The following is a 113,656-nucleotide window of genomic DNA, read 5'->3' on the forward strand; positions in this document are numbered from 1 at the left end:
GATTGTCATCGTCATGCCACGGTGATGGCTCACAAGTTCTCCGGATACGATGGACAGTTTCTTTTGAGATTCTATACGGAACATGGTACCGAGCGTCTTAAAGTCACTTTGAAAGGAGCCAAAATCATTTTCATACAAGTGGGACAAGTGCAGTTTAAAGATTCGATGAGTTACTTGGCCATGCCTTTGAGTCGAATGCCTAAAACGTTTGGAATGACAGAAATGACTAAAGGGTATTTTCCTCACTTTTTCAATATCGAAGCCAATCAACATGCCGTTCTACCCCATTTACCTGAGGCTCACTATTACGACCCCGACAACATGCGTACCGAACAACGAGAAGCTTTCTACGCTTGGTACCAGACCCATGCCTCGGACCCTTTTGACTTTCAGAAAGAAATGTTAAAGTATTGTTGTTCCGACGTGGACATTTTACGGCGTTGCTGTGGTAAATTTCGAGAACTGTTCATGGAACACGGAGGGGTCGATCCTTTGAAAGAAGCTTGCACCATTGCCAAAGCGTGTTCCTTAGTGTACCGGCAACGATTCATGCCTGAAAACTCTGTGGCTGTCATCAGTCCTCAAACGACCCACTATGTCAAACCTCAATACTCGGTCAAAGCCCTACGCTGGTTACATTACTTGTGCGACAAGGAAGAGAAATGGATTCAGCATGCCCACAACGGAATGGGCGAAAAGATCATCGGAACGCATTAGGTCGATGGCTGAAACTTAGAAAACCCCAAGATCGTGTACGAGTTTAACGGTTGCTTATTTCGCGGATGCCCCGTCTGTTACCCTGATCGTGGCACTAAAAATCAGTTTTTACAACGAACCATGGAAGACTTGTACCAGGCCACTTGTCAGCGACACCGAAAGTTAGAACAGGAAGGATACCAAGTGGTGGAAATGTGGGAACACGAGTACGATCACCGTTTGAAAACCGATCCCGAGTTTAAACGCATCGTGTAAAGTTACCAGTTTATGGACCCCTTGAACCCGAGGGATAGTTTGTACGGAGGAAGGACCAATGCCACCTGTTTGCTGTACCAAGCCGACGAAGAGAAAGGAGAAGAAATCAAATACTTGGACGTGTGTTTTCGTTGTATCCCTACGCGTGGAAATATTGTCACTTTCCTGCAGGACACACGCAATTGTTAACGGAACACATCGACCTGGCCACCATTCGACAATACGAAGGCTTGATCAAGTGCAATGTTTTGCCTCCCACCGACTTCTACTATCCCGTGCTACCTCACCATTGTCAAGGCAAACTGATGTTTCCTTTGTGTCGTCCTTGTGCCGAAACGTGCAACCAAGATCAACCTTGTCAGCACACCCAGGAAGAACGGGCCTTGACGGGGACGTGGGTCAGCGCAGAATTGTTCAAAGCTCTGGACATGGGATACCAACTGTTAGAAGTGTACGAAATTTGCCACTTTCCCAAGACACAACAATACCACAAGGGTGACCCCACGCAGAAAGGCATTTTCGCAGACTACGTGGATGCCTTTTTGAAACTGATGCAAGAAGCCAGTGGCTATCCGTCCTGGTGTCACACTCCCGAAGACCAAAAGACATTCAAAGAGAAATACTGGGCACAAGAAGGCATTACTTCAGATCACATCGAGAAAAACGAAGGCAGGCGATCGTTTGCCAAAGTGATGTTAAATTGCTTGTGAGGTAAAATGGCACAACGACCGTGTTTACCCAAGATGGAATATTTGACAGAACCTTCCCGCTACTTTCAGATGATTCAGGACAAAACCAAATTCATGAAACACGTGGACGTCGTTCGCGAGGATTTGATCTTAGTCAATCACGAAGAAGATCTGGACTTTGTAGAATCTGACCCCTTTGGAAATGTCATCATTGCGGCTTACGTGACAGCTCATGCTCGCTTAAAATTGTACGAAGGTTTAGAACTGTTAGGGAAACGCGTCCTGTACTTTGACACGGACAGTTGCATTTACATCGATCACCTGAGTCAACAGCACCCTGACATCGAAGGAGACCGTTTAGGAGCCTGGATAGACGAACACCCCGACGACAAGATTCTAAGTTTCGCCAGTGGCGGTCCTAAAAATTATGGCTACGAATATCGGGACAAAGAAGGAGAAGTGCACACGAGGTGTAAAGTGAAAGGATTGACCCTGAATTATCGCACCAGTCGAGTGGTCAACTTTGGCGTATTGAAAGAAGCCTTGGAGTCTAGAGAAGATGAACACCTTAAAGTGACCACCTATCAGCCCAACAAGATTGTACGTTTACCCACTCACCACATCGTCAGTCGACCCTTAGAAAAAGTCTATCAAATCGTGTACCAGAAGCGAGTGCGACTTCCCAGTCATTTTACCTTACCGTATGGACACGTCGGTATTGGTCTGTATATAAAAAGGAACCCTAGGCAAGATCGATAGTTCATTGTAACTACCAAGACCAAGCGAACAAGATGAATACTTTCAGAGAAACACAAAACAAGTTGAGACAGGCACAATTCAAGTTTGGGGACTCTGAAGTAGAATGCGATTGTGAGCCTTGCGATGGGAACGATGCTGTACGTTGTGACCTTAGCGATGCCGTAAAGCATCATGGGAACTTTGTTCTCACTACCCCTATCAGGGAAAGTGATGCTGTGCGTGTCAAACCTGAGGGATGCGAAAGCGATTCCGCTGGTCCTCTTGGACACTTTAGTGGGTTTCGTTTTAAAGGTGGATGTCCACCTTCACGTCTACCTCCCTACGGATGTCATCCAGCCCTGAGCAAACTCCTGTTCATGTCACCCAACCCTCATCGAAACGAACCTGTGAAAGACGAATATTCGTTTCCTGTGCGCTTGTCGGAATACTGCGACTTTGAAAATCGTCTTCAATCGTTCAAAGGAAAAATGGCCTAAGTATCTGGGAGGACCGACCCCCGAAGAATTAGCCAGGATTTTTCTACTTGGGCGAAGGGGATAAAGTCAAGTGCTTCGGTTGCGGTGTGTCACTTCACCACTGGGAACCACAAGATTCGGCCTACCTAGAACATGCTCGATGGTCACCGAATTGTCATTACTTACCCTTAGTGGGACCGAGATATTGAAGTAACTTACCATGTCGTTGAAGAAGAAACCAGATTGGTTAGGAGTCAAATGTTGGACATCACCGAGACCAGTATTTAAACTCCATTTCAAAAACGATATTGAATCATTACCTAAAGAACTGCTAGAGAAGATTTACAAGGAAGTTTGGCAGGGACTTGCCAGAGTGAAATCTCAATGGGTAACTGTAGAACTTTTGTGCCGAGAAATTCACAAGAGGAAAGTGAAAAAAGTCAACCAGTGTGTTAGATTTCTCTGGGTCAAGTGTGCATTCATCCTATTATATCACTCTAGACCGTTTACATCAAAAGAGTTCAGTGAGATTATTGGATGTTACCCTGAGTGGCAGTGGTTAGAAATTACTCACTATGTGGATTACTTTTGCTCTAGGAGAAGATTGTAAATTGTACGGACTGACCTATTCATGGATACTTTACAAGAGAACATTCGTGCTTTGCCTGTGGAGTTGAGAGAACGTATTTTCCGAGAACTGGTCAAAATACAAGTCAAACGTAAAGAACAATTGCATCCGTTACGTCACCAGGTGTGTAACCACTGGTACCTGAATGGTATAAGAGAACTGATTCGTCAGAAATTGTTTCAGTGGTCAGACCTTGTTCAACACTATGAGTTAGTGAATGAATTAAATGTTCATCTAGTGCAACGCATTGAGGAAGACAAGTTAAAGGATTACCAACATATTTTACGTGGAATCTACTTAGAGGAAGAGAAGACTTCTAATCGAACTCTGAAGTTTAGGTTACAGTTTGGAGCATTTAAATTTCCAACTGGAGAACGAAGATCTCTGGGTAGAAAGTACGTGTATTGCTTCCGAAACAAAGAGACTATAAAAACAGGAATCCATGCCACGACTTTTATCACATGTGATTGAACAGATTCCGTGGAAGGAACTCAATGACCATATTCAAACCGTGGATCATTACCATCAATTATTACAAGAACTGTATCCATTCAATTTGGGTCGACGCATAGTGTATGTCTTAGTGACTTGTTTTCTGGGATTTCGTTTACCAGCCGATTCCTTGTGGACTCTTTACGAACAGTACTTACCACCCAAATGGTCTTAAATGGTCACGAAAGACTCCTTTTGCTCAAAGCCTTGCGTTTTCATCTGGATACTTCTCGACTTCAACAGGAAAAGAAGATTCGTCAACTTTTAGCTACCGAAGACGTGTATGACGATGTGTGTGTAGCTTGTGACTTACACCCCCATTGGACAGATCTCCGTGACTGGAAAAAAGGGGGATTTGAGGCTTGGACCCAAGAAGTGGCCCAGTATGCACGAGATTTGTTCAAGGAAAAAAGTTACTTTTCAACCTGTGTTAGTGACGGTACCAGAAGAAGAACTCGTCACTCAGGACAGGACTGTTGTGAACATGCCTGAAAGACCCTTTCGGGAGGACACTTGTGTGACCTTACCCCCTATAGAACTGGTCAGAACATTACCCAAAACATGTTGTACAGACACTTGTTTTTATTCCTCGTTGATGGTTTTCATGTGCGTTTTATCGTTGTACTTAAGCCTTTGGCTTTTATGTATTTTTCTCTTTCGTGTTCATGTTTGAAACATTCAATAAACGTGTTCTGAAAAAAGTATATAAACTCTTGTCTTGTTTGTTTTCGTGTCACAAGTGACATTCTTAACACTATGGCTACCTCTGCTGTCTCTGCTCCCTCTTCCTCTACTGTCAAAGTCATCGACGAACACTTAGATCGTGCCAGTTGGGAGGCTTTGTATCTTCGCCATCCCTTTAACATGCTCATTGCTGGACCTAGCGGTTCAGGCAAAACCGAATTTGTCAAACGTTTGATCGAACATAAACATCATTTGATCGATCGACCACCTCAACGCATCGTGTGGTGTTACAAAGAGTGGCAATCGGCGTACAGCCTCTTGCGAGAAAGTCAAGGTGATTCCATCGTGTTTGTGGAAGGCATTCCTAAAGAAGACGACGGAATCGTCTCTGACTCCCGTCAAACCCATTTGGTCATTTTCGACTACATGTTAGGTAAAGACGAAGAAGAAACTAAACTTTGGTTCACGCGCAAAGGGCATCATCGTAATGCCAGTGTCGTTTACATGACCCAAAATTTGTTTCAACAAAGTAAAGCCCATCGCACCATCAGTCTCAATGCGCATTACGTGGTCTTGTTTAAAAGCCCTCGAGATAAATCGTAAGTGCAAGTCTTAGCCAAACAGTTAGGAACGCCTTGGCTGACTCAGGCGTACGACGATGCCACTCGAGCTCCACACGCTTATTTACTCGTCGATTTGAAACCTACGACCCCCGATGATTTGCGATTTCGTACCCAATTGTTTCACCACTTGTGCCAAGACGGAGGGCCTGTCCTGTACACGTCTCCGTCCTCGACTGAATTTCACTCAACAAAAAAGTCTATAAAAACCTCAGACACTTTTCGTCTGTCTCACACATTTTGAACATGACGTCCCTTCAGTCGCATCTTCCCGTCAAATTGATTCGTGCCTTGTATGGCATTAGTCGAGAAACAAATCCACAAATACGGGCTCGTGTCTTAGAAGCTAGTCTCAAAAATGCCGTACGATGGTTCACGGTGACAGCACGTCAATTACTGCAAGGGATCATTCAGATTCCTCATCAAACCAAACGCTTTTTTGATCGAAACAAAGTCGCTTTGACCCAACTGGCCGATCCCTGCATCGACACTCAAACCGAAAAGCAAATCAGTTTGAAACCTGGAGGGAGCGGTACTCTTGGAGGGGTCATCATTCGCTCTCTCTTAAGATGGGATTCTAATGCTCCCAAACTTCTCCCAAAGAAAAAAGTCAAACGGAGCTCCAAGAAGAAGAAAAAGAGCCACGGTGTCAAGACCAAGTCCCCAAGGAGACCCGTGTCTCCAAGAACTTCTCCAGTGGCGGGACCCTCCTCTTACCAGTCACCACCCTGAAAAAGAAAAGCCCACAGAAAACTAGTCGCAAGAGAGGCACTTCGGCCAGGACGCAACCTTACACTCGCAAACTACGACCTGCAACGGCGGTGACCGCGTCTCCGGTAGCCTCAGGTTCATTCACTTCTCCATTGATGACACCAAGAACTGAAAAGTACTTGGAGACGTTGATTACACCAAGAACTTCTCCGTTGATGACCCCAAGAACTTCCCCAGTGGCAGGACCCTCCAATTTAGCGGCAGTGGCCGCTGCTCACAAAGTACCTTCTCCCAAAATCAAATTTCAAGAAAGATCGGGCATGTTACAAAGTTTACTGGATTTGTCCAAGCAAGAACTGGCTCGATTTAGTCCGTTACGTACCACTGCACGACGTGTCATGCCTGTCCTGAAGTTGATACGACGTAAAGACAACCAGTGGCGACGCGTTCCAGTATAAAAAAGGTCTGTGACCAAGTAGGGGTATCAGTGTTTTTCGTGCTCCTGAAGACTCAAAGATGTCACCCTCCAGAAAACATCCCTCTTCTAAAACCCAAGGAAAGAAAAGGAAAGGACTACCTCCTCGTTTAATCAAACATGGGGACATGTTATCTGTCCTGTCCAAAGCTTCTCCACCCCTACGAAAACAACTCATTCAATCAGCTTCCAAAGAGGTCATCGATACCGTGTGCGAATGTTGTTTGAACATCTTGAAAGGCACGATCCCTTTGTCCAAACACCAGAAACAATGCTTAGGCAAACATCGTCACGTTCTTCGCCAAATGGTTCAAAAGAAAATTCCCATCGGACAAAAGAAGATGATGTTGGTCCAACGTGGAGGAATTTTACCCCTCTTGTTAGGTCCATTGCTGAAAGGAGTCTTGGGAACCATGTTGGGAGGACTGGTGGGAGCAAGATTAAAAGGACCTCTGAAGTTCCAAGATCTCAGAATTGACCCCTGACATCCCATGGAAGGACGAAAACTAACTTTAGTGCCTTACAAACGATGGATGGAATACCATCGTTGGCAAGAACAACGTACCCCGCATTTACCTCCCAATCCCAATTTCAGCGAGATGTCCCAGTTACAGCACGAATTGCAGTCTTTCATGGATCGCCAAGATTTGTCCGAAACAGAAAAATCGCAAAAGTACGGTCAACTCTTGCAACGACTGCAACTCTTTCACCAGAAAGCTTTAGACGAAACAGCTCTACCCACTCTGAAAGATTTTAAGACCTTGATGAAAAGTCCATCCCCCACACCATCACCACCACCACTACTTCCATTCCCAGGGGTCACCAGAGACGCTACCCCACGAAGGCCTGAGGAAGAAGATATACGAGAAGTCTTTCAAACACCGTCAGCAGCTCCCATGTCTAGTAAGATTGCAGCATCCTTGTTGACCCCGTCCCCAACACCGCAACGAAAAGAAATGAAAGCTTGGGTTAAAAAGATGATGTCCACTCCTCCTTCGAAAGAAGTGAAAAAGAAAGAAGGGAAACCAGAAGTGAAAAAAGAAAAGAAGACCAAAGCCATTCCATTGCCACCTCCACCACCACTACCTTCGACTTCTACTCTAGCCCATCGGACACGTAAATCCGTTTCCAAACCACCCTTTCGTCGCACGCAAAGTAGCATCCTCGAAGAGTGGGTGTCTTATTAAGAAACAAAAAAATGGAAAAAGTGTTAGCCAGCATTTACTACAATCCCTTCCAACCTGCAGGTTACGCAGGAGTTCAAAAATTGTATCGTGCGGCCAAAACTCGACTGAAAAGTCTCCGTTTACCTCAAGTGCAACGATGGTTACAAGAACAAGCTACCTACACTTTACACAAACCCATTCGACGCAAGTTTTCCAGAAGTCTCACCCTAGTGGAAGGCATCGATCATCAATGGCAAGCCGATTTAGCTGATGTCTCTCATTTGGCCAGGTACAATCGTGGGTACAAATATTTGTTTTGTGTCATCGACGTCTTTCCCAAATTTGCCTGGGTTGTGCCCTTGACTTCCAAATCGAGCCACGAGTTAGTGCGAGCCCTGCAACGAGTGTTGAAACAAAGCGGTCGTCACCCTCTTTGATGGCAAATGGACAACGGCACCGAATTTCTGAACCAAGCTTTCCAAAACGAATTAAAGAAACGTGACATTCATATTTTTACCACCGAGAATCCTGAAACCAAAGCCAGCATCGTGGAACCTTTTCAACGCACTTTGAAAAAACGCATGTGGAAATATTTTACGCATCACCACACTCTGAAGTACATCGACATCTTACCGCACCTGGTGCAAGCGTACAACCAATCTTACCATCGAAGCATTGGACGTGCCCCGGAAGAGGTGACTCCCAAGAACGAAGTGCTGGTGTCTGATCGCCTGTTTGGTACGTCCCCGACGAGGGCTGTCCCCAAGAAAAGTGGAGTGTTGGCCGTAGGAGATTGAGTACGCATTGGCAAAACCAAACGCACTTTCGACAAAGGTTACTTACCTAACTGGACTACCGAATTGTTTCGTGTCACTGGACGAGTGCATGGCCGTCATCCTGCCGTCTATAAATTGGAAGATATGAACGGAGAAGTGCTCAAAGGAACGTTTTATTTACCCGAGTTACAACGTGTCACCAAAAAAGAAGACGACGTGTACGACATCGAAAGCATTCTCGAACGCAGAACTCGTAAAGTGGGCAAACGACGTGTCAAAGAAGTCAAAGTACGTTGGAAAGAATATCCACCTAGTTTTGATTCTTGGATCGACGCTTCGCAAGTCATCGACTATAAAAATAAGTGACCATCATGCCCTTTCACACAGACGCAGCTACTGCGACCACTCCTTCACCCAGTTCTTCTCTGCAAGATTTACAAAAACAACCCTTGTGGGTGTGGTGTGAAGAACGTGTGCCTAAAACGCAAATCGTCTTTTTCTGGCAAATCTTCGTGGTGTATTGTGTCATCGGGGCAGCCATCGCCAATTTGAGTTTGCAACAAGGAGACAAACAATTGTGGACCATTTTATTGAGCAGTTGCATCGGTTACCTGCTGCCCAATCCCTCCCTGAAATTTTCTTCCAACGGGAACAACGGGAACCTTGTGTCCAGTGCCAGTGTCAGTCACCACTCCAACAACAACAACAATAACAACCCTATTTTGGGCGGAGACACTCCTCTGACTTCCAGTAACCCCTCGGACAGTCACAGAACTCTGAAATTATGAGTCACCAAAACCAATTTTACTTAACCTTACCCAGTGACAGTTCCATGGAGGTGTTTCCCAACAACACGTTGTGCTGCTACACGGCCAAATTACCTCAGGCCATCCAATTAGATCACGAAGCCCATTGGGAAGTGGCTTTAGTGGAAATGATTCACCTTACACAAATCCAAAACATCACTGAAAAGCAAAACACTTTTGAGGTCGAAATCATGAACGAACAATTGCAACAAACCATGAATGAAATCGGGTTTTCAGGGGACACAAGACCATCCAACAATTCACCCCTCAGTATCTACACCTTGAAAATTCCGTCAGGATTTTATTTTAGTGGCCAACATTTGGTGGATACAATTGCTTACAGGTTCAAGTTAGCCTTTGGCAAAGCCCTGAACAGAATCAAAAAAGTGTCACCCTGGAGTACCATAAAGTGGCTCGTCGCTTACTGATGAAATTTCAGGATACCCAAACGTTGTCCAGTTTTAATCGTGACTTGTTTGATATTTTAGGTGGAGACACAAAAATGGCTCCAAATTTTAAACCGAAGATCAACAGCAATACGGAATTTTACAAGTTTTTTCGATTCCCTGTAGAACTGAACCAAGGACTGAATTTGATCTTTGTGTATTCCGATGTGGTAGAGTATAACGTGGTGGGACACACCTCCGTGCCGTTACTGCGTGTCATTCCTTTCAAAGTGGATTATACCACGACCAGTGACCAGGAAGGTGGAAACACCTATCACGTTCACCGCGAATTTGTACATGCTCACTATTTGACCGTTAGCAAGTCGTATTTGGACACGGTCAACATTGCTATAAAAGGAGATCTGGGACAAAATATTTCATTCACCAAGGGGAAAGTCACGGTGAAACTCCATTTTAGAAAACGGTTCTCTCACGATTCGTAAGTCATGTATCTAGTGTACCGAGGGATTGCTCGACAGCGAGGACACGGTTTAGGAGATATGCTAAAATCGGCCTTTCGTTCGGTGACCTCAGTCTTGAAACCGATGGTGACACGCGGATTGTACGCCTTGAAAGATGCGGCACTGACGCAAGGCAAAGAATTTCTCAAAAATGTCATCATCGACAAACAAAATCCCAAAGAAGCCTTCATGAGGGCAGGCAAAAATGTCTTGCTGCAAACGGGTAAAGACCTTTTGAGCCGACGAGAAACACCTATAAATGCCCTGCACGCTACCGAGTCAGGCATTCCTACTTTCTTGAAGCCACAGCAAGGACAAGACAGAAAGAGACGACGAAGAAAACACCCTTTCACCAGACTTCACACGCCTAAAGCTAGAAAGATAAAGAAAAAAAGAACCATCCGAGACTTAGACGTTTTCGATTATTAAAGTATTGAGAAACAGAAGAATGATGCACCGAGAGTCTTGCGCTTGTTCCAAGTCGGAACTAGATCTGTTTGCCAAGCCCTCCACCATGATGACCATGCAAGAATCTCAGTGGGTGGAATTTCACCCCGTCTCCTCTTTGACGGATTCCGCTCCCATCGAGTTTGAAATCAAAGGACAGCCCGAAGATTACATCGATCTGAATAGCAGTTACTTGTACCTGAAAGTCAAAGTTCTAGATAAGACAGGAGGTGATATAGACACTGAAGCAGAAGCTCCCGTCAACAATTTCATGCATTCCTTGTTCAGTGGAGTGGACTTGTACTTGAATAACAAACTAGTCAGTAGCAGCATGGATACTTACCCTTATCGTGCCTACCTGGAAAATCTCTTGACGTACGGAATAGACGCCAAGAACACTCATCTCAATGCCTGTGTGGTATGGAAAGCTGACGATGCAGGCCAGTTTGAAGAATTGGAAACTGATACAAAGAAAGACCACAATGATTGATTTGTAGAACGAAAAAACAAAATCAAAGATGGAAAGAGTTTAGAACTGATGGATCGTTTGCATTTGGACATGTGGTTGCAAGAAAAGTATTTGCTGAACGGGGTGGATGTCCGCCTGAGACTGAATCGTAGCAGTACCGCTTTCCATTTAATGGCTGATAGTGACGATTACAAAACCAAAATCCAAGAAGCCAGACTCTACGTACGACGTGTGGAAGTGTAACCTAATGTGGGAAACGACATTAGTCACACGTTGAACAGAACGACCGCCAAGTATCCGATACGACGCGTGGAAGTGAAAACCTTCACCATTCCCAAGGGGCAACGATCCATGATCGAAGATCATCTGTTCCAAGGACAGTTACCCAAACGTTTGATCGTTGGTATCGTCGAGAATACAGCCTTCAACGGAGCTGTCGATAAAAATGCTTTCTACTTTCAACACTTTGGCGTGTCCAAGGTCGAAGTCAGTCGCGATGGCAAGACCTTGTGTACCCAACCCTTCGAACCTGACTTTGACAAGAAGAATTACTTGAGATCGCACTTGTCCCTGTACGAAGCTACCGGACAGTTAGGAACCAACACCAGTCACGGTATTACGTACGAAGATTATGCAGGAGGCTATGCTTTGTGGGCTTTTGATTTCACTCCAGACCAAGGCAGAGACGAGAGACATTTCCACCCTATAAAATCAGGCCAAATTCGTGTGGAAATTCAGTTTGCAAAACGAGAACCTGATGAAACGGTGAACGTCATCCTGTATGCAGAATTGGATAATACGATAGAAATCAACAGTTTGAGAGAAGTCATTCTAGATTATTAGAAGCCATGGAAGACTGTTATCCCTCTTTACCTAGTGGAGAAAATTTAGACATGGAATGTGAGGAGACTGTGGAAGAAGAAGTTATCATGATGAAGTCGAGATGGCCAGAACAAGAAGCCCATTTAGTCTCCTGTTTTGCCAAACACTTGGTCGAAAAAATGACGGAATTGATCAAGAAAAATTGCTATGGATGTCAAAACGATCATCCCAGTCAAATTCAACACGATAAATGCCTGATGCTGAGTCAAGAAGAAAAACTGGACGAGTATCTGGACGAAGCTTGGAGTCTCATCTCGGACGAAGTCGTGTTGCATCAGTGGTATAAAGACTTGCGTGAGCATTCTTGTCCACCATTAACCACTCAAGACATCCATCGTATCGAAGCTCTCCTGAATCAGAGTGGGGAGACGAAGCGAAGAAACGGTTATTTGTCAGACATTTTCAAGCAAAAAGTCAGGATCGAATTGATCACGTATCATTACCTGTGAAGAAAAAGAAAAACATGGATACCTGGGAACTTTATTACCTTTTGAACCACAGCTCGTACACGGCTTCTTGGAATCCTGTCGTCTGTGCTAAAGATGAACTCCCTCATCGCAAACCTCAAGACCATCAAGCTTATGTGATCAACACGGACGACATCATCTCCCAGGAACCCACTGTCCTCATGAAGGATGTGTGGAATATTTCGATTCCTATGGATTGCCTCCTTTGGAAGACAATATCATTGACTTTATGAGAAGCAATGCTCAGACCACCCGATTCAAAAATGTGAAATTACAAGGCACAGATTCCTTGGTGTGTGGACAATATTGTGTGTATTTTCTGCATCATCGCAGCCTGGGCTATTCCTTAGAACATTTAGTGACTCATTTTGATCCTCGTTCTTCTTCTAGAAACGATGTGAAAGTAGATCGATGGTTTTGTGACCATTATGCTTATCTTTTGTCTCAAGCTAGGAAACGTAGTGTCCATCAATGGCCTAATGACTTCCAACAGTGGAAATCACAATTTCATTCACAACGTTGTCAGCCCTGTCCAAAATAATGTGTTAGTTGAAAAAAATGTTTGTAATTTGAAAAAAATGTTTGTTATATTGTTGGATTATTGTTTAAAATGTTATAGTTGTTTGTTAGTGTTAAGTGATTTTGAATAAAAAATGTTGTTTTGAAGAAAAAATTACTTTGTCTTTTGTTTTGCTATAGGAATCTTGATTCATGCTCTTTGACTTGTTACTATCCCTCTCATGATACTCATTGAACGTTCCGGCTCGAAAACCGTATAGGGATGTTTACCTTCACGTCCGCGCTTTGACTTTAAAGCCGGGGTAGTGTCCAGTCTAACCATCCATTGTCGACTCATCCTCCTACGAAGATGTGCTCCAGACTAGCTAAGCTAAACGAAGCCTGCGTGAATTTGCATAGGGTCAGACACAGTCTGATACCGAAGCCAGAAGAGATAGAGAATGTGAGAATGTTAAAAGTCACTGAAGACCTGATAGAAGAGCTCTTCAGAGACGAAATTAACAGGGAGAAAGAAGAATGGACAGAGAAGTACAGACTTCAGAAACAGCAGAGAGAGCAGCAACAGCAGCAGCAGCAGCAACCTGAACCTGACAGAGGCTTTGTCGATTGTCGTATCGATACCAAAGAGTTCTTCTTCTCTTTCCGAAGAAGCAGACCTTATCCTGGGAGAAAGCCTATCGTCAAAGGAGGCCGCAATCTTAGAACCTAAAAAAGATTGTCATAGCAAACAAAAAAACAGCCCTTTTCAGGGCTACCCCATACTCTAGAAAAGAAACAACAATCGATTGCCTATAATAAGTTAAAAAAACAGTAGTGAGTGTATGAGCACATGAATTATTTATCTTGCTTAGAAAGTGTGTGTTTGTGATTGTAAGTGCTCAGGTACGTTTGTGTGGATAGTAGGTTATTGGGTTTGATTTTAATGCTTAGAGTGTGTGTGGATAGTATAGTTTGAGTTTTGTAAGTGCTAAAGTACGTTTGTATGGATAGTAGATAATATGAGAAGAGAAAAGTAGGGGGATGTTTTCCTTCACGTCCGCGCGTTTTAAGTGCTGATCTAGGTAATATAAGTTTTGTCTTAGGGGATGTTTTCCTTCACGTCCGCGCTTTTCGTATAAATAAAAAACTGATCGTCAGTTGGGCTACCCATCGTTGACTCGTTAACAACAAGACAATGAATACAAGAATTGTAAAGATTCTAGAACTCCAGATGCACCTGGAATATGCCAGGCGTATAGTAAATGAGCTGGCTGCAGAGGCCATAGTCGAAGAGGGAAGGATAAAGAAGGAAGAGGAGAGAAGACAGAGGGAAGAGGAGGAAAAGAAAATAGGAGAGAGGATGACTTACAATATACCAGAGGCAGAGGATTGGGGTGCTGAAGCCAATCATCCTCCCTCTGCGCTCCCAGTCAAAAGAGTGAAAGGAGACTGGAGTAGAAGATGCGTTTGCGGTGCCAGGCCTGGAAGGTGCTATCATTAACCAGGTGCCCTGGAGTTCAAAACAAACAGCTTTTTTCAGGGCTACCCAAACCTTTAGAAAAGAAATAGTAATCGATTTGCCAATGTGTGCATGTGAAGTAGTGTATTTATAAACACTCACTCTTTTCTTGTTAATATTGTATGTGTTTATGTATATGATTGTGTGTTTGTAAGTGCTCAGGTACGTTTGTGTGGATAGTAGGTTATTGGGTTTGATTTTAATGCTTAGCGTGTGTGTGTGTGTGTGTGGATAGTATAGTTTGGGTTTTGTAAGTGCTAAAGAACGTTTGTGTGGATAGTAGATAATATGAGAAGAGAAAAGTAGGGGATGTTTTCCTCCACGTCCGCGCGTTTTAAGTGATGATCTAGGTAATATAAGTTTTGGGTCTTAGGGGGATGTTTTTTCCTTCACGTCCGCACTTTTCGTATAAGAACCCACAACGTTCGTCGTTAACACCATTCTACGGAATAACCGAGACAAAATGACTCAAGTATCAGTTTTATTTAATCTGTTGAGAGACATCTATTTGTGGATAATGGATGTAGAATATGTTGTAGAAAGAATAGAAAAGGAATGGAGGCATGGAGATGTGAAAGACTTGGTAAGTCCGGTGCTTCCAAGAAAAGATATTGTACTGGACAGAGTGGAGGAATGTAAAATGGGGGATGGACAAGATGAAGAAAGGGGAAGATCTGATGAGAAAAGTGATGGAGGAAGAAGTAGAGAAGATTAAAGAGACATGGAGTAAAGAAAGAAAAGATGAGGAAAACAAAAAGAAACAGGCAGAGTTTGAGAGGCTCAATCAGAATTGGATAAAAGTTCAGGAAAAGTTCAGAGCTCTAGGCCATCCTGACTGGATGCCAGAAAAGGAGAAGACAGGAAGGGTGGCAAAAGTGAGAAGATGGTTAAAGAAGTGGAAGATTTAGAAGAAGAAGAAGAAACCCAAAGACCCTTTTCAGGGCCCCTTCATAGGTCTCGAAAAGATCTTGACTTTCATTGTCTACCCCCATTTTTTTAATTTTAAAAAAAAATAGAGACCCCTCCCTGTTTCAATTTTCCCCTGTTCCATTTTCATAGGCCCATCAGGTCGGGACCGTATTAAAATAGGGTCCCGACCCTGTTCCATTTTCCCTTGACGCTCAACAGGCCCACCCTGTTGAATTTCCCTTGACGCTCAACAGGCCCAATATTATTTTTCCCCTTGTTAAATTCCCTTGACCCTAAACAGGCCCAGGGGTTTTTCCCATGTTAAATTTACATAGACGCTAAACAGGCCCAGGGTGGTTTTTAATGCTAATTCCCCTTGACCCTGAATCGCCCCTATTCACTACTACCCTAACATCAATTCGACATTTATATAAATACCAACTTTTAAAAAAAATACAAAAATAAAAAATTATAAATTAAAAAGATACAAGATAAAAAATATTTTTAAAAATTATAAATTAAAAAGATACAAGATAAAAAATATTTTAAAAAATAAAAATAAATTTTATTATTATTCTTTTCCTTCTTTTCTCTATATCCATAAGCACAGATACAATCTTTCAAAATTCAGCAAGACGCTACTTATTCTAGAAATTGGGATCTAAATTAACTCTGGATGTCACAAACGGCTCACTTCCTATTTATACCCCCACCGTCCTGCCCTCAACCGGACATTCAATCATAATATGCTAACACATATTAAACCTAATAGCCCGATTAATGTGCCATCACGGTACTTGGGTAGGCTATAAGTGGGGTGTAATCCCCTAGTAAGCAAAGCAACTGATACATATTACTGACGATGAGCATGGGTGCTTCTATTCCCTCTCGTCGTTTGTTCCGTGGGATTATATTATCCCGAAATCGGACACAACCAAGTAGCACACTCTGTGTGCATTAGATGAGGCTCTTTGCCGTCCCCTTCGATCAACTGTTTAGTCCGCTATTGCGGAATTTAAATCGTCGTGCATGCACTTTGTGCGCTCGACGCTAATAAAATCTCATCCTCATTCGCGCCATTAATGAAAACCGTATACATTCAGGCAATATGGCACTAAATCTTGGTTCTTCTGTTTGTGCTTTTCGAAGGCATCCTCCGGAAAATGGCAGGCTGCTCCGGTATAGAACGGCTACTCATATCTGTTACTCTGGTGACAACTCAACAATGGCTTAGGATAGCCTCGTGTTTGGTATCTTTCCATTAAACTCCTATGGTGTAACGTCATTTGATCAGGCAGCCTGGTAATTTATCGCTGGTTTACTGCCACTCGGTTTCTGGTTCGGACTCACACTGGCTACCTCCCTTTCGGCTACCTAGTGTTTCTTGCCCTCCTCCATTTATCCGTTGCAGCTGTCCAGTGACTTCTTTATATCAGCGGCTTATGTATTTCCATGGTGGGTTGCTCGACAGAAGCAGGAGGCTACCACGTTGAGGCCACGTCGTTGTAGTGGTCCTGTGTGCAGCACTCTTTGCCTGCTTTTCCCACCTGCACCCATTCATTAACCTCTTGTACTCCGGTCCTGCCTTCTCCGTGTTTACCGCCTGAATGCGAATGAAAAAAAAAAAAAAAGACAGTTCGTGCCATTTAACATTGAATAAACCAAGATGGCCTCAAACCGCCTTGACAAGATGAAGAAATTGAAAGACGTGCTCGACAATTTGGGGATGATAGAGGAAATGTTGGTTAAAGTGGATGAAGATTTTTATTTCTATAGCTCCCATCGAGTGAAGATCGAAATAAACAACGTAAGAAAGTCAAAGGAAATGATAAGAGATCTCTTTAAAGAAGAAAAGGAGGAGAAGGGGGACGAAGAGGACAAAAAGAGGATGAGAGAATGGAATGAAAAAAAAAGAAAAGGATGAAGAAAATGAAAAGAGGAAGAAAGACGAGGAAAAGGAGAAACAGGAGGATAAAAGAATGAGAAGAAGAAGACAAAAAGTGTAGGAGAGAGAATAAGAAGCTGGTGGAGGAAAAGAAGGAATTAGAAGAAAGAAGAAGAAGAAAACCAACATCCCTTTTCAGGGCCGCTCATATGCCTCGAAAATATATGTATTCTCTTTGCCATATATGTGTTTGATGTTGATCAGTCTGTCTGTATGTTGTATGTGTTATATACGTTTTGTCCCGCCAAGCGTTCTAGATCCCCCCCCCCCCCCGCTCTTTGGTCCGATTGACGTCAGCCCCTTGCAACATTGTTGCACCCCTCTCACCCCTCTCCAATTCATATTGACCCTAGACAGTCCCAATCCATTGTCTATACATTCCCTATGTTAAATTCCCATTGACCCTAAACGTTCCCAGGGTATAGTAAAAAGTGGTGACCCTAAACGTTCCCACGACCTTTTTGACTGGGACTTTCATAGACCCTACGGTATCTCACTATACATCTCTTGTAAAGATACAAAAATAAGTGATCTATGAACTTCACGCAGATCGCCACTTTCTAGCTTATAACGGTCCTATCAAGTACTGGGGGTGGGGGGACTGCACTTTAATGTATATGAAACAGTGTTGAGCTATTCAATGTACATAAAGAAATCGAGCTTCCATCCATCAATAGCTTCATCTACATAAGACTAAGGCAAACTATAATTTTTTTTATAGAATTTTCATGTTTTTGTTTTCATTTTTACAAGTCCACCGCCCCCACTAACCACACACACATATGCGTTAATCAATCAATTAATCAATCATCCAAACAAACATATTTACTCCCAGATGTATTCCGAGAAGGACCTCGATACAGCTATATATTTGTGACTGGGTCCATATTTACACCTAGATCTGTTTCCATAAATTAGGCATAAAACCTTTACTGATTTGTAGGTCACACAAAAGTTGGGAGTCTGATTTTGTCGGACCCTCCAGGAATGTTCACTTCTTTATAGTACGGATGGTATAATTTCTATTTTATGTTATTTTTTATTTTTTCACTTTTTGTATATAAAAAATTAGGATTAAAGGAACTTGACGTTTGATAGTGTTTACTTTTTTCTACCTCTTACACTGAGTACATTATTATAGAGAAGGTACGATCCAGGGAAAAAAAATAGCAAACATAATCTAACGTCAAGCTCCTGTTTAGAGTATCCAGAAATGTTTGGCACTTTGACTTGGCTTTGAAATTTGAGGTTTATAGTAATGAAGTTTGCTACCAACAAACAAATTTTTTACAATTTTTTTATCTTATATATATATATATATATATATATATATATATATATATATATATATATATATATATATATATATATATATATATATATATATTTTTTTTTTGGGGGGGGGGATTTATAAAGTTCATAGACATTTGAGGACAGTGTTCATTTTAAACGTAGCATTTGTATTCCCAGTCATAACTGGTAGACAACTTACTGCTATTAGTCAGATCTGATTTTAGACGGGATGACCTGACCAGAATTTATTTAATCTAACTTTAAATTCAAGTGATTTGTACATTATACATTTCAATAACCGCCTGGTGACAGTAATATTTATTACTGATATTGCATTCCCCCGCCAATCCCTCCCCCCCCCCCCCCCCACCAACACATACAAACAACCAGCCACTATTAGCATGAAGTGCAGTTGCTTTGTTGAAACTTGGTGCTTGGGTTTGTTTTCCCATGTGCACTGCTGTTATAGTATTTCTAAATTGGATGCGCAATTTAAAAAAAATTACACATTCTAAGATATGGAACTAACAGTGGAAACTTTTGTGCGTCGATGAATCTAATTTTCGAGTTACTGGCTAGGCCTAGTTTACAGCAACAAAAAAAGAAAAAAAAAAAAGAAAAAGAAAACAAGAAACGAAAGCTGCAACTGTTTAACGATATTTTATATTGGCAGTCATTACACGACGCGTTTGGACTTATGTCCCTTTATTTGCGCCCTCCAAACATCCAAACCAAATAATGCACTCTTTGATATGTTAATCCGAGTGACACCTGGATTTATCAGACGACGACGAAGGTTAGGACTGAGTATTACAATATTTCACATTTGTTAGGCACCACGGTCTTGTAGCACCTTTGAAAGTGGGCAACAAGGACTGTTGTAAGAAAAGTGACTTTTGATAGGGAAAAAAGACCTGTAAAATATTACTTTGTCATGGATTACAGTAGTCTTACATGTAAGGCCTGACGCTGTTATTTTTGTTGTGGGCGTCAACAAAATCAACTTGCTGTCTTAATGTAGGACTAAGATTAAAATCTTTCCTTGCATTATACATTGTAGTTGTAAATAAGTAAACAATAAAAATGGTTTGTATCCATTGGCATATATTTAAATTATACATTGCTTAAGTAATGACTTGTGCTTGATGATACAAATCTGTTTAATTGAAATTATTCCCAGCTTAGATGTGTATTTTGGGGGAAGATGACAACCATATATTAATTGAACAAAAATAAATACCAGGCCTCTTAGTTTATATTTAAATTGCAATGTTTTTACCCTATTTACATTATATAAATTTTGCATTGTCTGACTCGTATTTGAGGTCTGTGGTGGTCATAAGAGTTGAGAAAACTGCTTGTAAAACTTTGGAAAATCTTGAAATAGAATTTATGTTTATTTCGGGAGATTTTTTGAAAATATGTAAGGAAATTTTATACCAGCTTCAAAGAAATTGCCAGATTTTAATGTCTGAATCAGTGAGTATCAAATTATCAGGAAGACATTGCAATGTCTGATCAGAAGTGTACAGGTCATTTGAGACTTCTTTCCATGGGATGCAATACCACTGAAAGACATTTGCCTTTACAGATCACAGGGGGTTCAAGTCTTGGATCATGCCATTACAGATCACAGGGGTTCAAGTTTTGGATCATCCAATGTGGGTATGTAAGAGTCGGCTTTCCAGTAGCTTCCCATGGGTCAGTTGTTTTTTCTGGGCTCTTCCTCCACCAAATATATATGTTGCCATGGCTATTCATGTGCTGAAAATGGCCCTGACCACCAAAAATCACAATCACAATCTTGCATATGTTGGCTCCAAGGATCAAACCAGAAATGGCTGAAGTGCAGAATGAGTGTTCTGCTGTTGTTCTGTGTATGTCCCAACAGTTATTACTTTTTGATAGCATTTTCTGATATTACTTTTACTTTTAGGGCTTTTATATACCATATATGTACATATTTATATACTTTCTCCATCCAAGTACCCTTTTTCCCAGCAGAAATGAACTTAATTACCAAAATATGTAAGATTTTTCTTTTGTTTCAGATATCTTACAGAAACGGATCTTTGACCAAGATACATAACGGCTTCAAGCTACAAAAAATTCATCATAACTAATATAATAGATTTTATCATTGAAGAATAGATGTTTCTGAAGTTGATTCTGCAGAAGGAATTACTTTTCTGTCGTTTTAAAGAGCGTATGGTTAAGTAATTAAAGATGCCTTCAATGCCACGGAAGTATATTTTCATTGTAGTTTTCATCATATTTTGTGTAGTCATTCTCCTTTGGTGGAACCAGCTGTATAGCAGAGTTCATATCAGTTTGATCTGGATTCAGAGCCCAGAATTAGATGTAGCAAACTTACAAAATATCAAGGAGGACGAGTCCAGCCAAACAGTTGTCATGGAAATTCATTCTACAATTAGAAATATTAAGTCGTTACAAAATATTGATATAATATCCCTGGAAAAAGAACAATTCTTTCTTGCAGACAATCAGAACTACAAACCTCAAAGCAATGACAATTTAAAAAAGAACAATTACTTTAATTCCAAAAAGTTAAGACAAACAAAGGGGTGTTATAAAGCAACAGATTATGAAAAATTTGACTGTCATCCTGAAACAGGAGCAACCATGGAGGCATGTGAACAGCGAGGATGTTGTTGGGTACCACTTGTTACACGTAAGAAATCGGTTCACTCTGAAAATATGTCTAACACTCAAGCATCTGTGGATGTTCCATCGTGTTATTATCCATCCAACTACCCTGGGTACCAAGTCAAAGAGAGGAATGACACTGAACTTGGCTTTGTGGCTACATTGGAGAAATCTGTCCCAGGATACTACCCGAATGATATAAAATTGTTAAATTTGGAGGTCATCTTTGAAACTTCATCAAGGTTACATATCAGAGTAAGTTTTAAGTCCAAACTCTGGATGACACTAAAACCTTTTGAGAGAAAGAAAGAGTTTATCCCATTTGTTCACAAATGGATTAAACTCTGGATAACAGTGTCCTAGATCTTTATTCTTGTCTCATCCAATTCATCGTTTTATTTTTCTTTTATTTATAATATAATATAAGCAGACCAGAATTAAAGGTTTCTAAGAGAAAGTAGATCTGCCATAAAACAGAATAGGCAGATAATTTTGGATTTATTTGGTTGGATGAATTGTTGTTCATGTATTCATTCCAGACAGACTAGATATTCTCTTTGTCCACTTACTGTAGAGTAAATGTGACACAGTATATGTACATTTGTTTGTAAGTATTTTACACAAAAACATCAAAGGATAAAAAAACAACAAAACAACAAGCAATTAGTGAATAAGAAGAGAGCTAAGATCGGATAGACACAAAGGCTTAGGGTAAAAGTGAAGCATTCTCTCTAGTTGTAATCTAGATTTTAATTTATTTTTTTCTCTATTTTGACATTTGTTTTATAGATTTATAATCCATCATCCAGGAGGTATGAAGTTCCCCTAGAGGTGCCTCATCCTTCAGAAAGGGCCAGTAACCTTCAGTATGATGTACATCTGAGTGACATGGGTCAGCCTTTCAACCTGGCTGTCAAAAGGGTACAGGATCAGGATGGTCCAACACTGTATGTCATTGTAGTTTTAACATACAAGGGTCATTCATCAACAAACGGGCAGCTTTTTTTGCTGTCAGACTACAGAAAATTACATCTGCTGTATATGCATTTATGAAAATAAGTTCTTCACGTACAAATCATACATAAATGCAACAGAATTTCGTGCCAGATGCATAAGATTGGTAGGTTGGAAATAAAAGCACATGTTTCTTTCCACTATGCCCTGCTTTAGTAATGAGCTATATCCATCATGACCAGTATAATCCTGTCAAAGTGGTTTGTTTTTTTACTTTTTATATGTAGTTATTTATTTAGGAATTACAAGAGGCTGAATAAATGAAAAGTTAAGAGTTCCAACTTTTCTACAGATGAATTTTCAAGAATTTCAGAGATCTCATTATGGTCATATCTGGTAGATTATAATTGAAACCAAAATTATTCAGAACTTACAGTTTCTATAAATTCAAGAAAGGAAAAAAATAATTATTTTTAAGTTCTTAGATTGGTGTAGGTTTTATTGTTTGCAGAGGACAAATAAAAAAAATCTGAAGATTTTAAATTAAAGTTACATATTAACCCTTCCAATAAATATGTAAAACTTAATAAAGTAAACCTTTATAAAAGATTATATTGGCTGCAAAAATTAAATCATTTGAAGTTCCAAAACACATTATACTGAGTGTAGTGCAAGATTCTACATGCAACGGATAATTAATGCCTCTTTACCAAATTCAAACGCTCATCATCCTCCAAAATCATAACTCTTGATTTAAATTTGACGTTTCTTCATTTTATTAAAACATTATTTAGATCACATCCCAAAATATTAAGAGGTTTGAAAACTTTGTACTTTGACAACATCCTTTATTCTTAGTAGTTCTTTTCATGCAGGTTAAACACAAGTGGTGCAGCGGCCTTCCTATTTAGTGACCAATTTCTTCAGCTGTCATACCAACTTCCATCCATATATCTCTATGGACTTGGGGAACACAGAGACACACTTCTTCACAGCATGGAGTGGACTAGGTTTACAATGTGGGCACATGATCAGCCACCAGTGGTATGACTATTGGGCATCTTCCTTTCTCAGTATTTTGAGGATAAAAATCTAGCTCGTGCTAAAATCAGAAATTTAGACTGCTCATAGTAAGATTCACCCATAGGATTCCGCTGCCAGAGAATTACTAGTAAAGAATTAGGACTTTTGAGCACAATCATAAGCTATTTTGCTTAATTAATGTTTAAAAAGTATAAGGTCAGGTCCTGTGTTCTCAAATCTTGTTGAGCAAGAAGCTTGGGATCAGGCTTCAGTTAGATATGATACAGTTCTTAGACTAATCCTGTGTCATCAAAATGTGTCAGACTGGTGGAGGGACTTGAGTTAAAAATACCTCTGAGTTTCTACCATTATTTTAATGAATGTTGTAGACTGTCAAAATTTTGGGACTATGTACATGAGTGCCTTGCTCAAACATTTAGAGAATACATGTATATAGCCAGGTCTTCCAAAAGATACTGTAATTAAGAAACATTGCAAATCATAAAATTTTCACAGCTATCCAATCTTTGGTAATGTACTACTATTTCATAACAGTGTAGAATTTTTTTGCATTCCAAATTATAATATATTTGGGCAGATTTAGGGTATATTACTGTTGAGATTGTTATTGCAGTTTGTAAAGTATATTTTTGTTACATGTAGTAAAATTTCAAATTCTCAGTGTTTAAATACCAAATATTCTTCATTTATGACAATCATTCTTAATCTCATAATAATTATCACCCTTTATCTATTCCTTTTTTTAGTATATGCTTCTCTCCTTCTTAATGTATAACGTTCCAATGTAGTTTTTCTTCCTAACTATAAATCAGCACGCACGAATTAGTCCTATGGAAATTGTTGGAACATGTGTATTTTGTTTCTGGAGTATATAGTAATCAAAACACTTGTAATTTGTGTGTTTTACTTTTGATTCCATAAGATGCATTCACTATTCACGTACTAATTTTATACAGAAAAAAAAACAAAACAAATAATACATCTCTGAAGTAGTTTAAAGACTGTTTTGCCACATATTACAACATACATGTTATATGTTTCTGATCGTAGGAGAACTCCAACCTATATGGTGTTCATCCCTTTTATCTGATGATGGAAGACAATGGGCAGAGTCATGGCTTCTTCCTTCTCAACAGCAATGCCATGGGTGTGTACATTTACACTATTTTTGCAGAATTTTGTATTTGCTTTTAATGTCATGTATGGTGATTTGCCAATACGATTAATGACAGATACTTTTCTCTATCAATTACAATACCTGATCACATTACATTAGGATAATTTTCTCTGCTACCACTAAATCCAGCCTTCCTCAAAACTTTTTCTGTATATTATGTAGATAAAGAGAAGCAACTCTTGTTGGTTAACTCCCCTTCCTAACCACTAGATGCATATAGTTACTGTATTTGCTGGCCTATAAGACGATACTTTATGACTAGAAAATCTTATCTCCATTATATACTCCGAATCAACATATATATCTATTATGTCATCCGAATCGCTTTATTGAATTTTTCGTATGGAAAATAATTCTCCAAGAGTATGAAAAATAATGTGTAAAAAAATATTTCATTTTGGGGAAGAGATCGTGTATGAAAAAATGTAGGATCCCACATTGAGTATTTTAAACAATTACATAATCGTCAGTATTAAAACTTAACATAGATCAGATGTAATTGTGCTAAAGCAGCATTCACCAGTAATGTACATTGTATGTAATATAAGTTGTTTAAATTTGATTGCATATATGTTCGTTAGAATTTACAAGTGTGAAGATGAATAACCATGACAAAGACCTATTGCATTGCAGTTTTCTTCTTGAACCTAATGATTAAATAAAACATATGTCCCATTGAGAGGGAAAGAGATACAGACAGAGATGTCTTCATGATTGTAAATCTTTATTGTTCACTTTCCTGATTGATCTTACTCGTGTACAAGTGCAGTATCATATTCCATTATCAATTAATACCACTAGGTAAGCAATTCATTCTAATTTTTGTTGCCACTTCCATTATTAAAAGAATCACATGGCATTGTAGTACTGTGGTATTTACGTGCTGATTAAATATGCTATGGCTGTATTCAGTCATTCCAAGCTAACACCTGTTTGAGGTCAAGATTCGGCAAACCAGATAAGGTTAGTGAGGTTACCAACAGGGAAATGAGGCTACCCATGGGTATTATGAATACCTTACTGTTAAATATTTAGGCTATCATAAACAGTAACAAAGAAAGAGTGAAGATAAAAAACCAAGTTTTGTAAAATTTAAAAAATAATTTATTTCCCTGGAAAAACAATGGAAAAATGGAAAAAATGACTTATGGTCTTAAGAATCAGATCCAAAAATAATCCAAGAATAATCCCAGAATTAAAATTTAGAGGTCCTAGTAATAAAATGTTCTAATGAATTCAAGTTCGAGCCTTGACAAAAATATCCAAAATGGAAGGCGATGATGTATACTGTAGCCTTTATAAGACTGAGTTGTCTACAGATCTTTGTTATACCACAGAAGATAATATTCTGGTGTTTGAATTTCCAAATAAATTTTCAATAGCTGTCTTGGTCCAGGAATTCTATATGAGCACTAAAATATTTCCAGGCAAAATAATTAATTCCAAAAACAAAATTTCAACTCAACTGGTCACAACAAAACACCTCAAATGTAAAACACCCCACTGACTATACTACAGAATGTATAGACATCGGTATAAAACCTGAATACTGCACAAAACAGATACCCAGATGAGGGTCAACCTTCAAGTAAAACCAGAATTTCTAGAACATTCTAGAAGCTATTTACATCCAAAGTCACGTAGTCCCAGTCAGCCTGATTTCACTATTATCAATCACACATTAAGAATTAAAAAGAGAAAAAAAGAAGTTGTTTACTCGAACTGTTACTAATTTTGAAACCAAGATCAGGAACTAGGTCAGCATTTAGATACAAAGTTATATTTTTAGATGTTGATGATAAAACAGTCGGATCAAAAAAATTTCTAAAAAATGTCAAATTCCAGGAAACAAAATGACATTACTTTAACGTGTAATAAAATTTCTTTTTAAAACTTGCAGACAATTAAATTAAATAAAATATAAATTAAATCAATTATACATAACAGTACTATATAATGAAAAGAAATGCCATGTGGTTACTCATATAAATTTCTCAGCCAGTGACATTTTTGAACTTGCCAATGGAATCAACAGCAATTTAAGGTACATCTAGCGTGAGCAAAGATAAAAACAATTGCCGCCTAAGTACAGGAAGAGTACATGCACTTTAAACAAAATCTTATTTGTTGGGAATGGAGAGATTGTTATACTTGCAAGGAAAATTAGACAGCATGCAAAATGGTGAATATTTAAATCCTGAAGAAGTTTGGTATATATTTTCATAGTTTACATTTACTATTTCATTAATGTTTTATCTCTTTGACAAAGGCTTCAGCAGTACTGGTGCAATAAGGTTAAACAAAATTTAAAAAAACAACACGAAGATCTGAACTTTCTCTCTCTCTCTCTCATATATTGGACCATATTTTATTTGGATCATGAGGTGCAAGAAGAAGAATGCGATGGAATACATATGCATCCTTCTCTCTGTATCTCTCTTCCCCCCCAAAAACCTGGAAAAAGCATTTGAGTATTAATGATACGACTTCCCTATTGCTGTTAATCTGAAATAGCATACAGTGATACTTTTAATATTTATGAAACTGAAAGTTATTATAATTTAATTCCATACAGCATCACGAGTTTTATCCTATCTATAACTCAATACAATTTCAGGTCAGCATCATTATATGTAGCTAAAAGTACATAATACATTCAAATACTTCGTGTGAAACAAATTAGGTACTTTTAGTTACATTTAATGATCCTAACTGGAAAGGTTACTGAGTTACAGATAAAATCAAATTTTCTATGCCGTGTGGAAGGAAGTGAAAAACACAATCCATGGTATTGATCTGGCATTGTCTTATATCAGCATCAACTTATATATGGATGAATGATGAAAGATTTGCCAAATTTGCTGATTTGACTTATACTCTACATTGACTTTTAGGTTGGCAGATATGGTATACCCAGATGTACCAGTTTTTACTTTCGCTGTCATGCTGTTAAGATGTCCTCATAAAATTCTATGGAATTCATAGCAGACTAGCTTACTTATGGAGCTATACAATGAAGCCAGCCAGTAACTCCAGACTGACATTCCATAATGCAATCATTACTGATGGCCTAACCAATGGGCAAAATGATGATGCATGCTGATGGTACATCATTGTCATTTTCCATTGATGAAGATGATGAAATGGAAGTGTTGATCCAACAATAAAACAGATGTAATTTAGTTTACAGCAATAATAGAGGAAATCCACCGTCAGACAATTCTAACAACAAGGTTGATGACTTGGATAATGATGATGATGATGATGATGACAGTTCATAATTCAGAATCAAGCCACAATCGAGTGCAAAAATTACCAAGCCTCACTTGGGGCATTCATGATCCCAGTAATGCAAGAACTTATTTATCATGAGTCCGTTTCATGCAACTTTCTTACCCCATTTGTAAAAACTCACATACAGAGATATTTTATCCACACATACCTTTTGTAGATGTTGATAAAGTGCACAGACAAGTCTTTGATGCCTTGTCAAAAATATAAACATTCGACTTCCCTATATGACTTTTATGCATTTGATGATTTTTCATCTAGTGAAGACGGCCACTAACAATCATTGCTGTTTTTCTCTCTGCTTTCTTTCTTTCAGTTCCCCACTTCTGTTAGGGCTTCAAATTGAGGTGGTGAGAAAGCAAGAGGCACAGGTGTTGTCATTAAACTTTTTCAGCACAGTCTCCTTTCTTGGCACAACCCTGTTAGGGAACATACGTGAGAAGGGACAATGGTCAGCAGAGAACTTTCCCTTCTTGCTAATGAATGGATACTTGAAATTCATAAGTTCAAATCATAGTCTATAAGTTTTGAATGCAACAGTGACTTTTTTGATTCCTTCATAAGTAGCAAGGAACATATTTATATTACCGAGTTAGTAACTTGCTGAATTACTAATTTATGTTTTGCTTTCTCTTCAGTAGAATGTCATTTGAATGCTATATTTGCAGATTCAGAGCATTGAAGTCTACCATGACTCTTGTTTTGTTTAATACTAAGTGTAAACTTTCTTTGATGTGCAACATCTGTAATACATGGTCAGAAGAAGTCTTGGCTACCGTATTAACTAGTTAGTCACAGGGATTGAATTGAGTCTTCTTCCCACATGGTATGTCTTCTCCAGAGCTGCAAGTAGACACATTTGGGCCTTGATGCACGGTGAGTGCAACAGAACTCCTTCAAATCCACCATCCTTCACATGTTACTCGGATGCAACCATGGAGTGGACTAAATTTTAGCTTTCAAGCCACTCTCATTGTTGTTGTTGTGGGGTTTAATGTCATTTTTCAGCACACGATAGGCTATGCATGGCGGCCAGTATTAATGGTGGAGGAAGAACTCAGGAAAACCCCGAGAAGAAACACTGACCCACGAGAAGCTACTGGCAAGCTTTCTCACATACCCACATTGGCCGAATCCTAGACTTGAACCCACGCATACAGGGGTGAGATGGCACTAATCCATAACAGAGAGCGCTTTAGACCACTTGGCCACTCGGGGCCCCCAAGTCACTGTCAAGGACATATATAGGGTGTGGCTACTTCAGAATGCCCTACCCCACTCTGCTACTCTACAGAATTGGTAGATCTCAACAAGGAGGAAGAGATATTTAAGGTGACAGATGCCTTCAGTACTGATCTACCAGCACTTGACAAGAATATAGTAGCTGTTCATATATCTGCTAATTTGTTATATAAGGCAGACAAATGTGTTCCATGCCTGTCAGAGCTGGTTCAGGATGTCATTGCACATTCATTGTTGGATTTGGCCTTATTGGCACCTTTCAGACTCGAGAGACACTCAGCAATAGCCATGCTTAGGAGATGGCAAGGATAGCTAGGATCATTGACCAGGGCTGCTCACCATACCATGGCAAATACTTTGAAGTGTTTGGCTAATTTACTTTGGATACAACATGTCGCATGTCTGTGATCCATGTCTCACAAACCCTATCATACCCTCCCTTTCCTCTTTCCGGATGACCCAGTTTGGCTCACCATTGCTTTGGAGAACAATCGAGGAAGTTCGGAGGCAGGCAGTTCAGGAACTGCCCTTCGACCTTGCCACTCAACCCACATAGGCATTTGGAACCACTTATCCCCTGCCAGTATGAAGGGATGTTAAGCAGCCTCAGGACAGGGGATCTTCTCAGTCACATGTGAACCAATTTCAGTCCCTAGAAAGCATTTGTATAGAGGCAGTAAGAAACTAAATTTTGAGCTCACTAGATTGCTCTGTTCCCTCAGAACAGGAGAGGGGGTGATCTAGTTCATTTGGAGGGGCTGTGGGTTTCATTCATCGACAATCTCCTCTCCTTTCCTCCTCTCCCCTCTTCATGGATGCGCTGTCCGATTGGGAGAAGGATGCCTTTCTACAGTGGGAGATATGGTCACTCATCAAAAGGCAGTTTAGCTTGCAAAAAATAACAATCCTCAGGTTTCAAGGCTGTTTATTTTTTGGAAAGCAAACAGCAAGTTGAGACCCATCATCGGCTTGAGTCGCCTTGACCAATTCAGGATGGAGACTGCAAGATCAATCCGCCTCACCAATCGATGGGATGAGTATGTGGTCAGTCTTAATCAGACAGATGCATATTTTCACATCCCTATCCACCCTGTGTCCTGAACATTTTCTCTGTTTTTGCTAGCCACAAAAAAGTTTATCAGTTCAAAGTTCTCCCTTTGGCCTCAGTATCAGTCCTTGGGCTTTTACTGAGATTATGTATTACATCATCACCCTGTTCCAATCAGTGTTTCTGTAATGATGGCAGCATACCTGGATGACATCCACCAGAAACATATGGTAAGTTCTTTTCTACCCCAAGGTGCCTCTCTCCCTCTTTCTAGATCATCCAGGCTTTCTAGTGAATTGGGAAAGTCAGACAACCCCCCCTCCCACATCCATCCCAGAATTTCGTCCATCTGGACATGGAATGTTTAACCTACTGAACTTGGGTGCAACTTCCTCATGTTCGCGTAGTCAGGTTGGCTGACCATGGGAATCCAGCAGGAGAAGTCCCAAGTGGAAATAATGGTAGGTACTGACAATAGGACACACATCTGGGGTGTCTGCCTGTTGCCGACCAATACTACTGTCAGTGATACATGGGAGCCAGGGCAATGGCCTCTGCACATCAATATCCTAGAAATGAAGGCTGTCATCAATGCCTGGGTTACCGATCTACTTGTTCTAGTGATAGATCTACCCAAGAAGATTCTGGCCAATCCAAATCTTTTCCAGCAACCATATTCATGGGTGGTCCTTCCCTGCCCGGACTGTCCTCTTTTTCTTCATGCTTGGCTCTTATCAGGACAGCCTTGTGAGACAAACATTTGAAACCTTTGATTGTGGAGAGAATCTTGAGAGCAAGAAGGCCCGTCACTCTAAAAGGTTTATGAGGGAAATTGGCATGTTTTCAGGGACTAGTGTCATACCAACAAAATCGTCCCTCTTTGTGCCTCAATCACTCAATTAGCTGACTCTTTATCTGGCTCTTTGAGGAGAAACAGTTGACCCCAATTTCTATCAAAGGCTACCACCTCATGATATTGGACACATTCTGGCATCAAACAAAGATATGATTTTGTTTGGCATGATATAGAACTATCACATCTTTTAGTCCTTTTTGTACTCGTTCAATCAAAATCCCTCATTGTTTCCAAATGGAACCAATCCTGGGTTTTAACATTGCTTAATTCAAATCCATTTGAACCTCTAGCCCACACTTCACTAAAGTCACTATCATCCAAGTCATGTTTTCAATTAGCTTTAGCTTCTGTATGCAAGGCCAGCAAGCTGCAAGTCCTTTATGTTGACCCTAATTCTCTTCAGTTCAGATCAGAGGGATTGATGGTTCTCTTGACACAGCCAGGCTTTGTAACAGTAACCATGTAAGATCCTGTTCATGCTCTCAAGCACTACTTTAAACGAACAGAGACAAGTCACAGCACAAAAAAAATACCTCTTCCTTCCGGTGTAAACTGGAACACAGGATATCACCCCTCAGACCCTTGTTTTGTGACTGATGTGGGTTGTACGCTTGGTGTCCTCTGATGTCTCACCAGATCCAAGTCGCCACACGAAGATTACTGCTCAGAAGCTTCAAGCCATCTTTGCGATCCCTGCATTTGAACATTTGAACAAAACATTTTGGTCTGATATAATAATAGAAGCTGTTGGCTGGCATGTGGAGTCAACATTCTCAAGCTTTCATCTCAAAATCTGGTAATTCCAGTGGTGGAAGCACAGACAGCCACCAGACCCAAATAGGTCAATCAACACAGCTAGTTAGCTTTACTGGATTCACTGGTGAAATTTTGTAGGTGAGAAGATTTCAATATTCATCTTCTTAACTGTAAGGGTCATAGGTCAAGTGACCTCAGGCTGTGTTGCTTACATAATTAGGAGGATGGGTAATCATTCACATGGGGAGTCCAGCTATTTTTCACTAGAATGATACCCTAGGTAGAGGTCAGATGCTCAGCATCCCCTCCTCCTATTGCTTTAATCTCCTAACATAATGTGATCGGGGAAAGTATTCAAAGGAGAAAGCAGATTTTGTTTCTCTGAGAATACTTACCCAATCACATTACTTTAAACCCTCCCATCCACCCTTCCATGTGAGCATCCTCATCAGTATCTTGCTCAGCTAAAAATTAGCAACAACTGGTGGTGCCAAGGGAAGGTAATGGGCAAGAGTTATTGCCCTTTGTCTATTGAAATAGAGGAAGACAATTTTTGTCTTTTGGTAGGACTGGATTTGTGAGGTAGCAGGCTATTATTCCGATCATAATGGTAAGTATTCTCGGAGAAACAAAATTTACCTAAAAATTTGCTTTCTCCAGGCCAACAAAATCATAGGTAGTCATATGTCCCTATTTTCTCAGGCAGGCAGCGAGGGGAGAGAGAAGGATATAGTTTCTCATTTCCCACGCCATACATGGTCACCTGTGCTATTTGGTGACCCACCTGTGGTGCCAAAATACTCCTTTTTGATCTGACTTGAACCAGCTATTGTCAATCATGTTAAGGGTCACCTGATTTTATTATCCGAATTCTTTGCTTTCATTGTCCTACATTGATGAAGGAACTCTCAAGCCATCCCATGATTGGGGATGTTTTTACACAAGAAAACCTACTTTTAAAGAGCATTGTCAAATGTATGAAAACCTAACAAACAGAGCTTCTACTCCAGAAAATTTCTGGTTATGATGTCCAATGTTATTTGAGACCTGCAACAGAAATGTGAGGCTGGATTCAGAAGTAGCAGAGAAAATTGTCCTAATATAATGTGATCATTTAAATATTATTGGAGAAAAAAATGTACCCCAAAATTCCAGTAAGTTACCTGAAGTTACACTTGAGAATTTTTTTATATTTTTGCATGTATTTTTTGTAGACAAAAAAATAATTTCGTTTGGTCTCAGACATAACTTTATACATCAGATATGTGCCTTAGAACATGGCAACAGTTTTGGGGTTTTGTATTTAGAAAGTGATGACTTCATTGTCATGAGAATTTTCACAGACAAGATACATGATTGTGTAAAATTATTTTTATTGTGTTTCTGACCAACTTTTACTTTCTTATTTCTCAACAGATGTGATTTTACAGCCAACTCCCGCTATTACATGGAGGACTATAGGGGGAATCCTGGACTTCTACTTGTTTCTGGGGCCCTCTCCAGCACATGTGGTTTCCCAGTACATTGAAGTCATAGGCCAACCCTTCCTGCCACCCTACTGGAGCCTGGGGTTCCACATCTGCAGGTTTGGATACAAGAATGTAAATCAAACTCTGGATGTGGCTAACAGGGTCAGGCAAGCTGGTATACCTCAGGTAGGTTCAATGTTATAAATTAATTTTGACCTTGTGTAGCAGTATTTATAGTAAGTGAGTGCAGCTAAATCTGACTTGAAGGAGCACTGGTTGGGGAGACAGTCTTAATGTTAAAACCAGATCTTCAGTGTACAGATCAATATTAATACATTTTAATATGTGTCTCTTTTGCGAGATCACCTTTCTTGAGACCTTTATTTTGCCAGAAGGGGTGGTCTTCCAAAGTATGTCTTTTACTCATGTATTTGTTACTGTATTCAACATGGCAATCACATTGTACACTTAAACAATTATCATTTGGTAAAATTGCATGAGGTAAAAGTTTGTAATAAGTGTACATCAGTCAAATCATGAAGTGTCCTCATCACATTTATGTGCATACTTGAAGAGTTTGTTCCCTTTGCATTGAGAGCTCTCCACTTTGGGGGTTTATTCTCATTTCCCAATATCATCGCACTTAACAAAACATGCTTAAGTTCCATTTTCAGGGTCTATTCTAGAAATTGTAATTTAATGGGTTAATCCCCACCCCATCCCCCATTTGAAAAAAAAATTGGGGTGATTTATTGAAGAAATGAAGGTTTCATTTGTAGATATGCATAACTTTTGCTCATTCTGTTAATGTTACAGTGTGATATTTGAGACATAAAGTGCAAATCATTGTAGTCAAGAGCCCTGGAATAGACCTGCAGTTTTTAACTGGTTTAACCCACAGTGTTAACTGCTAACAAGACTACAGTGACATGCATGGTGGTAAATTTCAAGACAGTTCTGGTATTCTAGGCAGATGTGATTAGCTACTTTCTTAAAATGAGGCGGGCTAAGATCAAGACACGTGTAGTTAGAAACTGATGATTTTTATACCGAATACTTATAAAAATGGTACTAGCAGCTGCCTTGCTTGGTGCTCAGCATTAAGAGGTTAGTGTTAGGACTGGTCGGACTGGTGTCAGGATAATGTGATTGGGTGGAACATGATGATACATGTCTGTGGCTTGATGCCCCAGTGCTAGACATCGCTATAAACTGGCACACTTGAGACATCGTAGCAATATGACTGAAAAATTGGAAAAGCATCATTAAAAATACAAATCTTTTCACACACACACACACACACACACACACAAAAGCATAAAAACATATAAAATGTTTGAATTCGCAGTATTCTGTACTGCAGACATGTAGAGCTTCCAAGATTACCCCATGATGTATAGTATTTTTCTGAATGCAGTACTTATAAGATGCCCCTTAATATGCATTGATCAAATTTTCAGTTTAAAAAAGGTTGACTTGTAAGCGAGTATATATGGCATAAATGAACAGTTACATGATAGTTTGAGCAAAGATAAAACGTTGGTGACAGAGGTTTACATCTTATTTAACAACTAAATGATCTTCAGAAACTCTGAATTAAAAGTATAAAATCCAGAATGTTGCATTTAAAGAAAAAACAATTATTGTACTTGGAGAAATCTATTCCAATAGCACTTCAGTTGCATGCTATTTAGAATTTTACCAATATGCCAAACTTATACTTTACAATAAGCGATTAATGCAGAAGTCCATGCAAAATATAAGAAATAAATCAACATGGTTAATACAACCACAAAAATGTAGATGCTTTTGCCATTAAAAATATTAGGTAAACCTGAATGTCAAAAATTGAAATGTTGTTGTTGTTGTAGGGTTTAACGCCATTTTTCAGCACACGATAGGCTATACATGGCGGCCAGTATTAATGGTGGAGGAAGAACCCGGGAAATCCCCGGAAAGAACCACCGACCCTCGAGAAGCTACTGGCAAGCTTTCTCACATACCCACATTAGCCGAATTCAAGACTCGAACCTGCGCAGTCAGAGGTGAGATGGCAGTGATCAGTAACGGAGAGCGCTTTAGACCACTTGGCCACTCGGGGCCCCTAAAATTGAAATGATGAATGACTTAAAATTAATTGTGCTTAACCATAATTGCATATTAAAAAAAATGGTAGTTTTGATAAAAATGAAAGTTCAGTTAACAGAACTACCGGTAGACTTTATACTGTCATTATGCAGTTACTGTAGTTTTTATAATGGGAAATACAGATTCTATATATTACTGATTGCAGGATGTGCAGTGGAATGACATTGACTATGCTATTGGGATGCGAGATTTCACCACAGATATTGAAAGATTTGGGAACCAGTCTGCCATGGTGGATGATCTGCATAGTTTAGGCATGCACTATGTTATTATTACAGTAAGTGTGACATACAGTAAAACATCAGCAATCAAAACATTCTTTGTGCAGACTGTAATAATCTAAATTAATCACGTTTTCCCAATAATTTCAAATTAGGACCCTGACTTCTGAAATGCAGGGTCTCTGTATTAATCATCTTTTAACCCGTTTCATATGCCCATCCATCTTGTAATGCCAAAGCTCCACAACCCTTGCACATAAGTGGATGATAGTGGTAGGTGTGCCTTTTAATTTTTGGTCTTTACAATCTTTGAAAGTTACATTTTTCACTGACCTGGCCATAATAGTATTCATCTGTAATGCATCGTTAATTATGTTTGTTTCAGTCATAATTACTATTTTACACATTCTTCACTAAAACAGGATTTAACCAATTTGAAACAAAGCATCCTTGCATGAAAATCTTTCAGTTTTGTTCAAATGATGCTGTCAGATTTACTTTTAGATATGCTTGTCTACTAAAAACAGAAACAAATGTTCAATGACTTCTCAGAGACCTGCTCAGCTGAATTTGACCACATTTGATAGCAAACATCCTAGCATGAAGGCATTTTGGATATAGTTATAGACAAGTTGATCATCTTTGTATCTTTTCATGGAGTATTACTCAGTATTGATGAGTCCTTGATGGAGTTGGATTTGAACATTTTGTGTCGTCATTTGGCTAAAGATACTTTTAAACTTTGGTCTTTGCAAGTTACATTTTTAGTTCACCTGGCCATAAGGTTTTTCAATTTTCATGTGTCATCTATTTTGCACGGTTTAGTCGTAGCTGCTGTTTACAAGTTAATATCCAAAATGATGAATCAACAGAATGTGACCAGATTTTGATGCAAAGCATTCTGGAATAAAAGTATTTAAATTTTGTTCAAATGATGCTGATTTGCCATTACATATGTCTGTCAGTACTAACTTTCAATGACTTCTCAAAAAACTGCTCAACAGAATTGGACTACATTTTTTGATTGAAAGTACACTGGCATGATTTCATTTAGGAATGAATTATGGCCCATGTTGATCAAACTTGATATCTTTTCATGGAGTGTTGCTTGTAATAATGAGTAGTTGATGGAGATGGATTTCAAGCTCATCATTTTGAGGAGTTATGGCCCCTGAAAGCTTGTCTTCTCCTGACTTTAGTTTCCCAACAAAAGTTTCTCCCAGTAAGGCTTTAAGGAGGAAATTGTAGGGCCCTCTATAGTGCATCTATAAATAGTTCATTTCTTTATTATAGTCACCTTTGAAATTAATTCCCAGAGAGCCTGGATCATAATTAAAAATATATCTCATTAAGTCTGGATTGCCAAATTGTTAATTGGAATTCACTCTTAACCTTATTATATAGTCTAGTCACATTAAAACAACTTATCTGACTATATCAGGTTTATAGAAACAATAGGTTATAGATAATATACATTACTTCTTCAACAATCTGCACCCTGATAACACATGAACCTGCTTATTACTTGGTGGGCATGGATCTTTTTTCTTTAAAAGGAAAATATAACAAAATTGGCCCCCATGTGTTGAACATGAAGAAAATTGAGATCAGAAGTGGTATATGAAACTTGATGTATTGCTTATTTTATCATTGAAAATAGTGGTTAGTGCCTGAAAAGTTAGAATCAACACCATAAAATGTGCAGGTTTCAATAAGAAATCACATATTTTTAAAAAATTTATTGGAAAAATATTTTCTCTGTGCACTGTAAATATTATATTGTGATCAATGAAAAATACTGGTTAGTGCTAACAGGTGGCAACACTGAAATAAATAAATGCCAATTAAATATGTCTCATCAGGTAAAATTCATGTTTTCAAACTGTTTTATTGCTTTTTCAGTGTCAAACAGTATAATCATGGCATGTTCTCTTCATTTAAAACATGGAAAGAGTCATTCATCCATCACAACGATACCTGCAAGCACTTCTGTGAGAACCTATTTAAGTGCAAGTCCTATTTTGATCTTCAACTTGAGGAAGTGTTTGTTGCATTGTAAAAATCAGTTAAAAGAGACCTGTGTTGTTTTATAATGTTAAATGTGTATTTTGTATCTATTCAAGTAAGGGGGAGCAAAATAGTTTAAAGGCATGGAAAATCCTACCTGCATAAGCTCTTGTCACTATTGTGTCTCAAAATCAGTCCATTTTACTTAACCAGTCATACATAGTTTAAAATGTTTTATACTTCATTAGGGTATATATCAATCACTAATATAACTGTATAATTTGTAAATGTGATCGTAGAGTGTAAAGGAAGCAAGTAAAAAGCATAATCTGTGAAGGAAAAGCTTTGTATCATAGATACAGTTCATAATGGTGTTGCAAGATTGAAAGTTTCTAGTGAACTCAAATTGCCAGGTCAACACTCAGAGATTGGTTCAAGGATGAGCAGAAATTTTGGGATTACTTGTATGATGTTGATTCTGATGATACATTCAAATGAAAATGAGTGGGGGCTGCAAATGATATGGAATTAGTTGATTCTTAGTACTTGTGGTTCACACAGCAACATCAACAGGGTGTTTATCTCTGGAACAATTCTCAAGGCCCAGGCAGAGAAAATGGCAAAACGTATGGATAATATCTCCGATTTTAGGGCAGGTCGGAGACAGCTTTGAAGTCCAGGCACCAACATGGAATAAAACAAAATCATTGTTGGGATAGATATGCTAAGTGAATCAGGCAACTACATGTAATTATCCAAACGAGCTCAGAGAGAAATTAAGCCATGATGGATATGTAGAAGACCATGTTTACAATTCTGATGAGGCTGGTCTCTGTTATCAGATGAAGCCAGACACAAATCTAGTTACCAGTTGTTGTTGTTGTTGTGGGGTTTAACGCCATTTTTCAGCACACAATAGGCTATGCATGGCGGCCAGTATTAATGGTGGAGGAAGAACCTGGGAAAACCCCGGGAAGAACCACCGACTACGAGAAGCTACTGGCAAGCTTTCTCACATACCCACATTGGCCGAATCCTAGACACGAACCCATGCAGACAGCGGTGAGATGGCAGTGATCCATAACGGAGAGCGCTTAAGACCACTCGGCCATTCAGGGCCCCTTTAGTTACCAGAGATGACACTCTAAAAGGAGGGCTTCAGGCAGATCAAAGAGAGATTAACACTTTTGTTTTCTGGGCACAAAACTGGCATACACAAGATGACACTATTATGTGTTGGCAAATGTAAGTCTCCTTATTGTTTCCTTGACATGAACTTGGACAGCTTTTCATTGGTATACAGAAATAATGGAAACACTATGAGTATGACTGCAACTATATTTATGGAGTGGTATTGCAAGATGTTTGTTCCCACTGTCACCAGAGTAGAAAGCCCTACTGTTGTTAGATAATTGCCCAGCCCACTCCCCAGCTGATTCATTTGTAACAAGTGATGGAAAGATCTGGGTGGAATACCTCATAAAAACATAACATCTTGTATCCAGCCACTAGACCAAGGAATTATCATCACTTTTAAGCAGAATTACCATGGGCTATTAATACAGTCAATGCTAGACAGTGGAGAAGGTGTTACAACCTTTCTCAAGAGTGTGAGTTTGAAAGAGGCAGTATTGATGGGTGGTCAAGCATGGAAAGTGATCATTCCGAAGATAATAGAGGGCTACTGGAGGAAGGATCTTGGAGTTGCTTTTGACATAAAGGAAGTCCATGATCGGGATGGCATTGTTGAGAGTGACTTTAAAAGTTTCAGTGAAATGGATGTCATTCATAAGGAGGCTCTTTGGGAGAAACTGAGATAGGTATTACTCACAACGATGTGGAGGGGTGGATATGTTGTGACAGTGACTGTCCCACAGCTGAATACATGTCAGAAGAGCAGATTGTTAATTCTGTTACAAACAGATTTGCAGTAGAAGACGATTCCAGCTACCACAAGTGTCAAGAGTGACACCAATTCAGATGTTGCTGTACTTCTCCCCCATCTGCACAGGAAGCAGTAGAATCTGTCAATATCACCATGGAGACCCAAAATGTTGACTCTGTAAAGATCATATAGCTGAGAAATCAGTGAAATTTTGATTGTTGGTTCAGAAATTAAGAGATAGAACCAAAACATAACTGATTTTTCAAAATGTGAATTGATATTTATCAAATGTGTCACAGTTTGCAAATAATATTGTATTCTAATTTACATTTTTTAAAATATAAAGTTTAGACTCATTGAATTCTTGTTTGGTAATGATTAACCTTTGTTCATTTTGTTCATTCAACTGTAATTTAATCTACCTACCTATCTATCCATCAACCCACCCACCCATCCATCCATTTCTATCCACCAATCTATCCATCTTTTTATATGTTGACCTATGTAGTGAAAGAGGAACGAAAAATTGAAAATAGCACAAGTTTTGACATTGTTGTTTCTCAAAAAGAAAGTTGATCTTTCAGTAAAAATAAATCTTGTTTAATTTAGAACTAACAACAAAAGTAGAATGTATCCAGTTCCACACAAAATGCAATGAATATGTTTAGCGGTACCCGTGTGTTAAATGAATGGAAACCATGTGGAATAATGTTTTAAATGACCTCATCAATATAGTTTATCCTGAAATTAATGGTAAGTTATGAAGAAAAAGAAATACACCATTATAAATAGATATTTATCAACGGTTAACTTATCTCCAGAGAACTAGCACGATATAATATAAACTTGACAGCACTCAATGCGATCCAACTTGCTGGGGAGGGATCCCTGATAGAGGTAGGGGTAGGGTACACCTTTTTCTGGAAGGGAAAAGCAGAAGAAGAATACAGGATCCATGGAGTGAGACTTGTCAGTGGTACAAGCCTTTTGAGCCACCTCCCAGATCTACCAACATGCATCAACGAGAGACCATGAAATTTTGCCTCCCTTGATGGGCAAACACTACCTGAAAATCATAGGTGCTTATGCTGCAACCATGACATGCCCAGATGAACTCAAGGAACAGTTCTATACCGGCTTGAACTCTATCATCATGTCTGTTTCTTCCAATTACAAGCTGTTCTTGCTGGGTGATTTCATTGTCAGAGTTGGCATGGACCAAGCTCAGTGAAGTGGTGTGATCGGTAAATATGGAGTTGGCAAAATGAACAGCAACTGTCTGCTTCTCCGGAGCATATGAGCTGAACACAGCCTTGTGATCTCCAACATCATATTTAGACAAGTGGACAAGTATAAGACAACGTGGATGCACCGACAGTCTAAGCTTTGGCACCTCATAGACTACGTCATCACTCTGCAGAGGGACATCAGAGATTTGCTCCTCACTAGAGTTCAGAGGTGTATTAGCAGACATGTTAATGTTCACAAAATATGCCTAAGAGCCACGGAAATTGTTTCTTCCTTACAACTAATGATTTTGTATTTAAATATCAAAAAAATTTCAGGCAGCCTTCAAATGAAAGAAAATCTACAAATCATGCTGTCTGTTGTCTCTGTCCATAACAGTTATGTTAGAGAATTTTGAATCATGTGAAATAATTGGTTGGGAAATAGTAAAAAGCTGTAATGGGTCTTAGTTACCAGATGCTTATATTCAGGCAAGCAGAGTTATTTGCCTCATTGAATATGGGTGGTAAATTGAAATAGCAACTGTAACAGTTTTCAGATGTTGAAAATATGTAATATTTTGATTTCATCAAAGAAAGGAAAGAAATGCATGTTTTGGGGGTAAAAACAAACTGACCATGAACCTATGTTTGATCTTGCTGTTTGTTGTCTATATCCATAACAGTTACAGCAGAGAATTTTGAATTATGTGAAATAATTGGTTGGGAATGAGTCTGTAATGGGCTCAATTAGCCAGATGCTTATATTCAAGCAATCACAGTTAGTTGCCTACATGAGTAAGTATGGTAGTATGGAATAGCATCAGTTTAAAGATATCACAGAAATGTGTTACTTTCATTTAAAGATGTAAAGAAGCCTATCAAATGATACAGAATTCTGATTTGGAGCAGAAATGGGACTGGGTAAAATGAAGTGACCATGGCTCTATGTTTGGTTCGTGCAGTAAGCACTTCACATTAAATGGACAGGATGATGTATTGTTTGTAAAGATTGATCTGAATGGAGAGAGCTACTCGGCAGATGTTACAACTGAACATTTGCAAGCTGTTATGAATGCTACATGGGATTACATTCAGGAACATACTAGTTTGGCAGATTTTTGTAAATGAAGCAATTGTTGTCAAAAAAGTACAAAAAATTAAGTTGTTTGGGAAGAAAAAAAATTTCAATTATGTATCTACATTTTAATTATATCAGACAATATATTTTGATAAATATTGCTTACAAGCAAATCAGGAACAGCAAGGTACATGTATGTAGCTGTTTGAAAGTTTTGCATATTTAGACAAAGTTAATATGGACTCAATATTTTGCGATGTTTCCAAGCAGGCAGACCCCATTAATTGTTTTCTTAGAAACTTAACATGTCTCTGTTAGTGTATTTGTTCATAAAATAAGATTTAATGGCAAATCAGCACAATACAGTCTTTATGGTGCCCAATATTAAAGGAAATTATTTATGAGCTTCATGATTTTCAGTTTTTCTCATGTGTTTGGCCAAAGTCTAGGGCTTTCATCAGGGAGTCACCTGTATGATTACAGAGATATTACACACATGGTAATGAAGAGCACTGTTTATTGTGTAGTCAAGTTGACCTGACAGTTCTGGTTAATAATTGACATCAGAAGAGCAAGGATTGATTATTCAATGTCATATACTTGTTACACACTCTTTTGACTTGTACTCAATTCCCTGTGCATTAGGATAGATTGTACAGTGTCATTTACTTGTTACACACTCTTTTGACTTGTACACAATTCCCTGAACATTAGGATAGATTGTACAGTGTTATCTACTTGTTACACTCTTTTGACTTGTACACACTTGTACACAATTCCTTTAGCATTAGGATAGATTGTACAGTGTTGTCTACTTGTTACACATTCTTTTGACATGTACACAATTCCCTTAACATTAAGATAGATTGTACAGTGTCATCTACTTGTTACACACTCTTTTGACTTGTACTCAATTCCCTGTGCATTAGGATAGATTGTACAGTGTCATTTACTTGTTACACACTCTTTTGACTTGTACACAATTCCCTGAACATTAGGATTGTATAGTGTCATCTACTTGCTACACACTCATTTGACTTGTACACACTTGTACACAATTCCTTTAGCATTAGGATAGATTGTACAGTGTCATCTACTTTTTACACATTCTTTTGATGTGTACACAATTCCCTTAACATTAGGATAGATTGTACAGTGTTATCTACTTGTTACACACTCTTTTGACTTGTACACAATTCCCTGAGCATTAGGATAGATCGTACATTGTCATCTACTTGTTACACACTCTTTTGACTTGTACACAATTCCCTGAGCATTAGGATAGATTGTACACAGTCATCTACTTGTTACACACTCTTTTGACTTATACACAATTTCCTGGCATTTCCTTCAAAGATTTGTACTTCAGTTGTTCAAATATTTTGAATCACTTTACATTTGTGGCTACCAGATTTTGTGGGTGGCTTGAAAAAGACATCTTTGTGGGTACTTTTAATCTTTGATTTGTCAGTCAAATCAAAGGTAATAAAAGAAATAAAATCTAAACAGGAATTTGTGCAGTTACTATACTACCACCCATTACTGGTCTTAATCTCAAATTAGTAAATCTACTATTCTTGAAATTTTGGCATGCAAATTACTGATGTTGGTGCAATTTTCTATTTTGTTTATTTTTCATACAAACTATGTCAGTATATACATGTATGTACAGACCTTGGTTAAAAATAGGGAACTGGGAGAAGTGCCATACCATTACATCGAGTGGTATTTATATAGAATTGAATGGCAAAATGGTTAATTTTTCATGTCACTTAAAAATTTGCTACCTCGCTGACAGACGAAAATTTATGACCCCACAAATAATAATGACTTTATTGTGAATTTAAAACCATTATCTTTGTGTCTATACAGGTTTGGACTCAGCATGAAGATTCAGAATACTTGCACAATTGTTTACCTATATAGAATATATTGTGATCTCTTAAATATTGAAGTTAAATCCACTTTTTATACCACTCCATCTTAAAGAAATATGAATTTCATTCTATATCATCTAGGGCCCCGAGTGGCCGAGTGGTCTAAAGCGCTCTCCGTTACGGATCACTGCCATCTCACCTCTGTCTGCGTGGGTTCGAGTCTCGGATTCGGCTAATGTGGGTATGTGAGAAAGCCTGCCAGTAGCTTCTCGTGGGTCGGTGGTTCTTTCCGGGGTTTTCCCGGGTTCTTCCTCCACCATTAATACTGGCCGCCATGTATAGCCAATCGCGTGCTGAAAAATGGCGTTAAGCCCTACAACAACAACAACTATATCATCTAAAACGAAAGAGAAATATGTTTTTAAAAGCCTTGTAAAACATAATCTTTAATATCCATATTGTTTCTAACTGTTAGGATCCAGGCATAAGCTCCACACAACCCAAGGGTTCCTATGCTCCTTATGATCTTGCCATTGAGATGGATGTTGTCATCAAAGATTCAGATGGAAAACCTATTGTTGGAAAAGTGAGTATTTTGCTTGCGAACATGGTATATTGAAAGTTAGAAACCGAATTATATTACATGCTGTGCACATTCTTTCTTTTTTATGCACACACACATACATGCATGCATGTTCGCTTGCACACACTCACACTGAAATTTCAAGGGCTGCTGTCCTTCTTACATTGATAAAGAGCAATAACTCTTGTCCATTACCTCTGCATGCCACCACCAGGCATCAATAGTTTTTAAGTACAACAGCATCATATGAGACAACTCATGTGAATCCAGAGCCAAATTTTGTGTTAGATTCAAACCGCCCAGACAGGATTTTTTAATTATTTGGAACAGTATTTGATTTCTATGCAGGTAGTAAATACTTTTTTAATTTTGCAAATATTTTGTGAACTTTTTACACTTTATCAGGCGATTTTTAGTCCACATGGTATGACATGCTATCCTTAATGCATATTCTTATTCACAGTTTTTGTGCACACTGCCTTTTGCTCACTCACCAGTTAATAATGGGTGTTGTTTTAGAAACTTAAAAACACAAGGCACAATTATTTTATACATTTCGTTCTGTTTTGATTTATCTTATTGTTTCAGTGAAATCTGTCCATGAAGTATAATAATTGCAACAAGTTCAAGGCTGTGGAAGACACGCACAAGTCGTGCCTTGCATGTATAAAATGTACATTGTCAGTAACATGCAGTGTGTGTGCTGTATGGTCCAAGAGGTTTTAGATTATGGTTTTATGAATGTTGACCAAGGCAAAGAAAGAGTGTGATGACGATGCAAATTTTAAAATTCCAACAAGTAATTATGATACTTATGGGGAGTGTACCCACAGCACCAACAGGAACAACTTCACAGTCAGTGACCATGCTGGCCATACTTTCTTGAAAACCAGCCATCAGTACAATTACAAAAATATATCATTCTACTGAGCTGGCTTCTCCTTTATATAGAGATGATGACATTGCACAATCGTTACCATTGAAAATACTTTATCCCTAAATGGAAGCAGACCATGAACAGCCTGCTACAATACACGGGTGTGTTTGGGAAATGTGGGGCAGAAAATTCCAAAGATTCCTCACATTTTTACCCACAGTCATGTCTTCTGGTAGTGGAGGGTGGGCAAAATACTTAGAGGCACATGCACACTCAAAGAGTGACAGGCATAAAACAATTAGTATTTACACTTTGGTAAAGAAAGGAAAACTATTCAGGATAATGAAAAATTCTACAGAAAAGCAAAACAAAAGCCTAGTATCTATGAATAGGCATATTTCTCTTTTTTTTGTGCCATGTTCATTATCATAGACCTAATGGGCAGCATTTCAAGAGACTCAGCATTGTCTGAGTTGAATAGTCAACATGTTATGAGTTGACCTTATTTATGATGTGGCTTTAGCGATGGTTTGTTCTTTATTTTTTAAAGGGAACCATTTTGCCAACATGTTGGATGGCACAAATTTTGTACATAAAGACATAACAAGTTTACTGACAAACCCTAACCTTTGATTGACTTTGTAGGTAGTTCCTGTTGATGAAGTCTTGAAATTAATAATCTCCATCATTTGCTTTTGACCACTTTGGTGGACTAGTGGTTTGAGCATCCGCCTCGGATGCAGTAGGTGATGGGTTTGATCCCTGGTCGAGTCATACCAAAGACTTACAAAAATGGTACTAACAGCTGCCTCACTTGGCACTCAGCAGTAAGAGGTTAGTGTTAAAACTGGTCGGCCTGGTGTCAGGATAATGTGGCTGGTGGGACATCGTGCTACATGTCTGCGCCATGATGCCCCAGTGCTAGACATCACTATAAACTGTCACACTGTAGACATCTTAGCGATATGACTGAAAAATTGTTAAAGCTACGTTAGAAATACAAATCACACACACACACACACCATTTGCTTTCAGATTAATCTAATCTGTCAATTATAGGATGCAGAGAGGTTTGCAAATTTTTTCTTTCCATTATTTTCAGTCAAGTACATTTACGAATACTCCGTAGGCTTAAGGCAAATAATTTATGGGAATTTTTTACCATCGTGTTTAGGTTTGGCCTGGGGACACAATCTTCCCTGATTTTACATCTCCAGATGCACAGAGCTACTGGACAACTGTGATAAAGGATTTCCATGAAAAGGTCCAGTTTGATGGATTATGGATTGTAAGTAAACAGCATTGTTTTTTATTATGGTAGATGTGAGAAAGATAGAGAGAGGTGTTATTAATATATTAATTTTTTAAAAATTCTTATTACCCCAGTAATGGCTTGACCGCTGGATTGGGGAACACCAACCCAATGCCACCTTACATTCAACCATCATTAGGTATCAGATAATCTTGGAATGATGAATGTGACATACATAAAAAAAAGAACATGCTTACAACCTGCACGCACTTTAGGAACACAATTTACATTAGACAAACAACATACATACAGTGGGACCCCGCTATAAAATGGTAGTTGGGAGCCATAGAATCCAACTGTGTTATAAGCAACCATGTACATACAGTACCAACACATTTGTGGATTTAACGGGGGTGGGGGGGGGTAATAAAAGCGGTGCGAAAATGCATGCTCCATTGGCACAATTACCATTTTAGATCAATGTATATTAAATGAGAAAAGCATTTGCTGTGAATAACAGAAATTGCATATATGATATATTACTTTATTCAGAGAACCATGTATTGGTACATACACGTGTATAGTTTATATATACATGTTTAATCTATAGCATGAATAGAGTATCAACACCATGTACTCACCAGCGAATCTCATAACATACATTGAATCCACAATACAAGTATTTCCATAGAAAATATCCACACACAGATGTAAAATATTCAATAATTTTGTCACAGATCATTATGTGACTGAATTCAATGGAAAAAAATAACAAAAATTATGTAACGGGTGTATGTAACGAATGATGAAACAGTACGTCCGAAGGTTAATTAACAGTGTCTGTATAAATTTCACGCCACTACATTTCTCATCCGTCAATTGTAATACATTATGATTGTTTGAAAAACTCTGTGATTTTCAGCTGCTTTCTGCTACTGTCACGTTTGCTCTTGGCAAAGACAATTATAATCCTCAGCTGAAGAATTCGAACAGTGTCGATATCTTGCATCTCCATCCATCTCAAAGCACACTCTAAACCTTTGACTGCTTCTGTTGCTAATGGTGGACTATCCTCAGGTGTGGTGTCCTCGCTGTCATCATCAGAAGCATCACCATCGTCAGCATCACAATTGGTGTTATTGAACTTAATATTTTTAATAATTTCCGCATCCGAAACGTGGTTTGCAACTGGGCAGTTGTTATCAAAATTGAGCCATTCATCAACACTTTCATGTGACTGCATCATCTCCCCAAATGCCCTCTCAGCCTGGAACACATAATTCTCAGAAAATCCATCAAATAAACTATTGTCACCATCACTGATGTTGCCTCTGTTTTCCTGTGTAATAGTAAATGCTGCCCCAAGTCCTTTTTCCCAGTAGTTCTCAATGCATTGTGGCGTAATGGCGTCCCAAAATTTAATGCCGAGGTGTCTCCTGCTAGTCTTGCTTTTTTCCTCAGCATTCCCTCACTTTCATGCATATCCACAACCATCTGTCTTGATTTTGCTCCTTCCTTCTTCCATCCTCGAACTGTTGATTCATTCACACCTAAATCTTTAGCTACTTGTGATTGTTTAACACCGGACTTAATCCTGTCCAATGCTTCAATCTTTTCTTTAACAGTAAAAGCTTTATATTTCCGTTTCCCATTTTCCATTCAAAATGTCCACTAATTAACACTTTTACTCCTATTGGTTTGAAAGACTACAGCAAGAATAATTGTCGTTAAACAATGGGGGTATATTTGTAGGAAATGGACGACATTATTTACTAGTCAACAGATTGCATAAAACAACACCGCCAAGCCACGCACACATGTTGGCGGCTTTTGTTTCTTTGATGTTTTATAAATCGTTGCCCCCTAATTTGAACAAGTTTAGCTCAGCAGTTGATTTTGATGATGAGCAATGTACTTAAATTAATTGATTAATAAATTCTGGTGAGAATCTTTTATCAACACCTGGTTGTTGCTTAGTTGTGTATGCAATTTAGAGAACATATGTCGGATATTATTAGAGCAACGATTGTATACGGAATGCATTCAAGACAAACACAATGTAGACTTGATGGCTTCATTGCTCAGGGATCAGTAATAATAATATTAACACTTATGAGCTGTCATTTTTCAACAACAAACAAAGATCAAAGTTCTCAAAAGGCCCAGCCACTGGTTCGGATACTCGTATTTCTGATGTTTATTTTGGCACAAAACGATAAAAAATTGGTTAAATTTTTAAATTTTAGGAGCCACACAACGATTATTTTATATTTGAATTTGTGTGTGATTTCCTTGGCAAAATGATAATAAATTTTCTACACATTCTTTTTCGCACTTTTAAGAAGAGTATGAGAATAATACATGTATATGATATTTCAGCCACAGTCGTCTTATATTCGAATTTATATGCAATCTCTTCTCGAAAATGATAATAAAACTCTTTACGTGTTTTATTTTTCATACTTATAAGAATTTTTTGGTTTTTGAGAAAAATACCTGTAATAAAGTACCTGAAATTTCGGGAGCCATGCCACGACTGCATTATATCTGAATTCGCGTTATAGCAGGGTCCCACTGTATATATACAACATTCATGAATATGATATAGACCTTTTTTGATATTACAGTATTTGTATCACAATATGTTTTTAAATCAGCCCCCCCCCACGCCAAATGACCAGTAGCAAGGAAAAAACAATTTTACACAAGTTACATACTCATGATTGAGGTGCAGGTTTGAAGAAATTGGACCACTGATTTATTTAATCTAGCATTGTATTTTTCAGTGGTTTTATATCTTTCAACCATTTGTTTTAAAAGCAAAAATGGAAAAATTATGCACTTCTGATAAGCAAGTTTAAAGATAACCTTTTGTCAAAATAAGAAAAATTTACACAAATATCTGATTGTTCACTTTATAAAAATATTTTTTGACATATCTACATTATTTTGGCAATAAGATGTAAACGTTTCTATAAAACAGAAGCAAAATTAGTATGTAATATCACAGTCAGTGATGAGAGGTTCAATACTTCTATTCTCACTCTTGCATAAAGTATAGTTGTCATTGTTTAATATGTTCAAAATATGATTATTAATAATTAATCTTTGAATTAGTTTAAAATTATAAGAGATAAAGTTAGTATCAATTATAAGAGTTAGTATCTTTAGTAAAAATATCAGACCACCTCTTGCCACTCATTTTAGTATTTAAAAAACAACACTCATCTAAGACAAAGTCCATCATTGACAAGCTGGCAAAACTCAGAGGTCTGGAAAGAAATGAACAATAAAGTGCAGTCTACTGACAAGAATTTGAGACTGGATTTCACCTCAGACAAGATGGTTATGCTTTTAAGTTTAAAGGTGGAGGTCGAGAGTACAATAGAAGTGGCCCCCATCAGACTATTTTGAGGGTTCAACAAATATTAACCATATAACAATCAGTATGGCCACATAACTGCAACTCGTGTCAGGGGTGGAAATGAAGATGCCTCAACAGAGAGACAACATAATTGATGTGTAAATTCATGTATAGCAAAAGCAAATGTATTTGTCTTGGAACATGTAAGTTGATGTTTGACAGCTTAATTTTTTATTTACAAATGGCTGAGGGATACAAGAAAGAGTTTAAGAAAATTCTATATCAAAGGAGACTTATGAATGGCATCAAACTTTACGTTGAGCACAAGATTCTGGTAAATAATGAAGCATACAGAATGATAATTAAAGTAGGTAGGGTACTTTCCTTTCGAAAAAAGGGAGAGTCTATTCCAGATCTGTTATTTTATCTAAACCTGATGGAAATTTCAGACTAATCTGAGGAGTAGCCTTCCTTTAGCCTTTTACTTATGTGACTTTGTTATACTCAAATTCAAGGAACTGCCATGCATGTAAATGTCTCAAGATTTTATTTTTAATTTTCTTGGTGCTTTTAATGAATGTATTAATTATCTGTCTGTATTCCTCTTTTTTTTCTTTTTTTTTTTTGCTTCAAGGATATGAATGAAATCTCCAGTTTTGTTGATGGATCAATGTCCGGTTGTCCATATAGTCACCTTGATTACCCACCATACACTCCAGGTGAGAAAAATCTTGTATTTTATTGAACCCAGGGAAAATGTTTTTTTCATTGGTTAGTGAAAATGTCTGACCATTAATTAATATTTTAACTTAAACAATATTTATTTTCAAACATTTCAAGAATAAACATGTTGTTAAACCAGAGTAAAGGATTTAGGGGAAGAAAAGCTGATTTATATAACTCAGTCCTCTGGCGTTAACTTTTATTATATTAATATAACACCACAGTCATATGACAGACAAAGCTGAAAAAATAAATATAGAGTTGATTTGGTTGGATTTTTTTAAACATAGTTTTTAACAATGTTTCAGTCATATTGCTATGATGTCTGCAATATGGCAGTTTATAGTGATGTCTAGCACTGGGACATCATGCCGCAGACATGTAGCATGATATCCCACCCTGTCACATTTCCTGACACCAGGCTGACCAGTCCTAACACTAACCTCTGAAATCTGAGCGCCAAGTGAGGTGGCTGGCAGTACCATTTTTATATGTCTTTGGGGGGCCCCGAGTGGCCGAGTGGTCTAAAGCGCTCACCGTTCTGGATCACTGCCATCTCACTTCTGTCTGCGTGGGTTTGAGTCCAAGGCTCGGCTAACGTGGGTACATGGAAAAGCCAGCCAGTAGCTTCTCGTGGGTCAGTGGTTCTTCCCTGGGTTTTCCAGGGTTCTTCCTCCACCAGTTATACTGGCCGCCATGTATAGCCTATCTTGTGCTGAAAAATGGCATTAAACCCTAGAACAACAAAAAAAAAAAATATGTCTTTGTTATGACTCAGCCAGGGTTCAAACCCACGACCTCCATCATCAGAAGCAGATGCTCTAACCACTTAGGCTGCTGGAGTGGTCTATAGAGTGGTTGAAGAAATGTACATAAAATGGTAGTGTTATGTTTATTTGATTTAATTTATTTTTTATTTACTTTAATTGTTTGTTTGTTGGTTAATTTTTTTTGTTCTATTACATGCTATTGTAATGTTGTCTAGAATAGAGTTCAGAGTTTATTTTTATTTTTTATGTAAACAACTTTATTGAAACATTGTATCTAATGTTGAACTAGTTCCTGACCTTGATTCAGAACCAGTATAGTGTTCTTATAAACAACATTTTTGTATAATTTTTTTTAATTCTTTCCCAGAGTAAAAATCATTGGTTTTATTCAATGCCATACTGGGAGTGTGTGATGTCAAGCATATAAAAAGCTTCTGTGTTGTTCTAGAAACATGGTCATGTGACCCTCATACAGGAATCTGTTTTGCATCTTAAAGTAGTGTATAACTCTTTTCTATAGAGAATTTAGTCAGTCAGGCTTTAAACCATTAACACTTAAAGGTGCTTTTTTGTGACCAGTTTGAGTTGAATTTTTAGTTTTTCTTCAAATTATTTGGATTCCAAGAGATTATTTTTCCCTGGAAATACTTGTGCTCTAAATTGATTCTAGGACAAAGACAGTTTTAGAAATTTGCACAGAATTCAAAATTTGAATATTATTTTCTGTGATTCAACATAAAATGATTGACACATCAGTATGACACTGACCACAGCATATGCCATTCCATTTTGGATTTCATCAGGATTCAAACTCGGTTTCATTAGGACTTTTTATTACAAGGACTTCTATTTTTTAATTCTTGGATTATTCTTGCATTATTTTTGGATTTGATTCAAAGAACTGTAAGTTCTTTTTCTCATTTTTACCTTGTTTTTCTAGGGAAATAAATTATTTGTTAAATTTTACAAAGCTTGTTGTCTTCACTCTTTTCTTGTTACTGTTTTAAAGAGCCAAAATGTAACATGTAAGCATGTATGAATGATACATCAGCTATATAAATAGAATGTCTTTGAAAGTCTATTAATGGCAGACACATATATCTTTTCAGATAATATGTAATTGTGATACATGTGCATCATTAAAGGATGTAATTTGATCAGTCAAAGATCTAGGGAAACTGTGATATTTCAATAAAGGAAAAGGAATTTTCTGCTGATAGGAAATGATATAATCATTTGATGATATAAATAATATCATTTGATGATATAAATAATATCATTTGATGATATAAATAATATTATTTGATAACAATTGCTAGACATTATCATTTAATAAATAAGGAAATATAATGATAGTGATTTTGTTGCCTGATTATGAAGTTATTGAAAATTAACATTGTTGAATGTTATATCATTTATCAAGGAATCATGCACTTTCCAAAATGTTCTCATTCTACTGGTAATTGACCAGAAGTGCTTATCTGATGGCCCTTTATCTGGCATCTGGCTTCTGGCCTCCATTAGGACATGTTTGCTATTACTACTGGCATCAGGCCTCCATTAGGACAAGTTTTCTATTACTACTGGCTTCAGACATCCATTAGGACAAGTTTGCTATTACTACTGACTTCAGGCCTCCATTAGGACAAGTTTGCTATTACTACTGACTTCAAGCATCCATTAGGACAAGTTTGCTATTACTACGGATGTCAGGCATCCATTAGGACAAGTTTGCTATTACTACTGGCTTCAGGCCTCCATTAGGACATGTTTGCTATTACTACTGGCTTCAAGCCTCCATTAGGACAAGTTTGCTGTTACTACTGACTTCAGGCATCCATTAGGACACGTTTGCTATTACTACTGGCATCAGGCCTCCATTAGGACAAGTTTGCTATTATTACTGACTTCAGGCGTCCATTAGGACAAGTTTGCTATTACTACTGGATTCAGGCCTCCATTAGGACATGTTTACTATTACTACTGGCATCAGGCTTCCATTAGGACAAGTTTGCTATTACTACTGACTTCAGGCATCCATTAGGACACGTTTGCTATTACTACTGGCATCAGGCCTCCATTAGGACAAGTTTTCTATTACTGCTGACTTCAGGCATGCATTAGGACAAGTTTGCTATTACTACTGGCTTCAGGCATCCATTAGGACAAGTTTGCTATTACTACTGGCTTCAGGCATCCATTAGGACAAGTTTACTACTGGGTTAATGCATCCATTACGACAAGTTTTCTAATACATCTAGCTTCAAGCATTCATTAGGAAAAGTTTGTTATCACTACTGTAACAAGATAACTGGGTTGGATTTCAGATTTGTAGCAGAACACTTTTGATGGTGACAAAAATACAACATTTATTGATGAATGACTCAAATGAAAACAAGAATATGATTAATATGTGCATATATAAGATCCAAATAATGGACAAATTAACACATTCTGCACAAACCTAATGATGTAACATAAAATTTAATGTGAATACAAGTAAATGACCTTACACAGTACAAGGACAAAGGTTAATGATTCACAGTAATTTGATATGATGAAGAGAATGATGTATTTTACTTAAATAGTAAAAATTATGTACTTTACTCATATAGTGAAATGTGTTCACTCAGATAGTGAAAAATGATGTACTTTACTAAAATCGTAAAATGATGAAATTATGGGACAGCTATCATACAAAATATCTTTACAGTCCAAGAACACTGAGTATAACAAACCCCCAAAATTAGCCCATGACCACCAGTCACACTGGTCAATCAAGCAGTCAGCATTACAGGTAGTCACTGACCACCATACAATTCCTTAGGCAATCAAGCAATCAGCGCCCACCAATCAGTCAGCTATGCCCAATCACCTGCTAATTAACCAGCAACACACTGTTCAATCAGCTCTACGGCTGCTATGGTCAGCTTTACAGCTGCTATGGTCAACTTCTATGGTCAGCTTTACAGCTGCTATGGTCAACTTCTATGGTCAGCTCTACAGCTGACTCTGATCTGCTGAAAATAAATCTAACACCATGTACTATGAAGGACACGGACATATACGATAACACGTAATGATGTTATATAAGGGAAGCTTTACAAATGACATTATTGTCACGACATTACAAAGCATTAAACAGGTTCAGAAGTGAATCTACTTGTGTTCGATAAGAATCCTATGGTTCTAAACGTTTCTTAATAAAATGCAACTTTATTGCTAATACAGTTCTCCTGTTAAGTCACATACAAGAATAGAAAATATTTGCATTATACTATGCAAGCTGGAGCTACATAGAAAATATACAGAAATAAATGTGGTAGTACAATAGTCATAACCTATAATATACATAAGAAATTAATAAGTAACTTGCATACCTCTACAGCTGAAGATGTGCAAATCCTTAAGTAGACTGCTCACTGACAAGACATTCCATAAAGATTTCGTCCTATGGTGAGGCATTTATACACAGACAGTGTAACCCTACATTGTCTGTGCACTTGATGAATATCAGTTTTTCACATCAAAAGTAATTCACACATGCGCATTGGAGGAACCGAACTCACTGTTCTGAAATATTGTACAATATACATAAATTGCCTTCGGGTATTTTTGTACATAAGAAACAAAACCTGAGTACATGTATTTAATAAATAACAAAGGGATTTATATAATTCCATGACAACTACTGGCTTCAAGCATCCCTTAGGAGAAGTTTGTTATCATTACTGGCTTCAGGCATCCATTAGGAGAATTTTGTTACCATTACTGGCTTCAGGCATCCATTAGGAGAAGTTTGTTACCACTGCTGGCTTCAGGCATCCATTATAAGTTTCTTATCACTACTGGCTTCAGGCATCCAATAGGAGAAGTTTGTTATCACTGCTGGCTTCAGGCATCCATTAGGAGAAGTTTGTTATCACGGCTGGCTTCAGGCATCCATTAGGAAAGGTTTGTTATCACTACTGACTTCAGGCATCCATTAGAAGACGTTTCTTATCACTACTGGCTTCAGGCACCCATTAGAAGTTTGTTATCACTAACGGCTTCAGGCATCCATTAGAAGAATTTTGTTATCGCAACTGGCTTCAGGCATCCATTAGGAAAGTTTTCCTATCACTACTGGCATCAGGCATCCATTAGGAAAGTTTTCCTATCACTACTGGCATCAGGCATCCATTAGGATAGGTTTCTTATCACTACTGGCTTCAGTCATCCATTAGGATTAGTTTGTTATCACTACTGGCTTCAGGCATCCATTAGAAGTTTGTTGTCACTACGGGCATCAGGCATCCATTAGGAAAGGTATGTTATCACTCTTCCTAAACATTAGGGATTGATTGCTATGAAACTTCTAGCTTGTTGGAAGAGGTACTTGATTGGAGGCAACCCATCATTTTCTATATGATGAAATAATAGTATTCCTTGATGGGAATAAACACCAAAACCCTATCCAGTAGTTTAAAATCTGGTCTCAGAAGGATAAAAAAATAATTCAGTCAGTGAATCGGAAGAGGAAGCTGTTCCAAGTCAGGGAAATTGGCCAAGTTTTCTCGTGATCAAATGAGAATCACAAGCTAACCAAGCTGTCACCTTTCCTGATAGCCAACGCTTTTCACAGCTTGGCTGGAGATTCAAAAAGTGTAAGAAAAACTCTTTTGACTAGTCAATTGCTGATAGAATGTATCTGCAAAGCTTACTCTGACAATCTGCTACACTTTTATAATTTGTGGAAATAACCATTAAGGTGTTTCCACAAAATTTCTCATCTGTTCAAGAGGTGTTGTGTTATTTGAGCCATGGCAAAAGATGGCATCAGGGAAGGAATAAGATCATTAAACATTTTAACACCAATCCAGCAACTAAAAATCTGAATAAATACTGTATATACTGAGCTAAAAGCTCATTCTGCCATTAGAAAGAGGAAAACATGAGATCCTAATTCTCTAGATTGAATTCTTGCTTCATAGTTAAATCAGTATGGAAGATAGTATAACAAATCATTGGCTAAAATGATAGCAGCAGTATCAAACACACCAAGGAATCTGAAGAAATGGTCATGACCATACCAGAAATGTCCTCTGGTATTTTGTGTCTAAGACCGAATTGTCAGAAATATAATGTGGATTCGGATGCCAGAGAAGAACAAAGAGACCATCTTGTCATACCTGATGCATTTATTACAGAAGCTGTTGTAAAGAAAAAACATGCAGTTGCCATCTTTTCAACCTGGAGAAAATGCAAGGAAATATAGCATTATGAAAGACCTATTCTACCTAGGTCTATGGGGCTGCCTACCTGACTCTCTAGGTATAGAAATTTCTGAGTTAAAGTTGGTAGTTGTCATTGTTCTTGTTTTGGGTTTAATGCCATTCGTCAGCGCAAGATAGGCTGTAGATGGTGGTCAGTGTAACTGGTAGAAGAATAACCCAGGAAAATCCTGGTAAGAACCACCAACCTAAATGAAGCTACTGGCAAGCTTTCTCATATATCCTCCATTGGCCAAGCCTGAGACTTCACCCATGCAGACAGGGGTGAGATGGCAGTTCTTGGTAAAGGCATTTGCTTTAGACCCTTTCTCAAAGCAATCCTTAGAAGATGGTGTACCTTGGTGCATCATATTGTCAGTCACCCCAGCATAGTCAAATGCCTTAATCCTGGAACTGACTGCTCAATTCTGTGACTTTTGAACTGCTACAAGCCGCAGTATGCATGCTTTTCACATCAACCACAGATTGTGTTTGGATAGGGACTGATGAGCAGTAAAATTCAGTCCTGCAAATATTGCACAAATTTGTATTCCTAAATCACCACCATGGTTATCAAAACCTCCCCAAATAATATTTAATTTTTTATGAATTCAGAAAGTCTACAATAAATCCTGTTGTTTTCAGGACTAAATTCAGTGAAATCTGAGCCTCCTGTTGTGGCTGTACATCCCTGTATACTGATGGTTTCAAAACATTTTGACATGGTTAGAGCTGCCATTGCAGCACTGTACGGGACCAAATTCCATGGCACGTCTCAAGTCAGTTACCTTATAAAACTGTCATTGTTACCACTGAAATTACAGCCATTGAGGTATTAAGAGTAATGGAAGGGTGAATAAAGCAGCAAAAGCTTCCCAGCAGTAATCATTTCTGACCTCAAACGTTATACAAATCTGCATTTTCTTCATTTTTAGCAATATATGTAGAATGTAAAGTCCATGATCTAGCTTTAGAATATCAGATCCATCTTTCTAGATCGGCATCTATTATATAGAACAAGACCGCTCTGGTGGCCTAGTGTTTGTGTATTTGCCTTAGATGTGGGAGTTCACGGGTTCGAACCCTGGCTGAGTTATACCAAAGACTTCTAAAAATGGTACTAACAGCTTCCTCACTAGGTGCTAACCATTAAAAGGTTAGTGTTAGAAATGCTCAACCTGATGTCAGGATAATGTGACTGGGTGGGACATTATTCTACATGTCTGCAGCATGATGCCGCAGTGTTAGACATCACTATAAACTGCCACACTGCAGACATTGTAGCGATATGATTGAATTTTTTGTTAAAGCTATGTTAAAAATCCAAATCACACACACACACATTGAAAAACTCGGAGATGAGGTGGTTGTGTACCTATTGCATATCAGACACACATAACTTACTCATCCACACCTACTTAAAGGTGAACCTTGACTGAAATGCTTGTCCTGCCTATGTCCACTAACAGTAAAACACATTCTCATTGAGTGTGTCAGTTTCCTCCCTTTGAGATCAAAGTTTTTATATTTGAAATCATTGAAGGATGTCCATGATTATGTACCATTAGAAAATCTTGTGCACTTCTCAAGGGAAAGCAGTTTAATATTTTTTTTTAAATTGGCCATAGACTGTGGTACCCATGATGAGTCCTGCATCCATTTAAAAGGCACAGCCTGGAATGACCTGAAAGGTTGAATTAGAATCACCAATGAATGGCAATTAGTCTGTTTGGAAATATTTGTATTATCTTGTCAAGGATGAGAATGACATATAAACAGATGCTATGTATCTGTCTGTAATCTGCATACTGGCAATACACCAGTAGTTCAACAAATATAAAATGGCACCACCATACTATCGACAGACCTAAAGATCACAAGACCATCAAGTTGATATGTCTGTTGATAATGCATCCTATTGTAGTTATATATTTTATAATATTTGTTGATATCTGGCACATAATTCACCCCTGTTGCTAGTCAGACATCCAACATCATGGTCATGGTGACCCACTTTAAAATCTTAATATCTAGTGCCCTTTAAGGGAAGGTTATAGTGATATGTGGTTTTCATTTAAACACTTTTCACCATATGTAGTTAGTTGTTGCTTAAGAAAAATGATGTCAATTAACCCTCCAAAACTAGACAAATTTGGTTAGAGATAGTAATTCTTCTCCAGGACAGATCACCTTACTATAATTTTAATATGTCTGCCATAAGGCAGAGTAAATCATGTTATGCTGTTGTCCATCCATCAACTTTGTTGTACAATAACTTGAGTTGTCAACAGTTTGCAGTTACAGTTACCATACTCTGTGGATGGCTTGCACTTGGGGTAGGGAATAAACCTATCAATTTTGGGGTCAAAATCTTATAGGTAATTGACACATTGAATGAAAGAAGAAATATGATTTTGCACAGTAACTCCAGAGTTCTCCACCATATAAACTAACCAAACTTACCTAGGTCAGACTTTGTAAATTGCTTACACTTCATGTAAGGACAATTTTGGACTTCATATGGCATATATCACAGTGATTGAAAGAAGACAAAAATGTTTCTACACAGTAACATTAGTTCTACATCACATACACAGATCAAACTTTGTAGATGGCTTACACTTAGGGTGAAGAAGTCTATTGAATTTGGGGTCAAAATGTAAAGGACACTTTGGCTGAGAAGAAGAAAAGTGGTTTCTGCACAAAATTTTCCATTATCTTTATAGACAGCTATTAAACATAGGGGTGGTTGGGGTGGATTATGTGCCATTCACTGTAACAGTATTGTTATTATTTTTAAAACAATTATTCTTTCTTGCTGTATGTGTTTATTGACTCTGGTTTTTAGCTGTACTGACTTGTTAACATGTAACATGAACAAGTATGAATGGATGTTATCAGTTAACTTATTTTGTGCTTATATCTAAAGAATACATTGAATAAAACCATTTTGATCAGTTTTTAAAAGAAATATTAAAAAAATTAGGAGTCAAATAAAAAGTAAAAGAGTCTGTAATGTTTAACAATCTTGGAAATATTAACATTTTTGAAGTATATATATATATATATATATATATATATATATATATATATATATATATATATATATATATATTTAGAAATAAGCATTGATTAAATTTTGTTAGAAATAAATTCAACAAGCTTATTTGTGTGTCCATTTGTTAATTTTCCCTACATTGGAATTAAATATATTGGCTGATGATGCAAGATTGTCTACAGCTATATAAAGATGAGTGTCAGCATGTATGTAATTGACTATTGATTGCAATTATCGTTTATCATTATATATATATATATATATATATATATATATATATATATATATATATATATATATATATATATTACCAAAAAGGGGACTTAATATTGATGCTTGTGGTACACCTGCATGACTAAGTCTCCAGTTAGACTATCCACCAGGAATGACCAACCCTGGAATTCTGTTTTCAGGATGATTTTGTAACTAGTCTTATAGATGACCCTTCCACCCATAAGGCTTATGCAGAAGTCCATTGACTCCATCAGATGCCTTACTAATATCAGAAACACAAATCTTACTTCTTTACCTCCATCTAAAGCTTTACACACACTTTAGTAGATATGTAACAACTGGTTCAGTTTAATTGCCCAGCATGAAACTAGATTTGAAAGGGTTATAGTATCACATTTGTTATGCAAGTCTAATAAATTTGTATGTACATTTCATTCAAAAGCTGTAGCAATGTAACCTATGAGAGATATGGAATGATAATTGTTTGTCTCAGTCTTATCAATTTTCTTATAAATTGGTGTTCATTGATTACAGTGTTCATTGATTACAGTGTTCATTGATTACAGTGTTCATTGATAACAGTGTTCATTGATAACAGTGTTCATTGATTACAGTGTTCATTGATAACTGTTCATTGATTACAGTGTTCATTGATTACAGTGTTCATTGATAACAGTGTTCATTGATAACAGTGTTCATTGATTACAGTGTTCATTGATAACAGTGTTCATTGATTACAGTGTTCATTGATTACAGTGTTCATTGATTACATTGTTCATTGATAACAGTGTTCATTGATAACAGTGTTCATTGATTACAGTGATCATTGATAACAGTGTTCATTGATAACAGTGTTCATTGATTACAGTGATCATTGGTACATCCAGGTTAATTACATTTGTCTTTTACCGAGTAAGCTGATTGCACTTATGAAAATTATTTTTAGTTGTGATTCTGAAACTATATTACATGTACTATAATTACAAATTCTTAGGTTATGGGTGTACATTTTAGGACATCTGCAGTTTCAATCAAAATGATAAGATTATTGATTTTTCAAAAACTAGTTGTCTGAATAATTCTAAAAACTTGATATTTTCATACAATTTTTGAAAATGTTTTTGGTATGAAATTGGTTTTTAAAAACCATTTTATGAATATGTTACATTGCAAAAAGGTTGCAGGATCTACAAGATCTATGTTTCAACTCACTACTAATAATATCCTGACTTGTATATGGATTTTATTACATAAACATTTTTCATCTTATTTTCTTGATTTAAATTAATATTATCCTCTATTATTTTACATAAATTTAGGTATGATTATATGATTAAGAGTTCTGTGTGACAAACACACATGCACACAAATGTTGGTCGGTTGCATATATTTTTATGTAGACCATATAGGAGGTTAGCTTTAATGCTAAATATATAATCTTTTTAAAATAATTACATTAGTATAACTATTTGTTTGATTGTTAATTAAAATGATTGGCCAGGGGTCCACTTATCTGGCTAGTCAATTCTTTCAAAATTTTAAGGTCAATTAAATGAGGTCTTGAGGCTTTGGATTCATCAGAATCGGTTTGTACTATATAGACTTAAGTGCAATAAACATTGCAATGTTTTCATTGAAAATCCATTTTCCTTTATCATCAAAGACAAGTTAAGAAGAAAAATAGTAAATAAAAGCTTGTACATTCACAATATCGTCTTCAAAATATTGCTTGTTGGTCATGGTAAAGATATAAAAGGATGAAGATATGATTTGGATTTTTTTATTGATTGAGTGCGCTATAGTCCATCAATATTTTGTACCATAGTTTTCTGTTTGATACTAATTAATTTGTTTGTCTCGACATATTTGCTTTTTAGATCTTAGAAGATTGATCTGTTTAGTCTAAAGAAGCTTACACATTTTTCCCATTGTTCTGCATTATTAATTTATTTTGTTTTTCTATACAACTCTCCCCCATTATAACTTGCTTCGCTATAATTCAGTTCTGGATATAAAGTGGTAATGCTATGTACCCCATAATCATAATTATAACTGTTTACCACCCACCCTACCGGACAGTGTACAAGTACGTTCATAATTTTCGATCATTTTCGCTATACTGTTGTTAAGTACATGATGCAGTCAGCAGTTGTTGACCCTGATTACTGGGTTATAAAAGGGAAGAACTGCATCACTACCTGAAAAAGTATCTTCATGAAATTTTGTAAATACGTGTATTAGTTTATCTTCAGAAATGATACTCATTCAGTTTCTCATGGAAATTTGTTTATGTAATGGATCATGGTTTGCATTGTTGTATATTTTTATTTGTCTGGAAAATGCCTGTAGTGTAATTTTCAGAAAAATGTTGGACATTGAAAATGCATATTGTTCGAAGAAATTGTCCACTTTTCCATAGATAACAACTGAATTTTGGACAACTAACCAACATTAGATCTATGCAATTTGCAGAATTTTCAGTAAATTGTATTGACACATATATAAGTTGACTAAACGATTGTAGATTTTAAATTCTTCCTGTTCTTTGATTGGATAAATCTGTTTAGTTTTGATTAATTATCAACCATATTGGCTTAGACACCAATGCCATGCTCAGTGGATTACATTTTTCATCTGAATGAATTAAATCAAACCATGAAAGTCTTTGACATGAGACTGTGGAGAGGGTGGGGAGGGTCTGAACTTTACTGTGTTTTTAAACCTGTTGTAAACATTCTGGCAGATGGATGAACGTATTATATTTTAGATTTTCATGGCTGAAATTATAATCTGTTGAGCTTTTTATGTGTGCTTTTTTTTTTACAGCTGTCGATGGAGGAAAATTGAGCTACAGAACCCTATGTACCTCAGCCAGGCAGAACCTCTCATACCAGTATGATGTCCACAATATATATGGATTACTGGAGTCCAAAGCCACTGCACAGTGAGCAGTATTTGAATATTTTCTTGTTGAAGAATTGAATTTTGTGCTTAAATTTCTCCATGGTGCCACTGGCAAGTTTATGATGACATACAGTAATCTGTGTCCAAAAAATATGGAAGAGCTGCAGAATTGGATGGAATGGAGAAGAAATTTATCTAATCATCCAGATATTCCCAAAATATGAAATGCTCTGGGGTTTTTTTTCTTCGATGGATTATTATTGTCACTTTGAAATTATTTTTATCTTATTGTTAAAGAATCACACAACTTCCTTGGTGATCTGTGCCTGGATATCTTGCAAACTCACTTATATTGCAATACAAATTTTGGATCCCATTTTGTTTGGCATGAAAGTTTGACAACAAAATAAAAGAATGGATGATGACATAGTAAGACTGTTATGTAGAGCTCCAATCATAATGATACATTTTAGAAAGAAAAATATATCATTATGATCATCTTTTGATATTCATGAGGATTAAAAGAGATATATGAAAATATCGGTATATAAATGGTAATACTAACACAATATTGCTTTAAGTCTCATGTCTGATTACTAAGGTCTTGAGAACACTGTGCCATCAGAAGGATAAAACTAAGCAACTGTAGTAACACTCCTTTTCAGCAGGTTGAAATGGATTTCTTTTGACAACTGCTGAGAACTTGTTGGCCCTTTGACACAGTGACAACTATTGGAGACTTAATGGTCTTTTAACACAATGACACAAAATAATTAACAGATTTATTTTCATAACTGTTGGGGTAAGTTTTTTGAAAGAAGCATATCTGTTGGAGATATATTATGTTCCTTTGATGCATTGACAACCTTTGGGGACATAATGGTCTTTTGACAGTGACAACTGTTGGAGACTTAATGGTCTTTTGACACAGTGACAACTGTTGGGGACATAATGGTCTTTTGACACAATGACGACTGTTGGGGACATAATGGTCCTATGAAACAATGACAACTGATGGGGACTTAATGGTCCTTTGAAACAATGACAACTATTGGGGACTTCATGGTCCTTTGAAACAAAGACAACTGTTGGGAACCTAATGGTCCATTGAAACAATGACAACTGTTGAGAACTTAATGGTCCTTTGAAACAATGATAACTGTTGGTACATAATGGTCCTTTGGAACAATGACAACTGTTGGTACTTAATGGTCCATTGAAACAATGACAACAGTTGGTACTTGATGGTCTTTTGAAACAATGACAACTGTTGGGGATTTCATGGTCCTTTGAAACAATTAAAGCTGTTGTGAACTTAATTGTTCTTTGAAACAATGACAACTATTGGGAACTTAATGGTCCTTTGAAACAATGACAACTGTTGGGGACTTCATGGTCCTTTGAAACAAAGCCAACTGTTGGGGACCTAATGGTCCTTTGAAAAAGGACAACTGTTGGGAACTTAATGGTCCTTTGAAACAATGCCAACTGTTGGGGACTTCATGGTCCTTTGAAACAATGACAACTGTATTGAACTAAATGGTCTTTGTCACAATTACACAAAAATAATTAAAGAAGCTGACATACAGCAACATCTAGGACTTGTGTCACGCTGCCCAATTTCTGGCTAAAATCACACACCAAGGGCAAATTCCAAACTTTTGCCACTGGCAAATTTGTGGATTATTCTTTGAAAAATGCAGTGAAATCTCAAAATAACTGACAAGTCTTAATGAAACACACATATTTATGTTTTTTCTCTGTTATTTATTATATTTTTCCCAATCTGGATGTAGTTTTCAGTGACTATGAAGTTACTGTGTGCCAGATGTGTTCATCCGCATAAACAAGATGAAGTTTTACTCATTTATTTGACATATATCAACTTAGTTGTAAATGCTAACATTTTAAAACACAGTCTTGAGTAATTAGCCAATACAGATGTGTTGATGAGTTCAGCTCCTATGGCAATGAGTTTTATTCGACCCTATGAACTTTCATTCATTTGAGTTTGCTTGCAGTGGACACCCATGCACTGATATTGAAAGGGAGGCAACTCTATGATAAGGCTAAGCATATCATGTTATATTGTTGTTTGTATGTATGTACATACATCACTTTGTTCCATAGTTTTCTTCTTGGGTTCTTCATCAGCTTCCATTACCAAACTCTGACAGTGCCTTGCAGTTGGGGCAAAGAAGAAACCTGGGGTGGGGGGGCTCAAAAGGTCAGACGTCAGGGTCACATTGAAAAGAAGAAAATTGTTCCACACAATAACTTTACTTGTATTCCAGACTTGAGCAAACCTTGTAAATGTTATTTATTTGAGATACTGATTTGGCAGTTCAGAAGATCAAGGTCAGAAAAGTGCCAAGGAAAAAGTAAACAGTTTTCACACAATAATTGAAGTCCGATGCCACAGACCATGACCAGATTTTGTGGATGACAAGTATTTGAGACGAGGAAGGCACCTGTTGATTTTGGGTTCAGTAAGTCAGAGATAAAAGTCAGAATTGCCTGAGCTCAGTGTTCTTTTTCTTGACCAGATGGTATGGATGGCTTGCACTTTTGATAAGGAACAGACGTGACCAGCAAAAGAGAGTTTTACGTAAAAGAATTATTTTTATCACATAACTGGTGTATAAACTACCAGTACAATAATCTTTCTAAAAAATTACATAGTTGGAATTTTAAAAATTCTTCATTGACTTCTCTATTCATATTACAGAAGTAGCCTTTTTGGTACAACTATGTGATTTTAAGGACTGAAGTCCTATGCATTGAGAGACATCTGTCAATCATTTAGAACAACCAATAGATCACACTTTGTTCGTATTATAAATAGCAGGTAATTTGGACATATATTTCATTTCTTTTTGGAAAGACTGTTTTTTAGAAAAGACTTAAACTAACAGATTAGGAAGAGATTTTTGAACTATAAAATTATAATTTGTTTTAGAGCCCTCATTGAGACTAGGGGCAGACGGCCATTTGTTATCTCACGCTCTACGTATGCCAGTCAAGGTCGTTATGGAGGACACTGGACTGGTGACAATGACTCTTCCTTCTATGACATGTACAAGTCCATAGCAGGTAATAGATCCCTTTACCTCTAAGTTAAGTATGGTTTTGAGTTGCATTCCTTGTCCACAGTAAAGGAGAGCTGAAAGGTTCATACAGATTATAAATTTAGTTTAATACCTATTTGCTGAAATTTGACAGGTATTCTACCTGACATTTTCACATGTAAGTGTTCTTCAGGCAATGACATTTAAGTTAATTAAAATTAAGGAAAATTCCTTGTATAATTTTAGAAAAATGAAATTGCATTGCATTGCTGCAACATTCTGCAAATAAAAGACAAATGGAGATGAAACCTTTATGAATGTCTTTTGTAAACTGAACGATTCATCCTCATTGTATGTAACAACCATCATCTGTATTCAGTGATAAGGCCATCCAGACTTCCTGACAAAATTTTAAAATTTTGGTATTGTCTCAGGAGAAACATTGCGATGATGGTGATGATGATGACCTAGTCCCCACTTCGCATAGCAGTAATTACTTGGAAAATCCCTTAAATTTGTTTTTCTTTTTTTGTGCTGCAGGATGATTGAATTTTTTTGTTTTATTAAAAGCTCTGCCCATTAAAAAGTTTATGATTATGGATAACATCTCTAAATACTGTGAATTCATTTATTTTCTAGTTATCAATTTCATGGTTTTGCCATAAAATGACATTTTTCTAGCTACTTAAATTGATAGATTAAGGAATGGTTGAATATTCCCAAATATTGGTGCCTCACAAAGTATAGTTACTCTTCATTATTGCTAAATAGCACTGTCCATTTCTTGCAGCAATATTGAGCATGAATTTGTTTGGGATCCCGATGGTTGGAGCCGATATTTGTGGATTTCGACATGACACTACAGCACAGCTTTGTCAGAGATGGCATCAGCTCGGAGCTTTCTACCCATTTTCCAGGAATCATAATGACAAGGGTGTAGAGGTAAGCTCCTTGAATTAAAATCATGATATGAACAATGTTGTAGATAGATTGTATGATTGGTCATGTCCAATGAAATCGCTTTCTATCATCATCCAATACACAGTGGTCATGTCCAGTGATGGTTTCCATCAGCATCCAATACACAGTGGTCATGTCCAATGATGGTTTCCCTACATCTGTCTTGATGTTTTCTATTGTTGTCTTCATCCATCCATTTACCCTTCAGAATCTTAATTTCTTATAACCTGGACTTCAACTGAGAGGTGGAATCATATTGTATTGATACTTAATGATGATTAATATATGACAGTGAAGTTTAATATTGTTTTAGGTGAGGGGGGACTCATTTTTTTGTGTCAAAGAGGATGTTTAAAGTGGCTTCCATCTCAATAGTTGTTGATTACAGGTCTGTTGCTTTCAAGTTCCTATACTTACAGATAGTTGGGGCTAGTTTATGTTGACATTATCAGTAACTCACTTGTCTTGTAAGATATTACTCATCCTTTTACCAATATGTCAGCATAGAAAATGGTGTTTTAAACAATAGATGGGCAATTCCTAGGGATAATTTTTTATGGACAATGTTGAATGGTAAGTGTAAATTGTTTCTGTCAGTTTTTTTTTTCTTCCTGAAAACTAATCTGCAGGACAGATTCACAGAGAAACATTTCTATCACACAATATATTATTACTTTGTATTGGGAGTGTAAAATTGATCAGAATGTTTCAGCATTAGCAATTAAGTAGAATGTTCATATTTAGAAATCAGAAGTGGCATGTGGGTCTTTTAAAAAAAAATCTTGAATATGTACACTAGAGATGAATTTCATAAGTGTTAAATGGAATCATGGATTTCTAGAGATCTGAATTAATTTTGTGGTTTATTTTTAGTGAATTATTTATTTGTCTCTTTTACATCAAAACAAATTTTCATTTGCCAATCTATGCTGTAAAAGGTATGCATTTCTGTGTTTTGTGCAGCTGACATGCCCAGAACAATTTTAAATAGATTCATATTTGTCCAGATGACTGATGATCTTGTAAAAATAAATCCTGTTTAGTTGAGATAAATGAATATGTACTGTATATACTTGCGTATAAGCCAAAAAATTTAGGAAAAAAATAAGGCCTGGAAGAAGGGGGGGGTTGGCTTATCTGCGGGCCACGGTCCAAGTCTGAAATTTTTAACACTTTTTTCCCTCGATTTCCAGTATTTATTGTTTCTGTTGATCGCCGAAGATGAGATCACATGCCTAATGATGCCACATGGCTCATAAGATTTGTGCTGTCGTGAAGTGAAACAAATATTTTTTTCTAACTTAAGTGGTAGGATAATGAATGAAAAACATGTTTTAACGTATTGACGTCTATTTGACAGATGTCCATCCACCAGAAAATGCAGCCATACGTGTTATTTGAGCCACGGTTGTACATGTATTTTCCAAAAGAACTGCCATATTAATATTCTCCAGTCAAGTATTTAACCCTCAGCTAATCAGTAATCATTAAACTCTACGGTATCATACAAATGCACTCTAGCTTATTTCAGTGTAAATATGAAAAGAATCTACGTAAAAAAATAAAAGAATTATGATACTGAAGGTATATACGACAAACATTTTGATCGAGAGTAGAAATACATGTATGATAGTCTTAAAGGAACAATAGCGAAAGGCTCCATAGGGGTTTGTTGCACACATGCTTAGGAAGGGTTAATAACAGGGCAATATACGAGTCAGCATGAATAATTGTAAAACAATATAATTTGTGGGATTTCTTTGACAGGTGTTTTAGAAGTAATCGGCAGCCACAGTTTATATACTACTGTTGTTTAGTTGTTTGTAAAGCAAAGTGATTTGTTAGTGGTAGAGTGTTGTACAGTAGCTATGCTTAATCTGTGGTAAATGCCTTGGGGATAATAGGTTTGTTTTATTGCACAATGCCAATGACTTTACTAATACATGCTGACTCTCAGATGTATTGTTTAATGAGATATGGTAGTGGACATGGTTTCTGCTCAAAGTTATAAACTGTCACAATACTTGAATAATGTCCATGCTGAAACCAATCATATTTTGATCAATTGAATCACACTACCGGTAGTTAAAAAAAACCCCACAAATAAACAACAATGATAAATAATTATCAAATACAAATTGATAACCAACCACACATGGAAATAATTACAGGATAAGGTATATAAATAGTATACTACCACTATAAGGGGCTGTGAAAATGACAAAAGGTGGGAATTTAATGAGGCCGGACATCGATTTGGTCGCCAAGTGGGTAAAAGAAGTGTGGGACTCAATTCCATCGGAAATGATTGCAAAATCATTCAGGAAGTGCTGTATCAGCAATGCCATGGATGGAACAGAGGATGATGCTATATTTCAATCCGACAATGACGAGGAGAGCGAGAAGGAGAACGAAACACTATCGGATGACCATGATGAAAATGACAACGTATATGATGAAAGCACGCCCATAACAGAAGCCGAGTTTTGTGAACTGTTTGGCGAGTCTGATACAGAGCCAGATTTTGAAGGATTCTAAAAGTGATAGAACTTTTATAATTCCTGATTTTAGAATGAGGATTAATTAAATTTCCATTAAGACTTAACACTTTAGAATTGTTTTTATTTCAACATATAAATTAGATTTCTTACTTTCATTTTATTTAATAATGTGATTTGCCTAAATAAACATATTCAGAACTCACTTTGTGCCTCTTGTGATGTACAGGTAGTCTAGAAATTATGGGTCGGCTTATATGCGGGTCATGCACTTTATAACAGTTTTACCAATTCAGTTTGGAGGGGCCCCAAGTGGCTGAGTGGTCTAAAGCGCTCTCCGTTACGGATCACTGCCATCTCACCTCTGTCTGCGTGGGTTCGAGTCTCAGATTCAGCCAATGTGGGTATGTGAGAAAGCTTGCCAGTAGCTTCTCGTGGGTCGGTGGTTCTTTCCGGGGTTTTCCCGGGTTCTTCCTCCACCATTAATACTGGCCGCCATGTATAGCCTATCTTGTGCTGAAAAATGGCGTTAAACCCTAAAACAACAACAGCCAATTCAGTTTGGGGGGGCAGCTTATACGCGAACGGGCTTATACACGAGTATATACGGTAAATGCTTGTGTATGAATGGGGTCCAACTGTGTACGTCATAAACCATGATTGACTGCCATCACATAATGTAAAGGCAGATCTGGGTGAGTGAAAAGTTTGCAGTTGAATGCAACTTATGTGAGAGTATATATGGTATTCATAAATGCCTAGTTGCATTCTTTGGGAATGAAAAGATTTGAATATCAGGATCATAAAAATTCTACAAGGACTCGGGTTTTAGTTCTGCTCGTGAAATACAAGAAAAACTTAATGCAATGGGTTTGTGTATGTCCATTAGCATCAATTTAAAGTCCATTAGAGGTCTTCTAAACATTTTGCAGGAAAGTCATGAAACTTGGGATACAGTTTAATCCTAAGGCCTTGTTGGTCCTAAATGAAATCGGTTTCCATCGGCACCCAATACACAGTGGCAAGTTGAAAATTTTGTTGTGACTCTTTTCTTGGCCATTAAAATGGAATTTTCACTAAAATACTTTCCTTGGTATATAGATGGTCCTAAAACAAATGGTACCAATCTGATGTCAATGATGGGCACATTTGCAGCCATCTTAAATAGCTTGTTATTGATACTCCAAAACAGATGCTCATATCAACATGGGTTTTCATAATATTATTTGCTTGGCCTCGTATTTGTTTGTATCCTCTACCAAATTTAAAAACAAAAAGCATCAAAGATATATAAAATATGCACAAAATGTATTCATTTCATTCATCAATTTATAATTTCTAACCTGATTGTCACCTAACAGTGGGGTTCCTAACAGTGTCATCTTTTGCGTGTTTCAAACCAAACAGGAGTTTCTTTACTACCTCAATTCCATATTTGTGTGAGTGAGTCTATTGTTTTCAAACAGCACAATGTGATGTAGTTCACCATCTTCAATAAGCCCTGAATAATTCCTTATATTTCCATAGCTTTGGGAGTTCATCCCTTAAAATACACATATGTAAGTGTTATACAATTTTATTTTGTTCAGTTCTAGTTAATAATATTAAAACTTGACATTGCAATATTGGATGCAGATGACATTTTTTTCCCTAGAAAATTGTTTCAGAACCCAGAAAAGGGCAGTGAGCAGTCTCTCTGGTGTTTACCAGTACAACTTTCATCTAATTGAAATTTCAACAAGATGACAGTAGCCACCTGACAACAGCATCTAAAAGGAATAAACAGAAAAAAAATTATCATTGAGAAAGTCATTTCAGCCATTAGAATGTCAGTCCCTTCAAGGGACTCTTGTTATTTCTTAATTTTGGACAAGTAACAGGAAATGTTCGACTTGTCCATTTTTCAACTAGTTTTAGGCTACTGTAGAAAGAATATTTTTTTCGATGCCTTGTGGATAACATCTAAAATTGACTCATTTCAGATGCATAACATTTGCAGATGAATATGTATTCTTTTTGGCAGAGAGATCAAGATCCTGCATCATTTGGTGAGGCAGTTGCAGCATCCACCAGGAAGGCTTACTTGACGAGATATTCTCTTCTTCCTTACCTGTACACCCTCTTCTACAAGAGTCACACAGCTGGGGAAACAGTAGCAAGGCCACTTTTCTTTGAGTAAGCTCATCAGTTTTTATTTGCCCATCTTTAGTTGGGTGTATTGTGCTATGGCATTGCCCATCTTTAGTTGGGTGTATTGTGCTGTGGCATTGCCCATCATTAGTTGGGTGTATTGTGCTGTGGCATTGGCCATCTTTAGTTGGGTGTGTTGTGCTATGGCATTGCCCATCTTTAGTTGGGTGTATTGTGCTGTGGCATTGCCCATCTTTAGTTGGGTGTATTGTGCTGTGGCATTGGCCATCTTTAGTTGGGTGTATTGTGCTGTGGCATTGGCCATCTTTAGTTGGGTGTATTGTGCTGTGGCATTGCCCATCTTTAGTTGGGTGTATTGTGCTGTGGCATTGCCCATCTTTAGATGGGTGTATTGTGCTATGGCATTGGCCATCATTAGTTGGGTATATTGTGCTATGGCATTGGCCATCTTTAGTTGGGTGTATTGTGCTGTGGCATTGCCCATCTTTAGTTGGGTGTATTGTGCTAAGACATTGTCCATCTTTAGTTGGGTGTATTGTGCTATGGCATTGCCCATCTTTAGTTGGGTGTATTGTGCTAAGACATCGTCCATCTTTAGTTGGGTGTATTGTACTAAGGCATCGGCCATCTTTAGTTGGTTGTATTGTGGTAAGGCATTGTCCATCTCTTTGTGCATTCATCTGTTTATTCATCTTTGCTGCCATTAACAACAACTTGTTCAGCTGAACTTTTTAATGGTTGGAGAAATTTTTACGAAACTTTGCCCATTTATATATTATGACTAGATGGATTGTTTTAAAATTGCAATCATAACAAGGAAAATGTAATTTTGTGGCTTCTTTCCTTGTGTGGAATTTTACTTTTGAAGCACTGAAGATAACTGAATGTAGCTTGAGTCAATTATATTGCATATATGGATGGTGTGTTGCATACCACAGCCATGCTCCATGGCTGAATAGGGGAACAACATTTTGTTGATCGCTAGATTGCCCACACATTACAAGACTGGGAAATCTGGTTGCCCAAGAACACAAACTGGTTGCCCTAAATTTGCATACTTTGTTTCAGTGCACTATAATTCAGATTTTCCTATGTCCATCACATTACACAATGGTTCATGGCAATTATTAAATGAAAAGCATTTCAACTTTGTTAATAAAAGCAGATAGCAGAACAAAGATGCCATCATTGTTTTGATGTCATCACTGTCATCAGCATTAAAATTGTACGTTATGTTTTGGATGGAACCTATTTAAAACAAAGTAGAAAAGATTTATCAGGTTGCAATTGTCATGAGTTACTCATGGTTAATGAAATGCCCGTCACCTACTTTTTGTAACATTTTCATATCAAAAGCTTTTTCTGATCACATGCCTGCTTCTCACTGTTAAAAAATTACAAGGTGGGCTGACATTTCTTGGGAAGTATACTTTAGAAACCTGGAATGCTCAGTGTATAATGTCTATAATTACAGTATGAAGTATTGTTGTTGTAGGGTTTAACGCCATTTTTCAGCACATGATAGGCTATACATGGCGGCCAGTGTTAATGATGTAGGAAGAACCCGGGAAATCCCCAGAAAGAACCACCAACCCTCGAGAAGCTACAGGCAAGCTTTCTCACATACCCACATTGGCTGAATCTGAGACTCGAACCCACGCAGACAGAGGTGAGATGGCAGTGATCCGTAACGGAGTATGAAGTATAATATGAACTTTTCAGCTGTATTAGACAGGGATTCTCAATATATAACAGCCAGTTTAGATTTTTAAAGTTATGTACATCTTTCTTGGTTCATCAAGATGATTTATTGTTCTGTAAATACAGGTACCTTGACTGTAATAACTCCCTTTACAATTCATTTGAGTTATTTTCTGGAAATAACTATATGAAAGCAGTGCATGTATTGAACAATATTGGTAGTGTAAATTAATCCGTACCATCTTAAGAGTTTTTAGTAATGTCAATTCCATTTAAATATTCAAGGGGCGGGGATATGCAATAATGTTTCTTCTATGTAATAGTTTCTTCTGCATCATTTTTTCCAGTCTTTTTTCTGTATTGGTCTTACCTTTCCAACAAGTGGCGTTTCATCTCCTCCGAGTACATTTAAATGGAATAGTTTTGAATAAATGTCACTTACCTTAGGGACCACTCCAGTGGCCTAGTGGTTGGAGCATCTGCCTCGGAAGCGGGATGTCATCGGTTCGAACCCCAGCCAAGTCATACCAAAGACTTACAAAAATGGTACTAACAGCTGCCTCACTTGGCACTCAGCATTAAGAGGTTAGTGTTTGGACTGGTTGGCCTGGTGTTAGGATAATGTGACTGAGTGGGATATCATGCTACATGTCTGTGGCATGATGCCTCAGTGCTAGACATCACTACAAAGTGCCACACTGCAGACATCGTAGTGATATGACTGAAAAATTGTTAAAGCTACGTTAAAAATCCTAATCACACTCACACACACACATGAACTTACCTTAGGTCAGTCATACAAAGGAACCCATATTTTTAATTCCTTCCTTTGTAAAATGAAACATAACATTATTGGTCACCTATCATGATTATATCTTTACACCTTTTGGAGTGAAAGGTAGTGATTATGTTTTCATGCCAGTTCTGACATGCATATGTAATTGGATTAAACTCTCTGATAGTTAAGAGTCTTAAATTCAAGGATTAATTGGTGCTGGTTATGCACAAATAAGGGATAAACACTAATTTCTAAAAAAATGTGCCCAGAAAAATCAAATGAATGTATGAGAAATGCATATCATATTTTCAACCCCTACCTTCTTTTCTTGCTTAAATATTCCTCCAGTATTCAGAAAATTCCTCATTTTTTCAAATGTAGCATAAATTTTCATTGTAGACTGGATCCTGATAGGTTGAGGAACAGTAGTTAAGAGTTTCATTGTGCTTGATATCTAGGTAAACAAATGTCATACATTTAATTCTTTGTGACCAAAGTTGATGGAGAATTTCTAAAATTTTCTTTTGACAAAATTTATATAGTTTAAAATAACAAATTCTTCAATGGTTATCAGCTATTGAGTTTTGCAACGGTCAGCTCTATTAACTACACGTAACATATCATTAGGTTTCCAGTATCAATAATAGCTTTGGTATGGAATTTCATTGTGACAGATATTCGACTCTTGTACCTTGGTTAAGAGAAAGTAGTCACCTGCTTTTGACTTATAATTTTAGATTTCCTGATGATGTACGAACCTACAACATTGACAAGCAGTTCCTTTGGGGACCTTCACTTCTTATCTCTCCAGCCCTTGAGGAGGTAATTTGATGTACTGTAAATTAGACAATCTTCATGAACATAGAATTTTAACAGATGCAGTGAGCAGACTGAATTCATAAAATTCTATTCCTTTTTATAGCAGCAGTGTAAACTTGTATATTATGCAAATTTACTAAAGAACAAATTACAAAATCTACATGTCGGAATTAGGTAATATCATATAACAGTATGTCATCACAATAATGGCTGTTTGTGAACTGTTAGAAGTGAAGTCTAAAACAATTGCCAAAAACTTTAGGAGGCATGTCAGAATAATAGTTCTAAAAAATTAATAACACAAAAATATGATTTTTAAGTTAGCAAATGCCTGAGGTTTAGAGAAGAGTTGTCATCCTTGAGTTGCATACTGCTTTATTCCTGTTTTTTCCTTTTCATTAACTCTTGCTGCTTGTGGGTTTTTTTTCTTCTGGAATTATGTACATAATAGAATCTAGACTTTGATGGTTACGGAGTCAGGTTTCCATTACTGAAAGAAGTGTTGGCTAAAGTACACGGAACACTAAGAATAATATTATATTATTATCTACAAAAGCCGACGTTTACAGGAAATGGGCTCAACAATGTTGTGAGAGTGTTTTGGGCTTCAGTTATTTGTTGAGTTCTTCTCTTGATGATTACAACCAGACATAATTGTCAAGATCATAACGCAGTCCGCATAGGATAAATATAGATTTTGTGGATTAACGCACACAGAAATTAACCTTGAACAAAACAGGGTACCAGACAAAGACCTAAAAATCATGTGACAATACATGTTTCATTTCCTTTATGAAGAAGGCATTTCATCCCTTCTACAAACGTTTTATCTGCATAATTAAATTGCATACAGTTAGCAACATCCGAATAAATCATTACCAAACATTAACGTGTCATCATGTAAATGGAGACATATTACTTTAGAAAAAAGTCAGTTATTCTACTCGACAACATCAGGTTGGCAAGGGTGGCAATTGCCGAACAATTTTATGTAGAAAAGACTTGAATAAACAATGTAACCGATAAGGAGATTATTCAGCAGCAGTGGGAAAATGAAGCAAATGAAAAGAGAATTATATAGGTACCAAGATTTAAATGATGGTTTTGAATGGTTTTGCAGTGTGCGTGACAAATACCCACTCGCATATCATGCTTATTTCAAGAATAAGAACTATCAGAGTATATTCAGTTGAAATAAGTCTATTCTTATGACAAGAAGAACCCTTTAATAATTAATGTTACTTTTAAATGAAGATATTAAATACTTTGAAGTCTGTAGCTTTCTTACTATGTTTATTATATATATACTTCTTGCCAAAAAAAATTGTCCCCATCGGGAAAGGCTTATAAGGACACTTTCCTGGTGCAGAAGGGGTGGCTATATAAGAGGGGGACCACTGTATTTGAAAACGACATCTTTGATATGATGGCTGTGTGAAAGTACCATAATTAAATGAATGCAATATTTACTACATGCTCCTGGTTATATATAAAGATGTTTTGGAATCAATTGTTCTTGGAGTATTCTTCAACACCTGCTGAGCACTGATCAGCAATTTAGCCATTTACATTTAAAGATTTTATTTAAATGTTAAAAGAACACTATTCATCATCTGTACCATTTCTTTGAATGTTAAAATTTCTTCAATGCTGTGCAGGATTTTGTTTAAATGTCAGTATAGATAATGAAATGTTTGAGCAAACTTACCCTCATTCACTGGCACAGTTATTCGTCTCATTCTTGCAGTTTTAGATGTGTCCTTTATCATCTTTATGAAATCAATCATCACTAAACTTTTATCTACAGAATCAGACAACAGTGGAAGCGTACTTCCCAGATGATGTATGGTATAATTTCTATACTGGAGGAAAGATAAGCACAAGAGGAGAAACACGTTTACTGGATGCTCCAATGGATGTTATTAATCTTCATGTGAGAGGTGGTTATGTTTTACCTATGCAGGAACCGGCCCTAACAACAACAGAAAGGTTAGAATAATGAACATCTGTCACATGCTTGAAGTACATTAAGTTTATTGCCTTGCTTTCAAAGGAAAAGTAAGATGTAAGTTTTAATATTATGATGGTGACATGATTGTAATGACACTCTTGGGTGCCAGTCTGACTGAAATTAAACTTGATTGTCATGCTGATTTCTTGTATGTGCCAGTGTGACTGAAATTAGACTTGATTTTCATGTTGATTTCTTGCATGTAGAAGACTGTTGAAGCAAGATTATAGGTCCTGTCTAGATCATTTATGAGGCAGGTGATGAAATGTCAGATTTCAGGAATAATAATAACAGTAATAATGAAAATAATACTCCCTCAATATCAGATGCCTCAGTATAAGTCAGATTTAGAGGATAATTATGGTTATGGACCCAATTTCAATTTTTAGTAGCAATATTATGTATAGAATACCTCAAGATAAGGTGACCTCACATATTAGGGGGTCTATTTTTATGATCCCCATGAACACTAATAGAATGAGGTATGCAGTCATAGTGAAGGAATGCAATGTAATAGTGATGTTATGCATTATTATTGTACAGTGTTATAGTGAGGGTTTGCAGTGTTATAGTGAGGGTATGCAGTGTTATAGTGAGGGTATACAGTGTTATGGTGGGAAATTAAGTATTATAGTGAGGGAATAATGTAATAATATTAATAATATTGGGAATGATTACTAAAGTTGTTCATTAGTTCTTAAATTTTCAGAATTTTTCCTTCCACAATATGAGATGTTTAGTAATTAAATCTAAAAGGCTTTGCAGTATTTTGCCTTGGTTGTGTTTCTGATCATTGTATTTTATCGACACATTTCGATTTCAAAGATTAGAGCAAGTATATGACCTGATCCTCTTTGTTGTCATTCATTATTTTGTGATTTATGCAGTCACCTTTACAGTTTGTTTTATCATGATTTTGTGCCAAGTACTGCTAAAAAGAACAGAATTTACAAAGCATTGATTCCAAATTCACAAATATAAGGGAGAAATAGCATTCCTTTAATGCACAAGACTTTGTTTGTTTCTTCCTTTCTGTCTGCTTCGTTGTTAACACCTGTTATTTCAAGTGTACTGTGTTAAATGTGTTATAATCCACACACTGAATCTACCTGTTACCAAATCTCATAAATGGTTTCTTTGGTGGAATTAATGAAAGTTTGTATTTATGTTGCATGTGTGGTGACCATCTGTGAGATTGGTTTCTAACTTGTGGTACCTACCATGAGGTTCTGGTTATGGTGTTCAGAGATCAAATATACATAAAGAATCAATTACAGTGACATTTTCAAACATTTTATAACCAAACTTTATATATGCAGTCATGGCAGGATGATACATCATGTATATGACAGACTTTGCATTATGATGTCTGAGTGACTGTCCATGGGGATGGGGGTGAGGACTAGGGGGAATGGGGGTAAGTAGTTGGGGGATAGGGGAGGGCATCTAAGTATGCATCGTAAAGCGTGGGAATTTGTAATGGTGAACCATTGCAGTTGCTCAAGTTTCAATTTTGTTATATCATAGATCATACATGAATGGTCATGATCTAGACAAGATTCTTAAGTGCTATGGAAAACCTTTAAATCTTTCCGTCAATTTTTTTGTGCAATTTTTATCAAATCTGTGTTGAATGGTGCATTTACTATATGCACAAATTTTTATTTTAAAAGAAATTGAAAGTTATTTTACTATTTTCAACCAAATCACAGAATCTGAAAATAGACTTCGGGACTAAATTACAAAAATAGAAGTTCTTAGAGAGTGAATGAAATTGAGACATATGTTATTGACATCTTTAATAAATGTATTTTTTTCATCTTTTCTTCTCAATAGTCGAAAAAACAAGTTTTCTTTGTTGGTGTCTTTGGATGAAAATATCATGGCTAGAGGAGATTTGTTCTGGGATGATGGAGATTCACTAGGTGAGAATAATAGAACGTGCCTTGAAAGACCACCCCTTCTGAATTAATGGTATCTCCAAACAGGTGCTCTCATGACAGGTCATAATACTATATAACCAGTATATCTGTTCAAAGAGAACCTTGTCTCTCAAGACAGGTGGTCTTTCATAGCAGTGGTCTTGCAAGACAAGGTTTTACTATATCATGTAATATATGCTGGTGTGGACAATAAACACCCCACATGACAGTCTGACTTTGTAGGTAACAGAGAGGATGAGCCAAGTTCCTGCCTTCAGATTCTTATTACAAGGATGTGATTTCTCAATCCCACGTCTGGAAATATCATAGATTCTTTTCTCACATTTCTCCTTCAAATACGTTCCCCGATCACATTAACGTTAGGAATATAAGCCTGCTACCTCTCGAATCCAGCCCTACTAAAAGACGAAAATTCGTCTTTTCGGTCTATCTTATATAGACCAAAGGGCAATAACTCTTGCCCCTTACCTCCCCTTGCCACCGCCAGGTGTCGCTAGTTTATAAGCTTCGCTTGTACGGATAACACGTACATTACACCTCCAAACAATCCAAGCCATCTTAGCGTTAAATTGGACCATCCGAAGTTAAATTTGGATTTATTGTGTTGGACAATTATTCTTCGACAGGTTGTATACATTATTTTAACAATTTTTTTTTTCAAAATTGAGTGACTTTGTCACCCTTACGGATTTCATTTACTGAGACCATGTTTCACACACTATCGCGGAACTCGTGTTGTCAATTAAGAGTTAACGCGACACTGACTAATTTCGCTTACTCCGTTAGGAACGGTTGTGGTATTAGCGAATTAATAACATGCTGAATTACTAATTTGTGCTTTGTTTTCTTTTCTTGTGTCGTTTCAGTAGAAATGTCAACCAAATGCATGAAATGCAAAAAGTTCAAAGCAAAAGAAGACAACCATGACTCTTGTATTGTATGTACCAAGTGTACATCATCTATACCATGCAGCGTGTGTAATACTTGGACAGAGCAAACGTGGGCGGATGTAGTCCAGAAGGCAGCAAAAGGGAGGGATAGACGGAATAAGTCGAAGAAGGATAGCATGGATGTTCTCAGTATACATCCGAAGACAGCCTCCACTGCGAGCCTCGTGGGGGACGTTGGGGTCCCCCCTCCACCTAAAGTTCGTCGTTTGCAACCATCAGCCACAGTAACATCAGCGGCAATGGAGGACAGTAATGTTGACAGGGTACAACAGTACAACAACAGATGCGTCGTTTGGTCCAGGAAACGACGACGCAGTTATTGACATCAGGCCAGATAGTACCCTTATTTCCATCGCTTGCTTCCACAGCTTTCTCTGACTCTTTGGGGGAATGTTCCCCCAATTTTAGGCTGCCAAGTGGGCGTAAGTCCCCCCGCATGTCCGAGCATGGCCTTCGGGCCTGTAAGTCAGGACGCATGGGGTTTTTACCGGATCCATCGGATCCATATCTTTATACAACCTCTACGTCACCGGCCGTCCAACTGTCCCAGCATGGGGACCCTATTGCTAAAACGGTCCGACCAAACATGACTTACGGGGATTTTAGTGATAAATCTGTCCATCAAGCTGTACCGCCGGCAACATATAATTACTGTGGCGGAGATTTTAGTGAGAAATCTGTCCGTCCAGCCAGGCCATTGGAGCAGCCGGTATCGGTGATAGCAGGACCGTCGCCAACAAGCCAGACAAACCAGCCGGCAGAGCCGACCATCCATATGTTCACGGCTTATCCACAAGGAAGAGTTAGTGACAGTGTTAAGGATGACGGATTCGCGTCATCTATGCCACCTGGTATGCTCTATCCAGAAATGCAAGCTATTACAGAACACGACTCGGCACATAGTGAGGGTGACGAAACTCCTGCAAATCAGCCGTACACAGATCCAACCATGGAACGGACTGAGTTTGGCTTCAAGGCGGCAGTGGAAGAAATTTATAGGGTGTTGGCAACTTCAGAATGCCCTCCACCTCCTACTGCCACTCAAGACTACAAAGTTAAGGCGTCTGTAGGTCTTGACGGGGAGGAAGAGACGCCGTCCTTCCGGCTCCTTCCCCAGTCGGCAAAAATTAAGGAGATCAATGATCGTCTATCAGGACGAATAGGTGATCCGGGGAATGTTAAGGCGTTCTTTTCAGAAAGCCAAGTACCAGCGACGTTCTCGTGTCGCTGGTACAAAACTCATTCAGACTCCTTCAGTACGGATCTTCCGGCCCTGGACAAAAATATGGCAGCAGTTCACATGTCCGCTCCACTGTTTTACAAAGTGGACAAAAATGTGTTCCATGCCACGTCAAAGCTAGTCCGGAACGTAGTCGCTACGTCTTCAATGTTAGACTTGGTTTCATTAGCCATTTTCCGACTCGCAGAAAAATCCGACAATGACCACGCTTGGGAAGCGACGGCCCGGATTGCTAGAGTTATTAACAAGGCAGCTCACCATTCCATGGCTAATGCGTTGACTGCTTTTGCCAACTTAGATCTGATACGACGGGACGCTTGTCTACGGTCCACGTCGCTCAAGCCCCATCATACTCTGGCTTTACGGACGACTCCGTTTGGGTCGCCTTTACTCTTTGGAGGAAAAATTGAAGAAGTTCGGAAGCAGGCAGCTCAGGAACTGCCCCTCCAACTCGCTGTCCAACCCTCGCATTCGTTTAGGAAAAATCAGCCCCTGCCACAGCGGAGGGATGATTGGCGGACCAGGGACAAGGGATCCTTACAATCAAATGTGCAGTATAGATCCCAACCCAATGCCAGGAGACAACAGTCTAATCAAACTAGGAGGCAACCATACAGAGGCGGTAAGAAACAAAGTTTCTCCGTCTTCAAGCCTCATAACTCTAAAAAATTGACATACACTTTCCACCACCCGCGAACAGCCTACCTGTGGGCGGCCGCCTCTTGCAATTTCAGGACCACTGGACCACCTTTTTTCCTCAGAACGATTGGGTGATCCAGGTCATTTCGGAGGGACTTCGGATTTCATTTATCCAACCCCCTCCCCTGTCCTCCTTTCCCCTCTTCACGGATGTACCGTACGATCGGGAGAAGGATACCTTTCTACAGCAGGAGATACGGTCGCTCATAGAAAAACGGGCGGTGAAGATTGTGAAAAACCTGCAGTCGCCGGGGTTTTATTCCAGGCTGTTTCTTATCCAGAAGGCAAACGGCAAGTTGAGGCCAATTATCGACCTGAGTCGCCTCAACCAATACATTTTACCGCCGAAATTCAAGATGGAAACTGCGAGATCAATCCGTCTTTTCATCCGGCGGGATGAGTATGCTGTCAGTCTAGATATGACCGACGCATATTTTCACGTTCCTATCCACCCCGCATCACGGAAATTTCTCCGATTCGCTTACCGCGATGCGGTTTATCAGTTCCAGGTCCTACCCTTTGGCCTCAACATCAGCCCTTGGGCTTTTACCAAGGCTATGGATTGCGTCGTCACCCTGTTCCGCTCGACTTCATCTACCGGGATGGCAGTGTACTTGGACGACATCCTCCAGAAACATATGGTAAGTTCTGTTCTGCTCAAAGGCAGAAACGATCTTTTAGCGCTTTTAGATCATCTAGGCTTTCTGGTGAACTGGAAAAAGTCCGATCTCCGTCCATCTCAGCGTTTTTGTCCATCTGGGTATGGAGTTTCTCACCGATCGGAATCTGGTACGGCTTCCTCGCGCTCGCGTAATACGGATCGTCGAACTCGTTGAGTCCGTTTCCAACAGGACGTGGATTTCAGCGAGAGAATTCTTGCAACTCCTTGGATTATTCAATGCGGCGGCGGACTTGATCCCGCTTGGCCGTCTTTTTATGCGTCCCTTACAAATGACGTTACTGGCACAATGTCGCCCATTTTCAAGTCCCCTCAATCAAACAATAATGATCACGCCCGAGATACGATCGTTCCTGCGTCAGTGGCACAACCCCGGTTGGCTGTCCACGGGGATTCCTCTGGAGATGCCCCAAGCGGAAATAACGGTATGTACCGACGCCAGTACCTACGGTTGGGGTGCCCACCTGTTGCCGGACTTCACTACAGTCAGCGGCACGTGGGAGTCAGGGGAGAGGCCTCTCCACATCAACCTTTTAGAAATGAAGGCTGTCATCAATGCCTTTCATTTCTGGAAAGATCAACTCTCAGGAAAAAATTACCTCATTATGTCAGAAAACTCTGTGGTGGTGACTTACCTCCTCAAACAAGGGGGCACCAAATCACCAGACCTGTGCTTTCTGATCTGGCAGTTTCTACGTTGGTGCGACAACCTCCACATCAACGTACAAATCAGACACATTCCCGGCAGACTCAATGTCTTGGCCGACACTCTATCAAGGAAAGATCAAGTCATTCACACAGAATGGTCACTCCATCAATCAATCTTTCTTCGGATTTGCACACTTTGGGGGCGTCCGATGATCGATCTTTTTGCGACAAGGTGGAATCGCAAGTTGCCCACCTTCGTCTCTCCGGTTCCAGACCCAGAGGCTTGGGCCGTGGACAGAGCGTCAATCAGCTGGGAGGGGTTGTGGGCATTCGCCTACCCTCCCACGGTTTTGGTACTGAAAATAATCCAGAGGTTAAGGGGTCAGAACTGTCGGATGATTCTGATTGCCCCTCTCAGATGGAACAAGTCCTGGGTCACCGATCTACTCGATCTAGCAATAGATCTACCCAGGAAGATTCCAACCAGCCCACATCTTCTCAAACAACCGCGGTCACAGGTGTTCCATCCCTGCCCAGACCGTCTTCTTCATGCTTGGCTCTTGTCCGGGCAGCCTTGCGAGACAAACAATTTAAACCTTCGATTGTGGAGAGAATCTCAAGAGCAAGAAGGCCCTCCACTCTGAAGGCTTACGAGGGAAAGTGGCATGTTTTCAGGGACTGGTGCCATATCAATAACATCATCCCTTTGAGTGTCTCAATCCCTCAACTGGCCGACTTTTTTCTCTGGCTTTTCGAGGAGAAACAGTTGGCCCCAATTACTATCAAAGGCTACCGCTCCATGATATCAGACACATTCCGCCATCATGGTAGAGGTGATATTGGGCATAACAAAGATCTGTCAGATCTTTTAGCCAATTTTGATTTCAATCGACCAAAATCCCTCACCCTGTTTCCAAAATGGAATCTGTCCTGGGTTTTAACATGGCTCAATTCAGACAAATTTGAACCTTTAGCCCACACTTCGTTAAAGCTACTATCATACAAAACATGTTTCTTGATAGCTTTGGCTTCAGCATGCAGGTTGAGTGAGTTACATGCCCTTTCCAGTGACCCGAACCTTCTTCAGTTCAGATCAGATGGTTCAGTGGCCCTTCTGACGCAACCAGGCTTTGTAGCCAAAAATAGGTTACCATCCATTGGCAATCAAAGAATCGTCATTCGCTCGCTCTCTCCCATAGATAAGTCAAGAGCAGCAGTCATGCAAGATCCTGTTCGTGCACTCAAGCATTATTTAAAACGCACAGAGGCATGTCAGGACACACGTAAATGCCTCTTTCTTTCGGTCAAAGCTGGTAAATGGGATATCACCCCTCAAGCCCTTGCTTCATGGCTGAAGTGGGTTATACGCTCAGCGTACTCTGAGGTCTCACAAGGTCAGAGTCGCCTCATGAAGATTACGGCTCATGAGATTAGAGCAATCTCGGCAAGCCTGGCATTCGAACTCAATGTTTCGATCCGAGATATAATAGAAGCTATTGGCTGGCAGGCAGAGTCAACCTTCTCCAGTTTTTATCTCAGAGATCTGGCTTCGCAGAGGCAAACCTTGAATCTGGTAGGTCCGGTGTCAGCAGCCCAGATGACCACCAGACCCATTTAAAACAATCAGCACAGCCTATCAGCTTCGCTGGATTTGCCAGTGAAATTTTGTAGGTAAGAAGATTTCAATAACTATCTTCTTAACCGTATATAGGGGTCACATATCACGTGACCCTAGGCTGTGTTGCTGATGAAATTAGGAGAACGGGTTATCGTTCAAATGGGGAATCCAGCCATCATTCCCTAGAAAGTACCCGGGGTGGAGGTAGGATGCTCAGCATTCCCTCCTCCTATTACTTATTCTCCTAATGTTAATGTGATCGGGGAACGTATTTGAAGGAGAAAGCAAATTTTTAGTAAATTGTTTCTCCGAGAATACTTACCCGATCACATTACTTAAAAACCCTCCCAACCACCCTGCTATGCGAGCATCCTTGTATAATATATATCGCTCAGCTTAAAAACTAGCGACACCTGGCGGTGGCAAGGGGAGGTGAGGGGCAAGAGTTATTGCCCTTTGGTCTATATAAGATAGACCGAAAAGACGAATTTTCGTTTTTTAGTAGGGCTGGATTCGAGAGGTAGCAGGCTTATATTCCTAACGTTAATGTGATTGGGTAAGTATTCTCGGAGAAACATAATTTACTAAAATTTTGCTTTCTTACATGTAAATAGTGTTGATAAAAAAAGATGGCATATCATCAATATCAATATAGCTATAGAAATGCTGAACATTTTCTAAAAGTTTTTGTTTTTTTGTATCTGTTTACACATCTGGGTTCTTCAGCTTGATGTGAATGGTTGATAAAGTAATTGATTGGTATGTTGGGTCCTGGAACAAGCATTCTGTGATAGTCTGAACCTTGCATCAAGGAAGTTTTACAAGTGCACATTTATAAAAGAAGATTAATTGATAATGCTAAGCACTGTATATATTTTTTTCCATCATGTGTGTGTGTGTGTATATATATATATATATTGTATTCATCGGTTTTGAGCTTCAATTTTTTCCAAATGTCTCCATGTATATTCTATTGATATTTCTATAGAGATTCCATTAAGGTGGACATCTGCATATTTAGCTGCTATTTCTCTTTGCATTGGTGTTGACTCTGTAACTTGTAAATTTTCCCTACTGTCACTAAGACTTATACAATTACAAGCAGCTGCCTCACTTGGTTAGTGTTAGGACTGGTAGGCCTGGTGTCAGGATAATGTGACAGGGTGGGACGTCATACCATATGTCTGCGTAATCACTGTAGACTGCCACACTGCAGACACCATAGCAATATGACTAAAAAATTGTTAAAGCTATGTTAAATATCCAAATCACACAGTGTACACAAACACAATCTCTATACCGCCTATTTCCAGATTGATTCTTCTCCCTTTAGAAAAATATATCATTTCCTGCATGGCTAATGCTTGTGTCTTGCCCAAGTTGATTTCTTTTTAAAATAATTATATTTGTAATTGATGCACTGAAATAAATTAATTTTCATTAACAAAATGTTTTATATCATTACAAGAATTTCAGAAATGCTTGCTGTTAGGATGCTCATTTGTTCTAATTCTGTTTTTTATTGAAGTTTTATATCAACTTATTTGCATGTTTAAATGATTCAATAATATATTTAAATATTGTTTGAATCGTTTCTAATCATAAAATCAATCCATAGAGGTAGATGTGCAATGTATGCTTTATGTGTATCTAGTAGTCATGTTGTATTACTTTTCTGTCACTTACACAACTGCTCAGCTGCAAAAAAAAAAATTAGAAGTATATAATAACCAATCAAAAGACTGCATTTGTACATTTCAAGTAGTTGTACTATGCCTAAAGTAACAGATTGTTACTAAAATTGCTGAGAAAAATTTCTTGACTGAGCAGACAACTCTGTAGTGTCAATCTCAAACAGAGTTGTTAGAGGTACAGTACTGTGATATTAAAAACAGACTATAATGCATACACAAATATATTAATTCTTTGTTTGTTTATTTTTCTTCAGGTACAGTAGAAAAGAGTGAATATAACAGAATTTATTTCAATGCATCAGAGGTAGGAATACTGTTACTGTAACATTCATGAATGTAGTTTTTTTTAATCTTCTTACAGAAAAAAAAAGGAATGAACACAGATGTTAAGAGTTTGAATAAATGTTTTAAATGCAAATGATATGAAGGATATTTGCTTGAAAAAAGTAAATGCGAATGATATGAAGGATATTTGCTTGAAAAAAGTGAATAATGGATATATTTTGTTGAGCGGGTGAAAAACTCGATATTTTTACATGTGAATAATGGATATATTTCATTGAGGGGGTGAAAAACTCAATATTTTTACAAGTGGTGAAACCACAAGTGAAAACATTTAAATTTTTCAACGAGATGAAATATCTGTTTAAATATTCACTTGTAGCAAGCAGATTTTCTTTTTTGTTTATGCTTAAACTTATTGGCTAGCAAGCTGTACCATATAACAGATTTAAGTAGCACATTTCTTTCTGGATCCTGCATGATGTCAGCAGTGTGTTCTTAATGTTCTAATGTGTTTTGTAATTATTTTGCAAAGAAAATATAAACAATAACATAATTATCCTTCCCAGCTCAGTGTAAAATAGCACATTAACCCTTTACCTCATAGAGTATAGTGACAAACTGCAGCGTGCTATAAATAGAACACCTGTTACCTATCCGACCACATACGCATAGGCCTGCCTGTGAACTGTTATGCAATGTAATATATGTTATGTTTAACAGCAGTTTTAACCATTTTACTTGTTTGGTACACATCTAATAGATGCAGAAAAATTTAAGAGTAAAGTCCGATTGTTATAGCTGTGTAATTATTTTTCATGGAAGAATTTTTTATGTGCTTTAAATTCTTGAGAACTCGTTCACCGTCATGTCAGTGAGGCCGAGTGACCAACTGTAGCTGCCATTTCCCATACTCGAAATTTACATGTTTTTCGTCTGCGTCTACATCACTAAGTCAACTGAATTTGATAATTTATAAAAACTAATTGCTGCCTACATCAATATCAGAGCTTTTACCTAAGTTATTGAATCTTTCATAGTTGTGATTCTAATCATGAAAACTTTGTAAGTGCTGAATGAAATCTGCGACAACCATTTTGGAGAGTGGAGATTACGAACCAGTTCTATGAATAGCAGATGTTGACCAGCGCATAAACAGCGACCACATGATCTGACGTAATTGTCATTCGCAGGAATGAATTTAGTACCTAATAGGGTTTTTTTTCCCTGAAGGTGGCGCTACGAAAATCAGCTCAAAATGGCTGATGTTTACGGCAGGCATCAAAAGACGCTTCCATGCAAATGGAGTAGAGGTGTCAAAAGACACTTGCATGAGGTAAAGAAGAAAAAAAAGCATTAACGTGATGCAGCCATATTTAATTTACAACTTGACTATGTAATTGTCTGAGAATAACTTCGAATTTCATAGTTAAAATGTTATTCATTTCTACTGATGGCCAGTGAAAATTTTTATTTTTTCACTCTAATGAAATATCAAGATCATTTCTCTCATAAAATTCAGTAATTCACAGCCTAACGTAAAATAAATTTATGTAACTGTCCACTAGCAACTACAATAAAGTGTTGACTAAACTATGTTGTACATATATCACTGTGATACTGTATGGCAGCCTACAAAAGAAAATAAATCTGAAGAGTACGTATATTTTTTAATTTGCATTGTTTGTTAGTTTGTTAGTTTTTTATGTATTTTATGCTATAAGTCATGTAAAATTATATTTTATAGCTAACTTTGTCCAAAATCAACTTCATTGTCCACCCCTCCAGAATCATTGATTTCTTTTATTCTGTAAACAACTAATACATAGCTAATATTTTCTATGTGAGTGTGGGTTCAATATTAGGATCATTATCAAAAGAAGTAAACATATTTATCCTGGTCTCAATCAAGGTTATTGTGTTTTCCATGTTCTTTATTATAATTTTAGTAAACACCTTCTAATTATAACTAAGAGTTTTCTTGATGTCTTAGCTAAAGGAAAGTATGATTGTACCAGTGTTTGTAAGTCATATGTGCAGATAAGATGCAATCCCTAAATTTAACAGTCGACAAGGAGGAACTTAAATCCTGACTTCAAGGATTATATTCAACACAGATGATTGATAGAGATATCAAAATTTTCAGAAATTTCTACCAGGTACCAGTCAATCCTAACGATTGGTTACATGGATAACCAATCAAAGACAAATTGTATTGATGGGGTTGAGTGTAAATGCTATATAATTGTGGTTTAAAATTTTTGGTCTTGCTAACTTATGAAGACCATTAAATTTGGAATGCCACAAATTTACAGTGTATCACAGTAAATGTACTTTATTTCATGGGCTTTAATGAGCACCCAAATAGAGGAGTTTTGTGAAATACATGTACAGTATTTTCCTCATGACAAGATCAGGATGCCTGCCTTGTCAGGTTTTTTAAAGTTTGTGCATGATGAAGATGGTGGCTGTGGCAGAAAATTTTCTTAAGAAATAGATCTTGTAAAATAAAATTTGACAAAAATATGTTGTCAACGTTGGGGGTCAACTGTTGGTTTATCATTGAAAAACTATGTTACAGGCGTATTGACTGGTCTTTTTAATGTTCACTTTATGTTTCAGAATGAACTTTATTCATATGCAGAGCACAGTGGTTTCAAAGAGCAACCCATGTTGCTAGGCAATATTACAATATTTGGAATGCCTCTAAAGCCATCCATTGTTGAAGTGAATGCAGTCTTGCAAAATTTTACCTTCAATTCACAAACACAGGTAATGAGGTTGTTGCACGCATACATATTTCATTTATATTTTCTTGATAAATTCATTCAAAGGATTAAAGGGAAAAAAAATACTATTTCACAATCACTATGTTTGGTTTCTTTATAAAAAGAGAAATTTATCATCCTGCATTTGCTTTCAGCAGTGATCTTTTAGACCGAATGGTTTATTTGATGTCTTTATCAACAGATTGTTTTGGTGTAATAGATTATCCAAACACAGAAATAAAGACATGTTAATATTAAAAATAGTGTTTTATATACAGGTATAATAATAGTAATAATAATAATAACGAGGACTTTGTATAGCGCCTAATCTTTAGAAGCTTTAAGCGCTTTACAACATTAGACAACACCTATAACATAAAAAACATATATAATGATATTATTACAGAAAACAAACACCATGAAATTAGAAAACATAAAAATAGGCTGTAAATATTTAAGGTAGGGAACATTATTAGGTCTTTAAGTTTGTTCTCACAGTCGAAATAAGTGAGGTTTAAGAGCACTTTTATATGGGATCACTGTGTCTTTGTGTCCAAGTTCAGTGGGCAATTCATTCCACGTTGCTGGGCCCTGGTATGCAAAAGAACATTGTCCATATGACTTCATTTTCATAGTGGGAATAATCATCATTTATGTCCCATTGAATTTTCATTTTTTATTATTTTGCCTCTAGAGGTGGGGATATTGTTATGAAACGTAATGTTATCGTTATCACTCGGAAATGCACATTTTAACAAATGGGTTTGCTCCAGTGATTTTTTTTTAAATTTAACATTTTTGTAAATCGTTATTTTGTTCTTGGATTTTGTGCTCGATATAGCATTGGAGAGAATACTATAATCTTGTGAATGCAGCATGCCTCAGTATTTTGTAGATTACCATGAAATATGGCAAATGTTACAATCATTATCTGGTGGTGGTCGTATCTACAAATTACTGAATTTTCATTAATGACATTTTGTCTTACAGCAGAATGTGTATATGACATATCTTGTGAATTTGTTTAGTCTACAGCTTTTGATGGATAGCTTTGAGACATGGTCCATATAATTTTTTCATCCTCTAAAGATATACATATCAACAAATCGGTGTGCACTCACATTTTTTTTAAACCTTTTGTCCTGCATCTGAAATCTGTGTTAGATAGAATTCTTTTAAACGTGACATGTCCTCCAGTTTTTTGTTGAGCTTGTCTTGGCATATAGGTGCATCCATCTTTATCTCCATTTGTATACCTGAGATTAACCATGATGTCACATTTTGTACTCTTCTTTTATGAATGCGTTTTCTCAAATGCCTTTTCTCTGTCAATTAAAGGTGGACTTGACGAAAATGTGTTTATTGTTATGGATTGCTATGAAACTTTGTACATGTGTCTCTTATTATGGATTGCTATGAGGCTTCGTACATGTGTCTCTTGTTATGAACTGCTACAAGACTTTGTACGTATGTCTCTTGTTATGGATTGCTATGAGACTTTGTACATGTGTCTCTTGTTATGGATTGCTATGAGACTTTGTACATGTGTCTCTTGTTATGGACTGCTACAAGACTTTCTACATATGTCTCTTGTTATGGATTGCTATGAGACTTCATACACGTGTCTTTTGTTATGGATTGCTATGAGACTTTGTACATGTCTCTTGTTATGGATTGCTGTGAGACTTCATACATATGTCTCTTGTTATGGATTGCTATGAGACTTCATACATGTGTCTCTTGTTATGGATTGCTATGAGACTTCGTACATGTGTCTCTTGTTATGGATTTGCTATGAGACTTCATAGATATTATGGTCACCATATAAAGGAGTACATATTGATAAATCTTTGCGCTGCTACAATATTTTGTAAGAATTGTTGTCTTATTTGGAGTTACATCTGGATACAGTATAAGACAGAATTTTATGAATGCAGCTGCTCTTAGACTAACAGTTCTCAGTGGAATGCTGTGAAATTTATTAGTACAGATTACGGTCTCAGTGGAATGCTGTGAAATTTATTAGTACAGATTATGTTCTCAGTGGAACGCTGTGAAATGTATTAGTACAGATTAAGGTCTCAGTGGAATGCTGTGAAATTTATTAACACAGATTACGGTCTCAGTGGAATGCTGTGAAATTTATTAGTACAGATTACGGTCTCATTGGAATGCTGTGAAATTTATTAGTACAGATTATGTTCTCAGTGGAATGCTGTGAAATGTATTAGTACAGATTAAGGTCTCAGTGGAATGCTGTGAAATTTATTAATACAGATTACGGTCTCAGTGGAATGCTGTGAAATTTATTAGTACAGATTATGTCCGCAGTGGAACGCTGTGAAATTTATTAGTACAGATTATGTTCTCAGTGGAATGCTGTGAAATGTATTAGTACAGATTAAGGTCTCAGTGGAATGCTGTGAAATTTATGAGTACAGATTACGGTCTCAGTGGAATGCTGTGAAATTTATTAATACAGATTACGGTCTCAGTGGAATGCTGTGAAATTTATTAGTACAGATTATGTCCGCAGTGGAACGCTGTGAAATTTATTAATACAGATTATGTTCTCAGTGGAATGCTGTGAAATGTATTAGTACAGATTACGGTCTCAGTGGAATGCTGTGAAATTTATGAGTACAGATTATGGTCTCAGTGGAATGCTGTGAAATTTATTAGTACAGATTATGGTCTCAGTGGAATGCTGTGAAATTTATTAGTACAGATTATGTTCTCAGTGGAATGCTGTGAAATGTATTAGTACAGATTAAGGTCTCAGTGGAATGCTGTGAAATTTATTAATACAGATTACGGTCTCAGTGGAATGCTGTGAAATTTATTAGTACAGATTACGGTCTTAGTGGAATGCTGTGAAATTTATTAATACAGATTACGGTCTCAGTGGAATGCTGTGAAATTTATTAGTACAGATTATGTCCACAGTGGAACGCTGTGAAATTTATTAGTACAGATTATGTTCTCAGTGGAATGCTGTGAAATGTATTAGTACAGATTAAGGTCTCAGTGGAATGCTGTGAAATTTATGAATACAGATTACGGTCTCAGTGGAATGCTGTGAAATTTATTAATACAGATTACGGTCTCAGTGGAATGCTGTGAAATTTATTAGTACAGATTATGTCCGCAGTGGAACGCTGTGAAATTTATTAATACAGATTATGTTCTCAGTGGAATGCTGTGAAATGTATTAGTACAGATTACGGTCTCAGTGGAATGCTGTGAAATTTATGAGTACAGATTACGGTCTCAGTGGAATGCTGTGAAATTTATTAATACAGATTACGGTCTCAGTGGAATGCTGTGAAATTTGTTAGTACAGATTACAGTCTCAGTGGAATGCTGTGAAATTTATTAATACAGATTATGGTCTCAGTGGAATGCTGTGAAATTTATTAGTACAGATTACAGTCTCAGTGGAATGCTGTGAAATTTATTAGTACAGATTATGGTCTCAGTGGAAGATATGCATGTTGGTCAAGCCTGAGTAATGGAAGATCACTTCCAGTATGGTGTACATCATGATACACAGCTTCCAATAAATGATATGTATTGATGATTCACATTTGATGCTATTCAAACCTGTTTAAATTTACCATATATACTCACGTATAAGATGACTCCAACTGTAAACTGCACAGACCCTGATCTGCTGGTACATAATACACCAGCAGATCTGGGTCTGTGCAGTTTGTTAGGAATAACCAGTAGAATAAAAAAACAGACCTGGATCTGCAGGCACATTATGCTACAGCAGATCAAGATCACTGTTATTTGCAGTTTGAGGGGCCCCAAGTGGCCAAGTGGTCTAAAGTGCTCTCCGTTACGGATCACTGCCATCTCACCACTGTCTGTGTGGGTTCGAGTCTCGGATTCAGCCAATGTGGGTATGCGACAAAGCTTGCCAGTAGCTTCTCATGGGTCTGTGGTTCTTTCTGGGGTTTTCCCGGGTTCTTCCTCCACCATTAATACTGGCCGCCATGTATAGCCTATCATGTGCTGAAAAATGGCGTTAAACCCTACAACAACAACAATTTGCAGTTTGACTTGACTTATAAGCAAGTACATATGGTAAATTATATTTTCCTGATGTAAGCCATGTTACACTGAATTGTTTCAGTTACCAAGGATATAGGAACACACTAGCTGCACCATTAGTTATGCAGACAGGTAAGATAGATATTCGATTTTACGTACCTCTTGTAGTATGTGAATGACTGATACACAAGGAAAAGGCTGCTTTATCGATTTATTCCATTTAAAGGAATATAAACTTGTATAAGTCAAATCTGGGGGCCAATTTTAAAATTTCTTGAACCAATACATTTAAGAATGATGGTTATGAGTTATGCTTGTTTACTGGTACAATTATCCAACCCTATAATAATTGTACTTGCCACTATTTTCAGGGGACTAATGCAGCACCTGTTTTGATGATGGATTAATCCCCTCCATCATGGAGGAAAGATGAGATAACATAATGGTGGCATGTTCTTAAGTTAGGAAACTGCAAATTGCTCATAATTCTTTCTATTATTATTATTATTATTATTGCCATCCACTCATCTATTTTGCAGGTACTCTGTGTGCCAGATCTGAAAATAAATTTACTGGAACCTTTCCTTATGACGTGGAGGTAGCTCTCCTTTCATCAACCTGTATTGGAGATTTTTACCAGATACAAAACAACCTTGATTTGGAGCCAAGCTCAACTCAACATTTTCACTTATTCAAGACAAGATATATATAGAACGCGTTTCTAAGAATTAAAATAACATTTTTATATGCATGTGTATTAATGTCTAATCATGAGTATGGAATGCATGTTGAACATCAAAAGTCAGTAATTATGTGCCCAAACACATATTCTTTGTTCTCTGTGTGTGTGTGTGTGAGAGAGAGAGAGAGAGAGCATTTGTATTTTTTTGTAAAAAGAGGACTTTTATGAGATTACATGCCAATATAATGAGGACACACCTCCAGATGATAATGTCATTAGTTGATAAAGGGTAAAACCTTGCTTGTACAAAAGGTTGTAGCCCAGAAGAATATAGAAACATTGTTTAAAGGAAGGTCCCTGTTTATTGCCTGGTTCTTCTTTACAATTCTGTTGTGTACATTTCCTCCAGAGCTGGCGATAAAGATGTCCAAAACCATGTCCTCGATTGTCTGCTGGAAAATTTGTAGATTTGCACCATGAAACTACAGGTTGCCAAAAAAAACATATATTATCCCTTTTATATCCAAGCATCAAACTCCAGTAATTAATTTAGCTGAACTAGAAGAAAAACAGCTAGTGCTGAATAGTACCCGGTATTTTGTATTAATGTTTAAAATAATTATGTGTGTCAGTAGTTATAGTAAACTGAAGATATAGTTTTGATGTACAGTCAAACCTGTCTAAAACAACCACCCATGGGAAAAGGCCAAGTTACATTTGTAGACCGGATCCCTCTAAAGGCATATTCAGCTCTTAAACTCAGTTCATGACATAAACATGTACTAAACACTGAAAAGTAGTTAGATTATTATTATTATTTTTATTATTATTATTTTGAATGTATTATTATTACTATCATTATTATTATTATCAACAGTAGTAGTATGATATCAAGATACGTGTATTTAGTGTAGCTATTTAGCAAAAATAAAAATGATTAAAAGTTCAACACAATATTACTGTATCCTGAATCATTCATATACATCACATCATCACCGATTTTCCTATCATGGTCACATATGTCGAAGTTTTGATCAACATTTAGCAGCTCCTTTAATTTACATCTAGATTTTACCTATGATTGGGAAAAACAAGACATATTTTTGTTGGGCCAGTTGGTATAATTAGGCATGAAAACACGAGTTCACACTTGAAACAATTGAAAGATTAAGCAGTTGCTAAAACTCACCGAGATCAAAAGACAGTTGACTTTTGTTTGTGAACTTTGATGATTAGGAAATGAAAAGGTGCTTCCTGCAGATATTGATTCATGTAAATATACCTATATATTTACTGTCAAACAAAATAAGTTTAATTTGCCTTTTTGGATTGGTTAATGCTGATATGATCCAGTGACTATGGAAGGCAGCATGAAACCACTGCTTGGTTAAGAAATACTTGGCTCCTGAATGCAGAAGCAGGGTGAAACCACTGCTTGGTTAAGAAACACAAGGCCAATGTCAGCAAAAGACAGGTGACTGCTGATTACATGACATTTATATAGGATATTTGCCAGGGAGACATCAGAACATTGGTTGTGACCAGGTTACTGCTGAAGTGAGTTGACTGTTGGACAGGTTTGACTGTACATGTTCTCTGCATGTAAATAAATGGATGACACATCTTACAAAATAATACATGAAACTGCTTCTGAAGATGTGTATGAATTCGTTGTAGAATTGTACCAAAATTGCATAATTATTCTACCTGATTGTAAAGTCAATTTCCTATTTGCAGTGAGGTTTCACATGTGAAGCTAGCGAAAAGAAACCCTTGATACACAGCATTTGTATTATTCAATGAAATATATCTTACCCTATTAACATCATTTATTTACTCTGTTTTCAGAATAGGAGAGAATGGTTATACATCTCATGACAGATTCTGTTTTTTGTTACCAAATTACAAGTAACCAATTAGGAAGTTACGTGCATAGGACTTCAGTAAATAGATAACACACCACACATTTATCATCAAGATGATCAGTCCCAAAAGGAAACATTTCATTACAGCAGTAAACCTTGAATCATCTGACTCTTAAAAATTGCAAGCAATCAGAAACAGATGTATGCGTCATTCACTATGCTTTTATATGCCTGCTTCAGTTAATGATTTGATGACTTTTGACCAGCTTAAATACCATAACTTGAAAGTACATTTTTTTAAAAACTGCATTAGACATTAATATTTCTCCTTCAAATACGTTCCCCGATCACATTAACGTTAGGATATAAGCCTGCTACCTCTCGAATTCAGCCCTACTAAAAGATGAAAATTTGTCTTTTCTGTCTATCTCATATAGACCAAAGGGCAATAACTCTTGCCCCTTACCTCCCCTTGCCACCGCCAGGTGTCACTAGTTTTTAAGCTTTGCTTGTACTGATAACACGTACATTATACCTCCAAACAATCCAAGCCATCTTAGCATTAAATTGGACCATCCGAAGTTAAATTTGGATTTATTGCGTTGGACAATCATTCTTCTACAGGTTGTATACATTATTTTAACAATTTTTTCAAAATTGAGTGACTTTGTCAACCATACAGATTTCGTCTACTGAGACCATGTCACACACGCTATCGCTGAACTCGTGTTGTCAATTAAGAGTTAGCGCGAGACTGACTAATTTCGCTTACTCCGTTAGTAACGGTTGTGGTATTAGCAAATTAATAACATGCTGAATTGCTAATTTGTGCTTTGTTTTCTTTTCTTGTGTCGTTTCAGTAGAAATGTCAACCAAATGCATGAAATGCAAAAAGTTCAAAGCAAAAGAAGACAACCATGACTCTTGTATTGTATGTACCAAGTGTACATCATCTATACCATGCAGCGTATGTAATACTTGGACAGAGCAAATGTGGGCTGATGTAGTCCAGAAGGCAGTAAAAGGGAGGGATAGACGGAATAAGTCAAAGAAAGATAGCATTGATGTCCTCAGTATACATCCGAAGACAGCCTCCATTGCGAGTCTTGTGGGGAACGTTGGGGTCCCCCCCTCCACCTAAAGTTCGTCGTTTACAACCGTCAGCCATAGTAACATCAGCGGCAATGGAGGAAAATAATGTTGACAGGGTACAACAGTCCACCTTTGAACAGATGCATCGTTTGGTCCATGAAACGACGATGCAGCTATTGACATCAGGCCAGATATTACCCTTATTTCCCTCGCTTGCTTCCACAGCTTTTTCGGACTCTTTGGGGGAATGTTCCCCCAATTTTAGGCTGCCCAGTGGGCGTAAGTCCCCCGCATGTCCGAGCATGGCCTTCGGGCCTGTGAGTCAGGATGCATGGGGTTTTTACCGGATCCATCGGATCCATTTCATTATACAACCTCTACGTCACCGGCCGTCCAGCTGTCGCAGCATGGGGACCCTATTGCTAAAACGGTCCGACCAAACATGACTTACGGGGATTTTAGTGATAAATCTGTCCATCAAGCTGTACCGCCGGCAACATACCAATACTGTGGCGGAGATTTTAGTGAGAAATCTGTCTGTCCAGCCAGGCTATTGGAGCAGCCGTTACCAGTGATAGCAGGACCGTCGCCAACATTCAGGCCGACCACAAGCCAGACAAACCAGCTGGCATGGCCGGCCATCCATATGTTCACGGCTTATCCACAAGGGAGAGTTAGTGACAGTGTCAAGGATGATGGAATCGCGTCATCTATGCCACGTGGTATGCTCTATCCGGAAATACAAGCTATTCCAGAACACGACTCAGCACACAGTGAGGGTGACGAAACTCCTGCAAATCAGCCATACACAGATCCAACCATGGAACGGACTGAGTTTGGCTTCAAGGCGGCAGTGGAAGAAATTTATAGGGTGTTGGCAACTTCAGAATGCCCTCCACCTCCTACCGCCACTCAAGACTACAAAGTTAAGGCGTCTGTAGATCTTGACGGGGAGGAAGAGACACCGTCCTTCCGGCTCCTTCCCCAGTTGGCAAAAAATTAAGGAGATCAATGATCGTCTGTCAGGACAAATAGGTGATCCGGGGAATGCTAAGGCGTTCTTTTCAGAAAGCCAAGTACCAGCGACGTTCTCATGTTGCTGGTACAAAACTCATTCAGACGCCTTCAGTACGGATCTTCCGGCCCTGGACAAAAATATGGCAGCAGTTCACATGTCCGCTCCACTGTTTTACAAAGTGGACAAAAATGTGTTCCATGCCACGTCAAAGCTAGTCCGGAACGTAGTCGCTACATCTTCAATGTTAGATTTGGCTTCATTAGCCATTTTCCGACTCGCAGAAAAATCCGACACGGCCCGGATTGCTAGAGTTACCTCCTCCTATTACCTATTCTCCTAACGTTAATGTGGTCGGGGAACGAATTTTAAGGAGAAAGCAAATTTTTAGTAAATTATGTTTCTCCGAGAATACTTACCCGATCACATTACTTAAAAACCCTCCCAACCACCCCACTATGCGAGCATCCTCGTATAATATATATCGCTCAGCTTAAAAAACTAGTGACACCTGGCAGTGGCAAGGGGAGGTAAGGGGCAAGAGTTATTGCCCTTTGGTCTATATGCGATAGAAAAGACGAATTTTCGTTTTTTAGTAGGGCTGGATTCAAGAGGTAGCAGGCTTATATCCTAACGTTAATGTGATCGGGTAAGTATTCTCGGAGAAACATAATTTACTAAAAATTTGCTTTCTACTCGTATAGTCTTTTCAGTAAATTTTACACAGAAAGCTGCCTGGGGATAAAAAAAACTGTATAATAATTGCTTCACATTCCCTATTATATACAATAGCAATCATTGATACAGAGCACCTTTATAATTGTTGCCCCGAGCCCCCACCTACAACATAGCCAGATTTTCATAGTTTAAAATTGTATGCCTCCTGAATGTTGTAGCCCTAGGCAACTGCCTTTTCTGCATAATGGGATATCCACCTCTTGAATAAACTAATTCCTGTGCAAACATACATGTAGAATTCATTCAGCGGAGAACATTTTGGCTTCAGAGTTTGCATACGTTTCTGAATTAATCACTAATTTGACTATGAAATATTCAAAATAAAATCCTTAATTAAAACTTACAGATATGTTTCTATCTGTTCTGAATCCTTTCAGCAATCATTTTTATACAGTTCAATACAGACCTCTCTAAAGAATTAAAGAGGTCTGTATTGAATTGAATACATGTATTAGAGACCTCTCAAATTAAATTAGCTCTATATAACAATTATAGACCTCTCTATTACAATTAGAGACTACTCTAATTCAATTAGAGACTACTCTAATTCAATTAGAGACCTAAATTAATACTTTTTTATGTCTATAATGGAATTGTAGATCTCTCTAATTCAACTGGAGACCTCTACAAATCTGTTTAATTCTGTTATAGAGCTCTCTAATAGAAATAAAGACCTCTCGAATTTGACAATTTAGTTCAGCAAATCCATAAATCAGATGCTGACATCTTTAAATGAATTTGAGACTTCTTTAACTCAATTACAGACATCTCTAATTAATTTTAAAAGATTTTCCAGGCTTCCAAACCAAACATTCTTAAAATGAAATAATAACTTCTCTCTTTGTTAATTTTTTTTGTTTGTGAGTTGACGTATGCATGGTAAATTTACACTATCGCTATGAACCAAAATGGGTACACCACAAGAAACAAATCGTATGACCAATGCTGTAGACACATGGTATCTTCAGTCTGAAAAGCAATCAGGTAAATATTAAAAGTTTTATGCAAAGTAGGACATTATTACATGACAAACATAATAAAAATCCTGACTATAGACAAACAAAATCGGGTCCCAGTTCCACTAAAATTCTCATTTCGTCTCTTCAGATTGAGATATTATAGTGTCTTTATGATACTTAGACACTATCGGTATTTTTGTCTGATGTAGAAATGCTGGAAAGGATGCAAACACGCTTTTGTTTTCAAATCTGACAAATGGAAACCTTTTTATTTTTCAAAAATACAGTTCAGGAATTCCTCAAATTTGAGGAAATCCTTAAATTTTCCTCATAGGTGAGAGAATGTTAATTGAAAGAAAATTTCAAGATTATATCACTGTATTTTAATCATTAACTTAGAAAGTAAATTTTATCTAATCTTTATGCAGCTTCTTTCCATTTTGAAATATACCTGACTTTTGTGTTGTCTGAAATGAATGTTTGTTTATAGATTTGGAAAAAAAATCATGAAAAACTAAGCTTTATGAATAAGTCAAAAAACCTTAAAAAAAATTAACAATAAATAAGTAGACAATCACTTTATTTTAAATCGAGGTAGGATTTTCGCAATTTAGAGGAAAGAAGCAGAAATTATGAATAATACAAAATTAAAAGGAGGATGCTATTGAATCACTCCCACCCTCATGTCCAAACAAACAAAATTATACCCTTTGTCATTCCAATAATATAGTCATTTGCAATTTCAGGCTAAATTCTACTAAATCATCTTTTATTCCATCAATAGTGGCCCTGTGCAATAATATTGAACGGAATATACAATGTAGCATTAGTTGCAATGCCTTCAAAAAGTTTAGTAAATCTAGAAAAATTACTAGTTTTAGTCATCAAGTCTTAGATATTATTCCTGCTAGATTGTGACAAATTATAAACACATTAATTGCCTATTTTCACTGTGTTCCACTTGTTAACACCTGTTTTTGGTTTTGCAGTAGCATAGAAACCACTCTACATTTCTCTTATGTTCTATCCCAAATAGTAACAACAAAGTAGGTGTTTTGGCTGTTTTTATTCTATAAATGCCACAGCCTCTATCCGGGATAGTATTACCCATGACTTTTGCTAATTTTAGCAACAAAACCACACATGTTGTGCATCCTGTGGGTTAGAGTATTAGCAATAATAATCCAAGAAAGTGAAGTGGCCCAAACAAACAGCCAGAATCATGCAGTGACTTGCATGGCTTTGTTGCTAAATTTAGCAAAAGTATTGGGAGAGATACTGGTAATATCTAGGATTGAAGCGATTGCAGTTTTTTATCTTGATAGAGTACAAAACTTAACGTAAAACATTTTATTGATATACTTCTCAATTAGAGAATTTTTTTCCTTATATAACCATGCCAACTGTGTATCAGCAAAAACAAATTGCAAAACAGCATGAAATATATATACCATGCCAATGCGAAAAGCTGATATACTTGAATTATTGAGACCCATAGTTGCACTGGATCAACCTGCTCCTCATCCACCATCAGTTGCTAAGACAACAACTGTTGATAATACAGCAATGGGGTACAACAACGGAAACAATTTGCACAAGATATATACTAATGATATTAGGTGCATATGAGGATGAACAAAATCATCGCCATCGTAGTGCATCACTATTGCTACTGAAGCTTAAATGTGTTTGTGAAAAGGCAATTGGCAATCACAAGTACCTGAATTTAAATTTTGTACGCATAGTGCTGAATTAGAAAATCGTGTGGCAATTATCACACATACATACAAACCAGGCAAAGACGCTCGACAACAGTAAACAAATATGATTCCTGAATCACATTGGTGTTAAATGCTCTGGTATCTCAGGTGTTAAAGCAGATATTATCCTTAATGCACATTTGCTTGTACAGCTTAGTCGTTACAAGGATGGATTTAAAACTACTACAGTGTGGATTCACAGCAGTCCCCACACTATTCTGATTCTTAAAGACACCAAGGCTATCAATCAGTGATGAAATTGAAAAAGGCATTTAAAAGATTATTGAGACTTTGGATAAGTACACCAACGCAGGCTCAGGATGGACTGTTGACCGATGCACGTAAGTTGAGATACATATCGGCTCAGCATGGACTGTTGACCAATGCGCTCAAGTTGAGATACATATCTCTCCACATCAACTGCTTCATGGGGCGAGGTACATACCAATGCCAAAGTATGTTCTGCCACAGTCAGTAATAAATGTTAAGAATTCTGACAACTGATGTTTTGAATGAGTGACCTTATCCTTAGTACATCCTGCCAGTGACAGTAAAGATCTGCATCAAAAAATAAATGCCAACTGAGGTGAACCCAATTTTGGCAGTATAGAATTTCCTATGCAGGTTATCAAGGCCACACTGAATAAATTTGAAACACTTAACCAAGGTATTAATCTTGATGTGTTTACTTGGAATAAAGGTTTTTATCCACTTGCACTATCCTCACATGGACAGCAAGAACGAATCCAGATTGATTTATTGTTGATGAGTGGTATGTTTGGTTCAGAGTTGGTATTGCATTATGAATGGATAAAGAATCTAGCCTGGATGCTTAACTTACACAGCAAGTACCACGGTAAAAGTATGCATGCATGTTATTTAAAACTCAAAAACCCGTTTGAAAACATTGCTTTTATTATGGTGCGATCTGTGAAAACCTGTGGCGGAAAATAATGCCAGAATACCACACAAACAACCAGAAGGAAGACATTCTGCACCCATACCAAATGAAGCAGAGAAAAATAGTTGGCTGGAGCAACAGCAACTACATGAATGACATGCACCTCAAGAACCTGCACCCCAATGCAAAGGAACATATATAAAAAGTATCAACATCAATCGAAACAAGAAGGCCTTGGTGGACTATGTGACCCTAACAATCTCACAGATCAATTGGAAACAGTTGTTTGATCAATTCAGGCAGCGAACAATGTAACAGAAGTCAAGAATGGGGCTGCATCAATATGTTAGAAGTTGTTCACCATTGACATCGTAGACAGAAATGCATGCCCCGCATTGTTGCATGAGCCTGTCAAACATATCAATGATGCATACAAAAAACTCCATTTGTGTAACACCAATTTTGCTTTCTGAAACAATTGAGATGCTTTGTATGCAATGCAAAATATATGCTGCAATGCAACAAGCGGCTGAAAATACAACCCATAATGCTACCTTGGTGATTACAATCGCATTAACAAAACCGGAATTTGGTGTGACTTTATCAACAACTATTACTGCTGTGGATTCACACACACTTGAGATTATACTTTCATTGCTGCAAGTTTATTACCTTTGACTTAATATCCGATTACAATCGTTTGGCAGTCTTCCAGCGAACACCAAATTTGTGTTTTCACCAGATCTTTGATCATCTTGGGGTGTGATAGAACTGGCTACAGGGGCGTATGATATTACCTCAATTGATGATGAGGTCCGACGAAGAACTTCGGTGTTGACCGGTAACTACTTTACAATTTCTATACGCAAACACGAGCCCACAGAGCTCCGTCATCGCAATTGAATATCTGCAATATCTGGTTAATATTGAACAGTCATCATTGAGAATAGTGTTTGGTTGGCCCAAAGATCTTCTCAAAATCAACAATTTATGCATGTATCATCTGCATCCGAGACTGGATATCATATTGCGCCTGACATAGAATTACATCAACGACAATACTCAATTTAGCCTGTGATGCCATCAGTTGAAATTATGAAAGCAGATCTGAAACGACAGGTGTACTTGTTCAAGGTTATAAACTGTTTGGGATTTCACCAACTGTGGAACCAGATGATTTAATATCGATTACTCCCACAGTTCCTGTGTATCTTCCATGTCATAATAATCAGGTGACACATAATCATTTTACATTGACAATACAACTGCGTTAGAGATCGACCTGATATTAAGATTAATGACAGTCGTACGTGGACGTGTTAACAATTGTGTCTTGTTAATGCCGAAAAAAGTTTACATGACATATTATAAAACTGGCCTTGGTGACACTGTTCATGGATTGTTTATCGAATGCACCAAAAGTGTTTGTGGCATTGTCATAACGAGCTGCACCAATCGCAAGAAATGTTGCAATGCCAATTATTGATAGCATCAAAAACGTTGCCGTGGATCAAATGGAGGGGGGAAAAATGGAATTACAAACGGCTCAATCGCTTCGAGATTGACTAGGATAGCTATTGGCTTGAGTGTCACAAATGCGGTTACACTACCATCAACATCAGATATGCCAGATGCGGTTAGTAAAATCATTATGAAACCGCTCAACAAATGACTGTCAGATTTGGTGATTGCAAATCTGGCAACGGGAAGTGGCTTATGGTTGAGGACGTGAGTGACAATAGCAGTTTTGCTCTGCATCACTGTATGACTCAGGGCTGTTCGTTTGGCCCATTTCACTTTTGTCAATTACCAATGCCAATAACTCGTAGGTTGTACAACGTATGTGCTTTGGTTGCTAAAATAGAAACAAATCACAAATATAGAGGAGGCTGTGATTAGGAAATAAAAGGTGCTTCCTGCAGCTATTGATTCATGTAAATATACCTATATATTTACCGTCAAACAAAATAAGTTTAATTTGCCTTTTTGGATTGGTTAATGCTGATATGATCCAGTGACTATGGAAGGCAGCATGAAACCACTGCTTGGTTAAGAAATACTTGGCTCCTGAATGCAGAAGGCAGGGTGAAACCACTGCTTGGTTAAGAAACACAAGGCCAATGTCAGCAGAAGACAGGTGACTGCTGATTACATGACATTTATATAGGATAATTGCCAGGGAGACATCAGAACATTGGTTGTGACCAGGTTACTGCTGAAGTGAGTTGACTGTTGGACAGGTTTGACTGTACATGTTCTCTGCATGTAAATAAATGGATGACACATCTTACAAAATGATACATGAAACTGCTTCTGAAGATGTGTATGAATTCGTTGTAGAATTGTACCAAAATTGCATAATTATTCTACCTGATTGTAAAGTCAAAATTTCCTATTTGCAGTGAGGTTTCACATGTGAAGCTAGCGAAAAGAAACCCTTGATACACAGCATTTGTATTATTCAGTGAAATATATCTTACCCTATTAACATCATTTATGTACTCTGTTTTCAGAATAGGAGAGAATGGTTATACATCTCATGACAGATTCTGTTTTTTGTTACCAAATTACAAGTAACCAATTAGGAAGTTACGTGCATAGGACTTCAGTAAACAGATACACACCACACATTTATCATCAAGATGATCAGTCCCAAAAGGAAACATTTCATTACAGCAATAAACCTTGAATCATCTGACTCTTAAAAATTGCAAGCAATCAGAAACAGATGTATACGTCATTCACTATGCTTTTATATGCCTGCTTCAGTTAATGATTTGATGACTTTTGACCAGCTTAAATACCATAACTTGAAAGTACATTTTTTTTAAAAACTGCATTAGACATTAATATTTCTCCTTCAAATACGTTCCCCGATCACATTAACGTTAGGATATAAGCCTGCTACCTCTCGAATCCAGCCCTACTAAAAGACGAAAATTCGTCTTTTCTGTCTATCTCATATAGACCAAAGGGCAATAACTCTTGCCCCTTACCTCCCCTTGCCACCGCCAGGTGTCACTAGTTTTTAAGCTTTGCTTGTACTGATAACACGTACATTATACCTCCAAACAATCCAAGCCATCTTAGCGTTAAATTGGACCATCCGAAGTTAAATTTGGATTTATTGCGTTGGACAATCATTCTTCTACAGGTTGTATACATTATTTTAACAATTTTTTTCAAAATTGAGTGACTTTGTCAACCATACAGATTTCGTCTACTGAGACCATGTTACACACGCTATCGCTGAACTCGTGTTGTCAATTAAGAGTTAACGCGAGACTGACTAATTTCGCTTACTCCGTTAGTAACGGTTGTGGTATTAGCAAATTAATAATATGCTGAATTGCTAATTTGTGCTTTGTTTTCTTTTCTTGTGTCGTTTCAGTAGAAATGTCAACCAAATGCATGAAATGCAAAAAGTTCAAAGTAAAAGAAGACAACCATGACTCTTGTTTTGTATGTACCAAGTGTACATCATCTATACCATGCAGCGTGTGTAATACTTGGACAGAGCAAATGTGGGCTGATGTAGTCCAGAAGGCAGCAAAAGGGAGGGATAGACGGAATAAGTCAAAGAAAGATAGCATTGATGTCCTCAGTATACATCCGAAGACAGCCTCCATTGCGAGTCTTGTGGGGGACGTTGGGGTCCCCCCCTCCACCTAAAGTTCGTCGTTTACAACCGTCAGCCACAGTAACATCAGCGGCAATGGAGGAAAATAATGTTAACAGGGTACAACAGTCCACCTTTGAACAGATGCATCGTTTGGTCCATGAAACGACGATGCAGCTATTGACATCAGGCCAGATATTACCCTTATTTCCCTCGCTTGCTTCCACAGCTTTTTCGGACTCTTTGGGGGAATGTTCCCCCAATTTTAGGCTGCCCAGTGGGCGTAAGTCCCCCCGCATGTCCGAGCATGGCCTTCAGGCCTGTAAGTCAGGATGCATGGGGTTTTTACCGGATCCATCGGATCCATTTCATTATACAACCTCTACGTCACTGGCCGTCCAGCTGTCCCAGCATGGGGACCCTATTGCTAAAACGGTCCGACCAAATATGATCTACGGGGATCTTAGTGATAAATCTGTCTGTCAAGCTGTACCGCCAGCAACATACCAATACTATGGCGGAGATTTTAGTGAGAAATCTGTCCGTCCAGCCAGGCCATTGGAGCAGCCGGTACCAGTGATAGCAGGACCGTCGCCAACATTCAGGCCGACCACAAGCCAGACAAACCAGCCGGCATGGCCGGCCGTCCATATGTTCACGGCTTATCCACAAGGGAGAGTTAGTGACAGTGTCAAGGATGACGGAATCGCGTCATCTATGCCACCTGATATGCTCTATCCAGAAATACAAGCCATTCCAGAACACGACTCAGCACACAGTGAGGGTGACGAAACTCCTGCAAATCAGCCGTACACAGATCCAACCATGGAACGGACTGAGTTTGGCTTCAAGGCGGCAGTGGAAGAAATTTATAGGGTGTTGGCAACTTCAGAATGACCTCCACCTCCTACCGCCACTCAAGACTACAAAGTTAAGGTGTCTGTAGATCTTGACGGGGAGGAAGAGACGCCGTCCTTCCGGCTCCTTCCCCAGTTGGCAAAAAATTAAGGAGATCAATGACCGTCTATCAGGATGAATAGGTGATCCGGGGAATGCTAAGGCGTTCTTTTCAGAAAGCCAAGTACCAGCGACGTTCTCATGTTGCTGGTACAAAACTCATTCAGACGCCTTCAGTACGGATCTTCCAGCCCTGGACAAAAATATGGCAGCAGTTCACATGTCCACTCCACTGTTTTACAAAGTGGACAAAAATGTGTTCCATGCCACGTCAAAGCTAGTCCGGAACGTAGTCGCTACATCTTCAATGTTAGATTTGGCTTCATTAGCCATTTTCCGACTCGCAGAAAAATCCGACACGGCCCGGATTGCTAGAGTTACCTCCTCCTATTACCTATTCTCCTAACGTTAATGTGATCGGGGAACGAATTTGAAGGAGAAAGCAAATTTTTAGTAAATTATGTTTCTCCGAGAATACTTACCCGATCACATTACTTAAAAACCCTCCCAACCACCCCACTATGCGAGCATCCTCATATAATATATATCGCTCAGCTTAAAAAACTAGTGACACCTGGCAGTTTCAAGGGGAGGTAAGGGGCAAGAGTTATTGCCCTTTGGTCTATATGCGATAGAAAAGACGAATTTTCGTCTTTTAGTAGGGCTGGATTCAAGAGGTAGCAGGCTTATATCCTAACGTTAATGTGATCGGGTAAGTATTCTCGGAGAAACATAATTTACTAAAAATTTGCTTTCTACTCGTATAGTCTTTTCAGTAAATTTTACACAGAAAGCTGCCTGGGGATAAAAGAAAACTGTATAATAATTGCTTCACATTCCCTATTACGTGTATATACAATAGCAATCATTGATACAGAGCACCTTTATAATTGTTGCCCCGAGCCCCCACCTACAACATAGCCAGATTTTCATAGTTTAAAATTGTATGCCTCCTGAATGTTGTAGCCCTAGGCAACTGCCTTTTCTGCATAATGGGATATCCACCTCTTGAATAAACTAATTCCTGTGCAAACATACATGTAGAATTCATTCAGCGGAGAACATTTTGGCTTCAGAGTTTGCATACGTTTCTGAATTAATCACTAATTTGACTATGAAATATTCAAAATAAAATCCTTAATTAAAACTTAGATATGTTTCTATCTGTTCTGAATCCTTTCAGCAATCATTTTTATACAGTTCAATACAGACCTCTCTAAAGAATTAAAGAGGTCTGTATTGAATTGAATACATGTATTAGAGACCTCTCAAATTAAATTAGCTCTATATAACAATTATAGACCTCTCTATTACAATTAGAGACTACTCTAATTCAATTAGAGACTACTCTAATTCAATTAGAGACCTAAATTAATACTTTTTTATGTCTATAATGGAATTGTAGATCTCTCTAATTCAACTGGAGACCTCTACAAATCTGTTTAATTCTGTTATAGAGCTCTCTAATAGAAATAAAGACCTCTCGAATTTGACAATTTAGTTCAGCAAATCCATAAATCAGATGCTGACATCTTTAAATGAATTTGAGACTTCTTTAACTCAATTACAGACATCTCTAATTAATTTTAAAAGATTTTCCAGGCTTCCAAACCAAACATTCTTAAAATGAAATAATAACTTCTCTCTTTGTTAATTTTTTTTGTTTGTGAGTTGACGTATGCATGGTAAATTTACACTATCGCTATGAACCAAAATGGGTACACCACAAGAAACAAATCGTATGACCAATGCTGTAGACACATGGTATCTTCAGTCTGAAAAGCAATCAGGTAAATATTAAAAGTTTTATGCAAAGTAGGACATTATTACATGACAAACATAATAAAAATCCTGACTATAGACAAACAAAATCGGGTCCCAGTTCCACTAAAATTCTCATTTCGTCTCTTCAGATTGAGATATTATAGTGTCTTTATGATACTTAGACACTATCGGTATTTTTGTCTGATGTAGAAATGCTGGAAAGGATGCAAACACGCTTTTGTTTTCAAATCTGACAAATGGAAACCTTTTTATTTTTCAAAAATACAGTTCAGGAATTCCTCAAATTTGAGGAAATCCTTAAATTTTCCTCATAGGTGAGAGAATGTTAATTGAAAGAAAATTTCAAGATTATATCACTGTATTTTAATCATTAACTTAGAAAGTAAATTTTATCTAATCTTTATGCAGCTTCTTTCCATTTTGAAATATACCTGACTTTTGTGTTGTCTGAAATGAATGTTTGTTTATAGATTTGGAAAAAAAATCATGAAAAACTAAGCTTTATGAATAAGTCAAAAAACCTTAAAAAAAATTAACAATAAATAAGTAGACAATCACTTTATTTTAAATCGAGGTAGGATTTTCGCAATTTAGAGGAAAGAAGCAGAAATTATGAATAATACAAAATTAAAAGGAGGATGCTATTGAATCACTCCCACCCTCATGTCCAAACAAACAAAATTATACCCTTCGTCATTTCAGGCTAAATTCTACTAAATCATCTTTTATTCCATCAATAGTGGCCCTGTGCAATAATATTGAACAGAATATACAATGTAGCATTAGTTGCAATGCCTTCAAAAAGTTTAGTAAATGTAGAAAAATTAATAGTTTTAGTCATCAAGTCTTAGATATTATTCCTGCTAGACTGTGATAAATTATAAACACATTAATTGCCTATTTTCACTGTGTTCAACTTGTTGACACCCGTTTTTGGTTTTGCAGTAGCATAGAAACCACTCTACATTTCTCTTATGTTCTATCCCAAATAGTAACAACAAAGTAGGTGTTTTAGCTGTTTTTATTCTATAAGTGCTACAGCCTCTATCCGGGATAGTATTCCCCATGACTTTTGCTAATTTTAGCAACAAAACCACACATGTAGTGCATCCCGTGGGTTAGAGTATTAGCAATAATAATCCAAGAAAGTGAAGTGGCCCAAACAAACAAACAGAATCATGCAGTGACTTGCATGGCTTTGTTGCTAAATTTAGCAAAAGTATTGGGAGAAATACTGGTAATATCTAGGATTGAAGCGATTGCAGTTTTTTATCTTGATAGAGTACAAAACTTAACGTAAAACATTTTATTGATGTGCTTCTCAATTAGAGAATTTATTTCCTTATATAACCATGCCAACTGTGTATCAGCAAAAACAAATTGCGAAACAGCATGAAATATATATACCATGCCAATGCGAAAAGCTGATATACTTGAATTATTGAGACCCATAGTTGCACTGGATCAACCTGCTCCTCATCCACCATCAGTTGCTAAGACAACAACTGTTGATAATACAGCAATGGGGTACAACAACGGAAACAATTTGCACAAGATATATACTAATGATATTAGGTGCATATGAGGATGAACAAAATCATCGCCATCGTAGTGCATCACTATTGCTACTGAAGCTTAAATGTGTTTGTGAAAAGGCAATTGGCAATCACAAGTACCTGAATTTAAATTTTGTACGCATAGTGCTGAATTAGAAAATCGTGTGGCAATTATCACACATACATACAAACCAGGCAAAGACGCTCGACAACAGTAAACAAATATGATTCCTGAATCACATTGGTGTTAAATGCTCTGGTATCTCAGGTGTTAAAGCAGATATTATCCTTAATGCACATTTGCTTGTACAGCTTAGTCGTTACAAGGATGGATTTAAAACTACTACAGTGTGGATTCACAGCAGTCCCCACACTATTCTGATTCTTAAAGACACCAAGGCTATCAATCAGTGATGAAATTGAAAAAGGCATTTAAAAGATTATTGAGACTTTGGATAAATACACCAACGCAGGCTCAGGATGGACTGTTGACCGATGCACGTAAGTTGAGATACATATCGGCTCAGCATGGACTGTTGACCAATGCGCTCAAGTTGAGATACATATCTCTCCACATCAACTGCTTCATGGGGCGAGGTACATACCAATGCCAAAGTATGTTCTGCCACAGTCAGTAATAAATGTTAAGAATTCTGACAACTGATGTTTTGAATGAGTGACCTTATCCTTAGTACATCCTGCCAGTGACAGTAAAGATCTGCATCAAAAAATAAATGCCAACTGAGGTGAACCCAATTTTGGCAGTATAGAATTTCCTATGCAGGTTATCAAGGCCACACTGAATAAATTTGAAACACTTAACCAAGGTATTAATCTTGATGTGTTTACTTGGAATAAAGGTTTTTATCCACTTGCACTATCCTCACATGGACAGCAAGAACGAATCCAGATTGATTTATTGTTGATGAGTGGTATGTTTGGTTCAGAGTTGGTATTGCATTATGAATGGATAAAGAATCTAGCCTGGATGCTTAACTTACACAGCAAGTACCACGGTAAAAGTATGCATGCATGTTATTTAAAACTCAAAAACCCGTTTGAAAACATTGCTTTTATTATGGTGCGATCTGTGAAAACCTGTGGCGGAAAATAATGCCAGAATACCACACAAGCAACCAGAAGGAAGACATTCTGCACCCATACCAAATGAAGCAGAGAAAAATAGTTGGCTGGAGCAACAGCAACTACATGAATGACATGCACCTCAAGAACCTGCACCCCAATGCAAAGGAACATATATAAAAAGTATCAACATCAATCGAAACAAGAAGGCCTTGGTGGACTATGTGACCCTAACAATCTCACAGATCAATTGGAAACAGTTGTTAGATCAATTCAGGCAGCGAACAATGCAACAGAAGTCAAGAATGGGGCTGCATCAATATGTTAGCAGTTGTTCACCATTGACATCGTAGACAGAAATACATGCCCCGCATTGTTGCATGAGCCTGTCAAACATATCAATGATGCATACAAAAAACTCCATTTGTGTAACACCGATGTTGCTTTCTGAAACAATTGAGACGCTTTGTATGCAATGCAAAATATATGCTGCAATGCAACAAGCTGCTGAAAATACAACCTATAATGCTACCTTGGTGATTACAATCGCATTAACAAAACCGGAATTTGGTGTGACTTTATCAACAACTGTTACTGCTGTGGATTCACACACACTTGAGATTATACTTTCATTGCTGCAAGTTTATTACCTTTGACTTAATATCCGATTACAATCGTTTGGCAGTCTTCCAGCGAACACCAAATTTGTGTTTTCACCAGATCTTTGATCATCTTGGGGTGTGATAGAACTGGCTACAGGGGCGTATGATATTACCTCAATTGATGATGAGGTCCGACGAAGAACTTCGGTGTTGACCGGTAACTACTCTACAGTTCTATACGCAAACACGAGCCCACAGAGCTCCGTCATCGCAACTGAATATCTGCAATATCTGGTTAATATTAGACAGTCATCATTGAGAACAGTGTTTGGTTCTCAGTTCAGCGTCAAGGTCTGGGGTCAGATGGCGATTACAGTCTCTGTGATAAACAGACGTCTCGTACTTCACATATTTTGGCCATATAATTCAAAACATGATTTTTATCGTGTGATCTTATTTGTAATTCTGTTATCAGTTTACTGCTAAGTTAAATGTGAGAAGCCACCTGAGGAAGAAAATTTGACATCAGGTAATGAGATATATTTGAAATGGTCAATGCATGCATTCAAGTGATATTCAACTTCACTTGGTCTATGTGTAATACTAAATATATTGATTGTAGTTAGAAATTATAAATTTGTAGCAGTACAGATTTGACAAAAGGTCAGAACCAGCCAATTCATGTAGCAAAGAAAGATCTAAGTGATATAAAATATCCGAAAAAAAGTGGCATATGGATTTATACAATTTTGAAATGTTTGAAAAGGCTTCAGAACAGAGGATATATAGAACATGAGAAATAAGCAGGAAGAGCAAAGGTTGCCAGTAAAAGGGATGATAATGTAATTTCTTTGCCCGCGGTTTTTAATGTCTGTCAGTTTTCGTGTTTCTGAAATCACTGGCATTAGAAGATGAAAGAGTTTAGGTTTTTGAAGATGTAATATAAGAAAGCAAACAATAATTCATCGACAGGAACCTGCATCACGGATGTCATGGTTTAAACAGAGAAAAAACTGGACAGGTGAAAACCAGTTGTCAGTAATAGTTTATAGTGATGAAACTAAAGTAGCTTCAAGCAAAGAATAATAGCTTCAGTTTGGAGAAAACCGAATGTAGAATGTCAGCCAGAGTATTTAGGTCCATGGTGCATACTTGCAATTCAAGAATATTTCTGAGTTTTAATATTAAATTAGATAAGTATCTAATCCTTTTACAGACCTCTCTAATTACACTGCAGACCTCTCTAATCCTATTACAGACCTCTCTAATTACACTGCAGACCTCTCTAATCCTATTACAGACCTCTCTAATTAGATTACAGACCTCTCTAATCCTATTACAGACATCTCTAGTTACATTACAGACATCTCTAGTTACATTACAGACGTCTCTAATTACATTACAGACCTTTCTAATCCTGTCACAGTCCTATCTAATTCTATTACAGACCTCTCTAATCAAATTATTAATAACTTATCTAACACATTACAGACCTCTCTAATCCTATTATACTACAGACCTCTCTAATTCTATTACAGAGGTCTGCAATTCAGCTATTGAGGTCTACAAATGAAACAAAATATTGAGGTCTCTAATTAAATTAGAGAGGTCTATAAATGATATATAGAGCTCTAAATAAATTGTAGAGGTCTCGAATTCAGTTAGAAGCCTCTCGTAAGAAACAGAGGTCTATATTCAAGTGAATAAATGCAAACAATGACGCCCATATAGAGCCACTTTTATAATTTCCATTGATAACAACCAACCTTTGTAGCAAATTACATTTTTCTAGGTAATTGTGATTTTTGTCGTTGTAGGGTATAACGCCATTTTTCATAGGCTAGGTTATACGGGCCAGTATAAATGATGGAGAAGAACCCGGGAAACCCCAGGAAAGAAACACTGACCCACGAGAAGCTACTGGCAAGCTTTCTCACATAC

General features: G+C 37.6%; 1 protein-coding gene across 3 annotated transcripts; it reads left to right on the forward strand.

The window, feature by feature from the left end:
- The first annotated feature begins 19,022 nt into the window (after positions 1-19,022).
- Positions 19,023-95,658, forward strand: LOC149803669 (lysosomal alpha-glucosidase-like). 3 transcript variants are annotated; one of them, XM_089953437.1, is made up of 20 exons: positions 19,023-19,365; positions 20,621-21,491; positions 22,026-22,183; positions 23,066-23,234; positions 24,285-24,381; positions 33,021-33,259; positions 35,367-35,498; positions 43,994-44,104; positions 46,153-46,266; positions 50,229-50,313; positions 62,458-62,575; positions 65,495-65,628; positions 66,394-66,545; positions 71,085-71,236; positions 74,429-74,513; positions 76,318-76,499; positions 78,358-78,446; positions 86,247-86,296; positions 88,897-89,046; positions 93,641-95,658. In XM_089953437.1, exons 2-20 carry the CDS (start codon positions 20,796-20,798, stop codon positions 93,701-93,703), a joined length of 2,976 nt encoding a protein of 991 aa, XP_089809563.1. In that variant the 5' UTR covers positions 19,023-19,365; positions 20,621-20,795; the 3' UTR covers positions 93,704-95,658. The 3 variants fall into 3 exon arrangements, with proteins under 3 accessions (XP_089809563.1, XP_089809562.1, XP_089809564.1); XM_089953436.1 differs by lacking the exon at positions 19,023-19,365 and adding an exon at positions 20,140-20,234; XM_089953438.1 differs by lacking the exons at positions 19,023-19,365; positions 88,897-89,046; positions 93,641-95,658 and adding exons at positions 20,140-20,234; positions 87,508-87,612.
- Positions 95,659-113,656: the final 17,998 nt, after the last annotated feature.

The sequence above is a fragment of the Sinohyriopsis cumingii genome, chromosome 3 (assembly GCF_028554795.1).
Source record: "Sinohyriopsis cumingii isolate HCF-2022 chromosome 3, ASM2855479v2, whole genome shotgun sequence".
NCBI classification, from domain to species: Eukaryota; Metazoa; Mollusca; class Bivalvia; order Unionida; family Unionidae; genus Sinohyriopsis; species Sinohyriopsis cumingii.

Coding starts and splice junctions, on each gene's coding strand:
- LOC149803669 (XM_089953437.1), top strand. CDS start 20,796: ATGCCTTCAATGCCACGGAAGTATATTTTCATTGTAGTTTTCATCATA. Junction 24,382..33,020: donor TCTCAACAGCAATGCCATGG/GTGTGTACATTT, acceptor ATTTCTCAACAG/ATGTGATTTTACAGCCAACT. Junction 44,105..46,152: donor GAAAACCTATTGTTGGAAAA/GTGAGTATTTTG, acceptor CATCGTGTTTAG/GTTTGGCCTGGGGACACAAT.